The sequence below is a fragment of the Oncorhynchus nerka genome, linkage group LG10, assembly GCF_034236695.1.
Source record: "Oncorhynchus nerka isolate Pitt River linkage group LG10, Oner_Uvic_2.0, whole genome shotgun sequence".
NCBI lineage: Eukaryota > Metazoa > Chordata > Actinopteri > Salmoniformes > Salmonidae > Oncorhynchus > Oncorhynchus nerka.
The window spans coordinates 63151949-63296127 of record NC_088405.1 but is presented as its reverse complement, the minus strand read 5'-3'; the positions used below and the strand labels follow the sequence as shown (position 1 = coordinate 63296127).

Below are 144179 nucleotides of genomic sequence, written 5' to 3'. Positions count from 1 at the left end.
AATTATTAGGGTGAGGTACATGGTCTACTAACAGCTTACTACACAACATACACTTAGTATTACTTTTTTATCTACAGTATACATTTCTCCCTGGCACATTACATCATTTATGCAGCAGCATACAAGACATTTTTGGACTCACCTTGTTGTGCTGTGCTCACTTGAACAGGAAGGTGGCACAGGGGTCCTTCTGGATTTATGGTGCTTTCAAGAGAACTGGGAACTCAGAAAAAAACAAGGTTGAATGATGATGATGTCATTGATCTTCAGGTCGTAGCTCTAGAAAGAGGCACGAGTTCCAGACTTACAATTCCGAGTTGGATGACCGTTCAAAACGTATTTCCCAGTCGGAGCTCGTTTTTTCCTAAATTCCCAGTTGTCTTGAACTCACTGAATTGAAGTTTTCACAGTTCCGAGTTAACAGTTGTTTTGAGCGCTGCACAAATCATGCTTCATTGACAGCATGGCCAATGTTGAATGTTTATCATTTTAAACTTGGAAATGAGACCCTTAATCCCAGATTTGGGACCACACAGACACTTCACTGAATAGCAGGCTAGTGATTGCTTTGCAATGCTTGCAGTTAGCCCTGTCACTGATTCCTTCCAAACCACTCATTGTTGAATTTGCAATTTCCATCTTGTTATGCAATGTTTATGTCCAATGGCCAATGAGCACCGATACGTTTTATCTATAATTTCTCTATTATTTATCTTCATTATGACAAGGATTAAAAATTATTTGCCAGTAGATTGTTGACTTGATTCATGATGATGACTGCTAGCTAAGAAAATATCAGTCCAATCAAAGCTACTGTAGATGTGATTTGACATAATTTTTTATCTGTGGCCTATGACCTTGAGCCTTCTAATATAACTCTATGGCAGCACCCAGGTGGGTTGAATTTTAGAGGTCTACCCTTTGACTTGGCGGTGACGTACTGTCCCCACGAGTGACAGAACACTGAGCTAATCATGGCGCAACTAGAGAACATTACCAATATCTACACTCCACATTTTCTGCTGGCTGCCCCACCACCACAGAAAGCACTGAGCTAGGCTGAAACACCTGCATTTTGGAGCTGCCTTACTCATCAATAAAGCAAAAAAGAGACCGTGTTTGTATGCTGCTTTATTAACTCAATGATTTTTATTTTTTTGTGTACATTGTTTGCAAACTGATATGTGACACGTATTAATGCCAAAATAACATGCAAAAGAGGTTTGCTAAAAATGTGGGGCTCGCAGTGGTTAAGGGCGCTGTACTGCAGCGCCAGCTGTGCCATCAGAGACTCTGGGTTCGCGCCCAGGCTCTGTCGTAACTGGCCGCGACCGGGAGGTCCGTGGGGCGACGCACAATTGGCCTAGCATCGCCCGGGTTAGGGAGGGGTTGGCCGGTAGGGATGTCCTTGTCTCATTGCGCACCAGCGACTCCTGTGGCGGGCTGGGCGCAGTGAGCGCTAACCAAGGTTGCCAGGTGCACAGTGTTTCCTCCGACACATTGGTGCGGCTGGCTTCCGGGTTGGATGTGTGCTGTATTAAGAAGCAGTGCGGCTTGGTTGGGTTGTGTATCGGAGGACGCATGACTTTCAACCTTCGTCTCTCCCGAGCCCGTACGGGAGTTGTAACGATGAGACAAGATAGTAGCTACTAAAACAATTGGATACCACCAAATTGGGGAGAAAACAGGGTGAAAATTCACCAAAAAATAAATAAAATAAATGTGGGGCTCAAAACAGGTGGGACTCTGCCCCAACTGCCCTAACTGACTGACGGGTTGCCACTGATTCTGTTAACATCTGACTACTGTGATCTGTTCTTGAAATGTGTATCCTATGACATTTCAGATTTAGATTATTTTTCAAAAGGTAGTTTGGATGTAGTTTAGTACTTTTAGTTAGCTAAGTAGCTTTAGTTAAGTAAACTATATTTAGGGTAGCTTTAGTGTAGCATAACTTCTTCCTGTGTGAAGTAATTGGTAGCTTGGTAAACTATATTTTCAGAGTAGCTTCCCCAACACTGAAGATGACATTTCAACATAAATGACTCACATCTTTGCTCACCCTCAGTGTGACTCACATCTTTGCTCACCCTCAGTGTAAGCTGACGTTTGTTTCATTATCACGCCTGTGAACTCATATCTCTTTTAAATGATCATTTACATAACTGCAAGAGGTAGTACATTAGAGAGGGCAGTGGTAAGAGATATCATAGAGATATTAAGAGTCAAATTACTATCCACAATTAGTTTAATCATGTACAGTATGTCAATACTCTATTTTCCAAATGTACTTGCACTAATGTCCAATGTAGAGAGAAACTTAACACAAAGAACACATTGTTTATTTCTTGGAATATTGTAACTCCAGCCTGTGTCTATAAATGTATTGTATTGAATGTGCAAAACCTATTTTGTCAAATCACACTAGAAAGGCATTACTTGCATGACTCTTGAACAGAAAAGACTTCTGTGGTTAGTGAAGGGGATGTGAGAGGACAGTGCTTCAGCCATAACTAGGGAAACAACACTGAGCATTTTCGAGCTGATCATTTTTTGGCAAGATGGTGAAGATCGTTGTTCGCCGCCGTTCAAAGTGTGTTGCATTATGGGGTTAAAAATTGTCCGACTTGAGCCTACAAATCGACGGCATGAACTTAACAAAAATCATGTGATCAAAGGTCATGAAGTTTCGACTGCAGTCGACTGCAAAATTCTGCAGTTGCTCTTCACCAACTTCATCGCCTGCATTGTGGGAGACTCTATCGCAATCCAGTCGTTAGGGTGTTTTGTTTGGCCCACGCAAATGTGACCAAAGACATGACTGAAACCGTGAACCAACTTTGCCACGATGTATGCAGTGTATAGTTCAAATGAATGTGATATTTGATGCCCTCTCTCACTTATTGATTGTACAATGTACACACATACGATTTCAGTTTGTCAGTGTGTGATGTGGGGGTTGGAGCCATGTTTATTTTGACATTATAAAGAACTTTTATAAATTATGGCAACACTGCCATAGTAATCTGAGTTTTGCTGTTGGAAAATCACATTAGTGTCTGACTTTTGGCTGTCGCAGATACACCTCCCCCGACTGCACTCTTCTTTCGTCTACATCGGTTGCTTTCGCCTTACCACTCAAATGCGCCCACTACCCTGCGCATGCAGCCAGCTATCCAGCACTGTAATTGGTCACAGGATGCGTCTCAGCTGATACAATGTTGTTGTTGCTGGCTGAGAGGCATTTGAAAGGATAAAGAGAGATGAGGTGACGTCTTTGCATGTCTGTGGGTGCCGGTTTGGTCAGGATTTATTGCTGAGTGGTTCTGTTACCACCACTGCTCTCTTTCAGTTTGCTGACTCAATGTTGTGTTTGTATGCAGTTCATGTTTCCTGCTTCCTCTGAACTATAAATGCGTTTCAAATTAAAGAGAATTTACAGCATACCTGCAGAAAATAGGTGTCTCATTCCAGGACTACCAGCACTAGCATGGCCTCATACACCAAAAGCAAAATCCTTCCTTTATGTCTTTGTTCATAGTCTTTCAGTATAAAGATATAAATAATGGTTGTAACCGTGAAGATCTATTGGGCTGAAGGCATATGTTGCTTTGCTCTGCGAATTACTTAGCATTTATCTTTCATCGTTTTTGTGTACAAACATTCACACACACAACTACATAAACGTTTCTAGCACAGTTACAGTGCCTTCAGAAAGTATTTACACTCCTTTACTTTTTCCACATTTAGTTGTGTTACAAAGTGGGATTCAAATGGATTTAATTGTCATTTTGGATGAAGGTGGAAGAAAAATTCTAACATTTGTAAAAAAAAAATAAAAAAAATAAAACACTAATATATCTTGATTAGACAAGTATTCAACCCTCTGAATCAATACATGTTAGAATCACCTTTGGCAGAGATTACAGCTGTGAGTCTTTAAGAGCTTCCCACACCTGGATTGTGCAACATTTGCCCATTATTCTTTTCAAAATTCTTCAATCTATCTTGCCATAGATTTTCAAGCAGATTTAAGTCAACTGGCTACTCAGGAACATTCACTTGGTAAGAAACTCCAGTGTAGATTTGGCTTTGTGATTTAGATTATTGTCCTGCTGGAAGGTGAATTAATCTCCGTGTCTGGTGGAAATCAGACTGAACCAGGTTTATTGCACACAGAGTGAGTCCATGCAATGTATTATGTGACTTGTTAAATACTTATTGACTCAAGACATTTCAGCTTTTCATCTATATTTAATCCATTTTAAATTTAGGCTGTAGCACAATAAAATATGGAAAAAGTCAAGGGGTGTGAATACTTTCTGAAGCCTATTAGTAAAACCAACCTTGTAGACCTGAGTATATTATATCTATCATGTTCTATCCAATTTAAATTACCTATGGCAAATGTAGGCTATTGCAATGTAACCCTAAAGACTATTCTATACTGGGTGACACAAACAAAACTCATATAATAGTTTTTCTATTGCTGAAATGGTTTGCTTTATTGTTACGGATTCAATGTACTTTTTAGTTGTGTTGGGGCCTATTAAAAAGTTCAGTTTGTGGAACATTTTTGCTGTTCAGCAAACACACCCCTCTGGCGGCAATTGGCTGTTGGGCGTGCCTACCTTCGGCAGAGCAAAATTAGAAGTTCGCTCAAAAACTGCCTGGCGTTGTGTGTGGTGAGCGAGACAGGGGAGTACGGAGCCTAAAATACTCTCGAGAAAGGCTTCGTAATTTAACAGCTCTTCGGTCTCCCCATCTCCAACCCACCACCGCCGCTGCCGACCCACCTACAATCGAAGGATATACTGTAATTTAACTGTACAGAAAAGTAACGTTGCAGTGAAAACCTTTCAAAGGACTGTTAAAGTGGAAGCCAGTATGAACGTAAGCGCGGAGTCTTTCACCTCCAACCCATTTCACATCTGTACCATCTGTCAGAAGGCGATAAGGAAAAAGGTATGATGTTTCCTGATTTCATTTCTCCAAATGTTACTTTTACTAGTCGACCAATATCATGTTTTATCAAGGTGATCAGTCAGGCCTATTTATTATTCCTTCCAATTTAGATCAAATATCGTTGCATCTTATGAAGATGTCACTGAGATCCTGCAGGAGTAGTGGCCTAGGCCCTAGTATACTTTCATTTGATCTATTGATTCAGATTGCAGAACAAACATTGTTTTTCACTGGTCTTCTCCTTGCCTTACTGATACTTGTGCATTCAACTGCATTCTGTATTTCAACATCATCTATAGAACTGCTTCAGAATCGTTTGTAATGCCATTTAGGCCTAGTTTAACCATCTCAAACCTAATAATGTACAGTTATCTGCAACAGATTGACCCATTTGGATTCATTTACTTCCCAGGATGGTCGTCAATCAGTATGATATTATAGAGTTGGGGGAAAGATTGATGATTTGATAAGAACATGGATATCTCTCTCTAGTGCCCTGCTTTCTGAGTCTGACTGCTATTATTAGTAGCCATTAGTCTAGGTACATATGACCCAGTTTTTGATAGGGAGTCATCGTAAGATGGTCTCAAGGCAGAAGAGGAGGTCCGTTTCTGTCATCTCCAGGGCATCATTGAGTTACACAATATATTTTTTGATACATTAGGATGATTTGGACATGAAGTGTGAAAATGCAAAAACACATGGGGAAAAAATGTGACCAAATTCACTGAGAATATATTAAATAGGATGAAGAGACAATACTCTGAGCTGGAGCTCCATACTACTAGTCAAATATAGAGAACTGATTCTATATATTCATTGTTGGAGTGGGATTGGCGTGAAGTATGGGGTGTCCGTGGGGGGCTTTTGACAATTTCTTTAGATTCCTCGCGTCTTACTCATTGTTTGAAAAACGTTTGGGCCAAATCGGATGTTAGGTACTACATTTATTGAATTTTATATGAATTCTATCAATTAAAATGGCCAACTTGGATACAATCAATTAGCTTAATTTCCCAGAGATCAAATTCTATTTCCACAAAATAATGTTGCAGGAATGCTAATCTTATCTGTTTCCAACAACAGAAACTATTTCAGAGCAATCTGAGATGGTGAGTGTCGAAAACCTCTTTCTTGTGCTTTTTGACGTGGAGCAACCCTGTAACAACAAAACATGAGGAGTGGACATCCATAGATTGCAATGCGAGACATCTTTGTCTGTCTGCACACCAGAGTCAGCTCTTTCCTGACAAACATCAGTGACAGAAAAAAGCAGTGTTTTATGTCTGCCGTCTACAGTTACCAATAGATACAGGTAAATACACAATGCCACGATCACATAGAAATATACTGGTAAAGGCAGAGTATAGATCTTTCATTTTGTAGGTTGAATCTAAGAGGTTTCATACAGGCTGTTCTCAACAGAAACCCTCTTGGCTGGAAATTACAATATACTGAGAGAGCAATGACACTGTCAATTCATACTCTATCATTAATTATGATGTAAGATTCTGGTTTTTGATGCTTTATTCCTTATCTATCACATACTAGTTCCACAATTACAACTTTCTTTAAAAAGCATTGTTGTTTTTATAAACTGGCTTTAGGCTATTTTCTTTTTGTGATGGAGATGATAGAGACAGACGGGTCCAGGCTCTTCTTTAAATCTGCACAGGCAGGTAGAGAGGTACTGGAGCCACCTCTCTACTGGAGCCACCTCTCTCTACTGGAGCCACCTCTCTCTACTGGAGCCACCTCTCTCTACTGGAGCCACGTCTCTCTACTGGAGCCCCCTCTCTCTACTGGAGCCCCCTCTCTCTACTGGAGCCACCTCTCTCTACTGGAGCCACCTCTCTCTACTGGAGCCAACTCTCTCTACTGGAGCCACCTCTCTCTACTGGAGCCACCTCTCTCAGTTAACTGCATCAGCCACGTTGCCCCAACAACAGACATTCATCACCCAACACACACAAAGGGCCAGACAGACAGAGGGTGGAGAGGACATATGATAGGAGAGGAGGAGAGAGGGATGGAGAGAGAGGAAAAGAGGGAGGGATTAATACCAGGGTGAAACTGTCTGCAGCCCAGGGCAGGTCTGTCTGTGTCACCGGTAGCAGTGGGAGTCACAGGGCTTAAACCCAATTAGCTAAATTCACAGGAAATGGCCTGTCTGTTGACAGAGCGCACATTCAAACGTCTGTTATGTAGCAAGACATGTGCCACTAAAACAGAGAAGGGGTTTCTGTCTGACTCTCTCTCATGCACACGCAAACACCACTTTCTCACACGCACACATGCACACACACACACACACTTTCTCACCAATAGAGAACTAGTGTCTTACTGTATATTTTGGTTGTTTATGTAGCTTTGTTATCCATTCGTACTATAAACCTTCTTCCCACCTTTGAACTTGAGGCCCTTAACCATTATGTAACATTATTACCATGGAGATGTACTGTAAGACAGCTAAATACACAGACAACCCCAGTCTAGTGTTTATTATACAACAGGTGGTATGGAATTCCCATTGTTAGAGCCTTTCTTGCCCATGATATACAAGACAACATACACATGGCCAATAGATTCATAAAAAGTGTCATCGTTTACTTCGTTACCTTGCAACGCACTACTACTACTGCTACTGCTACTGCTGCTGCTGTTACAAATCCACTACCCAGCCATGCAATTTATAAACTTTGTAAACACTGTAAAAAATGTCATAACACATGGCCTCATGTATTATTGCTTAAATAACTGTCTAAGTTATTATAAATTAGTTTGATATACACAGAGTGTACAAAACATTAAGAATACTTTCCTAATATTGAGTTTCACCCCCCATTTTGCCATCAAAACAACCTCAATTCGTCAGGGGAAGGACTCTACAAGGTGTAGAAAGCATTCCACAGGGATGCTGGACCATGTTGGCACCAGTGCTTCCCACAGTTGTGCAAAGTTGGATGGATGTCCTTTGGGTAGTGGACCATTCTTGAAAAACCCTGCAGCGCTGCAGTTCTTGACACAAACCAGTACGCCTTGCACCTACTACCATACCCCGTTCAAAGACACTTAAATAGGGACGATCACCACGCGCTCTCACCACTGGCGTCCCCCAGGGCTCTGTTCTAGGCCCTCTCCTATTCTCGCTATACACCAAGTCACTTGGCTCTGTCATAACCTCACATGGTCTCTCCTATCATTGCTATGCAGACGACACACAATTAATCTTCTCCTTTCCCCCTTCTGATGACCAGGTGGCGAATCGCATCTCTGCATGTCTGGCAGACATATCAGTGTGGATGACGGATCACCACCTCAAGCTGAACCTCGGCAAGACGGAGCTGCTCTTCCTCCCGGGGAAGGACTGCCCATTCCATGATCTCGCCATCACGGTTGACAACTCCATTGTGTCCTCCTCCCAGAGCGCTAAGAACCTTGGCGTGATCCTGGACAACACCCTGTCGTTCTCAACTAACATCAAGGCGGTGGCCCGTTCTTGTAGGTTCATGCTCTACAACATCCGCAGAGTACGACCCTGCCTCACACAGGAAGCAGCGCAGGTCCTAATCCAGGCACTTGTCATCTCCCGTCTGGATTACTGCAACTCGCTGTTGGCTGGGCTCCCTGCCTGTGCCATTAAACCCCTACAACTCATCCAGAACGCCGCAGCCCGTCTGGTGTTCAACCTTCCCAAGTTCTCTCACGTCACCCCGCTCCTCCGCTCTCTCCACTGGCTTCCAGTTGAAGCTTGCATCCGCTACAAGACCATGGTGCTTGCCTACGGAGCTGTGAGGGGAACGGCACCTCAGTACCTCCAGGCTCTGATCAGGCCCTACACCCAAACAAGGGCACTGCGTTCATCCACCTCTGGCCTGCTCGCCTCCCTACCACTGAGGAAGTACAGTTCCCGCGCAGCCCAGTCAAAACTGTTCGCTGCTCTGGCCCCCCAATGGTGGAACAAACTCCCTCACGACGCCAGGACAGCGGAGTCAATCACCACCTTCCGGAGACACCTGAAACCCCACCTCTTTCAGGAATACCTAGGATAGGATAAAGTAATCCTTCTCACCCCCCCCTTAAAAGATTTAGATGCACTATTGTAAAGTGGCTGTTCCACTGGATGTCTTAAGGTGAACGCACCAATTTGTAAGTCGCTCTGGATAAGAGCGTCTGCTAAATGACTTAAATGTAAATGTAAATGTAAATATTTTATCTTGCCTATTCACCCTCTAGATTGTGTGTGTGCAATTCAATGTCTCAATTGTCTCAAGGCTTAAAAATCCTTCTTTAACCTGTCTCCTCCCCTTCATCTACACTGATTGAAGTAGATTTAACAAGTTAAATCAATAAGGGATCATAGCTTTCACCTGATTCACCTGGTCTGTCTGTCATGTTCCTAATGTTTTGTACTCTGTGTATATTGAATATACAATAAAATACACCCTAGCTGGCAGATTTTCCAAGCACCAGCTCACACTCCATATCACCTGCAAGCCATTTATATTTTCTAGCAGAAGTATTTTTATTACTGAAGTGACACACTTATAAAACACTAAGAAGTCAGGAATGTTGACTCTCTTTATGTAAAGTGTTTATGAGTGCTCTAATTCTAAAAAGGAAGTAGGGTGACCAAGATTCTTTTGTTAATTTTTCTTATTTGACCACTTGTGATGTAATTCTCACTGTCCTGTAGACACAGCTGTGTTTTCTCTCCTCTTCTTAGAGATTTAGGTCAGACGATGTATGTAAGGTTGAAGTCGGAAGTTTACATACACCTTAGCCAAATACATTTAAACTCAGTTTTTCACAAATCCTGACATTTAATCCTAGTAAAAATTCCCTGTCTTAGGTCAGTTAGGATCACCACTTTATTTTTAAAATGTGAAATGTCAGAATAATAGCGGAGAGTGATTTATTTCAGCTTTTATTTCTTTCATCACATTCCCAGTGGGTCAGAAGTTTACATACACTCAATTATTATTTGGTAGCATTGTCTTTAAATTGTTTAACTTGGGTCAAACGTTTCGGGTAGCCTTCCACAAGCTTCCCACAATAAGTTGGGTGAATTTTGGCCTATTCCTCCTGACAGAGCTGGTGTCACTGAGTCAGGTTTGTAGGCCTCATTGCTCGCACACGCTTTTTCAGTTCTGCCCACAAATTGTCTATAGGATTGAGGTCAGGGCTTTGTGATGGCAACTCCAATACTTAGACTTTGTTGTCCTTAACTTCACTAGGGTAGGGGGTAGAGGTTGACCGATTATGATTTTTCAACGCCGATACCGATTATTGGAGGACCAAAAAAAAGCTGATACCGATTAAATCGGCCGATTTCTTTTTTTTAAATCTTTTTTTTTTAAACATTTTTTTTTTTAATGTATTTGTAATAATGACAATTACAACAATACTGAATGAACACTTATTTAACTTAATATAATACATCAATAAAATCAATTTAGCCTCAAATAAATAATGAAACATGTTCAATTTGGTTTAAATGATGCAAAAACAAAGTGTTGGAGAAGAAAGTAAAAGTGCAATATGTGCCATGTAAGAAAGCTAACGTTTAAGTTCCTTGCTCAGAACATGAGAACATATGAAAGCTGGTGGTTCCTTTTAACATCTTCAATATTCCCAGGTAAGAAGTTTTAGGTTGTAGTTATTAGTTAGGAATTATAGGACTATTTCTCTCTCTTCCATTTGTATTTCATATACCTTTGACTATTGGATGTTCTTATAGGCACTTTAGTATTGCCAGTGTAACAGTATAGCTTCCGTCCCTCTCCTCGCTCCTCCCTGGGCTCGAACTAGGAACACATCGACAACAGCCACCCTCGAAGCAGCGTTACCCATGCAGAGCAAGGTAATAACTACTCCAAGTCTCAGAGCGAGTGACGTTTGAAATGCTATTAGCGCTCACCCTGCTAATTAGCTAGCCATTTCACATCGGTTACACCAGCCTAATCTTGGGAGTTGATAGGCTTGAAGTTATAAACAGCAGAGCTGCTGGCAAAACGCACGAAAGTGCTGTTTGAATGAATGCCTACGAGCATGCTGGTGCTCAGTCAGACTGCTCTATCAAATCATAGACTTAGTTATAACATAACACACATAAATGAGCCATAGGTCATTAATATGGTCGAATCCGGAAACTATCATCACGAAAACAAGACGTTTATTCTTTCAGTGAAATACGGAACCGTTCTGTATTTTATCTAACGGGTGGCATCCATAAGTCTAAATATTCCTGTTACATTGCACAACCTTCAATGTTATGTCATAATTAAGTAAAATTCTGGCAAATTAGGCGGCCCAAACTGTTGCATATACATTGACTCTGCGTGCAATGAACGCAAGAGAGGTGACACAATTTCACCTGGTTAATATTGCCTGCTAATATGGATTTATTTTACCTAAATATGCAGGTTTAAAAATATATACTTCTGTGTATTGATTTTAAGAAAGGCATTGATGTTTATGGTTAGGTACACATTGGAGCAATGATACGCACCGCATCGATTATATGCAACGCAGGACACGCTAGATAAACTAGTAATATCATCAACCATGTGTAGTTAACTAGTGATTATGATTGATTGATGGATTGATTGTTTTTTACAAGATAAGTTTAATGCTAGCTAGCAACTTACCTTGGCTTCTACTGCATTCACGTAACAGGCAGGCTCCTCGTGGAGTGCAATGAGAGGCAGGTTGTTAGAGCGTTGGACAAGTTAACCGTAAGGTTGCACAATTGAATCCCCCTAGCTGACAAGGTAAAAATCTGTCGTTCTGCCCCTGAACGAGGCAGTTAACACACCATTCCTAGGCCGTCATTGAAAATAAGAATGTGTTCTTAACTGACTTGCCTAGTTAAATAAAGATTAAATAAAGGTGTACAATTTTGTTTTTTTAATCGGCCAAATCGGTGTCCAAAAATACAGATTTCCGATTGTTATGAAAACTTGAAATCGGCCCTAATTAATCGGCCATTCCGATTAATCGGTCGACCTCTAGTAGGGGGCACTATTTTCACTTCCGGATGAAAAGCATGCCCAAAGTAAACTGCCTGCTACTCAGGCCCAGAAGCTAGAATATGCATATAATTGGTAGATTTGGATAGATAACTCTCAAGTTTCCAAAACTGTTAAAATAATGCCTGTGAGTTTAACAGAACTGATTTGGCAGGCGAAAACCTGAGAAAAATACATCCTGGAAGTGGGATTTTTTTATGTTTGTAGTTTTCTATTGAATGCCATTACAGTATCCATTGATTTAGGACTCAAATTGCACTTCCTATGGCTTCCACTAGATGTCAACATTCTTTTAGAAATTGTTTCAGGCTTGATTTCTGAAAAATGAGAGAGTAAGACAACTCTGAATGAGTGGACCCTACAGTGTCCCAGAGATTTTTCATGCGCGTGACCGAGAGTGCGCCTTTCTTGTTTACATTTATATTGACAACGTTATTGTCCGGCTGAAATATTATCGATTATTTAGGCTAAAAACAACGTGAGGATTGATTATAAACATTGTTTGAAATGTTTCTACGAACTTTACGGATACTATTTGGATTTTTCGTCTGCCTGCTTTAACTGCGTTTGAGCCTGTGGATTACTGAACAAAACGCTCGAACAAAACTGAGGTTTTTGGATATAAACAGGGACTTTATCGAACAAAACAAACATAAATGGGAGTCTGGTGAGTGCAACTATATGAAGATCATCAAAGATAAGTAATTAATTGTATCTCTATTTCTGATTTGTGTAACTCCTCTACTTGGCTGGTAACTGTTTGTAATGATTTGTCTGCTGGGCGCTGTCCTCAAATAATCGCATGGTATGCTTTCGCCGTAAAGCCTTTTTGAAATCTGACACCGTGGTTGGATTAACAAGAAGTTAATCTTTAAACCAATGTATAACACTTGTATGTTTTATGAATTTTTATAATGAGTATTTCTGTTTTTGAATTTGGCGCTCTGCAATTTCACTGGATGTTGGCCAGGTGGGACGCTAGCGTCCCACGTACCCAAGTGAGGTTTTAAGCCATTTTGCCACAACTTTGGAAGTATGCTTGGGGTCATTGTCCATTTGGAAGACCCATTTGCGACCAAGCTTTAACTTCCTGACTGATGTCTTGAGATGTTGCTTCAATATATCCACATAATTTTCCTCTTCATGATGCCATCTATTTTGTGAAGTGAACTAGTCCCTCCTGCAGCAAAGCACCCCCACAACATGATGCTGCCACCCCTGTGCTTCACGGTTGGGATGGTGTTCTTTTACTCCAAACATAACAATGGTCATTATGGCCAAACAGTTCTATATTTGTTTCTTCAGACCAGAAGACATTTCTCCAAAAAGTACGATCTTTGTCCCCATGTGCAGTTGCAAACCGTAGTCTGGCTTTTTTATGGTGGTTTTGGAGCAGTGGCTTCTTCCTTGATGAGCTGCCTTTCAGTTTATGTCGATATAGGACTCATCCTAATGTGGATATAGATACTTTTGTACCCGTTTCCTCCAGCATCTTCACAAAGTCCTTTGCTGTTGTTCTGGAATTGATTTGCACTTTTCGCACCAAAGTACGTTCATCTCTAGGAGACAGAACACGTCTCATTCCTGAGCGGTATGACGGCTGCGTGGTCCCATGGTGTTTATACTTGCATACTATTGTTTGTACAGATAAACGTGGTACCTTCAGGCATTTGGAAATTGCTCCCAAGGATGAACCAGACTTGTGGAGGTCTCCAATTTTCTGAGGTCTTGGCTGATTTCTTTTGATTTTCCCATGATGTCAAGCAAAGAGGTACTGAGTTTGAAGGCAGGCCTTGAAATACATCCACAGGTACACCTCCAATTGACTCAAATGATGTCAATTAGCCTATCAGAAGCTTCTAAAGCCATTACATCATTTTCTGGAATTTTCCAAGCTGTTTAAAGGCACAGTCGACTTAGTGTATGTACACTTCTGACCTACTGGAATTGTGATACAGTGAATTATAAGTTAAATAATCTGTCTAAACAATTGTTGGAAAAATTAGTTGTGTCATGCACGAAGTAGATGTCCTAACTGACTTGTCAAAACTATAGTTTGTTAACAAGAAATTTGTGGAGTGGTTGAAAAACAAGTTTTAGTGACTCCAACCTAAGTGTATGTAAACTTCCGATTTCAACTGTAACTGAAGGAGGACTGGCTTACTCTCCTTAGCCCAGCATTGATCACTCCATATAACCTATCTGTCTATATACCTGCCTGTCTGACTTCCTGCCTCTTATAGAGAGATTTTTCCCATCCTTCTCCTACAGGCTCTCTGTATATTAACTTCAATAGATGTACTGTCCTAACATACATGTACATTTCAACACCCACTCACACACACACGCATAAAAGACGATGTGAACCATAAATCTACCGTCCTTTTCTCTGCCCAGGCCATGTTCCCTGGCTAATGTGTGTGCACAGGCTGTTTGCTCATCTCAACAGATAACAGGAGGAGGGGGTTACTTTACCTCTGAGCAAACGGACGGACACACAAAGGCCTGGCTGTTACATATCAAACCTCGCTTCTATAAATGCCCTCTTTATCTTTTAATTTTATGTTTTTTTCTTGTGTTTGCCAACATAGCTGAGAGTTCATTTAGGTTGTGCCAAAAGTGGGGTTGTACATCTAAGCTCCTTGTGTTGTATAGTTCCTTAGCTAACCCAGTTTCCCTCTCTGCCGCTCTTGTCTTGTCTCAGGAGAAAGGAGTCAGGGTGCCGCGACCCTTTTCCAGTGGACCCAGTGCCTTCATTCCAAAAGAGGAGGCGAGAAAATACTTTCTGTGCCTTGAGGCTATATTTCCCCTGTCCTGCCGACTCTCCCTCTCTCTCTCTCTCTCTCTCTCTCGTTCTTTCTCACTGTCACTTCCGTTTAATCTCTCTCGCTTTTCCCCCCTTGTCTTTATCTTCCCACCTTTATCTTCACCTTGCCTTGAACTCAAAGGTATAAACCAGATTTCAGATTATAGCAGCAGCAGCTTTACTGTAAAATGGTTCAATACACAATGCCTGACTGAAACTCCTCTCTTCCCTGTCCTGCCTGACCCCTCCCCCCAACCCTCATCCCTCGGTCCAGATTGTGGAGGCGTCCCTGGTGGACCCCCAAACAGAGCAGATCCTGGCCGAGGCCTACTCTCTGTCAGGCCACGTGGACCATCTGACCCAGGTGATGGGACTGCACCCCCACTACCTGGAGTCCTTCCTGCGTAGCCAGTTCTACCTGCTGAGGATGGACGGCCCCCTGCCTCTCCACTGCCGACACTACATTGCCATCATGGTAAACACTGGTATAGGATGAACCTAGAGATTGTCATTGGGTGTGTTTGAAATGACATCCTATTTCCCTATTCTCCTGAGATCCGACAATTCATATTTCTTTATGTTTTTTAAAAATCACACAAAAAGTTTTTTTTAAGGAAAATTGTATTTATTTTATGTGCACTGTAGTGGAAATACAGAATCGGTTGATAGTTAATATGAAAAATGTAACATTACAGTAAATGGGTACAGTAGGTGAAAAACCTAAACTCAGCAAAAAAAGAAACGTCCCTTTTTCAGGACCCTGTCTTTCAAAGATAATTCGTAAAAATCCAAATAACTTCACAGATCTTCATTGTGAAGGGTTTCCCATGCTTGTTCAATGAACCATAAACAATGAACATGCACCTGTGGAACTGTTGTTAAGACACTAACAGCTTACAGACGGTAGGCAATTAAGGTCACAGTTATGAAAACTTAGGACACTAAAGAGGCCTTTCTACTGACTCTGAAAAACAAACAAACGTGCCTGAAGCATGCTGCAAGGAGGCATGAGGACTGCAGATGTGGCCAGGGCAGTAAATTTCAATGTTCGTACTGTGAGACGCCTAAGACAGCGCTACAGGGAGACAGGACGGACAGCTGATCATCCTCGCAGTGGCAGACCACCTATAACAACAACTGCACAGGATCAGTACATCCAAACATCACACCTGTGGGGCAGGTACAGGATAGCAACAACAACTGCCCGATTTACACCAGGAACGCACAATCCCTCCATCAGTTCTCAGACTGTCTGCAATAGGCGGAGAGAGGCTGGATTGAGGGCTTGTAGGCCTGTTGTAAGGCAGGTCCTTACCAGACATCACCGGCAACAGCGTTGCCTATGGGCACAAACCCACCGTCGCTGGACCAGACAGGACTGGCAAAAAGTGCTCTTCACTAACGAGTCGCGGTTTTGTCTCACCAGGGGTGATGGTCGGATTCACGTTTATCTTTTGAAGGAATGAGCATTACACCGAGGCCTGTAGTCTGGAGCAGGATAATTTTGGAGATGGAGGGTCCGTCATGGTCTGGGCCGGTGTTTCATTGGATCATCGGACTGAGCTTGTTGTCATTGCAGGCAATCTCAATGCTGTGTGTTACAGGGAGGACATCCTCCTCCCTCATGTGGTACCCTTCCTGCAGGCTCATCCTGACATGTCCCTCCAGCATGACAATGCCACCAGTCATACTGCTCGTTCTGTGCGTGATTTCCTGTAAGACAGGAATGTCAGTGTTCTGCCATGGCCAGCGAAGAGCCTGGATCTCAATCCCATTGAGCACGTCTGGGACCTGTTGGAACGGAGGGTGAGGGCTAGGTCCATTCAGCCCCAGAAATTTCTGAGAACTTGCAGGTTCCTTGGTGGAAGAGTGGGGTAACATCTCACAGCAATAACTGGAAAATCTGGTGCAGTCCTTAATGCAGCTGGTGGCCACACCATATACTGACTGTTAGTTTTAACTTTGACCCCCTCCCCCCCTTCATTCAGGGACACATTCAATTTCTGTTAGTCACATGTCTGTGGATCTTGTTCAGTTTATGTCTTAGTTGTTGAATCTTGTTATGTTCATACAAATATTTACACCAGAGCCCTAAAGGAGTGTACTATATATAGAGTGCCATTTCCAACGCAGCCGTTGTTCTCTGTAAGGGTTGAGGTTGGGAATGGTGGTAAGTTTTTTTTGTTTTTTTACATGTTATTTCTTACATTGGTACCCCAGGTCATCTTAGGTTTCATTACATACAGTCGAGAAGAACTACTGAACATAAGAGCAGCGTCAACTCACCATCAGTACGACCAAGAATATGACTTTCGCGAAGCGGATCCTGTGTTCTGCCTTTCACCCAGGACAACGGAATGGATCCCAGCCGGCGACCCAAAAAAACGACTTCGTAAAAGGGGGAAACGGAGCGGTCTTCTGGTCAGACTCCGGAGACGGGCACATCGTGCACCACTCCCTAGGATTCTTCTCGCCAATGTCCAGTCTCTTGACAACAAGGTTGATGAAATCCGAGCAAGGGTAGCATTCCAGAGGGACATCAGAGACTGTAACGTTCTTTGCTTCACGGAAACATGGCTCACTGGAGAGACTCTATCGGAGTCGGTGCAGCCAGCTGGTTTCTCCACGCATCGCTCCGACAGAAACAAACATCTTTCTGGTAAGAAGAGGGGCGGGGGCGTATGCTTCATGGTTAACGTGACGTGGTGTGGCCACAACAACATACAGGAACTCAAGTCCTTCTGTTCACCTGATTTAGAATTCCTCACAATCAAATGTCGACCGCATTATCTACCAAGGGAATTCTCTTTGATTATAATCACAGCCGTATATATTCCTCCCCAAGCAGACACATCGATGGCTCTGAACGAACTTTATTTGACTCTTTGCAAACTGGAATCCATATATCCGGAGGCTGCATTTATTGTAGCTGGGGATTTTAACAAGGCTAATCTGAAAACAAGACTCCTTAAATTTTATCAGCATATCGATTGCGCAACCAGGGCTGAAAAAACCTTGGATCATTGCTATTCTAACTTCCGCGACGCATATAAGGCCCTGCCCCGCTCTCCTTTCGGAAAAGCTGACCACGACTCCATTTTGTTGATCCCTGCCTACAGACAGAAACTAAAACAAGAAGCTCCCGCGCTGAGGTCTGTTCAACGCTGGTCCGACCAATCCGATTCCACACTCCAAGACTGCTTCCATCACGTGGACTGGGATATGTTTCGTATTGCGTCAGACAACAACATTGACGAATACGCTGATTCGGTGAGCGAGTTCATTAGAACGTGCGTTGAAGATGTCATTCCCATAGCAACGATTAAAACATTCCCAAACCAGAAACCGTGGATTGATGACAGCATTCGCGTGAAACTGAAAGCGCGAACCACTGCTTTTAATCAGGGAAAGGTGACCGGAAACATGACCGAATACAAACAGTGTAACTATTCCCTCCGCAAGGCAATCAAACAAGCTAAGCGTCAGTATAGAGACAAAGTAGAATCTCAATTCAACGGCTCAGACACAAGAGGTATGTGGCAGGGTCTACAGTCAATCACGGATTACAAAAAGAAAACCAGCCCTGTCACGGACCAGGATGTCTTGCTCCCAGGCAGACTAAATAACTTTTTTGCCCGCTTTGAGGACAACACAGTGCCACTGACACGGCCCGCAACTAAAACATGCGGACTCTCCTTCACTGCAGCCGACGTGAGGAAAACATTTAAATGCGTCAACCCTCGCAAGGCTGCAGGCCCAGACGGCATCCCCAGCCGCGCCCTCAGAGCATGCGCAGACCAGCTGGCTGGTGTGTTTACGGACATATTCAATCAATCCCTATCCCAGTCTGTTGTTCCCACATGCTTCAAGAGGGCCACCATTGTTCCTGTTCCCAAGAAAGCTAAGGTAACTGAGCTAAACGACTACCGCCCCCGTAGCACTCACTTCCGTCATCATGAAGTGCTTTGAGAGACTAGTCAAGGACCATATCACCTCCACCCTACCTGACACTCTAGACCCACTCCAATTTGCTTACCGCCCAAATAGGTCCACAGACGATACAATCTCAACCACACTGCACACTGCCCTAACCCATCTGGACAAGAGGAATACCTATGTGAGAATGCTGTTCATCGACTACAGCTCGGCATTTAACACCATAGTGCCCTCCAAGCTCGTCATCAAGCTCGAGACCCTGGGTCTCGACCCCGCCCTGTGCAACTGGGTACTGGACTTCCTGACGGGCCGCCCCCAGGTGGTGAGGGTAGGCAACAACATCTCCACCCTGCTGATCCTCAACACTGGGGCCCCACAAGGGTGCGTTCTGAGCCCTCTCCTGTACTCCCTGTTCACCCACGACTGCGTGGCCACGCACGCCTCCAACTCAATCATCAAGTTTGCGGCGACACAACAGTGGTAGGCTTGATTACCAACAACGACGAGACGGCCTACAGGGAGGAGGTGAGGGCCCTCGGAGTGTGGTGTCAGGAAAATAACCTCACACTCAACGTCAACAAAACTAAGGAGATGATTGTGGACTTCAGGAAACAGCAGAGGGAACACCCCCCTATCCACATCGATGGAACAGTAGTGGAGAGGGTAGTAAGTTTTAAGTTCCTCGGCGTACACATCACAGACAAACTGAATTGGTCCACCCACACAGACAGCATTGTGAAGAAGGCACAGCAGCGCCTCTTCAACCTCAGGAGGCTGAAGAAATTCGGCTTGTCACCAAAAGCACTCACAAACTTCTACAGATGCACAATCGAGAGCATCCTGTCGGGATGTATCACCGCCTGGTACGGCAACTGCTCCGCCCACAACCGTAAGGCTTTCCAGAGGGTAGTGAGGTCTGCACAATGCATCACCGGGGGCAAACTACCTGCCCTCCAGGACACCTACACCACCCGATGTCACAGGAAGGCCATAAAGATCATCAAGGACAACAACCACCCGAGCCACTGCCTGTTCACCCCGCTATCATCCAGAAGGCGAGGTCAGTACAGGTGCATCAAAGCTGGGACCGAGAGACTGAAAAACAGCTTCTATCTCAAGGCCATCAGACTGTTAAACAGCCACCACTAACATTGAGTGGCTGCTGCCAACACACTGACTCAACTCCAGCAACTTTAATAATGGGAATTGATGGGAAATGATGTAAAATATATCACTAGCCACTTTAAACAATGCTACCTAATATAATGTTTACATACCCTACATTATTCATCTTATATGTATATACTGTACTCTATATCATCTACTGCATCTTTATGTAATACATGTATCACTAGCCACTTTAACTATGCCACTTTGTTTACATACTCATCTCATATGTATATACTGCACTCAATACCATCTACTGTATCTTGCCCATGCCGCTCTCTACCATCACTCATTCATATATCTTTATGTACATATTCTTTATCCCCTTACACTTGTGTCTATAAGGTAGTAGTTTTGGAATTGTTAGCTAGATTACTTGTTGGTTATTACTGCATTGTCGGAACTAGAAGCACAAGCATTTTGCTACACTCGCATTAACATCTGCTAACCATGTGTATGTGACAAATAAAATTTGATTTGATTTGGTAAGCTGATCCTACGGGCAGCTTCTACCTGCAGTTGCATGGTACAGGACAGGTCAAAGGTCAAGCTAAGCTGGGAGAAAATGTCTCCTGCATATACACATCCTCCCTTAGAGCCTCCCTCTCCCTGCTCAGGAGACCTACCTAACACAAATCTCCTGCTGACCCATATTCATATTTCTCTAATGAACCATTTCCATAACAACCAATGGCTCTTTCCCGGAGTGACGGATGATGTTTTCGGTATGATGTTAAAAGTTTCGACTCAGCACTGAGAAGACCCTGGGGGGTGCTGGACTGAGGACGCTTCTGTAGCTAGTAGAGAGAAGAGGTAGTGGAGACATTAAGCAGGGCAGTGTTTGCCCTGTGCTCAGACACACTGGCCTCCACACTTGTGTATCTTTGGTATGCAGCAAACTCAGATGGTCCTACCAACCCCCCGACCCCTGCCCCAGCCCACTTCCAACTCACTCTCTTCCTGATGTGGCCCCTCCACAACTAGGTCAAAGTCAGCCCTCTCACTCTTAAAGACACCGTATATTATGTCATAAGAAACAGCTGAATGCAATGCAGTGTTAAAGAACCATGTGGAAACATTTCCCCGACCCCTGCCCCAGCTCACTTCCAACTCACTCTCTTCCTGATGTGGCCCCTCCACAACTAGGTCAAAGTCAGCCCTCTCACTCTTAAAGACACCGTATATTATGTCATAAGGAACAGCTGAATGCAATGCAGTGTTAAAGAACCATGTGGAAACATTTAATGTACAGAGTAAAATAGTTCATGTTTAGAATTTAGACAAATACAATATGCATATACTGTAAAACGTTAATTTAAAGGTCATGCATTTTACAGAAAATATTCATGCTTTATATTACAGTCGGCTTATTTACTTAGACATTACATAGTAAAATAACAATTGCATACTGATGACATTTTTTGTTTTTTGAGAAATTCTTTGAAACAAGCAACACTTTGTACAATTTAGTACTTGCTGAATGCCAGCTAAAACTGGATTGTCAAATACAGTGCTACCCAGAAGACAGGTATATAGAACATTAATGTTTAGACAGTAATAAACATATACAGTGAAGGAAGAGTTTTCACAGTGAGCTGGAATTCATATAAATAAAAAACCTCTCTGTGTCTCCAGGCTGCAGCGCGTCACCAGTGTTCCTTCCTGGTGTCTCTGCATGTGCGTGAGTTCTACAGGATGGGGATGTGTCTAGACTGGCTGAAGGGTCTACAGTACGCCCCTCAGAGACTGAGGAACCTCAACGAGATCAACAAGATCCTAGCACACAGGCCCTGGCTCATCACCAAAGAGCACATTCAGGTTAGAACACAGACATGCATAAAACATGCTCATATTCAAGTACATTATCTACATATGCATGTACAATGTGTGTATATATATAATATATATATATATATATATATATTCATTAACACACACATGTATGCATGACTTTGATCCACATACTCGCACATTAAGTAACTCCCATTAAATGTTTTTCTCTCCTCCCTCTACCTCAGAACTTGGTGAAAACAGGGGAGCACAGTTGGTCTTTGGCAGAGCTGGTCCATGCTGTGGTCATATTGGCCCATTTCCATTCCCTGGCCAGCTTTGTGTTTGGCAGTGGTATCAACCCCCAGGTGGATCCACAGAATGCCAATGGCTTCCAGTCCGTTTACATCAGTGACTACTGTACATGTGACTTGGCCAGCGACCATCACCTGGACCGAGACCTCAGCAACACCAGCCCCGTGGTGAAATGACATGCATGACTTACTGTTGATCTATGCTTTACTGAGTTGATTTAGCTATGTGTGTTTGGAGGGATTGTGTTGGAAATGTATCTAAGTATGTGTGACTCTATTGTCACATTAATAGAGTTCTGGTTTGTTGTGTGTTTTTCAGACCACAGACTCGGTCAGTGAGTTAGAGGCACTGATGGACAGAATGAAGAGGCTGCAGGAGGAGAGAGAGGAGGATGAGGCCTCGCAGGAGGAGATGGCCACACGCTTCGAGAAAGAGAAGAAAGAGAGCCTCCTGGTGGGCTCTGGGGGTACTGCTACCACACCGTTTCCTGTTGTCTGTTTCTCACTGAGTACTAATGTAAACCTGTCAGTGAAGTCATGACTGATTATAATACATCTCCAATGTGACTGCAGATATGAAGGATGAGGTGATGCCCACATCCAAAGTGTCTCGGTTTGTAGAGGATGCCACCTTTGGGTACCAGCACTTTGCTCGACACGGAGAGGACAACCCACCAACATTTAGAGCACAGGTGGGGGATAATTATAGATCAAATTAATGTAAATTCCACTATCATACCATAAGTGCAAGATCTATAGATTTAACAGTCACTTCTTAACACCTAAATGTCCCTGCCTGCCTGCCTGCCCCTGCCCTGCCCTGCCCTGCCCTGCCCCTGCCCTGCCCTGACTTGCCTGCCCTGCCCTGTTCTGCCCTGCCCTGCCCTGCCCTGCCTTGCCCTGTTCTGCCCTGCCCTGCCTTGCCTTGCCTGCCCTGCCCTGTTCTGCCCTGCCCTGCCTTGCCTGTCTGTCTGTCTGTCTGTCTGTCTGTCTGTCTGTCTGTCTGTCTGTCTGTCTGTCTGTCTGTCTGTCCGTCTGCCCATGTGTCTGCCTGTAGGACTACTCGTGGGAGGACCATGGTTTCTCTCTGGTCAACAGGCTGTACTCAGACATTGGTCTGCTGCTGGATGACAAGTTCCGAACAGCGTGTGACCTAACCTACTACAACATGGCCAGTCACGAGGACGTGGACACCACCATGCTCCGACGTGCACTCTTCAACTACGTGCACTGCATGTATGGCATCAGGTAAGACAGCGCCTTCTATCCTCAGTCACATACACTTCTCATGCACTATCAAGTGTGGACACTTAGTGTCAAGTTAGTGGGATAATTATTATATATAAATTAGTGTGATTGTTAAAGCCCTAGAATAGTCCCTGAAGTACAGTATAAATGGCCTAGTAGACAGTAAAGTGATGCTCCAGTCTGATAGTGTGATTTATTTGATGTCCTGTCTGCAGGTATGATGACTATGACTATGGGGAGGTGAATCAGCTATTGGAACGCAGTCTGAAGGTCTATATAAAGACGGTAACATGTTATCCAGAGAGGACCACTCGCCGCATGTACGACAGCTACTGGTGCCAGTTCCGCCACTCCGAGAAGGTTAGAAAACTGTCAATGCTCGTGCTTGTGTTCGTGAGAGGGCATAGTCTTATGTTGTTTGTATTCTTTGCAATCAAGCATTCACCATCCACAGCCACAAAAAATTAGATTGTGAATCCTGATATGTTTTTGTCAATAGGCCAGAGTTCAGGGGCAGGACTGGTCATGCTGTTTGATTGTGTTTGTGCAGGAGGCTTTGGCTCATGAGTACACTAGGACTATTGAGCAGAGCTGAAGAAAATGAAGCTCTTGGCCGCAGGAACATGCTGTTATTGTGTTTGGGTTGTTCTGCAGAGAGGCCCCCTGTTGGAATCTGACTGGGCTGAAAGAGATGAAAGACGAGAAAGTTACAGCGTGTATCATTAGGACCAGCAGGGTAGAAGGGTCATTGTCTTGTTCTTACAGGTCATGTCAAGACAACCTGGAACAAACATCTCATCTCTGACGTAATGAGGACAGCAGCATTCACTTTAGTTAGTAATTATCATGTCTGTACAAACAGCTTTTTCTTTGGCCCCCATTAAAAAGTATTGTCTGAACCAAATCTCTCACTACGTTTACATATGAGACTCAGTGAGATGTCTTTTGTAGCCTATTTTCTGCAAATGCATATCCATTTTACAGAAATGGTAACTGTACTGTGTTATAGTATGTATGGTATGTTCATCCTCAGCCTCCCTGTCCCGCTCCAGGTCCATGTGAACCTACTCCTAATGGAGGCCAGGATGCAGGCAGAACTGCTATACACCCTGCGCGCCATTACACGCTACATGACCTGACCCTGACCGACCACAGCGGGTTGTCTTTCTCCGACTGACCAATAGAAAACCCCAGCCCTCTACAGTCCTCATCACCCCACCTCCCCCAACACCACCACTGGCCTTCCCCTTTCCACAGCTCCAGGAACGAGGCCTCTTGAAACCAGAAGACTGTCTCTCTACCAGGCACATGACTCTAAAAATGGCCTCCTACTGTGTGGTTGGGTGGGGACTTTAAGGTCTTTTTAGCGTAATGCCCTTGTAAAGAGGAAGTTTGTGAAGATGAAGGAAGTCCCATTGTGAGTGTATGCAAGTGAAAACGGGTGCACATGACTGCCTATTATTATCCTCCTTTGCCAAAATCATAATGGCAGTTTGGCTTCAGTGACATGCAGTGGAGTGGTTGGAGTTCATGACTCACTTCTGGAAATGGTTTATCCAAGCAACCTCATAAAGTACTGAACTCCAGCCAGAAACAGTGTTACACAAGAATATACCTCTGAATGTAATGCCTTGATTTGAGACAGACCCACCAATATCAGAAACAAGATTAGAAGGTTATCTGATTGACAGAACAAGCCCTTTTGTGGCACTCAGATATTTTAAAAAGTGCAATATGGTCTTCATTCTTCTTACCTTTTTATAATTCTATATTTATTGCAACTTAAAAGGCTGTGACAGAATACTTATGCTTTTCAGTCTATTTAGACCTTTGTCGATAAATTAGGCTAATTAAAATATTTATTGAGAATGATTTCTCTGCAATATATGTCCTAATAGAGACTGTATCACAGCAGGGAGTGCACAAGCAACATTATCAGCCATTGTATGATTTTTTTATTGCTTTCCCTCTCTCATCCTTTTTGTGACATATTTCTGTGCCAAATGTTTCTAAAATGGTCTGTAAGACATTCATATTGCCTACTTGTCTATATTTCTACCAAAGATGCAGTGTACAGTACAGATGTTAGATCCATGAGACATTTAAAATAAAAAATGTGTATTCCATTAGGAAGTACAGTACATTTCAGAACTGAGATAAGCTACAGTAGTGCTGGGAATGTGCTCTTTGTTTTGGGTTTGAAGTATCACCATGTGCAAATGCCTAACCCTAAAATCTGCACTGTTAACTTTGAGTCTCACCAGCATTTATTTGATGCTTATTTCTTCATCAGTGTAGGGTTGGAAAAGTCATGGTGCTTTTGTGAATGATTGTTGCTCTTTGCACATTTGTGTCTGCACGTTGGTAATTCCCAGTTGGAAATATGCAAGAAATGTTTATTTCCTTAAATCCTCTCTCTCTTCTCTCTAATCTTTCTCAAATATTAAGACATTTCATTGTATGTCTCAGATGCGAAATGTGTTCAATATTAGCACCCCTCCCCCCATTTGTGTGAAGGTTTAGATGTATTGATCAAATTCTTTAAACAAATCTCTGTGAACTCAGATGCCATTCACCAAAGTACTATTTACTGTTTGCCAACCTACCTTATATTTTTAAGGTGTTTTAATTGGGGGGATAAACAGCTTGTATTAACAAGAACAATTAGGTAATGCATCATTTGAATTATAACCAATGAAGATGGAAGCTGAGTTGTCTAAACTTTACAAAATGATAATCTACTGGTCTGAGAGTTAAAGCTGCACTTTTGTTTCTCTTACCGAGATTGTGCTTCAAGATTGTTGGGAGGTCGTTTCTTCTTTATCAAAGCCACATTGTAATTTTTTCAATTAAAACAACTGTAAAATGAAAACTGTACAACTGAAATGATATTTCACACAGTGCCTGTAAGGAAATAAAAAAAACAATAAAGAAGTTAAGAAATACATCTACATATGTGTTCTGTTTATTTGATTCATCAACATGCATCCTGGTAACTTGATGTATGATACCGGTATGTCTGCTACATATCAAATCTGTTTCATCAGTCAACATTTTAATATCATAAAAATGTTTTTTTATTTCACATTTAGAAGAAGTTAACCAGGTAGGCCAGTTGAGAACAAGTTCTCATTTACAACTGCGACCTGGCCAAGATAAAGCAAAGCAGTGTGACAAAAACAACAACACAGAGTTACACATAAACAAACGTACAGTCAATAACACAATAGAAACATCTATGTACAGTGTGTACAACTGTAGAAGTGTAGGGAGGTAAGGTAATAAATAGGCCATAGAGGCAAAATAATTACAATTTAGCATTAACACTGGAGTGATAGATGATGATGTGCAAGTAGAGATACTGGGGTGCAAAACAGCAAGAGGGTAAGTAATAATATGGGGATGAGGTAGTTGGGTGGGCTATTTACAGATTGGCTGTGTACAGGTACAGTGATCAGTAAGCTGCTCTGACAACTGATGCTTAACGTTAGAGAGGGAGATATAAGACTCCAGCTTCAGAGATTTTTGCAGTTCGTTCCAGTCATTAGCAGCAGAGAACTGGAAGGAAAGGCGGTGTTGGCTTTTGGGATGATCAGTGAGATATACCTGCTGGAGCGTGTGCTACGGGTGGGTGCTGCTATGGTGACCAGTGAGCTGAGATAAGGCAGGGATTTGCCAAGGAAAGACTTATAGATGACCTGGAGCCAGTGGGTTTGGCGACAAATATGTAGTGAGGGCCAGCCAACAAGAGCATACAGGTTGCAGTGGTAGGTAGTATATGGGGCTTTGGTGACAAAATGGATGGCACTGTGATAGACTACATACAGTTTGCTGAGTAGAGTGTTGGAGGCTATTTTGTAAATGACATCGCCGAAGTCAAGGATCAGTAGGATAGTCAGTTTTACAAGGGTATGTTTGGCAGCATGAGTGAAGGAGGCTTTTTTGCGAAATAGGAAGCAGATTTTAGATTTGATTTTGGATTGGAGATGCTTAATGTGAGTCTGGAAGGAGAGTTTACAGTCTATCCAGACACACCTAGGTATTTGTAGTTGTCCACATATTCTAAGTCAGAACCGTCCAGAGTAGTGATGCTAGTCGGCCGGGAGGGTTCGGGCAGCAATCGGTTGAAGAGCATGCACTTAGTTTTACTAGCATTTAAAAGCAATTGGAGGCCACGGAAGCAGTGTTGTATGGCGTTGAAGCTCGATTGGAGGTTTGTTAGCTAAGTGTCCAAAGAAGGGCCAGATGTATACAGAATGGTGTCGTCTGCGTAGAGGTGGATCAGAGAATCACCAGCAGCAAGAGCGAAATCATTGATATATTACAGAGAAAATGTAACCCTGTTCCACCCCCATAGAGACTGCCAGAGGTCAACAGGCCCTCCGATTTGACACACTGAACTCTATCTGAGAAGTAGTTGGTGAACCAGGCGAGGCAGTCATTTGAGAAGCCAAGGCTATTGAGTCTGCCGATAAGAATGAGGTGATTGACAGAGTCAAAAGCCTTGGCCAGGTTGATGAAGATGGCTGCACAGTGGGCAGCTGGGAGGATGTACTCTTATTCTCCATGGACTTTCTTCATGGAATTAGTGCTACAGGATGCACATTTCTGTTTGAAAAAGATAGCCTTACCTTTCCTAACTGACTGAGTATATTGGTTCTTGACTTCCCTGAAAAGTTGCATATCGCGGGGGCTATTCGATACTAATGCAGAACGCCACAGGATGTTTTTGTGCTGGTCAAGGACAGTCAAGTCTGGGGTGAACCAAGGGCTATATCCGTTCTTAGTTCTACAATCTTTGAATGGGGCATGCTTATTTAAGGTGGTGAGGAAAGCCCTTTCTCATTCTTGAGATCGAAAAACTGTGCAGTGGTGTAAAGTACTTAAGTAAAAATACTTTAAAGTACTACTTAAGTAGTTTTTTTGGGGTATCTGTACTTTACTATTTATATTTTTGACTACTTTTACTTTTACTTCACTACATTCATAAGGAAAACATTGTACTTTTTACTCCATACATTTTCCTTGACAACCAAAAGTACTCGTTACACTTTGAATGCTTAGCAGGACAGGAAAATGATCAAATTCAAGCACATAATCAAGAGAACACGTGGCCATCCTTACTGCCTCTGGCCTGGCGAACTCACTAAACACAAATGCATTTTTGTAAATAATGTCTAAGTGTGCCCCTGGCTATCCATAATTTTTTTTTAAATGGTGCCGTCTGCTTTGCTTAATATAAGGAATTTTAAATGATTGATACTTAAGTATGTTTTAGCAATTACATTTACTTTTGATACTTAAATACATTTTAAACCAAATACTTTCAGACTTTTACTCAAGTAGTATTTTACTGGCTGACTTTCACATTTACTTGAGTAACTTTCTATTAAGGTATCTATACTTTTACTCAAGTATGAAAAGTGGGTACTTTTTCCACCACTGAAACTGTGGAATTAAAATTTGGCTATTTTGAAAAACGTTTCTCACACGCCTACTGCAAAAACGCGTTTCAAAATTGCTGTTTGACCTTTCCCAGTTCCGTAGGCGTTGTTCATACGCTGTGATAACAGCGTCTATAATCCAAAGCAAAGGGCCCTTTCTCTTCTGATAGTGTAAGGAAAAAGGTACATTTCCAGCAAACTATTCCATATTAGCTAGTTGTTTTTGAAAGAGAAAGATAGCTAGTTATGGTATTATTTTAGTAAACCTGTAGCTTGCATTACCTTATGACAGTTATTCTACTAACGTCAACTGGCAGCATGTAAGAAAGCTTGCTACACTACAGTAACTACTAACGTTAGCGTAGACAAGTGTGTTGGTGTTTGCTCAGCAATAATCAATACCGATGTTATAATAAAACCCACACAATGGTGAAATCGTTTGTAAATGAGCTAATATAGCTAGCTTGGTCGATTGGTTAACTATATAGCAAATATTTTAAGTAACGTTAGCTAGCTACCACCGGGTTGTTTTTCTCATGGCGAGTTAGCTAACGTTAGCTAGCTAAATACGGATTGATTTCTGTTAACGTTATGTTGATAAAATATTTCATCTATTTATATTTGTTGCCCTCTGTTCCAGCCAGATATAATTAAATGCAATGGGCTTTGTTGCCATTGGAAACATGTTTACATTGCCAAAGCAAGTTAAATGGATAAACAAAGGGAACCGTAAATATTACACTCACACAATATTACAGAGCCACCAAAAATGACAACAGCCGCGAGACCGACGTTTGAGCCAGCGAGAGGAGGGAGAGGGAAGGGAGAGGGCGATCTCAGTGCGTTGTCCAAACAGTACTCAAGCCGAGATCTGCCTGGTCACACTAAGATCAAGTACAGGTGAGGGACACAACACCTATCCTTGTGGCATCTTGGCATCAGTCTTTGCCCTTGTGGCTAAGTCTTGCACCAGTAGTTGGGAACAGGTCCCTCTGGATAAAGATAATGTGCTGTCTCATCCAGTATGTCTCCCTGTGGGATCCCCTCAGGCAGCTTACCCAGGATGCCCCCGAGGAGGTGCGTGCCCGGGACTTCCGCAGGGAGCTGGAGGAGAGGGAACGTGTTGCTGTCCGGGAGAAGACTAGAGAGAGGGGACCGAGAGGTGAGTTTGACCTGAACGTAAAATATGTCAGTGTTTAACTGGGTGTAAAGAAGATCAATGGGATTTTTGCATCTGACATACTATTATGCCCAAAGTTTTGTTTATTTTGTTTTGTTGACATGGGTCATATGCAGGGGATTCAAGCCAGCATCATTAAAATGGTGGTTTGTCTCTTTTCAATTTTCAGAACACACCACATCCTCATCTTCATCCTCTAAGAGGCCCAGACTAGACCAAATCCCTGCTGCCAACCTGGATGCAGATGACCCTCTAACTGACGTAGGTGCCACCTGTTCATCCACCAGTCACCGTAAAGTCTGTGCTTTTTTTTTTTTAAAGCTCAGCCTCTAATCTTCATTGTTTTGTGGTGTAGGATGAGGAGGAGGATGATGACTGTGAGGAGGACAGTGATGACGATGACACTGCGGCCCTGCTGGCTGAATTGGAGAAAATCAAGAAGGAGCGGGCTGAGGAGCAGGAACGCAAGGTAAGTCGCTACAAGACAATCAATCGCTGCTGGGTCAGTCATGCCAGTTGAGTCCAACCAAGTGCAAATTGATTTTTCAGGTGTTGCTGAGTAGGAGCAGCAAATAGGGCTCTATTGACTTGTTAATATCAAACAAAACAATCCATTAATTTATCTGACATTTTCAGACTTTAAAGGTCATCTAATGTAGAGATGAGCATCTGTTGTGTAGATCCAGCCTATTTCACCTATTCATTTGGGATTGAGGCATTTAGCTATCGCAAAAATAATAATTTGGCTGTGTTTATGAACGTCTCAGGTAACATTAGAACCTGAAAAATACACTGCTCAAAAAAATAAAGGGAACACTTAAACAACACAATGTAACTCCAAGTAAATCACACTTCTGTGAAATCAAACTCTCCACTTAGGAAGCAACACTGATTGACAATAAATTTCACATGCTGTTGTGCAAATGGAATAGACAACAGGTGGAAATGATAGGCAATTAGCAAGACACCCCCAATAAAGGAGTGGTTCCTCAGGTGGTGACCACAGACCACTTCTCAGTTCCTATGCTTCCTGGCTGATGTTTTGGTCACTTTTGAATGCTGGCGATGCTTTCACTGTAGCGGTAGCATGAGACGGAGTCTACAACCCACACAAGTGGCTCAGGTAGTGCAGCTCATCCAGGATGGAACATCAATGCGAGCTGTGGCAAGAAGGTTTGATGTGTCTGTCAGAGTAGTGTCCAGAGCATGGAGGCGCTACCAGGAGACAGGCCAGTACATCAGGAGACATGGAGGAGGCCGTAGGAGGGCAACAACCCAGCAGCAGGACCGCTACCTCTGCCTTTGTGCAAGGAGGAGAGCAGGAGGAGCACTGCCAGAGCCCTACAAAATGACCTCCAGCAGGCCACAAATGTGCATGTGTCTGCTCAAACGGTCAGAAACAGACTCCATGAGGGTGGTATGAGGGCCCGACGTCCACAGGTGGGGGTTGTGCTTACAGCCCAACACCGTGCAGGACGTTTGGCATTTGCCAGAGAACACCAAGATTGGCTAATTCGCCACTGGCGCCCTGTGCTCTTCACAGATGAAATCAGGTTCACACTGAGCACATGTGACAGAGTTTGGAGACGCCGTGGAGAACGTTCTGCTGCCTGCAACATCCTCCAGCATGACCGGTTTGGCGGTGGGTCAGTCATGGTGTGGGGTGGCATTTCTTTGGGGGGCCGCACAGCCCTCCATGTGCTCGCCAGAGGTAGCCTGACTGCCATTAGGTACCGAGATGAGATCCTCAGACCCCTTGTGAGACCATATGCTGGTGCGGTTGGCCCTGGGTTCCTCCTAATGCAAGACAATGCTAGACCTCATGTGGCTGGAGTGTCAGCAGTTCCAGCAAGAGGAAGGCATTGATGCTATGGACTGGCCCACCCGTTCCCCAGACCTGAATCCATTTGAGCACATCTGGGACATCATGTCTCGCTCCATCCACCAACGCCACGTTGCACCACAGACTGTCCAGGAGTTGGTGGATGCTTTAGTCCAGGTCTGAGAGGAGATCCCTCAGGAGACCATCCGCCACCTCGTCAGGAGCATGCCCAGGCGTTGTAGGGAGGTCATACAGGCACGTGGAGGCCACACACTACTGAGCCTCATTTTGACTTGTTTTAAGGACATTACATCAAAGTTGGATCAGCCTGTAGTGTGGTTTTCCACTTTAATTTTGAGTGTGACTCCAAATCCAGACCTCCATGGGTTGATAAATTTGATTTCCATTGATAATTTTTGTGTGATTTTGTTGTCAGCACATTCAACTATGTAAAGAAAAAAGTATTTAATAAGAATATTTCATTCATTCAGATCTAGGATGTGTTATTTTAGTGTTCCCTTTATTTTTTTGAGCAGTGTATATATATATATACATATTTTTTTCTTCAAATAACACTAGTATTTGTATTAGTTTGTTACTGTAGACTATATTTAAAAACAAAAAAACACCAAGATTCAAGTGTTCAATCAGTTTTATTCGTGGAGTGCCTTTGTTACAACTATGAAAACAGAAAGCATATTTGTTGAAACACGGCAATAGCTTAAAATAAAATAAAAAATACCCCAACCAGCAAGATGCACAATCAAAATGAAAAAATCCGTAGTCTACACATCATTATAAGCAAAAGGGTGTGCTTGATAAATATTGAAAATTGGCACAAAAGCAATAATGGCATTATAATGAATGTAAGTGTCGATATGGCAGCAGTCAAAGCATTTATTATTGTCAGCTTGTGCTTACACAGTGTGTATATTCACGCAATGGCATCAGTTGGAGCATGTCCATGTCACACAAACAACGAAAGCTGGTGAGTGCGTTGCTGAGGTTGTTTTTCCGCTTGAGATGTAGGGTCCGCGTTCTGTGGTTACATTTTGTGCTGATAATCGGCCTGAAGCATTGTCACCTGTTCTACCAAACCGTGCCGTCCCTTCCTGTCTCACCTTTCATTTGTTTCTGCCTTTTTTCAAGCGTAGGCCTCGGGGGTGTAGGTTCAGGCTGAGGCTCAGAATCAGAAGAATAATCATCAGAGGTCATGGTTAATTTCTTACTCAACTGAGTCGTTTTCGTTCAGATTTTGTAGCAATGCTAACTCAGCATGTGCATCCATTCGTCTTGGTCTTCTTGCCATTGTAAATTATGCACACTTTCACTGTGTAGCCTACTCCAAGTAGGCCAGGGTGGACTGATATAGGGTACATACCATTTTGAGATTATAGTTAGAATAACAGAATGGCCGGCCCTGTTCTTCATTCACAGTTGGTGATTATTTCTGCATCGTTTACTTCCCCTGGCTCATCAATACCCATTCTCTCTTATCATACTTTACTTCATTTATTTCATCTGTTATATGTGTGAAATAAATTTTGGTTTAGGTTCAGTTTCGAAGAAATTATTGGATTGATTATCAACTGGGCACGGAACCTTCAACTATCGGAAGAGCGGAGCAGGCCCTATTGTTGGGAGGAAAAAATGACTTGCCCTCCTAAAACTGGTTTATAGCTCCAGTTCTGTTTGTGATATTAATATTCTAACGATAGTGTGTTATACAGACTTATTTAGGAAAAATCATGACTTCCAACATTTCGGAGTAATAAAAAGTTGTAGTTTATGAGCAGTCCAAATGACCACTTTAGTAGTTCTAGCGTTAAACGTGTTGACCTTTTTTGTAGATGTTTTTTTTTTTTTTGATCAGTGCTTTTGTTGTACAACCATCTTTAATCAAGGCCAATCAGAAAGCGTTGCTAAGAGCAATACTTCAGCGAATGAGAGCTTTGCACCTGGTCCTCTCTGACCAACATATTTCGTGTCCTGTGCCAGGAGCGGGAGCAGAAAGCAGAGGAGGAGAGGATCCGCATGGAGAACATCCTTAGTGGGAATCCTCTGCTCAACCTGGCTGGACAGCAGCAGCAGCAGCAACAACAGATAGTCCCCACCCCGACTGCCTTCAGCGTCAAGAGAAGGTGTTGAGAGACACACACACACACACACCACTGTTTAGAGCATGGCTGTGGATGACTGTTGCTTTACATCCTCTCCTGTCTCTTTCTCTTTAAGGTGGGACGATGACGTCGTGTTCAAGAACTGTGCAAAGGGAGTGGATGAGGCACGCCGGGAGAAACGCTTTGTCAATGACACTCTGCGCTCGGAGTTCCACAAGAAATTCATGGAGAAATATGTGAAGTAGGACTTGCAGCTCTGCTATGAAGGTGTTCCATTTCTCTCTGGTCTGTTCCCAGTTCTAAGAGGACAAGGAGGACGTGATAGAGATTGGTCTGAAAACATTGAATGAGCCTGAAGAATGGTATCATCCGTTGACATGGAACACGCACAAAATCCTCTGTATATAAAGTAATCTAATGCCTGACCTGAAAACAAATTTTAACTAGTTTTGTTTCGTGTACAATCATTTTCCACCCCTGAAAGGAATGGTTGCAATAGTGACATCATCAATGTCATCTTGTTGTTATTTAACTTTTACCTTTTTTATGCGCCAATGTCAATAAACCAACAAAAAAGAAAACCCTGTGTCTGTGAGAGGGCCTTGATGCTTTTCTCAGTGATTTTAGCTTTGTGCCCGGGAGTTAGAATTCTGCAATGACTTCCATTAAAAGCTCGGCAGCAATACTTTTTTCCTGTCCTTTCAAAAAAATAAAAAAAGGTCTTTGTGGTACATGAAAGCCTCTGTGCCACATTACCTTCATGACTGATGCCTTTAATTGAGGAGATGAAGAGGAGGTTCAAACCTTTCTGTAGAGGATGTTTAAGTCTATCTGAAGTGAAGTTTATGTTCAATTTAGGCTAAGATTCAATCAGTTCTGGAGCTAACCCAGGATAAATTGACAGCTGTTATTATTTAGGCAATGTCGAGGTGTAACTGCGTTAAAGCTGTCAAATATGTGAGCGGCTGCTCTTGTCATTGTCGCGAAACCACATCCGTCCTTAAATCCCTCTCGCGTTAGAAGTTCAGAACAAGAAAGTGTAGGCTATATGGAAATGACACTCAAATTGAAAGTCGTGAAACATAATAAGGATTGATGTCAGCCTAATTGAGGTGTAGATTACAACACATTCCAGTGTTTGAACTTGTAACAGGCTGCGTGGGATTGTGCATCCAATGTCGATGTCCACGATAGGTATAATGGGAGCCACTTGCTGATTTCACAGCTCCAACACAGTTACACCCCCAACATCGCCTAAATAATAAACAATGAAACTGCCATGCAGTTGTCAGTTATCACCGGTTAAGGAGGATCTGATTGAATCAAGCCCACGCCTGTGAGCCCAGAATCTGGACTCTGGGGTGGCCGTAACATAATAAATGTAAATCTGTCTCCATACATTTAGTATATGTTACATTTTGTATGTATTAATTAACTAAAATTCTTAAGTGGTCCGTGATCAGATTCGAACACGCAACCTTTGGTTTGCTAGATGTTTGTTTTTTCTACGCCCCCACCCTGACCAACCTCCTCCTTTAGTTTTTGCCGCAAGTAACCTGTCTTATGTAACTATGTAACCAAATGTTTAAAAAATTTAAAAATCTCTGTGCCCTTGAGCAAGGCACTTAACCCTAATTGCTCTGCATAACTAAAATGTAACGTGACATACTAATTTGAGTGTCCCGGATTTATATTTGCTATGTTACGTCTAGTCTGAGACCAGGCTGATATTGTGCACCACACAGTTCAACATTGCAGAGAAACATGAAAAGATTCATAGAAAACTGTTGTCTGCTATGATGAGCTAAGCTGTTCCCACTGAATAATGGTCTTTTTAGAGCAAAGGTATGGTTTCTCGCATGTGAATTTAAGCTTGCCAGAAATAATTTTGTCTCATGGTGAAAACGGAAAACCTCTGTATATTTGTGTGTATATATATACTGAGCAAAAATATAAATGCAACATGTAAAGTGTTGGTTGTAAAAGTGTTGGTTTCATGAGCTGAAATAAAAGGTCCCAGAAATGTTCCATACGCACAAAAAACATTTCTCTCAAATTTTATGCACAAAGTTGTTTACATCCATGTAAGCGAGCATTTGTCTTTCGCCAATAATTTTTTTGGGTTGGTATCTGTGACCAACAGATTCATATCTCTATTTCCAGTCATGTAAAATCCATATATTAGGGCCTAATGAATTTTACAATTGACTGATTTTCATATATGAACTGTAACTCATTAAAATCGTTGAAATTGTTACATGTTTATATTTTTGTTCGGTATACTTTTTCAGCTCCTAGTGGAGCAAAGGTCCTCAGCGGTTCATGTTCACTCCAGTGAACTCTGTTCTATGCAGTTTTCTTGACTTCATTACATGTGGTTCCTGCTTTCATCTTCTACTTACTTCAATGGTAGTAGTAAAGCATGGTACACACTGTTTTCGGGAGACAGGTAATTGAGTATGTCTTTTGGCGAAACATAGCAAAATGGTTTACTGGCTGAATGCAACTCATGTTTTGGTTTGTTCAATTATGTTTTTCAGTAAATGTACAATGTTACTTTGCTGACCTAGTAAACAAGGTTTTCAACCATTTTCAGAGGAAATGGAAATAAAATAAGAGCAAATTCACTTCAGTTTGTTGTCTAACCATGCATTTTGGTAGGTGAGGACAGTAATGCTTTTTCCTTGTCACTTAACAGAAAACAAAAGTTTTGACTGATAATCTTTGGTATTCCAATACCCACAGTCCTCAGATGGATAGAAATCATTATATTCTCTTCTGTTCTCTTTCAATTTCACTCAAAGGATGATCACTAATCATAAAACGATTTGCTGCTTAAAAAAAAAAAGGATATAAAATGCCATTTAAATCGGTATAAATCAATAACTAATTCACCGTTTGTCACAGAAACATAACTATGTATGATTTATTCTATAAATGTCTAGCAAACTTTTACAACCTTTGTTTTGAGGAAGAATTCCAGTTTTGATTTAATAGAAAAACATCAAATCTATAAAATGCCATTTAAAGCGGGAAAAATCAATAACTAATTCACCGTTTGTCACAGAAACATAACTATGTATGATTTATTCTATAAATGTCTAGCAAACTTTGCATTTTGAGTGCAACAGTTCCACATTTTAAAGTAGTTTCAAGGCACAACAATCTTTTATTTATACATCTCTAATTTAACAGCAAAGAGGCCCCTTCCAATAATTTTCTACTTTGCCTTTGTTGAAGTCCTTCTTTGTCATCCCCAGACAAGTTGAATGGTACCATCTCTGGCACACAGAGCATTCTATCTGCAGTATTAAAAACATAAAACAGGGTTATGTTTATTTACATGTAAATTACAGTTCTGGAATACCCAAATTCTGTTACATGATTTTGGAATTAGAAACATTTTCAAATTTAATTGGATTTTTATTAAATTGTTTTCTGCCCATCCCAAAAGATAGCATTTGTAGATAATTGGCCCTCTTTCTGGGACTCACCCACACACAGGACCAAGCCTGTCCTGCTGAGGAGTGACGGACTCCATCCGAGCTGGAGGGGTGCTCTCATCTTATCTACCAACATAGACAGGGCTCTAACTCCTCTAGCTCCACAATGAAATGGGATGCAGGCCAGGCAGCAGGCTGTTAGCCAGCCTGCCAGCTTAGTGGAGTCTGCCACTAGCACAGTCAGTGTAGTCAGCTCAGCTATCCCCATTGAGACCGAGTCTGTGCCTCGACCTAGGTTGGGCAAAACTAAACATGGCGGTGTTCGCCTTAGCAATCTCACTAGGATAAAGACCTCCTCCATTCCTGTCATTATTGAAAGAGATCATGATACCCCACATCTCAAAATAGGGCTACTTAATGTTAGATCCCTTACTTCAAAGGCAATTATTGTCAATGAACTAATCACTGATCATAATCTTGATGTGATTGGCCTGACTGAAACATGGCTTAAGCCTGATGAATCTACTGTGTTAAATGAGGCCTCACCTCCTGGTTACACTAGTGACCATATCCCCCGTGCATTCCGCAAAGGCAGAGGTGTTGCTAACATTTACGATAGCAAATTTCAATTTACAAAAAAAAAAAAGACGTCTTTTGAGCTTCTAGTCATGAAATCTATGCAGCCTACTCATTTACTTTTTATAGGTACTGTTTACAGGCCTCCTGGGCCATATACAGCGTTCCTCACTGAGTTCCCTTAATTCCTATCGGACCTTGTAGTCATAGCAGATAATATTATGATTTTTGGTGATTTTAATATTCACAAGGAAAAGTCCACAGACCCACTCCAAAAGGCTTTCGGAGCCATCATCGACTCAGTGGGTTTTGTCCAACATGTCTCTGGACCTACTCACTGTCACAGTCATACTCTGGACCTAGTTTTGTCCCATGGAATAAATGTTGTGGATCTTAATGTTTTTCCTCATAATCCTGGACTATCAGACCACCTTTTTATTACGTTTGCAATCGCAACAAATAATCTGCTCAGACCCCAACCAAGGGGCATCAAAAGTCGGGCTATAAATTCTCAGACAACACAAAGATTCCTTGAGGCCCTTCCAGACTCCCTCTGCCTACCCAAGGACGTCAGAGGACAAAAATCAGTTAACCACCTAACTGAGGAACTCAATTTAACCTTGCGCAATACCCTAGATGCAGTTGCACCCCTAAAAACAAAAAACATTTGTCATAAGAAACTAGCTCCCTGGTATACAAAAAATACCCGAGCTTTGAAGCAAGCTTCCAGAAAATTGGAACGGAAATGGTGCCACACCAAACTGGAAGTCTTCCGACTAGCTTGGAAAGACAGTACCGTGCAGTATCGAAATGCCCTCACTGCTGCTTGATCATCCTATTTTTCCAACTTAATTGAGGAAAATAAGAACAATCCTACATTTCTTTTTGATACTGTTGCAAAGCTAACTAAAAAGCAGCATTCCCCAAGTGAGGATGGCTTTCACTTCAGCAGTAATAAATTCATGAACGTCTTTGAGGAAAAGATCATGATCATTAGAAAGCAAATTACGGACTCCTCTTTAAATCTGCGTATTCCTCCAAAGCTCAGTTGTCCTGAGTCTGCACAACTCTGCCAGCACCTAGGATCAAGAGAGACACTCAAGTGTTTTAGTACTATATCTCTTGACACAATGATGAAAATAATCATGGCCTCTAAACCTTCAAGCTGCATACTGGACCCTATTCCAACTAAACTACTGAAAGAGCTGCTTCCTGTGCTTGGCCCTCCTATGTTGAACATAATAAACGTCTCTCTATCCACCGGATGTGTACCAAACTCACTAAAAGTGGCAGTAATAAAGCCTCTCTTGAAAAAGCCAAACCTTGACCCAGAAAATATAAAAAACTATCGGCCTATATCGAATCTTCCATTCCTCTCAAAAATGTTAGAAAAAGCTGTTTAGCAGCAACTCACTACTTTCCTGAAGACAAACAATGTATACGAAATGCTTCAGTCTGGTTTTAGACCCCATCATAGCACTGAGACTGCACTTGTGAAATTGGTAAATTACCTTTTAATGGCGTCAGACCGAGGCTCTACATCTGTCCCCGTGCTCCTGGACCTCAGTGCTGCTTTTAATACCATCGATAACCCCTTTTTTTTGGAGAGGTTGGAAACCCAAATTGGTCTACAGGGACAAGTTCTTTCCTGGTTTAGGTCTTATCTGTCGGAAAGATATCAGTTTGCCTCTGTGAATGGTTTGTCCTCTGACAAATCAACTGTAAATTTCGGTGTTCCTCAAGGTTCCATTTTAGGACCACTATTGTTTTCACTATATATTTACCTCTTGGGGATGTCATTCGAAAACATAATGTTAACTTTCACTGCTATGCGGATGACACACAGCTGTACATTTCAATGAAACATGGCGAAGCCCCAAAATTGCCCTCGCTAGAAGCCTGTGTTTCAGACATAAGGAAGTGGATGGCTGCAAACGTTCTACTTTTAAACTCGGACAAAATAGAGATGCTTGTTCTAGGTCCCAAGAAACAAAGAGATCTTCTGTTGAATCTGACAATTAATCTTGATGGTTGTACAGTCGTCTCAAATAAAACTGTGAAGGACCTCGGCGTTACTCTGGACCCTGATCTCTCTTTTGAAGAACATATCAAGACTGTTTCAAGGACTGCTTATTTCCATCTATGTAACATTGCATAAATCAGAAACTTTCTGTCCAAACATGATGCAGGAAAATTAATCCATGCTAGGTTAGACAACTGCAATGCTCTACTTTCCAGCTACCCGATTAAAGCACTAAATAAACTTCAGTTAGTTATTGCTAAATACGGCTGCTAGAATCCTGACTAGAACCAAAAAATTTGATCATATTACTCCAGTGCTAGCCTCCCTACACTGGCTTCTTGTTAAGGCAAGGGCTGATTTCAAGGTTTTACTGCTAACCTACAAAGCATTACATGAGCTTGCTCCTACCTATCTTTCCGATTTGGTCCTGCCGTACATACCTACATGTATGCTACGGTCACAAGATGCAGGCCTCCTTATTGTCCATAGAATTTCTAAGCAAACAGCTGCAGGCAGGGCCATCTCCTATAGAGCTCCATTTTTATGGAATGGTCTGCCTACCAATGTGAGAGACGCAGACTCGGTCTCAACCTTTAAGTCTTTACTGAAGACTCATCTCTTCAGTGGGTCATATGATTGAGTGTAGTCTGGCCCAGGAGTGTGAAGGTGAACGGAAAGGCTCTGGAGCAACGAACCGCCCTTGCTGTCTCTGCCTGGCCGGTTCCCCTCTCTCCACTGGGATTCTCTGCCTCTAACCCTTTTACAGGGACTGAGTCACTGGCTTACTGGTGCTCTTTCATGCCGTTCCTAGGAGGGGTGTGTCACTTGAGTGGGTTAAGTCACTGACGTGATCTTCCTGTCTGGGTTGGCTCCCCCCTTGGGTTGTGCCGTGGCGGAGATCTTTGAGGGCTATACTCGGCCTTGTCTCAGGATGGTAAGTTGGTGGTTGAAGATATCCCTCTGTGGTGTGGGGACTGTGTTTTGGCAAAGTGGGTGGGGTTATATCCTTCCTGTTTGGCCCTGTCCGGGGGTATCATCTGATGGGGCCACAGTGTCTCCTAACCCCTTCTGTCTCAGCCTCCAGTATTTATGGTGCAGTGGTTTATGTGTCGGGGGGCTAGGGTCAGTTTGTTATATCTGGAGTACTTCTCCTGTCTTATCTGGTGTCCTGTGTGAATTTAAGTATGCTCTCTCTAATTCTCTCTTTCTCTCTTTCTTTCTCTCTCTCGGAGGACCTGAGCCCTAGGACCATGCCTCAGGACTAGCTGGCATGATGACTCCTTGCTGTCCCCAGTCCACCTGGCCGTGCTGCAGCTCCAGTTTCAACTGTTCTGCCTGCGGCTATGGAACCCTGACATATTCACCGGACGTGCTACCTGTCCCAGACCTGCTGTTTTCAACTCTCCAGAGACAGCAGGAGCGGTAGAGATACTCTTAATGATCGGCTATGAAAAGCCAACTGACATTTACTCCTGAGGTGCTGACTTGCTGCACCCTCGACAACTACTGTGATTATTATTATTTGACCATGCTGGTCATTTATGAACATTTGAACATCTTGGCCATGTTCTGTTATAATCTCCACCCGGCACAGCCAGAAGAGGACTGGCCACCCCTCATAGCCTGGATCCTCTCTAGGTTTCTTCCTAGGTTTTGGCCTTTCCATGGAGTTTTTCCTAGCCACCTTGCTTCTACACCTGCATTGCTTGCTGTTTGGGGTTTTAGACTGGGCTTCTGTACAACACTTTGAGATATCAGCTGATGTAAGAAGGGCTATATAATTTAAAAAATGATGAATCAGACACCTTATCAACAGCAACAGCTCATGGTCCTCCTGGAATCAGAAGTTTTATTGCCTCGATGGAGGAACATAGAGAAAATGCTGATGAATGTCTTGCTCAAGCTGTGTATGCAACTGGTTCACCTCTGATGCTCACAGGCAATGTGTATTGGAAGAGATTTCTGAATGGTCTTCGCCCAGCATACACCCCTCCAACGAGACATGCTTTATCTACTCATTTGCTGGATGCAGAGTTCAACAGAAGGTCAAGCAAATCATAGAGAAAGCAGACTGTATTGCAATCGTCTCTGATGGGTGGTCGAATGTTTGTAATTAAGAAATAATTAACTACATCATCTCCACCCCTCAACCAGTATTCTACAAGAGCACAGCAACAAGGGACAACAAACACACCGGTCTCTACATTGCAGATGAGCTGAAGGCAGTCATCAATGACCTAGGACCACAGAAGGTATTTGCACTGGTGACAGACAATGCTGCAAACATGAAGGCTGCTTGGTCTAAAGTGGAGGAGTCCTACCCTCACATCACACCCATTGGTTGTGCTTCTCATGCACTGAATCTGCTCCTCAAGGACATCATGGCACTGAAAACAATGGATACACTCTACAGGAGAGACAAGGAAATGGTTAGGTATGTGAAGGGTCATCAAGTTATAGCAGCAATCTACTTCACCAAGCAAAGTGAGAAGAATAAGAGCACCACATTGAAGCTGTCCTGCAACACCCGTTGGGCTGGTGTTGTCATCATGTTTGACAGTCTCCTGGAGGGGAATTGTCTCCAAGAAATGGCCATATCACCTGTATGATGTATTTTGGGAGAGAGTGGTAAGCAGCCTGAAACTCCTGGAACCTATAGCAGTAGCCATTGCACGGTTTGAGGGAGACAATGCCATCCTGTCTGATGTCCAGACTCTGTTTGCAGATCTAAGAGAAGAACTCCGTACTGCCCTGCCCACTTCACTGTTGCTCCAAGCAGAGGAAACTGCAGTTCTGAAATACATCAAAAAGCGTGAAGACTTCTGCTTACACGCCGCAGCAGACATGTTGGACCCCAAGTATGCTGGCAAGAGCATCCTATCTGGTGCAGAGATCAACAAGGCCTATGGTTTCATTACTACCATGTCTGTCCACCTTGGCCTGGTTGAGGGCAAGGTTCTTGGCAGTCTGGCAAAGTACACTTCCAAGCAAGGGCTTTGGGATGGAGATGCAATAGGAGACATTTGAAGCTGCACAAAGAACGGTAAGTCGTAGCTAATAGTCGACAGCTATATATTTGATTACTTTACTGGTGTATCATGTAGGCTAACGTAACGTTAAATCAATGAGTCTCCACACAGTCAGTCAATGCGGGAACGTGATCATTGCACCCAAGATTGAGCTACAACTGGCTAGGCAGTTGGTAGCCTAAATCCTGCCTGATGTTACTGCTGTTCCTAAAACCATTTTTTTCCACCTTTATTTAACCAGGTAGGCTAGTTGAGAACAGGTTCTCATTTACAACTGCGACCTGTGTTAAGTGCTAAGACTGTGCTAAGACTTGAGACTTACTTGTGACTTGTAAAACAATGACTTGGTCACACCTCTGGTATAGGCTATATAAAAATAATTGCACTCAAATTTTAAAAACATTAAACGAAATAATGAGGATTTTTATCTAATGTAGTAGGTGTAGATTACATCTCACATGCCATGTTTCCACATTTGTACAAGGCTGCATGGGATTTCTCTTATTGCGATTCCGTGCAGCCAACTGCAACGTCTGCTTTATGTATAATGCCAGGAGCTGCTTGTGGATATGATTCCTCCTATTTCTTTTGTAGATTAGTCCTAATCTTGAATTTGTTGAAGGCACAAAGACCCCTGAGTACTAAAAGCGGCGAGGGAAATTATTTCTGTACCGTTATCTAAAGTGTTCAAAGTTCACAATCATTCACTAATCTTTCAGCTGTTCCTAGGATAGGACATCTGGTATCACAGATCCTGTGATAATTGTGGAATGGCATCATATTGTATTATTTTGCATAATATCAATGACAATAGCATCAGAAAAACCTGCCAAATTACATTTGGTTGATCTCCTATTTACAATCTCAGCAGTGTACACAAATATTAATTTTCACAAAGTCTGCTGCCTCAGTTTGTATGATGGCAATTTGCATATACCCCAGAATGTTATGAAGAGTGATCAGATGAATTGAAATTAATTGCAAAGGCCCTCTTTGCCATGCAAATGAACTGAATCCCCCCAAAAACATTTCCACTGCATTTCAGCCCTGCCACAAAAGGACCAGCTGACATCATGTCAGTGATTCTCTCGTTAACTCAGGTGTGAGTGTTGACGAGGACAAGGCTGGAGATCACTCTGTCATGCTGATTGAGTTCGAATAACAGACTGGAAGCTTCAAAAGGGTGGTGCTTGGAATCATTGTTCTTCCCCTGTCACCCATGGTTACCTGCAAGGAAACACGTGCCGTCATCATTGCTTTGCACAAAAAGGGCTTCACAGGCAAGGATATTTCTCCCATTAAGATTGCACCTGAATCAACCCTTCATCGGATCATCAAGAACTTCAAGGAGAGCGGTCAATTTGTTGTGAAGAAGGCTTCAGGGCGCTCAAGAAAGTCCAGCAAGCGCCAGGACCGTCTCCTAAAGTTGATTCAGCTGCGGGATCGGGGCACCACCAGTACAGAGCTTGCTCAGGAATGGCAGCAGGCAGGTGTGAGTGCATCTGCACGCACAGTGAGGCGAAGACTTTTGGAGGATGGCCTGGTGTCAAGAAGGGCAGCAAAGAAGCCACTTCTCTCCAGGAAAAACATCAGGGACAGACTGATATTCTGCCAAAGGTACAGGGATTGGACTGCTGAGGACTGGGGTAAAGTGATTTCCTCTGATGAATCCTCTTTCCGATTGTTTGGGGCATCCGGAAAAAAGCTTGTCCGGAGAAGACAAGGTGAGCGCTACCATCAGTCCTGTATCATGCCAACAGTAAAGCATCCTGAGACCATTCATGTGTGGTCTTGCTTCTCAGCCAAGGGAGTGGGCTCACTCACAATTTTGCCTAAGAACACAGCCATGAATAAAGAATGGTACCAACACATCCTCCGAGAGCAACTTCTCCCAACCATCCAGGAACAGTTTGGTGACGAACAATGCCTTTTCCAGCATGATGGAAAACCTTGCCTTAAGGCAAAAGTGATAACTAAGTGGCTCGGGGAACAAAACATCAATATTTTGGGTCCATGGCCAGGAAACTCCCCAGACCTTAATCCCATTGAGAACTTGTGGTCAATCCTCAAGAGGCGTGTGGACAAACAAAAAACCACAAATTCTGACAAACGCCAAGCATTGATTATGCAAGAATGGGTTGCCATCAGTGGCCCAGAAGTTAATTGGCAGCATGCCAGGGCGGATTGCAGAGGTCTTGAAAAAGAAGGGTGAACACTGCAAATATGGACTCTTTGCAATTGTCAATAAAAGCCTTTGACACTTATGAAATGCTTGTAATTATACTTCAGTATTCCATAGTAACATCTGACAAAAATATCTAAAGACACTGAAGCAGCAAACTTTGTGAAAATTAATATTTGTGTCATTCTCAAAACTTTTGGCCACGACTGTATTACATGTAATATGCCTCATAGGAATGGCCACCCAAACTCCAACACCGTTCCACTGCTTTGAGCTGCAGGTGACTAGTCCTCCTCCCTGCTACAATTATTTAATGGGGAAAATGAAATACATGTAATATATTTAGATTTATTCATGTTATGCTGAAGTCAGTCAATATACAATATTTCACCGTGTGTGTGTGTGTACTTATGTGATTGGACTATCAAAAAGAACAAATACCTGCAGAAGGAGTCACTGGCCTAGATTTGGTCATTAGTCACTGAAATTCAGAGATATTAATTGGAGTCAGATTATAATACCTTCAATTATAATAATTAAGTTTCAAGTAAAGTGAAATGCTTAACTTGCAAACCCTACCCAACCCTACCAATTTTAATAAAATAGGAAATAAGAGAGAAAGCTATATACAGGGTCAGTGTCAGTAGCAAATTTACAAATTTTACAGGAATACTGGACTATTTGAGTTAGTTGCAGTGCCTTCAGAAATTATTCACACCAATTGATTTATTCAACATTGTGTTTAAGCCTGAATTCAAAATGGATTAAATTTAATTTTCTCTCTCACCGATCTACACACAATATCTCATAATGACACATTCAAAATATGCTTTTACAATGTTTTGCTAATTTATTGAAAATTAAATACAGAAATAACTAACTTAAATACAGTACCAGTCAAAAGTTTGGACACACCTACTCATTCCAGGGTTTTTCTTTATTTTTTACTATTTTATACATTGTAGAATAATAGTGAAGACATGAAAACTATGAAATAACATACCGGTATATGGAATCATGTAGTAACCAAAAAGGTGTTACACAAATCAAAATATATTTTATATTTTACATTCTTCAATGTAGCCACTCTTTGCCTTGACAGCTTTGCACTCTCTTGGCATTCTCGCAACCAGCTTCATGAGGAAGTCACCTGGAATGGATTTCAATTAACAGGTGTGCCTTGTTAAAAGTTCATTTGTGGAATTTCTTTCCTTCTTAATGCGTTTGAGCCAATCAGTTCTGTTGCGACCAGTGGCGATTTTAGCATGTAAGTCTTGGTGGGGAAAAAAAATAATAATTGTGGAATGCATGCCAGAAAGCCACTACACAACACAACACTAAACAATACATTAATTGCACAATAAAGGTGACCAACGGTGACCAAAAACTGTTAGGGCCAACATGAAGTTGCCCCAACATCTTACCACCTGGCCATCAGCAGAGCCTTGTCTGGCAGCGAGACAGTTCAATCAGCCTCATTTACTGCCTTTAAAAAAAACATAGCTGATATGGCTGACTTGCTTAAAAACAAATGTGGTTTCTGAAGACAATTGAGAGAGATGTACAAACTATGGCATAATGGGACGACAAGCGGATAAGACGCAATCCGTTATATCGATTAAGACATTAATGTGCGAGCTAGGATGTAATGTTCATCAATATAACTATTTATTTAGCACTTTTGAAATGTACAGCGACAGAATTCAGAACATGGGCCATTCTTACAGTGTTCTCCCTGTACACCAAGTCAGAACCGTAGGATAAATAAAGGGGGCATATTAGCAGACAATGAAAGCTCTTACAATATTTGATGATTACATTTCTCTAAAACAGGTTAAAGGCTACAGTAGAACAGTCAGAACAGTAGTCGAAATTAAGAGGGATAAATAGACCAAATTATTAGGGTGAGGCACATGGGCTACTAACATCTTACTACACAACATACACTTAGTATTACTTTCTTAGCTACAGTATACATATCTCCCTGTCATATTACATAATTTACGAAGCAGCATACAATACATTTTGGACTCACATTGTTCATTCTGTGCTCTCTTGAACAAGAAGGCGGCGCGGCGGTCCTCCGAGTTAACAGTTGTTTTGAGCGCGGCACAAGTCCTGCTTCATTGACAGCATGGCCAATATTGAATGTTTATCATTCTAAACTTGGAAAAAAGCCCCTTTATCCCAGATTTGGGACCACACAGCCACTGTCACTGATTCCTTCCAAACCACTCGTTGAATCTGCGATTTCCAACTTGTTGTGTAGTGTTTATGTCCAATGGCCAATGAGCACTGATACGTTTTATCTATAATTTCTTTTCATTATTTATCTTCATATGACACAGATTAAAAAGGATTTGCCAGTAGATTGTTGACTTGATTCATGATGATGACTGCTAGCTATGATTGTGAAAGTATGATATTGATATGATCAGTCCAATCAAAGCTACTGTACATATAACGTGATTTAACGTAATTTATCTGTGGCCAATGACCTTGAGCCTTCTTGGATGGGCACTGTTATGGATGCAGCCGAAGGGCTAAAATGTTCAAGGTCTCCTCTTACACATGGCAGTGATGTAAAGTCCCCATGAGTGATAGAACACTGAGCCAATCACGGCGCAACACTCCGTATTTTCTACTGTCTTGCCCCACTACCACAGAAAGCACTGAGCTAGGCTGAAACACCTGCATTTTGGAGTTGCCTTACTCAAGAAAACAAAAGAGTCCTGTTTGTATAAGGCTTTCAATGGTATATATTATTTTTTTTACATTGTTTGCAAACTGATATGTGACACGCATTAATGCCAAAATAATATGCCAAACAGGCAAGCCCCACCTGCCCTGAATGACAGGTCACCACAGGTTGTGACAAGGTAGGGGTGGTATACAGAAGATACCCCTATTTGGTAAAAGACTAAGTCCATATCATGGTAAGAAAAGCTCAAATAAGCAAAGAGAAACGACAGTCCATCATTACTTTAAGACATGAAGATCAGTTAGTACAGAACATTTCAAGAGTTTCTTCAAGTGCAGTTGCAGAGTTCAAGTCACGGAGTTCAAGTAACAGACACATCTCAACATCAACTGCTCAGAGGAAACTGTGTGAAACAGGCCTTCATGGTTGAATTGTTACAAAGAAACCACTACTAAAGGACATCGATAATAAGAAGAGACTTGCTTGGGCCAAGAAACACAAGCAATGGACATTAGACCGGTGGAAATCTTTTTTTACATTTTTATTTCACCTTTATTTAACCAGGTAGGCTAGTTGAGAACAAGTTCTCATTTGCAACTGCGACCTGGCCAAGATAAAGCATAGCAGTGTGAACAGACAGCACAGAGTTACACATGGAGTAAACAATTAACAAGTCAATAGCACAGTAGAAAAAAAGAGTCTATATACATTGTGTGCAAAAGGCATGAGGAGGTAGGCGAATAATTACAATTTTGCAGATTAACACTGGAGTGATAAATGATCAGATGGTCATGTACAGGTAGAGATATTGGTGTGCAAAAGAGCAGAAAAGTAAATAAATAAAAACAGTATGGGGATGAGGTAGGTAAAAATGGGTGGGCTATTTACCAATAGACTATGTACAGCTGCAGCAATCGATTAGCTGCTCAGATTAGCAGATGTTTGAAGTTGGTGAGGGAGATAAAAGTCTCCAACTTCAGCGATTTTTGCAATTTGTTCCAGTCACAGGCAGCAGAGAACTGGAACGAAAGGCGGCCAAATGAGGTGTTGGCTTTAGGGATGATCAGTGAGATACACCTGCTGGAGCGCGTGCTACGGGTGGGTGTTGCCATCGTGACCAGTGAACTGAGATAAGGCGGAGCTTTACCTAGCATGGACTTGTAGATGACCTGGAGCCAGTGGGTCTGGCGACGAATATGTAGCGAGGGCCAGCCGACTAGAGCATACAGGTCACAGTGGTGGGTGGTATAAGGTGCTTTAGTGACAAAACGGATGGCACTGTGATAAACTGCATCCAGTTTGCTGAGTAGAGTGTTGGAAGCTATTTTGTAGATGACATTGCCGAAGTCGAAGATCGGTAGGATAGTCAGTTTTACTAGGGTAAGTTTGGCGGCGTGTGTGAAGGAGGCTTTGTTGCGGAATAGAAAGCCGACTCTAGATTTGATTTTTGATATGAGTCTGGAAGGAGAGTTTGCAGTCTAGCCAGACACCTAGGTACTTATAGATGTCCACATATTCAAGGTCGGAACCATCCAGGGTGGTGATGCTAGTTAGGCGTGCGGGTGCAGGCAGCGAGCGGTTGAAAAGCATGCATTTGGTTTTACTAGCGTTTAAGAGCAGTTGGAGGCCACGGAAGGAGTGTTGTATGGCATTGAAGCTCGTTTGGAGGTTAGATAACACAGTGTCCAAGGACGGGCCGGAAGTATATAGAATGGTGTCGTCTGCGTAGAGGTGGATCAGGGAATCGCCTGCAGCAAGAGCAACATCATTGATATATACAGAGAAAAGAGTCGGCCCGAGAATTGAACCCTGTGGCACCCCCATAGAGACTGCCAGAGGACCGGACAGCATGCACTCCGATTTGACACACTGAACTCTGTCTGCAAAGTAGTTGGTGAACCAGGCACGGCAGTCATCAGAAAAACTGAGGCTACTGAGTCTGCCGATAAGAATATGGTGATTGACAGTCGAAAGCCTTGGCAAGGTCGATGAAGACGGCTGCACAGTACTGTCTTTTATCGATGGCGGTTATGATATCGTTTAGTACCTTGAGCGTGGCTGAGGTGCACCCGTGACCGGCTCGGAAACCAGATTGCACAGTGGAGAAGGTACGGTGGCATTCGAGATGGTCAGTGATCTGTTCGTTGACTTGGCTTTCGAAGACCTTAGATAGGCAGGGCAGGATGGATATAGGTCTGTAACAGTTTGGGTCCAGGGTGTCTCCCCCTTTGAAGAGGGGGATGACTGCGGCAGCTTTCCAATCCTTGGGGATCTCAGACGATATGAAAGAGAGGTTGAACAGGCTGGTAATAGGGGTTGCGACAATGGCGGCGGATAGTTTCAGAAATAGAGGGTCCAGATTGTCAAGCCCAGCTGATTTGTACGGGTCCAGGTTTTGCAGCTCTTTCAGAACATCTGCTATCTGGATTTGGGTAAAGGAGAACCTGGAGAGGCTTGGGCGAGTAGCTGCGGGGGGGGGGGGGTGGAGCTGTTGGCCGAGGTTGGAGTAGCCAGGCGGAAGGCATGGCCAGCCATTGAGAAATGCTTGTTGAAGTTTTCGATAATCATGGATTTATCGGTGGTGACCGTGTTACCTAGCCTCAGTGCAGTGGGCAGCTGGGACGAGATGCTATTGTTCTCCATGGACTTCACAGTGTCCCATAACTTTTTGGAGTTGGAGCTACAGGATGCAAATTTCTGCCTGAAGAAGCTGGCCCTAGCTTTCCTGACTGACTGCGTGTATTGGTTCCTGACTACCCTGAACAGTTGCATATCGCGGGGACTATTCGATGCTATTGCAGTCCGCCACAGGATGTTTTTGTGCTGGTCGAGGGCAGTCAGGTCTGGAGTGAACCAAGGGCTATATCTGTTCTTAGTTCTGCATTTTTTGAACGGAGCATGCTTATCTAAAATGGTGAGGAAGTTACTTTTAAAGAATGACCAGGCATCCTCAACTGACGGGATGATAGTCCAAATGTGAGATTTTTGGTTCCAACAGCCGTGTCTTTGTGAGACGCTGTGTGGGTGAACGGATGATCTCTGCATGTGTGGTTCCCACCGTGACGCATGGAGGAGTTGTGATGGTGTGGGGGTGCTTTGCTGGTGACACTGTCAGTGATTTATTTAGAATTCAAGGCACACTTAACCAGCAGGTCTACCACAGCATTCTGCTGCAATACGCCATCCCATCTGGTTTGCGCTTAGTGGGACTATCATTTGTTTTCAACAGGACAATGACCCAACACACCTCCAGGCTGTGTAAGGGCTATTTGACCAAGGAGGAGAGTGAAGGAGTGCTGCATCAGATGACCTGGCCTCCACAATCACCCGACCTTAATTAACCTAATTGAGATGGTTTGGGATGAGTTGGATCGCAGACTGAAGGAAAAGCAGCCAACAAGTGCTCAGCAGATGTGGGAACTCCTTCAAGACTGTTGGAAAAGCATTCCAGGTGAACCTGGTTGAGAGAATGCCAATAGTGTGCAAAGCTGTCAAAGGCAAAGGGGGGCTACTTTGAAGAATCTCAAATATAAAATATATTTTAGTTACTACATGATTCCACGTGTTATTTCATAGTTTTGATGTCTTCACTATTATTCGACAATGTAGAAAAAGGTATAAATAAACCCCCTTGAATGAGTACTGTAGGTGTGTCCAAACATTTGACTGGTATTGTAGGTTGTAACAAAATGTTTGTTTTTTTAACCCCAACTTTGATGTTTTGAATACTTCTACTCTATTCATTGTATCTTTAATAACATTTGAAATGTACATGTATTTTCAGTCCATCTGCAGTTTTTTTTATTTCCCCAAACACTGTCTTATCATTCCTTATGAATAACTGAACATCCAACCATAAATACCCTTTCAATATGTTGTAGTGCTGTCAGTTTTATGCTTGTGGGGTGATTTCATCATCAAAATGAACAACTTGAATCAGACTTCAATAAGCCTCTATTTTTATTTAAAAGAACAAAAACACGTTAAACACTTGAATATCCTTTGTCATACAGTACATTACCTATGAAATCAAAAGTGCGTGGTGATGTTACTTTACAAAGAAGTTGGGACAGTCAGTGCATCATTTTGTCTGTGGTATATAAGACACAAAAATAACAACCAACAGGACCATGTACATTAACATGCAATTGAAATAAATAGCAACTAATATCTAACATCAATCAATGCGAAACTGTATAAAAACAGACTAACAGCGACATCTCATACCCATTTTGAAGGATTGCTTTGAAGTATTGCTAAATAACATTATGAACCTAAATACTGCACCATTAGAGTAACAATAGTGACTTTCTCTACAGTCTCTTCCATTCCACATGCACTTTACACACAAACATGCTTTATACTTCAATGCACATTGGCTGAGTTTACACAGGTAGCCCAATTCTGGTCTTTAAACTAATCAGATCTTTTTTTTTTTTGAGACGATGCAATTGCTCAAAAGACCAATTAGTGGGGGAAAAAAATCCAAATTGGGCTGGCTATCAAAATGCAGCCGTAGATACTTAGTCCTAGATTCAATCAGATCACGTGTTAACTGGCGATAGCTGACACCCACATAGCTAGTCTTTTTGCGGTGTTGGATGTGGAACTGCATTAGAGCTGTCAAATCAGAGCGGCTGCTTGTGTAGTCATTGTCACCAAGCCACACTAGTCCCACTTACATTAGAAGTTCAGAAGGAGAAAGTGTAGGCTATATAGAATTAATGACACTCAAATTGAAAATCATTAAACTAAATTAGGATTTACACAGTGTACAAAACATTAGGAACACCTTCCTAATATTGAGTTGCACCCCCTTTGCCCTCAGAACAGCCTGAATTCTTTGGGGCTTGAACACACAAGGTGTTGAAAGTGTCCAACAGGGATGCTGGCCCATGCTGATTCCAATGCTTCCCACAGGTGTTTCAAGTTGGCTGGATGTCCTTTGGGTGGTGAACTGTTCTTGTTGAGTGTGAAAAACCCAGCAGCGTTGCAGTTCTTGACACACAAACTGGTGCGCCTGGCACCTACCATACCCCATTCAAAAATCTTAAAAAGCTTAAATCTTTTGTCTTGCCCATTCACCCTCAATGGTACAGATACATAATCCAAGTCTCAAGGCTTTAAAGTCCTTCTTTAACCCATCTCCTCCCCTTCATCTACACTGATTGAAGTAGATTTAACAGGCGACATCAATAAGGGATCATAAGCTTTCACCAGGAATTACCTGGTCAATTATTGTCATGGAAAGAGCAGGTTCTCCTAATGTTTAGTAAACTTAGTGTATATCAGCCTAATCAAGGTGTAGATTATAACACACATTCTGGTGTTCGGATTTGTAACAAGCCTGCATGGGATTATTATTAATACTCATTGCATCCAATGGCAATGTCCGCGACAGGTAGAATGCTGGGAGACGCTTGCTGATTTGACAACTCCAATGCCGTTACACCTACGACATCGCCTAAAAACAATGAAAGTGCTATGCAGTTGTCGGTTAAGTGGGTTGGCGCAGAACTGATTGAATCTAGCCCTGAGACGTATTGAGTTACTCAGATCCCCGAAGAATACAATCATCTGCTATTCCTTCTAAAACAAAAGGTTCAATATAAATACGTTACCACTTAGGTACCGAGGCTGAAGTATGCTGGTTCAAATGAGGGCAAGGCTTTGTTTATGTCGCTAGCAATATTAGATAACTAATCACAGCTTTTTTATTAAATAATGACGCAGTCTGACAAACACCTTGTATCTCTGACAGTTAAACACAGAAAGAGAGCATCTCTATGGGGAAACTGTGGACCACAGTTCTATAAACAACTTTTGTTTAAATTCCAGAGAATAAATTAGTAGGGGCTTGATCGATCCTGATAAGAACAAAAGGTACAATTTTATTGTACTAAGGTAGGTACGGTAACATAGCAACACAGCACTTGAAAAAATAAAAAAATAAACAAGCTATTGATCAGCATGTAGCCTAGTGGTTAGGGCCAGTAACCGAAAGGTCGCTGGTTACAATCTCCAAGCCGACTATGTGAAATATCTGTTAACATGCCCTTGCGCAAGGCACTTAACTCTAATTGCTTCTGTAAGTCACTCTGGAGAAGAACGTCTGCTAAATGACTGAAAAGATAAAGGCCCTAGTTCACACTTCAGATCACTCTCTGACGTACATCTTTCCCACCAGAGCAGGTCTTGTCCTTGTTGTCTTTCTTCAGCCCATCGTCCAGCCACAATGTAGAAACATCTGAAAGGAATCAAAAAGATCAGACTGAACTCAATCTGGCCTATGGTGTGAGGAAGATGACCATACCCGAAAGAGAGCGACTATCCAGTTGGGCTGGTCTGTGACTCACTGACACCTTTCCCAGTCAGAAGAACAAGGCAACCTCAGAGAGTTACACACAACTGGGAACTTTATTTCCAGAGGACATATGAGATGGATGTGGTTCTATCCACGCACTCTTGTCCACTTGGAGAGAGACTGAAGAGGCTCTGACCTGAGCAGGCAGAAGACCTGTCCTGTCCCCTAGTAGTAGAGGTCACTGGGAGTTTGGGGAGACAGTTTATGATCCCCATAGTCTCTCCGGCACCGTCAGATGGGTGGAGTGAACTGCATGAAGTTATAAAACACAGGCAGGGGAATATATAATAAAACCAATCATTTTGTGAACCAATAACCTAGTCTACCCACCCACCCACTCACACACCTCTCAGCTCAGAAGAGCTTGTGTCCTCCTCTCCAGGCTTGGTGCAGTCTTTGCTGTCCTTGTGTGAAGTGGATCTTTTCCCATCCACCACATCGGTCTTCACCTGGCCCAGAGTCTGCAGCAGACACATAGTGTCAAAGGCCTCACCACCTCCTTCCCTCAGCAGCTCCAGCACCTGTAGCAATACACTTCACATAAATAGACATGCCGATACCTCAATGTAATACCAGACATAATGTCTCTCTGGGATAACATAATTACAAGCATATTTTCCCAAGTGGACACTACCCAAAGTTGTCCATTGTGGTTACAATGACTCAATTAGTTGGAGCACAACGCTTGTAAGTTATTACTTAAAAACCTAAAATGGGCAACATATGGTCATGATAGACCACCGGCCTATCATATGACTAAACATGTATAGTAGTGTTGTTACCCACCTGCAGACACTTATAGGACTTCAGCTCACTGAGGTTCTCCTCCAGGAAGAGCAGGTACACGCTGAGGTCGTTGTAGAAGGGTGTGTCCAGGTCCAGAGCCCCGAAGGCCGGCAGCATCTCGTAGGGCCGGAGGAAGCGGGAGCTCTGTCTGGCCGGGCCCAGGGCAGCGTACACCAGCAGGGGAGCCAGCAGGATGTACACCCCCAGGTTGATATAGCTTAGCAGCCTGAACACCCCCACCGCCACCAGCTTACACTGCACCTTCACCGCACTGTTGTTCCTCAGCACCCCTGTCCGCACGTCACAGGCAAACTCATCGGTGATGGAGGCTAGGCGAATGTAGTAGCCCAGGTAGAGGCAGGCTAGCAGCAGGGTGAGCAGGGTTAACAGCCGACACGCCAGGTACTTCACCACCAGCCAGCGGGAGAAACGCTTGGTCTTCAGATACTGCTCCACCAGAGGGTATTTAAAGCAGCCTTCGGTCAGGTCCAGGGCACTACCATCACACAGGGAGATTAGGTGGGGCTGATGCAGTTGTGTGAATTTTGAATATTTTTATTCTCCAAGCAGACACACATCAACTTCATTTTAACATGTTTGTACGTATGTGTACAGAAAAATAAAGAAAGAGTCAACTTCAAGCGAGTGCTGGATCATTTTAAAATCATTGCACTATGCACTATTGCACTTTTAAGAACTGTTTATTGAAGAAAATACATTTGCATATTCTGCCACTGCCCATTACTGATCTGATAAACAGCTCTGCCTATAATCACAGTTTAGACAGATACACACTGTATTTGACTGCGGACCCCAGCCAGGCTTAGTCTACAGCAGTGCGAAGTCAAATGATAAAATAAAAAAAACTAATTAGTCCGTTCGTCACTACCTGTGCTTCTAGCTAATAAGGTTTCACTCTCCCTCTGCCTCTAAATGAAAATAGAGCATTTGATCTCATCTTCTATTCCCATGTACCAGTGTTTTCTGTGTGATTATATAGCGAGAGTTCCCGCTCTGGTATTGGCACGTGCACTCTGGCCAACAGCTGGGCAAAAACAGTATGGGTATAGCCCACATGAGATTATTATGGACAAAAGAGTGAGATTGTTTATTTGTCAAATGGCAGTCAAGCATAGATGATCATGTCACCAGAATAAGACCCTCGATATTTATTGGAAAGGAGCATCAAGCTCATCACCTTTCACCATCCTGTGAAGTTCATCATTAATTTAATCTGTAGCCTAATAAACTGCATGCTTTTCCGACGAGTCATAGTGGGAGGACCACACAACATGTGTTTATTAGGCTACATGTGTTAATTTTTCAGACAAATTTCCTGTTTCCATCAGGCCTGTCATGACATTTTGTGTCTGACATGTACTCGCATAAAAAGGTTGGATGGAAACCTGGTTACTGAAATGAACTCATTGTCCTCTCATGGCACTACACTCTATAGATGGTGAACCTGCGGTTTCTCCCCCATTAGTTTCATTAATAGTATGGCTTCGTGTAGAAACAGCAGAAAAACACAGCATGGCCTCTCTTTGCTGCTCTAACTAGATCAACCCGTTTGACTGCATAGTTAGTGGGCTAGACTAAGCAAATTAAAATTCATTTTATCTCTCTAGATTCCATTATTTGTCATTCTGTACCAGCCGTTATTACTAAACATCTTATAGTCTAACCCTTATTTACTTTTTTGTTTTTTTTCCACTATGATTTTTTCTGGTAAACTCTGCACCTGATGCAAACTAGAGGTCGACCGATTATGATTTTTCAACGGCGATACCAATACCGATTATTGGAGGACCAAAAAAAGCAGATACTGATTATTGGAGGACCAAAAAAAGCCGATACCGATTAATCGCCCGACATATAATAATGACAATTACAACAATACTGAATGAACACTTTTATTTTAACTTAATATAATACATAAATAAAATCAATTTAGTCTCAAATAAAAATTCAACGTTCAATTTGGTTTAAATAATACAAAAACACAGTGTTGGAGAAGAAAGTAAAAGTGCAATATGTGCCATGTAAAAAATGGCATAACATGAGAACATATGAAAGCTGATGTTTCCTTTTAACATGAGTCTTCAATATTCCCAGTTAAGAAGTTTTAGGTTGTAGTTATAGGAATTATAGGACTATTTCTCTCTATACCATTTGTATTTCATATACAGTACCTTTGACTATTGGATGTTCTTATAGGCACTATAGTATTGCCAGCCTAATCTCGGGAGTTGATAGGCATGAAGTCATAAACAGCGCCGTGCTTCAAGTATTGCGAAGAGCTGCTGGCAAAAGCAGGAAAGTGCTATTTGAATGAATGCTTACGAGCCTGCTGCTGCCTACCACCGCTCAGTCAGACTGCTCTATCAAATCCTAGACTTAATTATAATATAATAAACACACAGAAATACAAGCTGTAGGTCATTAATATGATCAAATCTGGAAGCTATCATTTTGAAAACAAAAAGTTTATTCTTTCAGTGAAATACGGAACCGTTCCGTATTTTATCAAACGGGTGGCAACCCGAAGTCTAAATATTGCTGTTACATTGCACAACCTTCAACGTTATGTCATAATTATGTCAAATTCTGGCAAATTAATTACGGTCTTTGTTAGGAAGAAATGGTCTTCACACAGTTCGCAACGAGCCAGGCGGCCCAAACTGCTGCATACCCTGACTCAGCTTGCACAGAACCCAACAGAAGTGACACATTTTCCCTAGTTAATATTACCTGCTAACATTAATTTATTTAAACTAAATATTCAGCTTTAAAAAAAGATACACTTGTGTATTGATTTTAAGAATGGCATTGATGTTTATGGTTAGGTACATTGGTGCAACGATTGTGCTTTTTTCGCGAATGCACTTTTGTTAAATCATCACCCGTTTGGGGAAGTAGGCTGTGATTCAATGATAAATTAACAGGCACTGCATTGATTATATGCAACAAGACACACTAGTTAAACTAGTAATATCATCAATAATGTGCAGTTAACTAGTTAACTAACTGTCTCAGCCTCCAGTAGTTATGCTGCAGTAGTTTGTGTCGGGGGGCTAGGGTCAGTTTGTTATATCTGGAGTACTTCTCGTGTCCTATTCGGTGTCCTGTGTGAATCTAAGTGTGCGTTCTCTAATTCTCTCCTTCTCTCTTTCTTTCGCTCTCTCGGAGGACCTGAGCCCTAGGACCATGCCCCAGGACTACCTGACATGATGACTCCTTGCTGTCCCCAGTCCACCTGGCCATGCTGCTGCTCCAGTTTCAACTGTTCTGCCTTATTATTATTCGACCATGCTGGTCATTTATGAACATTCGAACATCTTGGCCATGTTCTGTTATAATCTCCACCCGGCACAGCCAGAAGAGGACTGGCCACCCCACATAGCCTGGTTCCTCTCTAGGTTTCTTCCTAGGTTTTGGCCTTTCTAGGGAGTTTTTCCTAGCCACCGTGCTTCTACACCTGCATTGCTTGCTGTTTGGGGTTTTAGGCTGGGTTTCTGTACAGCACTTTGAGATATCAGCTGATGTACGAAGGGCTATATAAATCAATTTGATTTGATTATGTTAAGATGGATTGTTTTTTATAAGATAAGTTTAATGCTAACTAGCAACTTACCGTGGCTCCTTGCTGTACTTGCGTAACAGGTGGTCAGCCTGCCACGCAGTTTCCTCGTGGATTGCAATGTAATCTGCCATAATCTGAATCGGTCGATGTCTAATGCAAACGCTTAGTAAATTTGGACACTAGGAGTCTTTGAGCTCAGGTGGAAGAGACAAATAAATAATCTAAAGAAGACAAGTCATCTAAAGTGGAAGTGAATAAGGCCCTTCGTAGTGTTTACCTGGGGGGGTCGTCAGAGACATCTTTGGTGTCTATAGATGAGGCCAGGCTCTTGGCCAGTCTGATGGCTCGGTTATAGGAGCGGTCCAGCTCCTCCATGATGAAGTTGAGGTCAGAGGAGAGGTGTGGGGCGGCAGTGAAGCGCCAGAACAGAGCAGGGATGTACATGAGGATTGCCACCAACAGAAGGATGTAAGGGAAGAACTGGAGGAGGAGGTCAGAGGAATAAAAGAGGGTGAGAGAGGGAAGACAAAAGCAAAGAATTGCATGACAGAGAAATAAGGACCAGGAAGATGCAGAACATTGGTGTGCCCCACATTGGTATGACACATAGAAGTTCATTGTGGTGACACAGGGCATTTGGGAGCTTCCTTGTGACAGACCAAGTAAACCAAACTCATTTTCATGTCCGCAGGAAGATGTTTCGAGGTGGGGGTGCTTTCATTTTGTCGACGGGGGGATTTTTTTATTTAGATTTATAAGCACCCCTACTTCCCGCGGCTATGCTAATACACCTGGACCTATGTCGATATCATCCACCTCGTCAAGAAATAGTATCTCTCCCAGTCGTCTGAGAAGAGGCTGCATAATTATAATTGTAAAGGGATTTCATGTAGTTGAAGAGGTTGACTACTCTGACAGTCTGGTCTGATTTAAAGTATAGCTTACTCCTGAGAGCTCCGAAAGGGGATCTCAATCATAAATATGCCAAATGTGATGCTGCGCCGTGATTGCCAATGAGGAGTGTTATTCCCCAACTCCCCACGCAGCCATAACTGTTTGAGCCACATTAACAGATCAATCTCTCACACTGACTGGAGCTGCCCTCTTGGCCACTGACTGGAGCTGCCCTCTTGGCCACTGACTGGAGCTGCCCTCTTGGCCACTGACTGGAGCTGCCCTCTTGGCCACTGACTGGAGCTGCCCTCTTGGCCACTGACTGGAGCTGCCCTCTTGGCCACTGACTGGAGCTGCCCTCTTGGCCACTGACTGGAGCTGCCCTCTTGGCCACTGACTGGAGCTGCCCTCTTGGCCACTGACTGGAGCTGCCCTCTTGGCCACTGACTGGAGCTGCCCTCTTGGCCACTGACTGGAGCTGCCCTCTTGGCCACTGACTGGAGCTGCCCTCTTGGCCACTGACTGGAGCTGCCCTCTTGGCCACTGACTGGAGCTGCCCTCTTGGCCACTGACTGGAGCTGCCCTCTTGGCCACTGACTGGAGCTGCCCTCTTGGCCACTGACTGGAGCTGCCCTCTTGGCCACTGACTGGAGCTGCCCTCTTGGCCACTGACTGGAGCTGCCCTCTTGGCCACTGACTGGAGCTGCCCTCTTGGCCACTGACTGGAGCTGCCCTCTTGGCTAACTGAGGGCTTGTACCTTGTGCAGCCACAGGGGGGCACCCTCGACGCCATCAACGCTGAGTTGCTGCTCCTGCACCGCCGCCCAACAGAAGGAGTCAACATAGGCTGCCTGTCGCCATGAGAAGTTGGTAGGGGCAAAACAGCTGATCTGGGTACCTGCATTCAGCCAAAGGGATTGGACAGGGTCAGAATGGGTCAGTCCAGAGTGGAAAGACTAGTAAGTGTACACAGACTAATGATCTTATTTTGAGTGAAGACAGGAAATAGGACCAGTGTGGGCTCCAGCTGTTATGTACTCCCAGTTTCCAGTGGACATTGAGTTTGTGAGTAACTGTCCCCTCCAGTTATTGATGTGGTTGTCCCATAGTGTATGGCATAAAAAATTGGTATATTTGTGATTTCACTGTTATTTGCTTGATGTGTAAACTTTATATAACAACTGAAATTTTAAAAATTATTGTTAGTAATAATAGGCTATTATCTATGTTATTACACATGTTTGAACTCCACATCCACAACACAAATCAATTTGGTGAAACATATTGCCTGGATGGCCTATGGAAAGCACAGTCAGTCACTGCCACCCAAGTTCCATTGACCTCTGCCCAAACTGTCATGTAACATAGTCTGCAGGGGAATAGATTAAAAAGCAGGGACTCTTTACAGTGCTGATCCCACAGAATTAAACTGAACATATAAACTGAGTGTACAAAACACTAGAAACACCTACAAGGTGTAGAAAGTGTTCCACAGGGACGCTGGCCCACGTTGACTCCAATGCTTCCAACAGCTGTGTCAAGTTGGCTGGATGTCCTTTGGGTGGTGGACCATTCTTGATACACACAGGAAACTTGAGCGTGAAAAACCCACCAAGGCTTCAGTTCTTGACACTCAAACTGGTGTGCCTGGCACCTCCTACCATACCTAGTTCAAAGGCACTTAAATATTTTGTCTTGCCCATTCACCCTCTGAATGGCACACACACAATCCGATTGTTAATTGTCTTAAGGCTTAAAAAGCCTTCTTTAACCCATCTCCTCCCTTCATCTACACTGACTGAAGTGGCTTTAACAGGTGACATCAATAAGGGATCATAGCTTTCACCTGGTCAGTCTGTCATGGAAAGAGCAGGTGGTCCTAATGTTTTATACATGGCTATACCCACACTGCCATGTGAGAATTATGACTCAGCATTAGGCTAAACTTATCTCTGTGGCGGAGATCTTTGTGGGCTATACTCGGCCTTGTCTCAGGATGGTAAATTGGTGGTTGAAGATATCCCTCTATTGGTGTGGGGGCTGTGCTTTGGCAAAGTGGGTGGGGTTAAAACCTGCCTGTTTGGCCCGGTCCGGGGGTATCGTTGGATGGGGCCACAGTGTCTCCCAACCCCTCCTGTCTCAGCCTCCAGTATTTATACTGCAGTAGTTTACGTGTCGGGGGGCTAGGATCAGTCTGTTATATCTGGAGTACTTCTCCTGTATTATCCGGTGTCCTGTGTGAATTTAAGTATGCTCTCTCTAATTCTTTATTTATCTCTCTGAGAGGAGCTGAGCCCTAGGACCATGCCTCAGGACTAGCTGGCCTGATGACTCCTTGCTGTCCCCAGTCCACCTGGCCGTGCTGCTGCTCCAGTTTCAACTGTTCTGCCTGCGACTATGGAACCCTGATCTGTTCACCGGACGTGCTACCTGTCCCAGACCTGCTGTTTTCAACTCTCCAGAGACAGCAGGAGCGGTAGAGATACTCTGAATGATTGGCTATGAAAAGCCAACTGCCATTTACTCCTGAGGTGCTGACCTGTTGCACCCTTGACAACCACTGTGATTATTATTATTTGACCCTACTGGTCATCTATGAACATTTGAACATCTTGGCCATGTTCTGTTATAATCTCCACCCGGCACAGCCAGAAGAGGACTGGCCACCCCTCATAGCCTGGTTCCTCTCTAGGTTTCTTCCTAGGTTCTGGCCTTTCTATGGAGTTTTTCCTAGCCACCGTGCTTCTACACCTGCATTGCTTGCTGTTTGGGGTTTTAGACTGGGTTTCTGTACATCACTTTGAGATATCAGCTGATGTAAGAAGGGCTTTATAAATACATTTGAAATTATTTTACCACGTGATTTTATGAATCAAATTATCTTTCTGCCACAAACCTGTTTCATTACCAATGCTACCTCTATTCAGTCACTATTCCATATGTATACCTTTTAAAGATAAAATATAACAGCCGAGGGGTGTGGATTATGTGAGATTGTGGAGCATTGTTGCCATGTTCGTTGTTTTTGTACAAATTGGGCTAACTTTGAAAACGATGTCTCAGGTGAAAATGTATTGGTCGCGGGTTGCACGTTTTTGGTCTACTTTTAAGTTGCACCGTGGCCGTCATGGCATTTCTCTTAAAAACATTTCACTGTGACCTGGTGCTGACTGTCTGGCAGTGCGGCAGGCTGTTGCTGAGTGACTGAATGGTGTGCCACTTGTGTAACCTACCTGACAAACCAATTGAATAAATAGCCTATAAACTACAGTTTATTGTTGTTGTAGACTTGTGTTTTTATGCAATTATTAATGGACATGTTTAGTTAATTAAATTGGAAATGATCAAAACTCTATTGCAATTGCCAATCAGATGTTAGAATGGATTAGATTGATGTAACAGTGGTCAGATTAGGCTACAGGTAAAACACATTAAAAAAAGAATAAACACTGGCTGTTGTTGACAAACATATTCAGTTCATATACATATTATTCATATTTAATTCAGTGATTGAAATGATGACCCCATCCTCAGTAGCCTATTCCAGCAGGCTATTGGGAAACACTTACCTCGAAATCACCTCGCTATTCATGTTGAATGATTTAGTCTGTTAATTTGAACTAAGCAAGCTGCTAAATGTTCCGTTTACATCTGGCATCTTACCTAGGCTAATGTAAACTATCTGAAATTAGATGTAGGCCTATAGGATACCTGCCTTTATGCAAGCAAACCATGGCAAAATTGAATGACAATCATAAACCAGATTTGAGTCTGTAGCCTATGCCTATTGAAATGACAAGTCAATCTCGCAAATGGGCCATTTATAATGGTTTGTAGTCTCAACATCTGGCACATAATAATAGCATTAGTGTTTTTATACTCAGAGATTGAGATCTTCTGTCCAACTTTCATCACTCATACTCTCCTGTTGGATTTATCTATAGTTATGCACATGTGCAATGGGGATTTATTTACAATTATAAACCTGGTTCAAGCCCTGAATTTTGATTGGATAAAAGCCGTGGTATATCAGACCATATACCACAAGTATAACAAAACATTACTTTTTACTGTTCTAATTACGTTGCTACCCAGTTTATAATATCAATAAGGCACACTTGGGGTTTGGGTATATGGCCAGTATGCGTGCGGCGGCAGGTAGCCTAGTGGTTAGAGCATTGGGCCTGTAACCGAAAGGTTGCTAGATCGAATCCATGAGCTGACACTGTAAAAATCTGTCGTCCTGCCCCTGAACCCACTGATTCTAGGCTGTTATTGTAAATAAGAATTTGTTCTTAACTGACTTGCCTAGTTAAAGGAAGGTAAAAATAAAAAATATGGTGTTGTGTCATGCTTAAGAACAGCCCTTAGCCATGGTATATTGGCTGTATATTGCTTAAGCAAGGCTGTTAAATTGATGATCTTTTCTCTTGCCACATATTCAAATGTATTTATTATGTCACGTCATAGCTTGCAAAAATTATTACTTTTGAGGAAACCCAAGTTACTATCATATTCCTTCTTAATTGGCTCAATAACGTTATGGAAAAGGGATTTATTGTATAAATAACCCCCTTGCTGTGAAAAAAATGGGTCTAGTTTTCGGGCATTTCAGGTTTTCAGTGGTCAATGAGCTATAAATGTAACTTGACCTGGCAACCCTGTTGTGGAGTCATTTTCAAAGATCTACAATGTAACGGTTTCTTCACGGGGCAGGCGGCGCTGTGGGCCTAATCTCGAACTCAAAACAATACAAGAAGGCTACAATGTTACTACAACTGCATATTGAGAGACAAGCAACTCAGCTTTTCTAATAAATTAAGAATTCTGCAATACATGGCAGGATATTCCGGGGCGAAACAAATGCAATGCAATTAGCCTGTTTCCCGTTGACAGACGGCGGTATGAATTGCAGATATGGGGTCTATGGAGCAGACAAAGAACGACCCAGGGATTTAAACATGTTTACGAGTTTATCTAATGAGAATCAAAAAAATGCATTCGTTTTAGACGAACTAAAACAATTGAAGTAGGTTTTTTTTCAGTGTTTGACTGCAGAGGTCTGCTCAAACCAAAAACAGAAAGCCAGAGTTTGTGTGTCGAGAGAAACCGATAATCTGCTCTGCTGTTAGTGCTCAATTCAATTGGCTAGAGAGAATACTATTTTATCAGTTTCTGTTTGACCCCGATACTTTTATTCGATATATTTGAACATGTTAGTTTAGTTTTAGTTATGATAGTCTATCAGTTATTCAACTCACCTACTGACACCTCTTGGGCAAACGCGAGGGAGATGAGTAACAAAGGGAGACCAACCGCGATGAAAGTGACTATTTTGTCTACCGCAAGCTCCAGACGCACCCCTTTGTACTTCGACTCTGTTGGATCCTTCAATAAAAAGTCGGAGAAAACGTATTCTGTTGCAACGTGTGCAATTGCCATTGTTCAATGTGAAATAGTCAGTATAACAAATAAAAAATGAATAGTTATCCAGTTAATACAATTGATCTATTATCTAAAAAACAAGCCGCGCGTTGTCCAAGTTTTTAGTCACATTATTTTCTATATAGATCTCGACAAATTAAGTTAACAAACATGTTACTTAGCCGAATGTGCATGCAATAACGCCAGACTCATTAACTGTGTTCGAATACGCATACTAATCGTATTATTTGTGACGTAAATTGAGTATGTAGTATGCTTATTGGCCATAGTATGGATAGAGTTAGTATACCAAAAGTTCCCGGATGTCGTACTACATTCGCGAAAATACGAAGTATACAAGCAGTGCTCCTTTTGTAATGACCACCCAGAAATAGTGTTGCATCTTTTTGGGCATTGCATTCATGTAAGAAAACTGTGACAAGACATCAGTAGATTTATAATTGAACACATTTATGAAGATTTTACACTATTGTGGAGAGATGTACTGCTTGGATTTTTTTTAAACATACGATAGAATTAAGCTGAACCATTTTAATGTAATTCATTTCATTATTCTTTTGGCTAAATTTCATATACACAAATGTAAATTTACAAACAAAAAAAACATTTTCTTACCCTACAAAAAGAAATTGAACTGTATTTTAAGACAATTAAATACTCTACTAACAAAAAAAAAGCTGTTAGAATTATAAGTGTATGTATGTCCCTTAAAGTCCTTGTGAAATTGTAATGTGATATTGTACCCCCTAGCTCGATTGTCCATTGTATATAATATATATATATATACTTGTGTTCCCTCATGTACTTTCTGTATTGAGTTGTTGTTAATAAAATAAAAAGTTCAAAAATTTTAATAAAAAATAAAAAAATACAAGCAGTGGACACTATTTCCGTGCTTTTTTGGCCCATAATGCAATTCTTCCTAAATGGGCGTGGCTTCACAACGCTTTCAGATTTGAAGAGAATGGCGGAAATATGCAGCGAAATCCGACTACAGCGGATGCATGTTCATTGCATTAACTAATTATGACACAGGTTAAGAAAATGTTGAGCTACGTAAGAAATGAATAACTTTTTTAATAAGTTATGCTACACCTTGTGTTGGCTGACAATGTGTTGCCTACGCGCTATCCGTAAGAACCGGATAGCATATAATTACAGCAGTAGTATGTTAGTTGGCTACTAATAAATCGAATTTGCCAGTATATTAACAATATGCTATCTATCTAACTACCCAACGTTTATTGACTTGATTATTCACGTCATTCTTAGTTAAGTGGTATAGTGGTGCGTTCTCAATGGACATAAATTCGCACTGGCTATCTACTCCGATTTCAGAGCATACTGTGTGCCACACAGCGCAGAATAACGGATGCATTTATGAACGATCAACACCCATTGAATATATATATATTTTAAATGAACTAGGCATATGGCCGGTGTCAGTAAATGTCGGCAAAAAAAAACATAATTAAATTGTTACCAGCAGCACATTTACAGTCACCAACCCTCTGGATAACATGAAAACAGCCTAACCAGCTCTGCTCGTGTGAATATAATGGTCAAGAGTGAGATGTTCTCTCATCTGTGTCTGAAGTAGATAGCCAATAAGCTTGTGTGCTTGACTACCATTGTGATGGTCAGAATGCTCGGATCAGCCAGTGTGGGCAACCCTCAGAATTTAGAATGGACAATATGACACCGCTCTGAACATATGAGCGTACTCTGGCACTCCAGATTAAATTTACGAACACACCTGAAGTCATACAATGTCTAGCTAGTAATTTGTTATGCTAACAATCTATTTTTGACATTTTATTTATGCTAACGATCTAGCAAGAGGTAGCATAGCAACAGCATCAACTTCCAGTAGACAGGCATACCAACAGGCATAGCACTAGTATGCTCAACTGAAAGGATACCGTTCGTTTACAGTACACTAAAATGAACTAATAGTATGTAGTATATACTCATTAAGTATGTAGTATACAGTATGTTAGAATGGGTATTCGAACACAGCCATGGTCTAGACTTGCACGGATGGGCTACCGGCAAAGGAGCCATCGACAAGTGACCCGTCTCAACATGCACTGCCTATAGCAGGGGTAATCAATTCTAACCTACGAGGTCTGGAGCCTGCTGGTTTTCTGTTCCACTGATAATTAATTGCACACACCTGGTGTCCCAGGTCTAAAGCAGTCACTGATAATTAATTGCATACACCTGGTGTCCCAGGTCTAAAGCAGTCACTGATTTAGAGGGGATCAATGAAAAAAAGCAGTGGCACTGGCTTCAATGTCCAGAGTTGAATTTGAGGGGCCTATAGGCAATCTTTTAACAATGGAATAGCAGTGACAGACTGCTAGTGTCTCGCCTAGGGCCACTGCCTTATATGCTCTCAAGGCCATGCACTGACTGAGTGTTATCTTTCTTCAGAAATAAATTAGGTAGGTCAATTCTTAGCGTTGCATTGACAGTTTTATTTGATACACAGAATAGTGTTTTTCCCACTGCTGCAACTGTTGCCATGCAGCGACTCGTGTGATGGTGTTGATGGGCAGGTACACGTTTCAGAATGTTTGAAGGGCCCCAGTGTGTTGGAATATCCTAGACCCAGCACGGCATGTGCAGCACCACGGGCAGTAGCTGGGCTCCCTCAGAAACTCACCCCAGATAAGGTTTACTGTCTCCGTGCTTGTTTTGGGTTTTGTGACTGCATCACTTTTTCCAGTATCCATCCTTCTCTATGAACCAGAAATAGTTTGAAAGTTCTTTCAAATCCCATTACTGCAGGCCATGAGTGACCTTGTGTGTAAATGTGAAATACATTTGTGTAAACTTACCCCCCAAAATACTGACAGACAAAAGAGTTTCAGAGAGAGAGCTTGAGTTATTTAATGTGCTTGCTGAAGGCAAGACCACTGTAGAATTCTTACATACTCATATTATTATTCTGCCCACTCTAGTACAAATGATTTAAACTGTAAACACAAAACCAACTTTTAAATGTGCAGACAGCCCTCGCTTAGACTTCTTGAGAAAATATCTTTGATAGCATTTACATTTTTTGTACTACAACAATATTTAAATGAGCTCCCATTGTATTTCAATTGCAATGAAAGTGCCATAGACTTACTTGGAGAAACTTTGGGCATGCATCTCCTCACACCATTTAAGCTATCAACAACAAACCAACATTGACATGTTCAGACTGACCCAACTTATATTGTTTGTCAAAGGCCTTTTGATACTATTTATACTTTTTAAACTATAACCATTTAAAATTGGCATAAAAGCTCTATTGGCTAGAATTATACATTTTAGATTTAGCACTGCTCTTCAACCGTTTAAGCTAATAACACCAAACCTACATACAGACCGACTCAACATAGATTGCTTGCCAAAGATTTTTGATACTATTCATACTTTATGAACTATAAACATTTGCATAAATGAACATGAGTTTGAATGAGAACCATAAGAGTAGAGTGGTAGCTATCCAAAATGGTCCAGCTCCTTGGTCATTTAAGCTGCAAACCTTTGAAACTTTGAAACTATCCTCACTTCAAATTCTCTCAAACCTCAATAAAATATCAAGCACACATTTTCTTTAGGAAATGGCCTTTTCTTGTCTTTGAGGAAGACTTTGGTAAAAAATATATATATATATATTTGACCTTTATTTAACTAGGCAAGTCAGTTAAGAACAAATTCTAATTTACAATGACCTAGGAACAGTGGATTAATTGCCTTGTTCAGGGCCAGAACAACAGATTTTTACCTTGTCAGCTCGAGGATTCAATCTGGCAACCTTTCAGTTACTAGTCCAACGCTCTAACCACTAGGCTACCTGCCGCCCCTTTAAATAAAACAAATACATTTGGAGACTCGAAAAGATGTTGAGTTTTTATTATCGCATTTGCCTATGCAGACCTCCTACGCATTAGCAACTTTAAGTGACAGATTAATAGTGTCAATTACAAACGTTATATCCCGTTCAAACGTAGAGATTACATTAACATGACAACTTAACATTAACTTTCCTTTTTTCATCTGATTAATCTTTATGCAATGTCTTCAAAGAGGAATAATCAAAGAAAGTATATTATGATATATATCTGGTCTAACAGAAGAGAAGAATTTGCAATGAAACACTCAAATGTAGTTATGAGAGGGAGAGAAACAACTAGGAGGATTAGCTGGCCACACTCTTGGTTGGTTGGGGCTGGAGGTCCTGGTGCCACTGTCTTAGACACTGTTGAACAGACTAAAGAAGTCATTCTTCTGGCCCTCAGGAGCCTCCTCCAGCTCCACACCCTCACAGAAAGACGGCAGATTGAATACTTCAGGGGCTTTCACCTCAGTGACCACTTCGGAAATGCTGTGAGAAGAAGAGAAAAATAGCATGAACTTTTTGGGCATGCAAGTGTAGCGGACATGAGTCAGGCTCATTTTCTCGTGATATAGTAGCCCTGCCTGCAATTTCAAAATCAGTGTCATCTTCGGCCCAATAGGACATTTTCTCTAGGTCTACGTCAAGACGTTGGTTTCTCCCGTGGGAGATCATACAGAACTAAATCTCAAACATTTCTCAAATGCATCTAGTACTATGATATACCAAAGTATAGGCAGATAGTAGCAGCTATTATCCATTGCACAAGAAGGTTTCAGTGACCCTACAGCTGCATTAAACAAATTAAAAGTATGCTACTCACCTGAAGAGGAGTGTCATGGAATCAGTTGAGTAGAAAGTGCTGAGTGGTAGACATTCTCCCACAGTAGTAGACAAAAAATACTGGCCTGGAGATCAGGCAGACAGACAGATGCTTTGATACATCCTAATAGCTTCACTATATAAACCCATGTTTACACCATTGCCATCCAACATTATACTTCATTAATAAAAATCACATTGACAGGTTGACTCCTAATGTGTATCATACTCACCCTTAGTCTCTGGCACGGATCCCGTCCATATGTTCACTTTGATGTTCTCCTCCTGAACAGTGTCACTCCCCAAAAACAGCTCAACCTGATGGGCTGCACCAGCGGGGAGTTCCAGAGCGTGAGCATGAGAGTGCAGAGACATCTTCTTACAGGACTGGTTCTTCATGTCAATGTCATAGAAGACCCCCTGAGAGAGACGGATGAGAAGGAGGAAGCATCGGTTATGATGATGCTGTGTCATAACCATAGTAACAAGTGGGTTATGCAACTGTTATGTAGACCATGTGATGTTATAAAGCAGCTATTCTGAATTACAATTGGGTTGGAATCTTGCCTTATATGTTTCTGTCAGTTGTCAGTGTTACCTCTTCAAATAGCATCAGGTAGTCCTCCAGATGTTCAGTCTTGTTGAGGTGCATCTCACTTTCAGTGAAACGTATCTTCTTGTCCGTCGAGTCATAGCTGTAATGTCCAGTTGCCTTGATTTCACCTCCTGTAAGGGCCATCTGTTTAAGAGATAACAATATATAGAGAGATAACGATATATAGAGAGATTAATATGACCCAATTCTGTACCTGCAAAAACTAAGCCAACTGTGCCAATATAGTTGGCCAACTGTGCCAATATAGTTGTTTTTAGGAGAAAACATCAGTGGATAAAAACAGGGTTGCCTGAACTGAGAGTCTGGTTTAGTTTAGAAATAATGCAATATAGCCACACAGTGTCCTAGCATTATTGATAATGGTTAAAGGACAAGAGGGCTACTCACCACAGTCAGGACCCCAGTCATATTAGGTGATGCTAAAAGACAAAGTCGGCAGTTAGACAGATTTTCAAACTCAGAGATCATGTGTAGACATATAGGTATACTTTAAGTTAGAAGAGACTGTTGATTTGATAAACCTTGACAATATTACCAAAATAGTCATACAAGTAACAGCAGTTTTCCACACAGTGCACAGCAAACATGAGCCTCAACAAGATATAAAGCAGATGATCCTTACTGCAGTGCTGTGGGCCGTGGGACTCTGCCAGGGTGGTGGCACCCAGACACAGCCAGATGGAGAGGGCAGCGACGGCAAAGGCCTGCATCTTCTCGTGGAGGGAGACTGAGGTTAACACTCAAACTGCACAACTCAGAAAGGATGATCACGTCTCCAAGTGGTTCCAGGTACTGTGACAGGATGGATGGACACACTGGTCCTTTTTATCGGGTCCAACCACAGGATTAAACAGAACACCTCCATGGGTCCAACCCCCATAGTGTCTGTCTCAATGGAAGGATGTTGTGGAAAGAGACGGGGGTGGTTTAAACTGGCTGACCCTTCCACCTGGACCCTGACAAACAACATCTGCATAAACAAGGACTTAAGGACAAGCCACATGGAGTCACTGTGGAGCAATGGTCTGCTTTTTCATTGTGTCTCCTGTTCTGTCCTTGTGTATCCACTGTCCTGTCAGCATCTTGTGCAATAGAACCTATGCTATGATTGGGTACAGTCAACCCAGTTAGTTTGTAAGCCATGAGCCAATATTCAACTCATAATGAAAGCCATGTTCAACAAAGACCAATTTATAATAATGCTTACTGCTCGCTCTTAAATGTATTTTGATGTCCTTTCAACAATACATTGTGTGGTATCATAAAATATAGTGCACTTTTCAAAATAGAACTGTGTAACTGTGTAAAATACATGCCCTTTGTTCTTCTAAAACCGTACCAATGTGATGTTTATTGATAACAACCTCTTCATGCCCTTATATTAATAGTGCTTACTGTGCAGTTTCTGTCTCTATGGCTGTGAAAGATCCAGCTGCCCTCTGAAGAACTTTAGGGGGCGTCCATTCCAAACACAAATGAGGTCGGCCCTCTGTTTCCCTTCGGCAAACAATATTAAACAATATAAGACAAGATATTTGTTTTTCCTTTGAGAGGATGATTATGGTCACATTGCTGAAGGGGTTACGTTCGACTAAATCTTCAACTTAAAAGGATTTGTTGAAAAAGTGGGTAAAATGGTGAGATTGAATTTTTACGTACAGCACATTTCACTGCTCCACAGCTCAGATAACACAGTGTCTGTAATCAATGATCTGACATGACTCTGGATTCAATTCAGGATACATTGTAATAGATGGAATCCAAATACTGTTATAGTTAGTAGTATGTGTACATGTACAACGTTTATACAGGATAAATATCAGACAGTACTGCCAATCAAAAATTCAGTCGCCCCTGGCATATAGAGAGAACGGATCATGTCCAAATAATAAGTTCTCTCTCGGACAAGAAGAGTTTATCTTAGTGCATCTAGGCTCGGGTCAACTGACAGAAACTCCACCAATCAATCCACAATGATTTGTACTAAACGTTTTCCCAATATATTTCTCACTGTTACAAAGCCCCCAGAGAGGGATCAAAATTGGTATCCAAATAAATGTTGACAGTTTATGCTTGTTATGGTCTTTAGGGCTTCTCTATTCCAAATAATATGGCAGAGTATCAATGTACAGTGGGAGATTGAGATTGTAGAAAACCCTTACAATTGGCCATGAGTACTTCTCAGAACCCTCTCTCAAACTCTCTCTCTAGCCTTTAGAGATTAACTTTGGGACTTCTTGTAGCTGAGGTAGGCTTCCAAACCCTGACCTCAGCCTAAAGTTCAAATGTCCTCGCTAACTACAGTCAAAAAGAATGCCTCAGCCCTGCTTGCTTGGTAGTCTCCCCAAGCCCTCTCTGGGTGGAATGCAACGAAAAGAGTCCGCAGCCCTTAAAAACAGACTCCACCCACGAACACCTGTAGATCTATACACGTAAACCGTGACAGTCACGGGATCTAAACCGGCACCTCTTCCGGAGACCACCACATGGTGGCGCTCTTTTTCAGAGCTTTAAAGAAATGGATTGCTGTGGTCAAGTACTGCAATAGAGCAGAGCAGAGCAAAAGTTTCAGTGTTCCAGGGTATCGTGAGTGCTCTCTTGATTGCTAAAATTTTGAAGGAACATTTTTAAAAAGGTATTGAAACTAAAAAGTGACCAAGAGAGGTGGAATCTGTCAGTGTTCCTCCTAACTGTGAGAGCAGAGGGGGGAGTCACGAGAGTGAGGGAAGCCCTTCTAGAGAGTCATGATTTGAAAGGGGTAGTATGTACAGTATGTGATGCATATAGAGCTTCTCCCCCACAACACACGCAAACATACCAACATAATCCCACGACCACATCCCTGTTAGAGTTCTCTGCTCACAAAAAGAGGAAGTAGGCACTGTATCTGTCCATCAGGACTGTTGTCCAGACCACTGACCTGTAGTTCACTGCCCACTTCCTCTCTCCAGGTCTGAACCTGACCTATGTGCATGAGCCAGTTGGCCATGAACAGTAACTACACAGATACACACTCAGATAGTGCCAAGGCTGTGTACAAAACTACTTGGCTGATTTTGACTGAACCCTAAGTCGATTAAGCAGCTTCTGTTTATTTTCCTATTCCAAAATCTCAATAGTAAATGTATATCTCTCATTTGATTATGGTGATTTATGACCATGGGCCTTAGGGTAATGGCAGAGTGCCATTTCATTTCTACAATGGCTCTAAATAACAGAAAGTGGGATGGATAGTCATGATGGTGGTGGTAATTATGGTAAAAATAGTGACGATGTAGTTCTCTGAGACATTCCCAGGGCTGCCCCCCCCCCCCCCCCCCGAAACTCCTCTCTCTGCTATTTCTGTCATGGTGAAATAATGGTGAATATGCCATCCAGTAACCACCTGCCACTCTCTGCACAACTGTGATGAAACGGCATGCTTCCGCAATCAAGAAAATTACTAAGCTCTTTCTCTCATCATCACTTGCCCTCTGCCCCCCCTCCTCTCTCTAAACCCGCCCCCAAAAAATAACTGTTCAGTCATTCACAATTTGACAAATTAAAACGAGTGAAAAGTCATTATCCAAATGCTCTGAATATACACTACATGGCTCCGGAGTCCAATAGCAGCGAGCTTTACACCACACCAGTTGACGCTTGGCATTTCATGAAGCTACGAACAGTGTTGCAACCAAGAACAGACCATTTTAACGTGCTATGTGCTTCAGCACTCGGCGGTCCCGTTCTGTGAGCTTGTGTGACCTATTACTTTGCGGCTGAGCCATTGCTGCTCCTAGACATTTCCACTTCACAATAGCAGCACTTACAGTTGCCGGGGCAGCTCTAGCAGGGCAGAAATTTGCTGAACTGACTTGTTGGAAAGGTCATAGGATGCCACATTGAAAGTCACTGAAATAGCCGAATCCACTCATTGTAATTCTCTCTCTCTCTCTCTCTCTCTCTCTCGTTGTCACTGTTGCCAAAGCAACTATACATGGACAAATATACACAAGAAGAAAACAACAGCAACAACAATTGAGAAAGTAAATCTCATATATTATGACAGGCCAGGACATAATCTGCTGCAAGATCTACATTTTCTCCTAACAAAATGCAGATTTTCTCCTCAACAGGTAGTTTGTTGTTGTTGGTGATATTAGCATCTTGTCTCTATGTTCAGGCTATGGTCACTGAGTCTGTACATTGCTAATGTCTTCCTTTGAATTCTTTGATCTTGACAAAGTCTTGTGAAAATCTGATATCTCTATTTAGAATTTGGTAACATTGAAGTTTGTGATTAAATTGAGATTTCTATTCGATCTAATGTTGTTATTTGTGGTTGAATGGTTGAATTTAGTTGGTGCTTTTGCTAGTCTGAAGGGTCACTCTCTGGTTACGGTGTTTGCAGAAATAAGCCTTGTAATTCTAATATTCTGGATCACAGTGTGTTAGGTGAGTCCAGAAATGTGTGTCTCTTTTCTCAATTTGGAATGACAGGGGGAATCTCCCAAGATCTGCCCTACAGGCTAGGTTTGGGGCATTTCTGGGCACACCTAGAATGTTTTGACAAAATTCCAGGTGTAAAACTTTGGTGGGGCATTTATCCCATGAGGTATATTTTAAATTGTAAAGGGGGGCCCACTTTTCTCTGCCATATAGAAGGATTGGAGTTATGACAAATAATACATCAAATCATTTAACCCAAATTCTAATTGGTGGGTTAAATTTATATAGAGTCTTTCTAATTGCAAAATATGCTGGGAGTGCTTTATCTGTTAGAGACTTTATGGCCATGTCAAACTGGCCAGATGATCTTCTAGTCAGACCAAGGTAAGCTTAGTTGGTGGTGTTTCAGGGTTGGATGAGATCTGGACTTTTTCTGAAAGACCATTGCTTTGCAGTCTTTCCTGTTAATTCTCTCTCTCTCTCTATCGAGAGAGAAGAGAGACAACTATTACTCAGTCAGACTGTGTATAACACACAGAGGTGACGCAATGCAATCTCAAGATGGCACTAACCTCTAGAAACCACTCATTTCGAGAGGGGTTGATTTTAATCTGTTCTCTTCTACCATTCCTGGCTGGCAAAGTACCAGGATGTTGTCTCTGGTTTCCAATCTGAATTTCGAGAACTGAATTTGAAAACATAATCTTAATGCATCTGAGGAGTTGAATATATGAAACTTTTGTAAACTTCAAATGATACATTGTAAACTTGATACACAGACAATGAATACAATGTCTTCCATATTGAAACTGAATATATACATATTTAATTTCAATATTAAATATAAATGTCAAACTAAATGCAATATTCATTCAAATCATGATATGCAAGTTCAATTTATGAATCCAATGATTCAATTTGTGCAAATCAATGTTTAGAAATCATAAAAATTCTGCTTTCTACACATTGATTTGACTATGCCAGGCAGACTTCGATATGTCTTGTGCAGTAGGCTAGAGTACACTGCTGTTACTTGCCAGGTGTACCATGTGATTAACTGTGCTGTCAGTCTCATAATTAATAATAATTGCATTTAGAGTTTTTCTGCTTTGCATGTATGGGAAATGCTTTTCATACTGTACATCCGCCTAGGTGGGTTGTGCAGTATACATTAAAGTGTTATTGAATATAATCACTTAAAAAAAAGAGAGAGAACCTGAAGAAATACAAATTAATATAGAAAGTGTGTAGTATCTCAGCTTGTACAACCCACCCACTCATTTAACAATGTCACAAGGATAGTGTCGTTTTGATTTTACAGTTGAGACACTGGGGTGCTTCCCCATAGAGCACCCCACAACAACACAAAGTGTCGTCGATGAGAGTAGAGAAAAGAAACAACCAAAAAGATTGCGCAAAGGGATTTTCATTTCCGGGACTATTTTAGGCAGTGGTTAGTTCTCTATTTCTGGAACAAAATACTGTAATTGAGATAATAATGTTGTTTCATAATCTTCTTCTATAGCATCCATATACATTAAGGTATAATAGTACATACATCCATATACATTAAGGTATAATAGTACACACACACACACACACACACACACACACACACACACACACACACACACACACACACACACACACACACACACACACACACACACACACACACACACACACTATTATAAAGGGGTTTGTAAGTATGAAGGGATTTGTAAATAAACTGTTAACTATTAATTTTGAGTTTATACTACGATAGAACCCCGTTAGAAAATAATTTCACACGCTACAAATGTAAAGTATAAAGGAGTGATTATAGATTTTTGAATCCCAGTAACTGATGAAGGGCAGGTAGCCTAGCTGTTAGGAATGTTGGACCAGTAAGCAAAACGTCGCTGGTTCAAATCCCCGAGGTGAAAAATCTCTTCACGTGTCCTTGAGTCGCTCTGGATAGGAGCATCTGTTGAATTACTAAAATGTTAAATGTCTAATAAACATTTAGTTTCATTACTGAACTCAGCAGAATATCATATATAATGACTAATTTGGCTAGATTGCATTTACACTGTAAAAAGTTACAGAACAGTTTGAGTTTGATAAAAATATGATAACATTGAGTAATTCTACAACAATGAACAATCATCATATTAGGCCCTATTTACCTCAAAACGATAGCGAAAAATGACAAATGTAATTATGTGCTAACTAACCTCTACACTTAGGCAATTGGGCAGGTTTTGTGAATCATTTGCTGAAACCGCTACACAAGCTGCTGAGAAAAACTCCAGACCACAACAGAAACTGAAGACATACATAAATATCAAAGGATGCAGCTAGGATGTGTCAATCACAGATTGCTATCTCTACAAGGTAAGTCTACTCTGTCTCTGTCCATCTCACTCTAGCTAGTGTTGAGCAGTACAGATGTTCCATAGCTGGACCGCCGGTGGTAAACTCCTTTATCTCTATAGGGCTGGTTTAGATACTAAGAAGTCTGTGTTAGTGTGATGAGATAATGATACTAGCTGCTCTAGTCAATCTGTATAGTTGAAGCATGACAGATTATGCAATAGAAATGTAAAAGCAATTTCCAATTGAGCCAAAATATGCAGCTTTTACCGTGAATGCAGTCTGCTAACGCGGGAACATTGCCTTTACATTTCAATCACACTGAAACTTCAGCGACATGGATTAAATAGAGCCCCGGTTAGAAAGCAATGAATATGGAGCTTGGTAAATTCTCCAGTTTTCGATTGAAGGCTGGTGCTAAATTGTCATGGATCTAACATTTGTATTGTGGTTGTTAAGTAATAGATATAAGAGAGTTCCACAAGTTACCAACATATATTGGGAATTGATTCAGATAAGGCTGGCTATATTTGTTCTGCATGCCGACTTTCATTCATTGACAAATGTTGACATGATTTTGTAATTTAGCAATCACTCATCCTGTCCCTGTCTCTTCCAGATGTCTGTTTGGTGGCAGGTTCTGTTTCTCCAGTTTTTCCTTACCCTGAGCTGTGTGTACCCATGTTGTGCATCCCCTCCAGGCCTACTCAAGTCCTACTCATACTCCCTCAAATCCATCAGATGCACCCACACTCGGGTACAGCAGCTGCTCAGGAGATATGTGAGTTGACTCCTCTGCTAGCCTCTATTACTGGTGGCTAGTCTGCTAGAGCTTCTATGTGCCCAGAGACAACAGCTATCCTCCCCTGCTACAGGCTGTTATCATAATGTACCTTCATTTGTCTTGCCAGAAGGAGGAGCAGTTGGATAACAAGCAGTTTGAGGACAGAAGTCTGGAGTGGCAGACCCTACCCTCCCTCTCCACAGACTTCTACCACTGGCTTCAGATGAAGGTTTGTGTGTGACCTGTACCACCTGTTAACCTGCTGTGGTTTAATGCTTTAAAAAGTTACTATGGAATAGGAGATTGTGATATTGTGAATAATGTTATGATCTGGCCTGTACAGGACTGGGAGCGTCTGAGTGCTGCCTCTCGAGACCTGCACACCTTCTGGGCTCACCTGGACATGAAGAGAAGGGAGATAGAGAGGGAGGAGGTTGGACAGGGGGCAGCCCACAGGATGGGGAGCAGGGGCAAGCCAAAACCCAGCATACCTGAGGGAATACAGCACATTCTGACAGACCTGCGGGATCTCATGACAAAAGTCAACTTTCAGGTACAGACAATGTGCGCCATATACATGAACGAAGTGTATACTTATTCTCTCTGCGCACTATATTAGGTGTTCATGTAGCTACCCACTATGGCTACTCAGTAGCTACTGTATATACACTGTGGAGAAATGTTATGAGCTCAGTCTGATAAACCTCTCTGTGGTCTTTACAGTTGAGATGTGTGAACAGCTCCAATGTAAGCCCCACCTCTCCCCCTGCCCTGACCCGTGCAGTGAGCACTCCCTCCAGCCACCAGGCCCCATCAAAGTCCCTGTGGACCAGCCGCCTGGAGGGCTACGTCATCCTCAGGGACCTGGAGCGCTACCTCACCAAGCTGGCCAGAGACTTCATCCTCCTGAAGACCAAACACAGAGGTCCTCCAGGTACCTAGCCCAGGGGCAGATAGACATGGTATGCATGGATTCATATTCATAATGCAAACTAGTACTGCACAAGCCTGTGACGGGTTGTGGTTAGAGTGGCTTTTAACTTATTTTGTGGACTAGGGACAATGTTGGATGTGAGAATTTACAAATTGTAGTATTATGAATTATAACACAACAGTATTTTATGTAGTCAATGCACACAGTTTATTTCAGAAGTAACAAGGCAGCTAATAACACCAATAATAATGATATTAGTATTATTCATTATGATGATAATAATCAGCGTTATTATAAGTTGATAATAATGATATATTTCATTCAGTATTACTATGACAGAAATACAGTACTGTGACTCAATATTGCCAAGTGATGTCAATACCTGCTGTTGTTATTTCAACTGCATTAATGATAGGGTTCAATTAATCAATAAGGCCTGAGGGGGTGTGGTATATGGCCCTATATACCAAGGATAAGGGCTGTTCTTAGGCATGATGCATCCCAGAGTGCCTGGATACAGCCCTTAGCTGTGGTATATTGCCCATATACCACAAACCCCAGAGGTGCCTTATTGCTATTATAAACTGGTTACCAACGTAATTATAACAGAAAACAAGTAGTTTTGCGTCATACCCATGGTATATTGTCTGATATGCTACGGCTTTTCTGCCAATCAGCATCCAGGAGCCAAACTACCTGGTTTATAATTTATATTATTCCCTAAGATCATGATTTCTCATTGTTGTGAGATGCTCGGTTGACTTTGTTAGACGGAAACCAAGTTTACGCATAGTGTTACTGTATGTCTTACTCTACTCTGGGTTTCTCCCGGAGTTTCCTTCTTTTCTTTCTCTCTCTCTCTCTCTCTCTCGCTGACTCTAACAGCTGAGAGCTGGAAGAGTGTTGAGAAACACTACCCAACATCCCCTTTCTCAACAGTCCTCACTTCACTGTACTTTCCAAAGATGCCTTTTTGCCTATTTATTTACTTATTTATTACTTATTTATTTGTAAAATTGTGTTTATTTTTGTTATTATGGAAATCTAAATATATTTTTTATTTTTTTTACATACAAGAGCAAATATATTGTAAAGGACTACAAAATAAAGATGAAGCATAAGATTGAAAATGTGTTGTTTCATTTAATACGAGTTTTGTTAATAAACAGTATTATGAATTCCGGGCAAAACCTCTGAACCCATTTATATATGATAATATGTCATTTTAAATCAATAACTATCTAAATTAAGATTTATAAGTTCAATTGTGCTAACGGAGAACATAATGATCTTGTAGTAGGCAGTGTATGGCTGTGGTCTCACATTTAATGGAGAAAAATAACTTCTGTGTGGCTATAATCTGATTGGCTAAAGCAGGAAATCATCCTGTGGAATGATTGGTTCTCTGTGGATTACAGCGAGGTCGTCATCTTGGGTTGAGTTGAGGGGCCGTCTGCAAAACAAGTCAATTCACACGAGGCCATTGTTAGTCCCTAATGTGGATTATTGGTCAAAACTTCCAGTGAGAATATAGAGATGAAAGAGGTAGCTATCTTTAATACTCTACTGCTTTCCATTTGACAATCCCAGCTCATCTCGTCCTCCATCTAGAAGTCCTCACCCTCCCTTCCTCAAGCCCTACTGTCCTCATAATAATACGTTTCCTCCTCTCCCGTCTCCTGACTCACCACCAGCAGGTGTCCTTTCTTGCCTTTGGCTACCTTCAGTTCTGGTCCACTGGTGAAATCAATGACCCCCTCCTTCCCCCGAGCCACCGCAAACTTAATACTGCACACAGACAGGAGGAGAGGATCAGAGAGAGGAAAGGAGTGATGGGGTGAGATGGGATGAGAGAGAGGAGGGAATAAAATAGAAAGTCATTGTGAAAATAGAGTGTCATTAGCACAAACAGTGGATGACAGTTGGAATGGATTGGCAAAAATTCTCTGAAAAAGGTAATGAAGCTATCCAGTGTCCAGATGATCAGAGAAGCTCGACCATAGAGAGCCTATTCTAATTCCTAATTCTATGAGCCAGACTCACCTGTCCTGGCTGATGTTGACCTTGTTCTTCTTGTCCGCCATGGTGGCCAGCTTGGTCACCACCTCGATCACATGATCACACTGGAGCACCACATCACTCTACAGGGCAGACAAGGGGTCAGAGGTTAGGTACTGTACTTTATGGCACCATGGCAGTAAGTCACCATGACAACTGCTAGATAGAATAACCAGAATGAGGTCATCCTGTTACCTTCTGCTTGTTATCCTCACTGGGCACGTGCAGAACCATGAACCCATCAGTCAGAGAACTCACAGAGATGCCTGGAAAGAGAGGAATGGCACCCACTCCCCTGTTATACATTACAAACACATGACCACTACCTTATAAGCAATGTTACTAAAAACTCCTGAGGCCTAACCATTTAAGTTCAACCCCCCTGCCGCCGCTCCAGGCCTGCCTTCACCCCTGGCCCACCACCCCCGGTCCCTCAATCCCCTATGACTCCCAGCAGAGACTCACTCCTCAGGGCCGCGTAGTCGATCCTCTGCTTCAGCTTGGCCTCAGCCACCAGCACAGCAAAGGAGGAGGTGAGGAGCAGCTGGCGCGGCCGCGCCTTGTAACCCCTCCTATCATACTTAGTCACCGCAACTCCATACTGTCACAGACAGAAGAAGAGGGGAATGGAGAGAGAAATTAAAGAAGAGTGACAGTGAGAGAGAGGGAGGGGTTGTCATAAAAAACAAACGTTTCTGTATCAATATAGATTCAAAGCAATATACGACTTTGTAGAGACACAGTACACAGGAAACTAATTAGCATGATTTAAGTACTCAACCAACAACAAGAGAGTGACAGAGGTGAGACGGGTCATGGTAGACTCCAGTCCAAACGGACACAAACACAACAGGGGGATAGTACTACAACATCATGTTACTCACCTTCACTTTGTCATTGCCCAGAGTCTGTATCACTTTGAGGTTGAACTCCTCACTGTCTGTGTACAGGAAAGAGCATCTGTCAGTGGTGTGTTTGTCAAGTCTGTGAAATTTTGAAGTCTGTACCACAGGAGGCTGCTGAGGGGAGGACGGCTCATAGTAATGGCTGGAATGGAGCAAATGGAATGGTATCAAACACGTTTGATGTGCTGGATACCATTCCATTTATTCCGTTGCAGCCATGACTATGAACCCGTCCTCCCCAATTAAGGTGCAACCAGCCGCCTGAGGTGTGTACCAAGTGTGTCAGTGAGTGTGTGTGCCCTACCTAGTCTGGAGGCCACAAACAGCTTGGGGACACTCTGGGGATAGCTGTCCTTCTGGTCCTGGAAGATCTGACTGGCTACCACCTTCTGCTCCATCTATAGAGACACAGAAGAAATACATGTGGAGTTGGAGGAAGAGACAGAAGGAGAAAAGGGGAGGAGGAATGGAGTAGGGAGACAGAGAGGGAGAGTGTGTGTGTGTAAGAGAGAATAAAATGAATAGAAAGTGGACAGAAATAACCTTTCTATGTGTTCCTGTCAGGTGAGTGACAGTAACAGACAGTAGAGAAGCCTACCTGTTTCTTCCACTCTGGCTGGATCCTCCTGCAGTAGGCCCGCATCATGTTCTGCATACACAGCCTGCACAGGTGCTCTGACGCCTACACAGACATAGGGACAGATACAAATAAAACATTGACACGTTGTATGTACAACAGTCAGACGCATTGATTGCACCATCACACCTTAGCTTATGCTACATTTCCTTCAGTGTGTGTGTGTGTGTGTGTGTGTGTGTGTACTGTGGGGCTGCAGTACCTCAGTGAGGCTAGGTGGGGGGACGGGCCAGCTCTTGTCCAGGACACTCTTGGGCGGGTTCCTAACCAGCGTCATCAGGAAAGAGAAACGCTGATGGTCCAGGAAGTACTCATTCTCTGGACAGCGCTCATAGTGGCGGTAGATGAAGCCCTTGATGAACTTGCGTATGATTTCAGCAGCGTGTCTGCGGCGCCTTGCCTTACGGCGGGATTTCATCCCTCTCCAGGCAGACTGGATCACTAGCACTATACAGAGAGAAAACAAATCAGTCATATCCCAGAAACACCCCAACAAGCTACAACTGTGCAGAGCTCAGAAGAACAAACTAAATCATATTCTCTGCCTTACTTCATTCAACAGAAAGTAGCTGCAGAGTAATTGCTTGAGGAAGCAGTAACTGAGAAGCAGGTAAGAGTGTGAGCTGTTTGATCCCTCACCTGCGTTTCTGATGCGGTGGTACTTGGCCCTCTCTCTGTAGCCCCTCCATGAGGTCTGTAGTGTGAGAGCTAGAACAGAGCACAGGAACAGAGGAGACAAGATGGTGGACCACAGAACAGACTATATCAATTACATCCTTATTACATTTGCTTAGTGTATTATACATCCTCATACTTCTGCCAATGGCAGTTCACTGTTTTCTACTGCTGCTCTGCTGTTAATCATGTTATTTTCTTCAATACATTAATTCCCCCCAAACTAAACAGCCTTGTCATCGTCCTCCCTGCTGTATAGTCTTACCGATGGCGGGCCTCCTGGCCTCCAAGGCATCTTCAGTGGTGAACAGAGTCTTTGGGAAACGGATGAAGATCTTGGTCCTGCAAAGATATAGGGAATTACACATCAACAACATACCGTCTCATGTTTCTCCTCATAACATGACTAAGGCAAATGGAAGTCCCCTTACTTTCTGTTCTCCCTCCCCCCCCCTCTCTGTGTGTACATACTTTCCCAGTTTGTATTCCTCTGGTTTATAGCCCAGGTGTTGGACCAGAGTGGCAACTCCATCAGCCAGTCTGCCCTGCCAGTTAGGCCACGTCCCGGGACACAGAGACTTGTACCTGTGGTTAAATAAATGTATGTGGTTAATATAGAAACTGTGGTTATAGAAACGTGTAAATAGTCACATAATACAGTGCATTCAGAAAGTATTCAGACCCCTTCCCTTTTTCCACATTTTGTTACGTTACAGCCTTATTCTAAAATTGATTTAAAAAACTATTTTCCTCATCAAGCTACACACAATACCCCATAATGACAAAGCGAAAACAGTTTTTTAGACATTTTAGACATTTTTGCAAATTTATAAAACCATAAAAACATTTAAAAAACGTATTTACATAAGTATTGAGGCCTTTTGCCATGAGACTCGAAATTGAGCTCAGGCGCATCCTGTTTCCATTGATCATCCTTGAGATGTTTCTACGACTTGATTGGAGTAAATTCAATTTATTGGGCATGATTTGGAAAGGCACACATCTGTCCATATAAGGTCCCACAGTTGACAGTGCATGTCAGAGAAAAAACCAAGCCATGAGGTCAAATTAATTCCCGTAGAGCTCTGAGACAGGATTGTGTCGAGGCACAGATCTGGGGTACCAAACATTTCCACAGCATTGAAGGTCCCCAAGAACACAGTGGCCTCCATCAATCTTAAATGGAAGAAGTTCAGAACCACAAGACTCTTCCGAGAGCTGGCCGCTCGGGCCTAACTGAGCAATCAGGGGAGAAGTGCCTTGGTCAGGGAGGTGGCCAACCAAGATTCTCTGGTCTGATGAAACCAAGATTTAACTCTTTGGCCTGAATGCCAAGCATCACGTCTGGAGGAAACCTGGCACCATCATTATGGTGAAGCAACATGGTGGCAGCATCATCATGCTGTTGGGATGTTTTTCAGCAGCAAGGACTGGGAGACTAGTCAAGATCAAGGGAAAGATGAACAAAGCAAAGTACAGAGAGATCCTTGATGAAAACCTGCTCCAGAGTGCTCAGGACCTCAGACTGGGGCCGTTCCAACAGGACAACGACCCTAAGCACACAGCCAAGACAATGCATGAGTGGCTTCGGAACAAGTCTCTGAATGTCCTTGAGTGGCCCAGCCAGAGCCGGGACTTGAACCCAATTGAACATCTCTGGAGAGACCTGAAAATAGCTGTGCAGCGACGCTCCCCATCCAACCTGACAGAGCATGAGAGGAACTCCCCAAATATCAAGCTTGTAGCATCATACCCAAGAAGACTCAATCAAGGCTGTAATCGCTGCCAAAGGTGCTTCAACAAAGTACTGAGTAAAGGGTCTGAATACTTATGTAAATGTGATATTTCAGTTATTTTTTTTATATAAATTTGCTAAAATGTCTAATATAATGTTTTTGCTTAATCATTATGGGGTACTGTGTGTAAATTGATGAGGATTTTTTATATTCAGGAGGCTGAAACGTAACAAAATGTGGAAAAAGGGGTCTAAATACATTCAGAATGCACTGTATACAAACAAACATACCTCTGTAGGAAGGCTTCGTAGCGCCGGCGGTAGGCAAAGCCAGCTCTCCTGACTCTCAGGTTCTCCATCAGACCCAGATATTTGACCTGGTGTCTGACCAGAGCCTCATCAAACCTCCCTGTTGAGAAAGAATATTACATTGTCTGATTGATTGATTGACTGATTGACTGATTGATTGACTGATTTTACTGTGTACGATTACCTGACTGCTTGGCATCGTTGGGTTTGATACAGCGCACATAGGATGGCTCCTTAGACATCAGGATCTCTATCAGTTTGGCCAGGCTGTTCTTAAACTGAGTGGCAGCCTGCAGAGGGCAGCAGTGAGGTGCGATATCAAACTGTGTGTATTTGTGTGGGTGTTAGCTGACTAAACTCAACTTTCAGCACCCAAAGACAAGCCTGCATTTACACATGACATTGTCCTGTGTAAATGTGTGCTATTCTTTTGTTGTGTAAAACAATTATTTGGGTGCTGAAATCCAGTCCGCCCACACTAGTCGCTGCTCAACTCCAATGTAAATCATGGAGTTGAGTTTAGTCGGCTGTGAGTGTATATCTGTCTGTGTATGTCTGTGTGCGTGTATCTCACCGTCTCTGGGCGTTTTTGGGTCGTCACCTCCTCTCTGTGGAAGCACTGACTCAGGATTTGGTTATCTGACTGGCATATGACCTGAACAGAGAAAGCACAACACAGAACCATATAAACACACCACACCACACCTATGGACACTATACTGCATATACCTACTGTAGTGTACACACATAAACAGTGTGAAGGAGTTCTGAGAGAGTTCATGAGTGTGGTGAGTGTGGTCTGTGTTCTCATTTCTCTATTGTTACTCCAGCCTCACCTCTTTCAGGTTTCTGTAGAGCAGGTCGGTGTTTTTGTCCAGAAACCCTGTGATGCAGAGGAACATAAAACAATACAGAGAGAGTGTGTGGTTGAAATCAGTCAATTATTTATTGCAGTTATACTCCAAATATTTCTGTGACCAACTTTTTATTTAGTTTGTCATTTTTTCAGAAGGGGGGTTTACAGGTACAGGTATAGCATTCAAACTCATATTCATTCAGATATATTCATATATTCAGTTATCATGACATTCGAAAGAAGAAAAAAACACATCAGAAATTAATATAAGATAAAGAACAGTATCAACAGTTTGGTAAAATTTTGTCTGCAAGGAAAATAAACAAAAAGGTCTCCCCCTCCCAACCCATTCCCCCCCTCAGTCCCCATCCACCAACCACATATTGCCTCCTCACCCGGAAAACCATGTCTCCCACTCCAGTTAATAGAAATAGCAGAGGTTAGATGGGGTCACCTTCCTTGCTACTTCTACATATTCTGAACAGAGCAGGTATAGCCTGTTATCGCTGTGGCTGAGGAATTGGCATATAGTATTTTAATCGAATGAAATTGGAGCCAAGTCCCATATGCTCCAAAACCGAACAAAGTTATGACCATTCTAGTCTATTTTTTTGCGTTGAGAGATAGAACTGCATTTGGTTTCTGATGAAGCATGTAGGTTATCTTGTTTTTTAACAAACTGGCTTTTGTCTGGATGTACCAATTTGGGTAAGGAAGTTTTGAAACAGGACGACAGAATTTTTGGAAAATAGTTTATCAAAGCTAGAGGGCGATATTGAGCACACTGAGTGGAGTCCGTACCTTTTTCATAAAAGGAAAATTAGTGCTGTATTCACATCCCTTCCAAATGAACCTTTGTGAATGTTCAGTGCGTGCGAAATGTTTATCAGTGCGTGCGCAATGTTTATCAGCGGCATGGGACCCAGCTTCTCCTACCCAAACACTTCATAGAAAGACTGCTCATTAAGAAAGTTGCCCGCTTCCACATCAGTTACAAGTCCAGTGACCCGTACATTTTTGAGGGATTCCGTTTTCTCTTTTAAGAGTTTGATTATCCATTCCAACTTAGCTCGCTCTTTTTGCAGGTCATGAGTCGTACCTCTGTCGCATTGGCTGTCTTCTCCAGACTTTTCACTTTAGTTGAAAAGGTCTCCACTTCAGCAGTGAGCACTGCCAAGGATTCATTTACTGGTTTTAATTGTAAGTCGAGGGCAGAGGTAATTTCCACACAAACAATCTCTCGTATAGTAGCGGCCAGCTCTTTCTGTAGTCTGGTGTTGAAAAGCGCCATGTTCCCACAGTTGAATTGTGGATGGACATATTCTAGTTGCTGAAGTGAAATAGACCTGTTAGTTATTTCTGGTCACACAATGAATGTCCCACACCTTTATATGATGTTTAGTATTGACAAGTTTTAGGAAATAAGTCAGTAAATTTATAGTCATTTGCAAAAGAAAGCCACAATAAGGCGATGCGTTTCAATGCATGCCACCGGAACTGGTTCCTCTGACACGGAACCAGCAGTTCTACTATTGACTGATTGATTAGCTAGCTCACCATTGACAGTGTAGTTGACCTCTCCAGCATAATGAATCAGTCTGAACTCCTCCCTGCCCACCGCCTTGCGTGTCTTCCCATTCGCCAATTTGTGACTGACAGACAGAGACAATTCATATCTTAGATACAGAGTCACAAATATACACACAAATACATTTTGGGGTAATGGTGCAAATACACAAACAAAATATGACATGTGTGTGTGTGTGTGTGTGTGTGTGTGTAAGAGAAAGATTGGACTCACGTGACAAAATGGGCATGGCCTCCCAAAGTGTCCTCAAGCTTCTCCAGGAAGGAGATATCATTGGGCTCCCCTGGCCTCAAACACTCCTCATCCTACAACACATTTCACATTTACATGTTAACATTCAAATAGAGAGAGGGAGAGGACAGAGGGAGAGAGATACCAGAGAGAGGAGAAAGACTAAAGAGAGTCAGATAAACTACTAAACTGAAGGGAACGCCAGTCATTCTCACCAGGATGGAGATAAAGCCTTTGTGTTTCTCCTCCACCAGGTCACAGATGATCTTGTTGTCAAAGTACTTCACCGGCTCCCACTGAAATACACAGTTGCATTTAATGAACTACAACCTCATCACTAGTGTACCTCTATTCTTGTTTTGTATTTTTCTCTGAGTACAGACTCACAGTGATGCCCTCTGCTTCGTATTCCTCCTGCTCAGACTTGAGGGTGAGCTTGATGAACAGCTGCTGCAGCTTCTCATTGCAGTAGTTGATGCAGAACTGCTCAAAACTACAGGGAGATGGTTAGGTTTAGAAAGATGGCACAAAACAACTGTGCTACAATATGTTAATTAGGCAGCCTAATTCGGATCTTTGTTTCACTAATTGGTCTTTGATTGACCAATCAGATCTGATGTGAAAAGATCTGATGTGATTGGTCAAAAGAACAACATTAGAGGAAATAATATCAGAATTGGGTTGACTGTACAAACAAATGGCTCACACGGACAGACACACACACACACACACACACACACACACACACACACACACACACACACACACACACACACACACACACACACACACACACACACACACACACACACACACACACACACACACACAGTAAGTTAACAGCTAGAATGTTTTCAGGTACCTATTGTGTTGGAAGACCTCAAAGCCATAGATATCCAGCAGTCCTATGACTGATGATGAGCCCTTACTGCTGTTGTACACTTCATCCTGTAAATAGAACACAATCCACTCAGTTTTGGAGGTAGCAAGCAGCATTACGGTAGCTGGCAAAGAGAGAGAGAGAGAGCAATAATTAAGAGGAAATAATTGGTGAATTGTTTTGCTAGCTATCATGATTGATGTGTGTGAGAGACCTTGAAAGCCAGAGACTGGTTGATCTTCGCCACCAGCCAGGTGAAGGCACGGCCGTAAACCGCTTTGGCCAAGGCATCACGGGCTGCCACAGCCTGCTCAAAACTCAACGGGCCTATCATCTGGAACATACACACACATAAGTACGCAGTACACACACATAAGTACGCAGTACACACACATAAGTACGCAGTACACACACATACGTACACACACATTGAAATCAAATACTTTCATGTGTTATTTCTGGGCTCAGCTGTACTTTATCAGTATCCTCTCTTTTAAACAAATTCATCAAAATATTCATGCCATACACATCAGTGGCATACTGTATTACTTCTTGGTAAGTGGGATATTAAATTAGATTATATAAAATTATATTAGCAGGCTTCAGGCATAGTTTTGTATGAAGTGAAACATCCCACCATACACACTCACCTCTTCCCCTTTGGCAGTGAGTTTCTTATGAGTTAGAGCCTCTCTCAGTGCTGGTCCATCCACACCCAACAGCTGCAGAACAAGCAGGACAACATCAACATCTACCTTTAAAATGGAGAATTAGTGAATGTGTCAGTCTGTGGGAGGAGGTAGAGTTCATGTTAGAAGTTCTAACCTTGGACAGATATGTGAGCTGTGGCTCAGTGGTGATCTGGGTTTCTCCATCCTCCCCTTCTCCAAACTGAGTGTTCCCAAGATGAAGGACACTTGCGATTATATTCAACAGATCCTAGCAGGGAGAGAGAAGAGACACATTTAAACCATGACATTCTCACTGTTTTCAGAGTGAAACTTTGGGTGGGTATTTGCAGTGACATACAGTATGTACACCAGTGGAGGCTGGTGGGAGGAGCTATAGGAGAACGGGCTCATTGTAATAGCTGGGTGTGAACAATTGGAACAGAGTCAAACATGAGGTTTCCATATGTTTGATATTGTTCCATTCATTCCATTATAATGAGCACGTTCTTCCATAGCTTCTCCCACCAGCCTCCTCTGATGTACACTAAAGTGTTTCTGACCTCCACCTCCTCTTCATGGAAGCCGATGATGGTCAGGGCTTTCCTCACTGTTTTCCAGTCACTCTTGTCATTGATGGAGCTCACCCTGGGACAGCAACCCTAAGAGGTACAGGACATCCCTGTTCAAATTACTGCACACACACACACACACACACACACACACACACACACACACACACACACACACACACACACACACACACACACACACACACACACACACACACACACACACACACACACACCTTGACCAGGTAGTGGTATTTCTGAGCGTTTCTCTCCAGGCCCAGCTTACTGAGCTGGTCTTGTTCTCCTCCCTCCAGCAGCTGGTAGAAGATATGGAAGTTCCTCTCTCCGTGGTTCTGGTGCACCACACGAGACTTCTCCAGTAGGTAGTTGAGGATGTGGCCTCCTATGGGTGCCCCCTAGGGGAGGTTAGGCACAGGGACAGTCAATGTACTGTTGAGTGTGGTCCTACTAGAGCTTCTTTAGCTGCATCATGTTTTAGATTCATAGTAAGGCATGCTGTATGGTATGCCATGAATGTCACATGTATTAGTCACGCACAATCAGGTGATTGATTATTACAGGGGCTGAGTCACTGGCTTACTGGGGCTCTCTCATACCGTCCCTGGGAGGGGTGCGTCACCTGAGTGGGTTGAGTCACTGATGTGATCATCCTGTCTGGGTTGGCGCCCCTCCCCCTTGGGTTGTGCCGTGGCTGAGATCTTTGTGGGCTATACTCAGCCTTGTCTCAGGATGGTAAGTTGGTGGTTGAAGATATCCCTCTGTGGTGTGGGGGCTGTGCTTTGGCAAAGTGGGTGGGGTTATATCCTTCCTGTTTGGCCCTGTCCGGGGGTGTCCTCGGATGGGGCCACAGTGTCTCCTGACCCCTCCTGTCTCAGCCTCCAGTATTTATGCTGCAGTAGTTTATGTGTCGGGGGGCTAGGGTCAGTTTGTTATATCTGGAGTACTTCTCCTGTCCTATTCGGTGTCCTGTGTGAATTTAAGTGTGCTTTCTCTAATTCTCTCTTTCTCTCTTTCTTTCTCTCTCTCGGAGGACCTGAGCCCTAGGACCATGCCTCAGGACTACCTGACATGATGACTCCTTGCTGTCCCCAGTCCACCTGGCCGTGCTGCTGCTCCAGTTTCAACTGTTCTGCCTTATTATTATTGGACCATGCTGGTCATTTATGAACATTTGAACATCTTGGCCATGTTCTGTTATAATCTCCACCCGGCACAGCCAGACGAGGACTGGCCACCCCACATAGCCTGGTTCCTCTCTAGGTTTCTTCCTAGGTTTTGGCCTTTCTAGGGAGTTTTTCCTAGCCACTGTGCTTCTACACCTGCATTGCTTGCTGTTTGGGGTTTTAGGCTGGGTTTCTGTACAGCACTTTGAGATATCAGCTGATGTACGAAGGGCTATATAAATACATTTGATTTGACGGAATGGGGTGCTGTATAGATAGTATGGCATGAGTGTCAGCGATGGTAGACCTATATGTGGGAAATCCCTCAATCCAGGAGCTAAAGGAAGGGAAAACAGGCTTACCCTGAAGTCAAACTGGACATCCATGTATTTTCCAAAGCGGCTGGAATTGTCGTTTCGCAATGTTTTGGCATTACCAAAGGCCTGCAGAGAGAGAGCCAGGAAAAGAGGGAGAGAGAGAGGAAGTTAGTGTGGGAAACAACAGAGATAAGATCAAACACAGCTGAGAGAGAGGAAGCATTAACAGTACAGTAATAGCATGTTCACAGCAGCACCTATCTATTGTTATGGCTTTGTCAGAGATTGGTTCAAAATATGCAATGGATCAACATGCTTTCCCTCATCTACTAATAGAGTTACTTCTTTGAAGGAACATCATTTTGTAGTGGGCCATTCATTTATCTCATTAATGTTGCACCAGTCTCAGTACCCCTGCTATAAATGTCATTGAAGAGATCCTTGGGAGTGGGCGGGGTGTGTACCTCAAGAACAGGGTTGGACTGCAGCAGCCGGTCCCGGATCGTGCTCATGTGGTCAGTGACAGGGCAGGTAGTGGCATAGTACTGGAGGATCTTCTTAGAGGCCTCGGTCTTCCCTGCTCCGCTCTCCCCAGAGATCAGGATACACTGGTCCCTCCTCTCAGTCCGCATGGCTCGGTACGTGTTGTCTGACACCGCATAGCTACAGGACAGAGAAACAGAGGGGTGGGATACAAACATGATGTTAGCTAGTGATTGGGCTCATACTGGTGTATTCACATACAGTGGATCACCATCTGATAGTAAACATAGACTACATATTGTAAATGTAATGTTCCAGAGCACATTCAGATATACACACACTCATTCTAGTCCTGCTGGGTCAGAGAAAGGTTAACCTCAATGGGATTGGTGTCCCCCACCCCACAGGATGGTTAAGCTAATGTAGGCTAATGTGATTAGCAGATTGGAAGCAACAAAAACATTTCTGAGGACATAAAAGTATCTGAAATGGGCAGAAAGCTTACATTTTTGTTAAATCTAACTACACTGTCCAATTTACAGTAGCTATTACAGTGAAAGAATACCATGCTATTGTTTGAGGAGAGAGCACAGTTATGAACTCGAAAATGTATTAATAAACCAATTAGGCACATTTGGGCAGTCTTGATAGAACATTTTGAACAGAATTGCAATGGTTCATTGAATCAGTCTAAAACTTTGCACATACACTGCTGCCATCTAGTGGCCAAAATCTAAATTGTGGCTAATCAGGGGTCAGAGGGTGACTTACATGTGGGGTGATATCTCGTAGAAGCTGACCCCTCGGTAGCGCTCCATGTGCGCCTTGGAGTAGATCTCCAGGTCCTTGTATGGGTTCACTGATACCAACACTGACCCTATGTAGGTCTGACAGGGAGACAAGACCCTGCAGTCACCAACCCCTCTAATACAAAACCCACAAAAACACTGATATAAAAAAATCGACCAATAGCAAACATTATGTTAAAGCTACAGATGTAAGATCTTCATTCCAGACAGATTGCTTCAGCAGGGAAATTATCATGCAGCAACAGGAAATGTGAATTTTTCTGTGGATTATAATTATTGGACATTTTTTTGTAGGGTACAACGCAAATCAAGTCAAACATTATGTTAAAGCTACAGATGTAGGATCTTCATTTCAGCCAGAAAACTATCCTGCAGCAACAGGAAATGTGAATTATTCTGTGGATTATAATTATTGGACATTTCTTGTAGTGTACAAGGCAAATCAATTGGACAATACAAACTTTAGAAGCCTTTTTAAACCTCGAATCCACTACAAGTTTGCATTCCTGCTGTGCAGGAAAATTCGCAGCAACAAAAGAGTGATCCAATTGAGATCCTACATCTGTATGCAGAGTCATTTTTATGATAAGATTTCCATATAGCCTATATGATATGATTCTTTACATAGATGAGTTTCTCTCCAAAGCGTCGACGCAGGTTCTCAATGAAGGCCGCCTCGCTAGTATAGTTCTCCAACAGCACAAAGTCCTGCACCCCCACCCTGTCCCGGGCTGTCAGAGTACTCTCCATAACTCTATGAACTCTGCCCTCACCTCCCACCTCCTATAGAGAGAGAGAGAAAGGGAGGGGGATAGAAGGGGGAGACATCATTGCCTGCCACTCTTTCCCACATACATACAATCCCAAATAATATAATAATAATAATAATAATAAATGCAATTTAGCAGACGCTTTTATCCAAATTGAAACCCACCACTATGCACTTCAACTAGACCTGAATTTTTTTTCTTTTTACCATCTAAACCGCTGTGAAATATATTTTCAATAACCAAGAATATTGTATTTTCAGCTGTTTGAAGCTGGTGTACAAAACCAGAAGTAAAAGACGCAAAAACGAGACTTAAGCATGGGAAGCATAGAAATAAAGCACATAGAACAGATCTACCACTTCTTAGACTTGCGTTCAATGAGAATGGCATATCTATAACTCACATTTCTATGTGAATTCTGTCAGATTTGGTGACATATTGCAGCTTTAACCCAGAAGTCAGCAGAACCAATGTGTCGGAGAAACCACCGTCCGACTGACGACAGAGGTCAGCTTGCAGGCGCACGGCCTGCCACAAGGAGTTATTAGAGATAGATAAGCCATGAAAAGCCCTGCCAGCTAAACCCTCCCTAACCCAGATGGTGCTGGCCAAATTGTGCACCGCCTTTTGGGGCTCCCGGTCATGGAGGGTAGGGCAGAGGGTCGAGTTGGGATTGGGCGTTTACTGACAACACCACAGCACTGCAAATAAACACCTCCACAAGAAGCTTGTCAGGAACAAGCATATCAACCAGAGTAAAGCACACACAGGACGTTCAGACATGCAGAACATAAATCAAACAATGAAGCCATTTCAATAATCCTTAATATAAACAGTGTCTCTAAGATCCTCTATTGTGTGATTGTGAGATAGCGTATTGGGATGTATATACAGTAAATACAGGCTTTAGCGCCAGTCAGGTTCTGACCAATGCTGCTAAAAAGATGTGTGTACATGTAAACCCTGGTATTCTGATGACAAACGGAGCACAGACAGGGAAATAATACCCAGAGAAGTTCACCGACATGTTAATCTGAAAATATCAGAAGAGAACAGACACAAAAAATATACCTACCGTGAATTGGTGTGTGCATTATCCAGTTACGACTACTATTATCCACCAGTACAGAACAGAAATGTCTAGGTTACATCCTGCATTCCACGACCGTTCCACTACAACCAATCACCCTCTAGTCTGTTTGATCACTCACTGTATCAGGTGTAATCATTTGAAGTGCGTAAGCAAGCCCCCTAACACAACACACACACACACACACACACACACACACACACACACACACACACACACACACACACACACACACACACACACACACACACACACACACACACACAAAGGCACACTGGGAGAGGAACAATGGGGCCAGGGGCTTTGGGAACACACAGTCCTCTCAGGGGTGTCGTTAGGGGTTGGTTAATGTCACTAACTGGTCGTTATCTCTGAACACTTAATGGTGGAAAATCCTTGAAACAACACAAGGACAACAGTGGAGTGAAGCCAAGAACTATGAGCAGGGGAAAGCCAGGAGACACTTCCACTCTGCACTCCTACCCAGCCCCCCTCTACCTCAGAGTATTGTTCTTGCAGGTGGCCTTCCTGCAGAAAGTAAAACACACAGAGGAATCCCCTCACGCACACACACACACATACACGCACGTATAGTGATTTTCCTGAAGGTATTTTAGAGTCAGGCTTAGGGTCAGGTCTTCAAGGATCTCCACTGAATGTGTCTTTTGTGTGTTTGGCTGTTTGTGTGTTTGGCTAAAATGCTGCCTCATCCTCTACGGGATCGGTGTCCCCCCCCCACGGGACGGTTAATCTAACTTAGGCTAATGTGATTAGCATGAGGTTTGAAGTAACAAGAACATTTCTGAGGACATAGAAATATCTGAAATGGGCAGAAAGCTCACATTTTTGTTAAATCTAACTACATTTTCCAATTTACAGTAGCTATTACAGTGAAAGAATACCATGTTATTGTTTGAGGAGAGTGCACAGCTATGAACTCAAAAATGTATTAATAAACCAATTAGACACATTTAGGCAGTCTTGATAGAACATTTTGAACATAAATGCAATGGTTCATTGGATCAGTCTAAAACTTTGCACATACACTGCTGCCATCTAGTGGCCAAAATCTAAATTGTGGCTAACCTGGAATAGTTACGTTATGTTCTCTTGCATTAAAATGTTGGGACAAAAAATGATCTTTTACCAGATCTAAATGTGTTATATTCTCCTACATTAATTTCACATTTCCACAAACTTCAAAGTGTTCCCTTTGAAATGGCATCAATAATATGCATTTCCTTGCTTCCGGTCCTGAGCTACAGGCAGTTGGAGTTGGGTACGTCATTTTAGGCGAAAACTGAAAAAAAGGGTCCGATCCTTAAGAGGTTGGGTTGTGAGTGGACTCTCAAGTAGTATAGGCCTAGTTACTGTGGCCCCGTGAACAGGGTCCTGTGGCCCTTAGAAGAGATGAGTGTTCTATATAATATAAGAAAATCACAAGACTCTGTGTAGAGTATCCATCGGCCCTGTGGGTAATGAAGTTTGATGGACCTGTGAGGATGTAGAGTTGAAGTCGGAAGTTTACATACCCTTAGGTTGGAGTCATTAAAACTATTTTTTTAACGACTCCACAAATTTCTTGTTAACAAACTATAGTTTTGTTAAGTAATTTTCCCAACAATTGTTTACAGAGAGATTATTTAACTTATAATTCACTGTATCACAATTCCAGTGGGTCAGAAGTTTAAACAGTTGGAAAAGTCCCGAAAATGACGTCATGGCTTTAGAAGCGTCTGTTAGGCCAATTGACATCATTTGAGTCAATTGGAGGTGTACCTGTGGATGTATTTCAAGGCCTACCTTCAAACACATCATGAGAAAATCAAAAGAAATCAGCCAAGACTTCAGAAAAGAAATTGTAGACCTCCACAAGTCTGGTTCATCCTTGGGAGCAATTTCCAAACGCCTGAAGGTACCACGTTCATCTGTACAAACAATAGTACGCAAATATAAACACCATGGGACCATGCAGCCGTCACACCGCTCAGGAAGGAGACGCATTCTGTCTCCTAGAGATGAACATACTTTGGTGGGAAAAGTGCAAATCATTCCCAGAACAACAGCAAAGGTTCTTGTGAAGATGCTGGAGGAAACAAGTACAAAATTATCTATATCCACAGTAAAACAAGTCCTATATCGACATAACCTGAAAGGCCGCTCAGCAAGGAAGAAGCCACTGCTCCAAAACCACCATAAAAAAAAGCCAGACTACGGTTTGCAACTGCACATGAAGACAAAGATCGTACCTTTTGGAGAAATGTCCTCTGGTCTAAAGAAACCATTTTTTTTGCCCATAATGACCATCATTATGTTTGGAGGAAAAAGGGGGAGGCTTGCAAGCCGAAGAACACCATCCCAACCTTGAAGCACGGGGGTGGCAGCATCATATTGTGGGGGAGCTTTGCTGCAGGAGGGACTGGTGCACTTCACAAAATAGATGGCCACATGAGGAAGGAAAATTATGTGGATATATTGAAGCAATATCTCAAGACATCAGTCAGGAAGTTAAAGCTTGGTCACAAATGGGTCTTCCAAATGGACAATGACCCCAAGCACACTTCCAAATTTGTGGCAAAATGGCTTAAGGACAACAAAGTCAGGATATTGGAGTGGCCATCACAAAGCCCTGACCTCAATCCCATAGAATATTTGTGGGCAGAACTGAAAAAAGCATGTGCGAGCAAGGAGGCCTACAAAACCTGACTCATTTACACCAGCTTTGTCAGGAGGAAATGGGCCAAAATTCACCCAACTTATTGTGGGATGCTTGTGGAAGGCTACCCGAAACGTTTGACCCAAGTTAAACAATTTGAAGGCAATGCCACCAAATACTAATTGAGTGTATGTAAAGTTCTGACCCACTGGGAATGTGATGAAAGAAATAAAAGTGTAAATAAATAATTCTCTACTATTATTCTGACATTTCACATTCTTAAGATAAAGTGGTGATCCTAACTGACCTACGAAATTACATTTTTACTAGGATTAAATGTCAGGAATTGTGAAAAACTGAGTTTAAATGTATTTGGCTAAGGTGTAAGTAAACTTCTGACTTCAACTGTAGTTGTTGTAGTCGTTGGTGTTGTAGTTTTGTGTGTTGCAATCCTATGGAGCAGTGAGGGCTGTGAAATGAGTCGTCTTGAAAAGCAGTGAGGATTGTGGAAGTTGTAGTCCAATAGAGCGGTGAGGGCTGTTGTTGCTGCAATACTGTACTATGGAGGGTGCGTTTGTATAACTGATGAATTTACGAACGCTCAACACCCATTGAATATGGCCGGTATCATTAAACGTTGGCAAAAAAGCGTAATTAAATTGTTTCCAGCAGCACAGTTAGTCACAAACCCTCTGGATGACATGAAAACAGCCTAAATAGCTCTGCTAGGGCAAATAAAAAGGACAAAGTGAGTTGTTCTGTCATTTATGTCTGGAAGTAGCTAGCCAGTTAGCTTACTTTAGCCAGTTAATTTGGGTGCTTGACTGCCGCTGTGAGGTCAGAACGCTCGGATCAACCCTACTCCTTGGCCAGAGCTTCCAGTGCGCGCTCTGAACGCTCAGAGTGCGAAACAGTCTGAATTTACGAACGCACAATCTGACAACGCTCTGAATTTACGAATGCCCAGAGCACACTCTTAGGGCGCTCTGGCACTCCAGCGAGAATTTACGAACGCACCCGTAGTAGTGAGGGATGTGAGTGTTTTAGTCTTATGGAGTAGAGAGTCTTGTGGGTGTTGTAGTCCTATTTTAATTTGATTTATTAGTATCCACATTAGCCGACGCCAACAGCGACAGCTAGTCTTACTGGGGTCCGACACATACATTACAGAGAAAATACTTTACAATTGACATACATTTAAAAACATTAACATGTAGTGTGTGTGTGTGCATCTATCAGTTACACATACTGTACATGTCAGTACATACACACAACAACTAGGTGAGGGTTGAGGGTTATGTAGTCCTATGGAGCCAAGAGGGTTGTGAGTGGTGCATCTATGAGAGGCAGCAGGGAGGCTTCAGCAGGACTTGGCTCTGGGCCCCTTAAGGCAGGGGTGCTGGGCTGATTCCCCTCAGTCTCTTCCTTATAAGGCGCCCCTCTGCTCCGTCCCCAGACATACCTACTATGGGTGGACACACACCAGCTCCACAGCTGTCGCTCCAGCATGGATGTGCTAGCACTGGACAGAGTGGAAAAATACCAGCCACCAGCTACAGTATATCCCAGGAGAGGCTAGTGCCAGTCCCAGGCAATGTAATGACTCATAGTCATGGTGGGAGAACTATAGTCCAAATGTTGGTTTTACAATCCTTGTGGGGACCAAAAAAATGATTCCCATTCAAAATCCTATTTTCCCTAACCCTAAACCTAACTCTTCTTGAACTGCACTTCACGGTAAAGTCTACACTTGTTGTATTCGGCGCATGTGACAAATAAAGTTTGTTTTGATCTCTAGCATTAACCCTTAAGCCCATTTAATAGTTTTGTTTTATTTTATTTAACTAGGCAAGTCAGTTAAGAACAAATTCTTATTTACAATGACGGCCTACCCCGGCCAAACCCGGATGACACTGGGCCAATTGTGCGCCGCCCTATGGGACTCCCAATCGCGTCCGATTCTGATACAGCCTGGACTCAAACCAGGGTGTCTGTAGTGACGCCTGCACTGAGATGCAGCGCCTTAGACCGCTGCGCCACTCGGGAGCCCCAACCTAACCCTTATTCTAAACTTAACCCTAAAATAGCCTTTTTCCCTTGTGGGGACTGATGAAATGTCCCCACTTTTTTGCTTGTGGGGACTGACGAAATGTCCGCCACACACACACACACACACACACACACACACACACACACACACACACACACACACACACACACACACACACACACACACACACACACACACACACACACACATACACCTAAGACATGTTATGAGCAGCATGTAGAGAAGGGATAAGGATCTTACCCTGCCTCGGTACCTCATCCTGGCCTAGCTTAGTGTTGTTGATCTCCCTCTCTGGTCTTCTCTGGCGTCAGTGGTCCTCCCTCCACATCAGGAAGACTCCCTATGTGTTCTAGTGGCTCATCTACCTCCCTCTGTCCATGTGCAATAGATCCAGGTTACGGTTACTCTCTCCTTCACACACACTACATGCTGTCTCTGTTTCTGTCAGTCTGTTTCTCTCTTCCAAACACACATACACACCCTCACACTACGCTCTCCCGCTGTTCTCTCTGTCCGTTGTGCCACCCTATGAGGACAAAGCACACAGCATCAAGCCTAAATAAATACCAGCAGTTCAACTTGTTTACAACTTCAGCCCTGTAGTCCCATTGACAGGTCAAGTAAACATCCTCTCCTCCATTCGTCCGCAAGTACTTAAATCACCACTGCGAAACACAGGCTGTAACTCCACTAACACGTCACACACTTGGACCGGAGCACCTTCCAAAAAAAGAGAGAGAGAGAAAAAGACGAGGGAAAGTATGCAGGCTGAGCCGGGCCAAAGAAAAGAGAGTTCAAAAGGTTTGGAAAAATCTGCTAACAGCCCATGGGACGTTAAGAAACATGTAACCGTTCTGAAACTCTATAAAAAATGATACAAACAAAAATCACATGACGTGGCCCGAGTGCATTCTATCCCTCCCTCCTTCTTCTCTTCTCTTACAAGCTGAAACAGATTCATAGGCGATAATAGCGATAGAACTGTCACACCAACAAGATGAATTTCATACCTAACCCTCTCATTGGCTCTCTTCCCGTCCGTGGAAAAAAAAACTGCAAACACAAGATGTATCACTCTCTTACAACAGCACCAGCGCAGAAATGTCTCATTACTTAGGCTTACGCAACTACTCTGCCACTCTATCTATATATATATGAAATATGTTTGTAGGGTACTGGTATATGTTCACACGTTTTGTGAGTGTGTTAGTGATATATCCACTAACCCCCTATGTACAGTATACACATAGTGGAGCAGCAGTGCACTTATTTGACAGTCTCTTTCACGTTACAGTGACCTCACCCCCTGACTTCAGTTTGAGGATGGTTAGTACTATTCTGGATCCTTGGGACGTCCTTAACCTAAACCCTAACCCCTACCCTTATCCTAACCTTAATCATAACCCTTACTTAACCATAACCTTAACTATTTTAAATGTCAACTTCAATGGGGTGATGTCAGATCCCGGATAGCAGGGACAATTTGAGGACAGCGCCCCCCTACTGCTGCCTCCATATCTATTATGATTTTCAGTTACTAATACTATCATTTAAAAACCCAACACTAGAGCCCAACCGATATGTTTTTTGGGGTCCGATACTGATTCCGATTTTTTGGCGAGCAAAACTTACCAATATATCTTCTGATAACAAAGTGTCATTTTCCCACACTGTTCTCATAAATTGTAGTGATGGGGGAAAAACTTGTCAGTATTTTTCATTCATAGCTTGTTCTCCATCTTTGACATTTACATTTTAGTCATTAGTCATTAAGCAGAAACTCTTATCCAGAGCGATTTACAGTTAGTGCATTAATTTTAAGATCACAGTCATAGTAAGTACATTAAAAAACGTAGCTATCAGAGCTAGCTAGTAAGAGGGAAAAGAATCTAGTGTGAGTGTTAATATACAAAAGGCTTTATTTGTATTGCTGCTGCAGATGGACAAGAGAGAGCCATGAGAAAACTAGTTTTGATTAGCCATGGGAATAAAACCGCTGAAAACAAATTGACTCCCTGTTTAAAAAGAAGATGGAGAACAAGCTATGAAGGAGAAATACTGGAGTTTTAGGGCAGGTACAGCAGACTAGCACAAAAATAATATTGCAATATTTTCAAAACGATATGATACAATACGATATATCGTCAAACATAATATCCCAATATGTAACTGTATTGATTTTTCCCCCATCACAATACATATACTGTAGAATCATGAGAATTGCAATACATACCGCATCGGCACCTAAGTATCACAATAATATCGTATCGCGAGGACCCTGGCAATTCCCAGCCCTAATAAATTGCCATCCAAAAGAGCTATTGTCCAAGAAATATGCTTCAAATGATGATTCCTTACATTGTGATAATGACATCATTAGAAAAGTGTTTGGATAAGCATGTGATTACCTTATTCATTCTATTTATTGAATATTGGTTATCGGTGGAATTATTGTTCGATACGATATATCGGTAAAAGACCTATATCAGCAGTGAACGGATATAGCCTAATCGGTCGGGCTCTACCCAACACCCCCCAACTTCCCTCTCTCTCTCTCTACCCAACACCCTCCAACTTCCCTCTCTCTCTACCCAACACACCCCAACCTCCATCTCTCTACCCAACACACCCCAACTTCCCTCTCTCTCTACCCATCACCCTCCAACTTCCCTCTCTCTCTACCCAACACACCCCAACCTCCCTCTCTCTACCCAACACACCCCAACTTCCCTCTCTCTCTCTCTCTCTACCCAACACCCTCCAACTTCCCTCTCTCTCTACCCAACACACCCCAACTTCCCTCTCTCTCTTGCCAACATCATGAGATATCCAGCCTTGTGGAATTTGAATAATGTATTCCAGATGGAGCCTCTCTCTCTCTCTGTTCCCCTCTGAACAGAGTCACTTAAGGGTGGTGTGCAGAATTGTGAGACATATCTCTCCACCCCATCCTAAGGGACCCACATTGCATGATATCTCTCCACCCCTTTTTCACGCAATAACAATAAACAACAATGCTTTTAAACACTATTTAACATAACAGACTAGTGCCTAAATAACTTCATGATCTTTATGTTCAGTAGCATAGTCCGCCAACCGCCTGACTGTAACTCGTGAAATGACAGATGACACATGACCAACTCAAAAACAGCCACATTGTGCATGATACTGTAGCCTCTATATCCAACAAATACACATGTTGATAAAAGCTACATGAAACAGCATTGATAGGCTTTAGGCCTATAGTCTGTTACACTACAACAGCAGGACATGCTCTTTCCCCTCATTGTGTTTTCATGCTGAACCATGGAGGAATGATAATGATAATTTGGGGCGGGGAAGACTGAGCAAGGCCAGAGGGGATTATCCCACTGGATGCCATTCTCTCTCTCTCTCTCACACACACACACACACACACACACACACACACACACACACACACACACACACACACACACACACACACACACACACACACACACACACACACACACACACACACACACAAACACACACTTTATACATAAAATATTAATAGGAAGACCAGACGGACGTCAGTGCTACATCAGTGACACAAACACAAGTACACACACACACAATGCATGTGTGGTGAGTGGTGACAGCGTAAAAGAGGTAGACTAATGAGTATCAGGTATAATCCCTGGCATAGAGCAGTAAGCTCATCTTTATCTCTACATTCCAACTCTTGCTAGACATCTTTCCCTTTCTCTCAGCCTTTATTCTGTCACTCCTACTCCCCTTCACCCAGTTTGTTAATGTATTATACAGCATTTACGCTCAAACAGTGTTCTGTGAGAGAAGTGCTTTGTCCAGAAAAAAGGTTATAGGTGCTTTAGAAAGGAGGTCATTGTGAGGTTGTGTAAACAACAAAAAAATATAATTTTGCTTCTATGTCTGTGGCTCTGTCTAGTATATGAGTCTACAGTATCACACACCTTCTACTGCTCGCTGTCCATCTGTGTTGGATTCCTACAGCCCCCATCTGCTCCCTCTCCCTTTAACCCCCCTCTTTACCTCCACTCAGCCTAAGGCACCATCTCCCTGACAAAACAATAGAGCTGTTCCTCTGACGCCTCACCCACTCCCTACAAAAGCCTATTTCCTGGAGTGTCATTCACTCCCCCTGTCCATGGGATTGTCCTCCAGAGACACTCAGTGCAACACTTGCTATGTGTGCCTCCATCTGACTTATGTAGAGATGGAGGTGAGTGACTACAGGCATTGTCAGGTTGAGGTTTCAGGAAACAACCATGGTTTGCCTTAAAACAGGAAGTGGCAGAGAGGAGAGGAGGAAGTGAGCACCGGTGCATAGACAGAAACTCTGTCTAAGGCAATGCATCTCAGTGCAGAAGGCATCACTACAGACCCTGATTCGATCCCGGGCTGTATCACAGCCGTCTGTGATCGGCTGTCCCCATAGGGTGGGGCACAATTGGCCCAGCATCGTCCGAGTTAGGGGAGGGTTTGGCTGGGGTATGCCGTCTTAACTGACTTGCATAGTTAAGTAAAGGTTAAATAAATAAAAATTAAAAAGACACTGTGCGGTATGTCTAAAAATAGGACATGGCTCATGCAAACACAAGCAACAAACAAAACAACAACAACAGATGCACTGTAGGCCTACAGTAAACAAGCAACTGAGTGACTGTATGCACATGTGTATATTTGAACGGCAGTTTAATAACTTTAGTTTAAGCAACAAAGTGCATGGTCAAATTTAATAAGCTATTAAGAAACTGGATCATTTTGCAGGGAGCTTGATCTTGGCAATACAGATGCATGTTTGGACATTCCGCAGCTGACAGAAATACATCAGATAATGTTCCCTCATGCACCACACAAAGAGAAAACATATCACCTTCCAGTGAGGAGGGAGGCTCATTCCGAGGTCAAGCTGATCTAACAGAGGAGGCAAACACAGTCCACACCCAGCTGGTTACACACAGATCACAGACCACCACATACCTCCTCCATGTCCATAAGGCTTGAAGGGACATTGGAATGAAATGTTTAAATGTTAGCTCATAACAAGTTATAAGTGGTTAATAGGAGAAAGGGCTTATGGTAAGTTATCAGTAGTTAATAGGAAGGGGGTGGGAGAGTTACAAAGTCATCACATACTTTCAATGTTGTGTGTAAACAGTTGACCATCTGCTGAAGACAGAGGACAGAACTAAAGTTTACAGCAGAGACAACAGTTTCAAATCAAGTCTACCATCTAACAATGATGGTAGCAATATACTGCTCCATTGCATAACTCTTGTTCCTCACCTGTCAAAACTATAACCTAGGCATGATTACAAAACGTAACACACTGTTAAATTGTCTATAAATTCAATATTTGCTTGAAATAACCCAAACATTTTTGGGCCTGCGGGAGAATATAGCAGTTTGGTTAGATACATTTTTATTCTTGCAAATAAATACAATCTTGTATTCAATACATAAGACAAAAATGCTTAACCTATTGGCAAAATTATACAAGTTGCAAAGTAAAAACAAGAGCAAAAGTGTGTTAGTTTTACAATGTTTAATTATTAGGTTATTTAAATACATTTTGAGTGTGATTTTAATGATAAGAATTTAGCCTACGAATAATGAATAATACAGTGCCTTCAGAAAGTATTCACACCCCTGGACATTTTCCACATTTTGTTGTGTTGCAGCCTGAAAATAAAATGTAGATTTTTGGTCACTGGTCTACACACAACACCCCATAATGTCAAAGTTGAACTATGTTTTTCACATTTTATACAAATGTATAAAAAATGAAAAGCAGTAATGTCTTGAGTCAATAAGTATTCAACCCCTTTGTTATGGCAAGCCTAAATAAGTTCAGGAGTATTTGTGTTCTTAAGTTGCATAATAAGTTGCATGGATTCGCTGTGTGCAATAATAGTGTTTAACATGATTTTTGAATGATTACCTGATCTCTGTACCCCACACATACAATTATCTGTAAGGTCCCTCAGTCGAGCAGTGAATTTCAAACACAGATTCAACCACAAAGGCCTGGAAGGTTTTCCAATGCCTCGCAAAGAAGGATACCGATTGGTAGATGGGTAAAAATAAGCCCTTTTAGCATGGTAAAGTTATTAATTACACTTTGGATGGTGTATCAATACACCCAGTCACTATAAAGATACAGGCGTCCTTCCTAACTCAGTTGTCGGAGAAGAAGGAAACCGCTCAGGGATTTCACCATGAGGCCAATGTTGACTTTAAAACAGTTACAGAGTTTAATGGCTGTGATAGGAGAAAACTGACAATGGATCAACAACATTCTAGTTACTCCACAACATTAACCTAATTGACTGAGTGAAATGAAGGAAGCCTGTACAGAATAAAAATATTCCAAAACATACATACTGTTTGCAACAAGGCACTAAAGTATTAATGTAAAACATGTGGCAAAGCAAGTGCTTCCGGGTTGGAGCGAGCGGTCGCATCTGCACTCGGTCCGCAGGTAGTTTTTCATTTCATTACATTTCATTATAGTACAACGGTTTGATTTGTCTAATCTTAGCAATTGTTCTTCTCAGCTAGCTACATAGCCGTCTTTGTATCATAGATAATCATAGATAATTGCGTAATTATCGTATTTCGTCGTCCTAACGCAGTCTACACCGCCCTGCAGCTAGCTAGCTAGCTAACGTCTACCGTTAGCTAGTCCACCGTCTACCGATTAGCAGCACAACTTCCACTCAACTGAACGACTTGATTAGTGTAGTGTTAGCTAGCTACATAGTTGTCTTTGCTGTCTTCGTATCCAAGATAATTGTGTAGTTAGAGTGTGTAGTTTTAGAGTGATTATCTTAATTTACCGAGGTTAGCTAGCCAGCTATTCGTCGTCCTTAACGTAACAGAACTTCCGCACTCAACAATCCGGTCGCATTTCGCTTCGCTTCGCTCCACAGGTAGTATCACATTTTTCATTTCATTACAGTACAACGGCTTGATTTGTTTGATCGTAGCTAGATACATAGCTAGCTACATAGCCGTCTTTGTATCAAAGATAATTGTGTAGTCTTGAGCGATTTCCTAGGTTAGCTAGCCAGCTATTGTCGTTCTTTTAACGCAACGTAACGTAAATCAACACTGCTAGCTAGCCCCGAATAGCAGCACAGTAGCACAGTAGAAACCATTACACTCAACGGAACGACTTGATTAGTGTAGTGTCAACAACGCAGACACTGCCAGCTAGCCTACATAGTCAACAACGCAGCCTCTGCCAGCTAGCCTACTTCAGCAGTACTGTATCATTTTAATCATTTTAGTCAATAAGATTCTTGCTACGTAAGCTTAACTTTCTGAACACTCGAGACGTGTAGTCCACTTGTCATTCCAATCTCCTTTGCATTAGCGTAGCCTCTTGTGTAGCCTGTCAACTATGTGTCTGTCTATCCCTGTTCTCTCCTCTCTGCACAGACCATACAAACGCTCCACACCCCGTGGCCGCGGCCACCCTAATCTGGTGGTCCCAGCGCGCACGACCCACGTGGAGTTCCAGGTCTCCGGTAGCCTCTGGAACTGCCGATCTGCGGCCAACAAGGCAGAGTTCATCTCAGCCTATGCCTCCCTCCAGTCCCTCGACTTCTTGGCACTGACGGAAACATGGATCACCACAGACAACACTGCTACTCCTACTGCTCTCTCTTCGTCTGCCCACGTGTTCTCGCACACCCCGAGAGCTTCTGGTCAGCGGGGTGGTGGCACCGGGATCCTCATCTCTCCCAAGTGGTCATTCTCTCTTTCTCCCCTTACCCATCTGTCTATCGCCTCCTTTGAATTCCATGCTGTCACAGTTACCAGCCCTTTCAAGCTTAACATCCTTATCATTTATCGCCCTCCAGGTTCCCTCGGAGAGTTCATCAATGAGCTTGATGCCTTGATAAGCTCCTTTCCTGAGGACGGCTCACCTCTCACAGTTCTGGGCGACTTTAACCTCCCCACGTCTACCTTTGACTCATTCCTCTCTGCCTCCTTCTTTCCACTCCTCTCCTCTTTTGACCTCACCCTCTCACCTTCCCCCCTACTCACAAGGCAGGAAATACGCTCGACCTCATCTTTACTAGATGCTGTTCTTCCACTAACCTCATTGCAACTCCTCCAAGTCTCCGACCACTACCTTGTATCCTTCTCCCTCTCGCTCTCATCCAACACTTCCCACACTGCCCCTACTCGGATGGTATCGCGCCGTCCCAACCTTCGCTCTCTCTCCCCCGCTACTCTCTCCTCTTCCATCCTATCATCTCTTCCCTCTGCTCAAACCTTCTCCAACCTATCTCCTGATTCTGCCTCCTCAACCCTCCTCTCCTCCCTTTCTGCATCCTTTGACTCTCTATGTCCCCTATCCTCCAGGCCGGCTCGGTCCTCCCCTCCCGCTCCGTGGCTCAACGACTCATTGCGAGCTCACAGAACAGGGCTCCGGGCAGCCGAGCGGAAATGGAGGAAAACTCGCCTCCCTGCGGACCTGACATCCTTTCACTCCCTCCTCTCTACATTTTCCTCTTCTCTCTCTGCTGCTAAAGCCACTTTCTACCACTCTAAATTCCAAGCATCTGCCTCTAACCCTAGGAAGCTCTTTGCAACCTTCTCCTCCCTCCTGAATCCTCCTCCCCCTCCCCCTCCTCCCTCTCTGCAGATGACTTCGTCAACCATTTTGAAAAGAAGGTCGACGACATCCGATCCTCGTTTGTTAAGTCAAACGACACCGCTGGTTCTGCTCACACTGCCCTACCCTGCGCTCTGACCTCTTTCTCCCCCCTCTCTCCAGATGAAATCTCGCGTCTTGTGACGGCCGGCCGCCCAACAACCTGCCCGCTTGACCCTATCCCCTCCTCTCTTCTCCAGACCATTTCCGGAGACCTTCTCCCCTACCTCACCTCGCTCATCAACTCATCCCTGACCGCTGGCTACGTCCCTTCCGTCTTCAAGAGAGCGAGAGTTGCACCCCTTCTGAAAAAACCTACACTCGATCCCTCCGATGTCAACAACTACAGACCAGTATCCCTTCTTTCTTTTCTCTCCAAAACTCTTGAACGTGCCGTCCTTGGCCAGCTCTCCCGCTATCTCTCTCAGAATGACCTTCTTGATCCAAATCAGTCAGGTTTCAAGACTAGTCATTCAACTGAGACTGCTCTTCTCTGTATCACGGAGGCGCTCCGCACTGCTAAAGCTAACTCTCTCTCCTCTGCTCTCATCCTTCTAGACCTATCGGCTGCCTTCGATACTGTGAACCATCAGATCCTCCTCTCCACCCTCTCCGAGTTGGGCATCTCCGGCGCGGCCCACGCTTGGATTGCGTCCTACCTGACAGGTCGCTCCTACCAGGTGGCGTGGCGAGAATCCGTCTCCACACCACGTGCTCTCACCACTGGTGTCCCCCAGGGCTCTGTTCTAGGCCCTCTCCTATTCTCGCTATACACCAAGTCACTTGGCTCTGTCATAACCTCACATGGTCTCTCCTATCATTGCTATGCAGACGACACACAATTAATCTTCTCCTTTCCCCCTTCTGATGATCAGGTGGCGAATCGCATCTCTGCATGTCTGGCAGACATATCAGTGTGGATGACGGATCACCACCTCAAGCTGAACCTCGGCAAGACGGAGCTGCTCTTCCTCCCGGGGAAGGACTGCCCGTTCCATGATCTCGCCATCACGGTTGACAACTCCATTGTGTCCTCCTCCCAGAGCGCTAAGAACCTTGGCGTGATCCTGGACAACACCCTGTCGTTCTCAACTAACATCAAGGCGGTGGCCCGTTCCTGTAGGTTCATGCTCTACAACATCCGCAGAGTACGACCCTGCCTCACACAGGAAGCGGCGCAGGTCCTAATCCAGGCACTCGTCATCTCCCGTCTGGATTACTGCAACTCGCTGTTGGCTGGGCTCCCTGCCTGTGCCATTAAACCCCTACAACTCATCCAGAACGCCGCAGCCCGTCTGGTGTTCAACCTTCCCAAGTTCTCTCACGTCACCCCGCTCCTCCGCTCTCTCCACTGGCTTCCAGTTGAAGCTCGCATCCGCTACAAGACCATGGTGCTTGCCTACGGAGCTGTGAGGGGAACGGCACCTCAGTACCTCCAGGCTCTGATCAGGCCCTACACCCAAACAAGGGCACTGCGTTCATCCACCTCTGGCCTGCTCGCCTCCCTACCACTGAGGAAGTACAGTTCCCGCCCAGCCCAGTCAAAACTGTTCGCTGCTCTGGCCCCCCAATGGTGGAACAAACTCCCTCACGACGCCAGGACAGCGGAGTCAATCACCACCTTCCGGAGACACCTGAAACCCCACCTCTTTAAGGAATACCTAGGATAGGATAAAGTAATCCCTCTCACCCCCCTTAAAAGATTTAGATGTGCTACTGTTCCACTGGATGTCATAAGGTGAATGCACCAATTTGTAAGTCGCTCTGGATAAGAGCGTCTGCTAAATGACTTAAATGTAAATGTAAATGTTTTTCCTTAATAAAATGTCTGGGGCAAATCCAATACAACACATTACTGAGTACCACTCTCCATATTCTCAAGCATAGTAGTGACTGCATCACGTTATGGGTATGCTTGTAATTGTTAAGGACTGGGGAGTTTTTCAGGATAAAAAATAAACGGAATGGAGCTAAACACAGGCAAAATCCGAGAGGAAAACCTGGTTCCGTCTGCTTTCCACAAGACACTGGAAGATGAATTCCCCTTTCAGCAGGACAATAACCTAAAACACAAGGCAGAATCTACACTGGAGTTGCTTACCAAGAAGATAGTAAATGTTCCGGACTTAAATCTACTTGAAAATATATGGTAAGACCTGAAAATGGTTGTGAAGAAATTATTTTTTTAAACTATTTGACAGTGTTTGAATAATTTTGAAGTGTTGCACAATCCAGGTGGAAAGAGACTTACCCAGAAAGACTCACAGCTGTTATCTCTGTCAAATGTTTTTCTAAAAATGATTGACATGAGTGTAAATGTATTTTTCAATACATTTGCAAACATTTCTAAAAACATGTTTTTACTTTGTGATTATGGGGTATTGTGTGTTGATGGGTGAGAAAATTATATTTATTCCTTTTTGAATTCAGGCTGTAACACAAAATGTACAATAAGGCGTATGAATACTTTCTGAAGACACTGTAAATGTTCCACAATATAACAATTCTGAAGCCTATGCAATACAAGCTTGGACCGATAAAGGGTAATTGTGTTGACCATTATTATAAAGCTATTCAACGTTGCACTCAGCTAGCTACAAAACACCATAGCCAGAGGGCAGGTGAAATAATTGTTCAATTTTATGATACAAGTATCAAACCTGGTACACTAATACTAAATACCTTAAGGAACATTTTAAAGATTGGAGGCAGCCTGTGAAGACTGTCAGTTAACCAGGGAGGCCATTTTTATAAAATGGCTGCCATTCAAATTTCCTGTTAGTTATCTGTTAGTTATCTACCCACTAAATAAACCCCACAATAATTCAGAGGTCATCAAGGCTATGTGAAAATGATTTGGTATTTGTGATAGAGCCACCCAATTCACACAGCAAGGGCATGTCTAAATCTATAGTGCGTTTGCAGATTTTGTCCATTACCCTCCTGGCAGTGATTTCCAATATGGCCATTGGAAAATAGGCTAAGAGACCCAAGATCGGTAATTTGTTGGATAGATGTCACTAGGGGCTCGGGTCAGAGAGCAATCAGAGAACAGAGATGGTGCCAAAGTTCACATATTTACTAAGGACTTGTGGTTGGACATGGTAAAGTTGGATTTGTGTGTGGTTCTGCAACAAAGGACATACATTGTAATCAGGTTACATAACATACAAGGTAAAGGTGATAAGGATGAATCTATTAAACCAATACATTTCAAGTAATGAAAATAAGGAAATTACATGACATCTTAATGTTATGACAACTAAAATATACATGGAAAATAGGAAATAAATGCACTCTTAACTGTGATGCACCCAACTGGAAAGAAACTGAGGAAGGCTTGGCAGGATTTAAATACAAACTAAAGGTTATCAGGGCAGTCTTGATAATTAGTAACAAATGTGTGGCATTGAGAGAGAGTAAACAGGTGAAATCAACTTGGTTTAAAAAGTTAATATCAGTAGTATGCTGCTCCACTCTGAGGGCTCCACTCTACAGCCCAATGATGGCTTAACATGTTTGAGGGGGTCTGGAAAACACAATAAAATTGCCCAAAGATGCCATACCCTTAAATTTTTTTGTAGAAAAGTGGTGAACATGTGTGCCAATTTACTGTTTTTTGTAAATGTTTTTATGGCTAGTTCCAACAGTTTAAATGTAAACACTCCAAACAATTATAGTAGACTTCCCTGAATTCAATGGCTATAGTCAGGGATTAGCCAAGATGGCGTAGCAGTCGGTCATGTGTTGTGTTTGTCTTTGTCTTATCCCATCTAAATAGACGTTTTTTAAATGTTTATATTGTATACATTTTAATCTCAGTTTCGGAGCCTTGCCGATCCATCACGACTGGTCTGCCGACGTGGTCGCCCGATGTGGTCTCAATGGGCTTTTCCGTTGCGTTGTCGCCAAAGACCCATCTTCTCGCCCCAGCCCGCTAGCTTTCTAAGCGCCGTGTCTCCCACTCGCCAAGCGTAGTACTGACTACCGAACGGCTCCCTGACTCATCTATTGCTGTTTTTTGGACCCTATGATCACTCGGCTACACAGCTGATGTCCCCTGGACTGTTTCAATAACACGGTAGCTCATTTTGTTTAACTGTCGGCCCCAGCCTCGAACTCAGGTCCTGTACGTACCTAACTGACCCGCTCTGCCCATTCATCGCCATTTACCCATTGTTATCTTAGCTCTCCTGATCAACACCTGTGACTGCTTTATGCCTCTATCTAATGTCAATATGCCTCTCTCTAATGCCAATATGCATTGTTTCACTGTAGAGCCCTCAGTCCCCATCACCTTGCCTTTGATACCTCTTTTGTCCCACCCCCCACACACACCTCACCTGGCTTAACTGGTCCCACCAGAGACAAAACCTCTCTCATCATCACTCAACGCCTAGGTTCACCTCCACTGTACTCACATCCTACCATACCCTTGTCTGTACATTATGCCCTGAATCTATTCTACCATGCCCAGAAATCTGCTCCTTTTATTCTGCTCCCAACGCACTAGACGACCAGTTCTCATAGCCCTTAGCCGTACCCTTTTCCTACTCCTCCTCTGGTGATGTAGAGGTCAACCCAGGCCCTGTAGACCCCAGTACCACACCTATTCCCCAGGAGCTATCATTTGTTGACTTCTGTAACCGTAAAAGCCTTGGTTTCATGCATGTTAACATCAGAAGCCTCCTCCCTAAGTTTGTTTCATTCAATGCTTTAGCACACTCCGCCTCCCCTGATGTCCTAGCCATGTCTGAATACTGGCTTAGGTACGCCACACAAAATTCTGAAATTTCCATCCCCAACTACAACATTTTCCGCCAAGATAGAACTGCCAAAGGGGGCGGGGTCGCAATCTACTGCAGAGATAGTCTGCCGAGTTCTGTCATTACTATCCAGGTCCGTGCCCAAACAGTTCGAGCGTCCGTTTCTAAAAATCCACCATTCCAGAAATAGGTCTCTCACTGTTGCCGCTTGCTATAGACCCCCTCAGCCCCCAGTTGTGCCCTGGACTCCATATGCAAATTGATTGCCCCCCATTTATTTTCAGAGTTCGTACTGTTAGGTGACCTAAACTGGGATATGCTTAACACTCCGGCCGTCCTACAATCTAAGGTAGATGCCCTCAATCTCACAAAAATTATCAAGGAACCTACCAGGTACAACCCCAAATCTGTAAACACGGGCACCCTCATAGATATCATCCTGACCAACCTGCCCTCTACATACACCTCTGCTGTCTTCAACCAGGATCTCAGCGATCACTGCCTCATTGTCTGCGTCCGTAATGGGTCTGCGGTCAAACAACCACGTCTCATCACTGTCAAACACTCCCTAAAACTCTTCAGCGAGCAGGCCTTTCTAATCAACCTGGCTTGGGTATCCTGGAAGGATATTGACCTCATCCCGTCAGTAGAGGATACCTGGTTATTCTTTAAAAGTGCTTTCCTCACCATCTTAAATAATCATGCCCCATTTAAAAAATGTAGAACTAAGAACAGATATAGCCCTTGGTTCACTCCAGACTTGACTGCCATTGACCAGCACAAAAACATCCTGTGGTGTCCGGCTTTAGCATCAAATAGTCCCCACGATATGCAACTTTACATGGAAGTTAGGAACCAATATACACAGTCAGTTAGGAAAGCTAAGGCTAGCTTTTTCGAATAGAAATTTGCATCCTGCAGTACAAATTCCAAAAAGTTTTGGGACACTGTAAAGTCCATGGAGAAAAGATGACCTATTCCCATCTGCCCACTGCACTGAGGCTAGGAAACACTGTCACCACTGATAAATCCACGATATTTGAGGATTTCCAAAAGCATTTTTCTACGGCTGGCCATCCTCTCCACCGGGCTACCCCTACCCCGGCCAACAACTCTGCACCCCACGCAGCAAGTTGCCCAAGCTCCCCCTTCTCCTTCACCCAAATACAGACAGCTGATGTCCTGAAAGCGCGGCAAAATCTGGACCCCTACAAATCAGCTGGGCTAGACAATCTGAACCTTCTCTTACTAGCCTATTCAACCTATCTTTGTATCATCTGAGATCCCTAAAGCTTGGAAAGCTGCCGCAGCCACCCCCTTCTTCAAAGAGGGAGACACTCTAGACACCAACTTTTACAGACCTATATCCATCCTGCCCTGCCTTTCTAAAGCCTTCGAAAGCCAAGTTAACAAACAGATCACCGACCATTTCGAATCCCACCGTACCTTCTCCACTATGAAATATGGTTTCCGAGCTGGTCATGGGTACACCTCAACCACGCTCAAGGTCCTAAACGATATCATAACCGCCATTGATAAAAGATAGTCCTGTGCAGGCGTCTTAATCGACCTGGCCAAGGCTTTCGACTCTGTCAATCACCACATTCTTATTGGCAGACTCAACAGCCTTGGTTTCTAAAATGACTGCCTCGCCTGGTTCACCAACTACTTCTCAGATAGAGTTCAGTGTGTCAAATTGGAGGTCCTGTTGTCCGGACCTCTGGCAGTCTTTATGGGGGTGCCACAGGGTTCAATTCTTGGGCTGACTTTTTTCTCTGTATATATCAATGATTTCACTCTTGCTGCTGGTGATTCTCTGATCCACCTCTATGCAGACAACACCATTCTGTATAATTATGGCCCTTCTTTGGACACTGTGTTGACAAACCTCCAGACGAGCTTCAATGCCATACAACACTCCTTCCGGGGAGTGTCTTCCAACTGCTCTTAACCTCTCTGGGATATGTGGGATGCTAGTGTCCCACCTGGCCAAAAGCCAGTGAAAATGCAGAGCGCCAAATTCAAATAAATTACTATAAAAATCAAACTTTCATGAAATCACACATGCAGGATACCAAATCAAAGCTACAGTTGTTGCGAATCCAGCCAACATGTCAGATTTTAAAAAGGCTTTCCGCGAAAGCAATCAATGCTATTATCTGAGGATAGCACCATAGTAAACAAAGAGAGAAAAGCATATTTCAACCCTGCAGGCGTGACACAAAACACAGAAACAAAAATATAATTCAGGCCTTACCTTTGACGAGCTTCTTTTGTTGGCACTCTAATATGTCCCATAAACATCACAAATGGCCCTTTTGTTCGATTAATTCCGTTGATATATATCCAAAATGTCAATTTATTTGGCGCGTTTGATCCAGAAAAACACCGGTAAACTTTACCAAAACATTTCAAACTACTTTTGTAATACAACTTTAGGTATTTTTTTACATAAATAATCAATCAAATTGAAGACGGGATGATCTGTGTTCAATACAGGAGGAAAACAAACTGTAGCTAGCTTTCTGGTCACGTGCCTCTTTCTAACAGTACACTTCAAGTTACCCTCGTTCTGGATAGCCGTACTTCTTCATTACACAAAGGAAAAACCTCAACCAATTTCTAAAGACTGTTGACATTCAGTGGAAGCGGTAGGAACTGCAAGAAGGTCCCTTAGAAATCTGGATTCCCAATGAAAACCCATTGAAAAGAGAGTGACCTCAACAACAACAACAATCAGAATGGTTTGTCCTCGGGGTTTCACCTGCTAAATAAGTTCTGTTATACTCACAGACATGATTCAAACAGTTCCAAATCTAATAATATGCTTATAATATCTTCTGGGGATGAGTAGCAGGCAGTTGAACTTCCGAATGTTGCCCCCTATCCGAGAGAAGTTAATGTGACTATGTAAGGAGAGTTTACAGTCTAACCAGACACCTAGGTATTTGTAGTTGTCCACATATTCTAAGTCAGAACCGTCCAGAGTAGTGATGCTAGTCGGCCAGGCGGGTGCGGGCAGCGGGTGCGGGCAGCGATAAGTTCAAAAGCATGCATTTCATTTTTCTAGCATTTAAGCATCTCTAATCCAAAATGAAATCTAGAATCGGCTTCCTATTTCGCAACAAAGCATCCTTCACCCATGCTGCCAAACATACCCTCGTAAAACTGACTATCCTACCGATCCTTGACTTTGGCGATGTCATTTACAAAATAGCAAAATAACACTCTACTCAGAAAACTGGATGTAGTCTATCACAGTGCCATCCGTTTTGTCACCAAAGCCCCATATACTACCCACCACTGCGATTTGTATGCTCTCGTTGGTTGGCCGTCACTACATATTCGTCGCCAAACCCACTGGCTCCAGGTCATCTATAAGTCTTTGCTAGATAAATCCCTGCCTTATCTCAGCTCACTGGTCACCATAGCAACACCCACCCGTAGCACGCACTCCAGCAGGTATATTTCATCGGTCAGCCCCAAAGCCAACTCCACCTTTAGCTGCCTTTCTTTTCAGTTGTCTGCTGCCAATGACTGGAACGAATTGCAAAAATCACTGAAGCTCGAGACTTATATCTCCCTCACTAACTTTCAGCATCAGCTGTCAGAGCAGCTTACTGATCACAGCCCATCTGTAAAAAAAAATATTTTTGCTCTTTGCACCCCAGTATCTCTACTTGCACATCATCATCTGCACATCTATCACTCCAGTGTTAATGCTAAATTGTAATTATTTAGCCACTATGGCCTATGTATTGCCTTACCTCCCTAATCTTACTACATTTGCACACACTGTATATAGATTTTTCTATTGTGTTATTGACTGTATGTTTCTTTATCCCATGTGTTGTTGTTTTTGTCGCACTGCTGTGCTTTATCTTGGCCAGGTCACAGTTTTAAATAAGAACTTGTTCTCAACTGGCCTATTTGGGCTACACTGCATGTTATGACATTGCACACTTTCTGCCTGTGTACATCTGTTATACAATGTGCCAGCAGCAGAGAATGATACCCTTTGTTGGCAGTACCTGGCATACCCCTTTTTATCCACCTTATTGAAAAATACGGAAAGTGTGTGGTGTTCCTTTTCACCTCTACTGGCATCCAGCTTAAGCCAGGCCCAGCTCCAGCTTCACTTGATCCCTGAATCCACTTGTTAATCAAGCAAATCCTAATTTTCACCCAATTCTCTCATTCTGAAATGAACCACATAGATGGAAAACATTGGTTCATAGATAGCTAGCTAATTAACTACGTTAACTACTAAGGTTAACTAGTTAACATTTCACACAGATTTCCAGGGTCCAGTGAGCAACTAACGTTATAGCTTGAGGAACGGCAACGAGTCGTATACCAGTTAATACTATAGCTAATTGGTTCCTCAAGTTAACGTTACCTCATCTGATGTCGAAACATTAATTGACCTAATTTTCACATCATAAACTCAATTATTTGATCAGCTAAGTTAGCTAAAGTTGATCAACATTTGTTAGCTAATGGAGAATTTGATCCAGGTACTGTAGCAAGATACTTAACAATGCTAACAATTATTGTTCCACCACACTTGCTCCCTAACCTCAAACTTTCCAAATGCCAGTTGTTTTTCAGTTACAGCTCATGAAGTACGCTTCATCACCTTCTCACCTCCATCTCCAGGCTTCTCACCTACCTCTTCGATGTTGATCAGGGGAAGCGCTAGTGTGTTGTAACTGGCAAACTGCCTTTCCACTCTCCGCTGTCTTTCCAGAGCGCGTTCTGATGCTGTAATTAAGCAAGCTGGGCCTCCCGGGTGGCGCAGTGGTTAAGGGCGCTGTACTTCAGCGCCAGCTGTGCCATCAGAGTCCCTGGGTTCGCGCCCAGGCTCTGTCGTAACCGGCCGCGACCGGGAGGTCCGTGGGGCGACGCACAATTGGCCTAGCGTCGTCCGGGTTAGGGAGGGCTTGGTCGGTAGGGATGTCCTTGTCTCATCGCGCACCAGCGACTCCTGTGGCGGGCCGGGCGCAGTGCGCACTAACCAAGGTTGCCAGGTGCACGGTGTACCCTCCGACACATTGGTGCGGCTGGCTTCCGGGTTGGATGCACGCTGTGTTAAGAAGCATTACTGCTGGTTGGGTTGTGTATCGGAGGACGCATGACTTTCAACCTTCGTCTCTCCCGAGCCCGTACGAGAGTTGTAGCGATGAGACAAGATAGTAGCTACTACAACAATTGGATACCACGAAATTGGGGAGAAAAAAGGGGTAAAATAAAAAATAAAATAAAAAAAGCAAGCTGGCTGTCTCTTCTCTCAGTCACGTGCTGCATTCTGTTATGTGAACGGCTGGCTGAGCCCAGGCTCGAGCCTTGGATACAGACAGTATTGCTCAAAACGTGCATCACTGGTTCGCTTACAGCCATTATTGACCCAAACGCGCATATTAGAATCACGCAGCTGACCTATTCTGGTTTAAAAACAGTGAATTTGCCGAAAGGTGACTAGTTTGCATCCCTGTATAGTTCATTCTTATTCTTACATGCTCTATGTTTGATCTGCTTTTGAAAGCAAATGTCGAATTGAAAACATTAATTGCATCGTTGAATTCGATTTTCATAATAGCAAGCTACGACTGATGGTTTGGATAGCTAAACTAGCAATTCTGTTTGTTTGGTTACCAAGGCTACTACTGTACCTATCTAGTTAACTTGCTACCTACTTCAGTGGATATTTAACACATTTTTACCTGCAAATTAACACATTTTTTGCATCAAATGTGTTAAATTATAGTGATAATATAAAAGGGATAATTAACTCAGAGCTATATGCGTTCGCTGGGAAATAATGCAACTCTGTGTCATTCATTATTTTCCATTGTCCCTAGTTGATTATCCCTTACATATTCCATTTAGTGTCCATTTTAAGAAAAGTGACAGGAAACCTGCCCTGTACACGTCACTTTAGGAGAAATACAATATCAGCAGAGAAACAGGTAACCCATTATTAAACAGGTAACCCCATCAATACATTTTTTGTCCAGACTGAAACAGTTCATCAAACAAAAACAGTTGCTTGGTAACCGGATACCATCATCAAAGATGATTTTTATTTTTATAACTAAACCAAGATAGACCACAACCTGTCATTTCAAATGGGAACAAATGAGCCATAGTGGGCAGAACAAGCAAGGAGGTGGGAAGAGCCAAGCACAAGCTAGCGAGATCCTATTGGCGCATTCTAGCATTAATTTGCATATTTCCATTAGGGAACGCCTACTCTGTAAAGTGAGGTGTGCAATAGCTCAATTCGCCTTTGTACGCCTTCTAAACAACGCAATTTTTAAAAACCTTGGCAAATGGTAGTTTACAAAAAAGTATACAAAAAAAACTTTGTCCACTCTGTTCATAATAGATTATAGTTTTGGGAACAGAAAACTGAATTAAGATCAAATGTTTAATCGATGAGTAAATTCGCAGCATGTAGGCCAAAATCTATTTTGTTCCATCATCTCTCACTGCCGGCCACTGGGCTTCCTCTCACTACCATATTTGGTAGTGAGTGGAAAGTCAACCGGATGCTTCACATTTATACATCCAGTGAAATATCTGTCTTATTGTTCTATCTGTGCCATGTTCTGTGGAGAAAAAAAGTGATAGTTCAAATATTTGCATAATCGTTGTGATTGGAGGATATCTGTGAAGGTGATCAAATCAGGATCAAATCTTCTGTTCTTCTAGAGCTCATTAATGATAGAATGTTCATATTTGAAGATGGCAGAAAGGCCCATCTCTTTGGCATATGGAGTACAGGGAGTGGACTAACTAATGAGACTTGTACCCAGGCTAGTATTATTGTACCAAGTTTGATACTTGTATCATAAAGTGGAATTTATCGGGTTTTTATCCGGTATCTATCGGGTTTTTATCCGCTGGATTATGACGAGGTCTGCCTGTTGCCTTCACTATAAATGTAATATTTCATCTAATTGAAGCAATGCTTTAGCCAAAGAAGAAAATGCTGGAACTAAATCTTACCTTGAAGTTGTATCTTTAGTTAATGTTCCCGTTATTTATTCAATCACACGAGCTCAGTAATCCTCTCAAACTAGCTACCGCATTAGAAAAGTGGCAGACGAACTGTAACCATGGTGTCCTGTCCTCTCGTTCCAATGCTTCTATTGTCTCCCCGTGCGCAAATAGTTTTGGAAGCACGTCATCAATTATCAAATATATAATTTTGGTGTGGTGTGTGCAGCTACGGAATTTAAAATGTATACATTGCATATATTCGACCTGTCTTCGAACTAAATTGTTATTTGCATTGTAGTAGTAGTACTGGCCCATGCATATAGACTTGTATAAACTTAATTTACAAATAGGCCTACAAGTACACAACAGTAGGCTACACCAGGGGGCAGCAATAGCCTATAAAATGTCATCAAAATAATAGAAACCCCCAAGATGCGTACATTGTTGAGAGATAGGCGTACATTGCAGAAAATAATAACTTAATGACAAAGCATTTTTATTTGGATAGGAAATATTATTTTCAGACAATGTTAAAATGTAGGCCTATTGTTTCACTTTTAGATATAACTCTGGTATGGAGTGGTTTGCTGTGTGTTGAATTCAATGTATTGCACTATGGAGAAAGGTTGTTATATCATTTTGACGAAATCATCAGTTGAAGTGTTCATGTCAAATGTGTGTGTGTGCAAGATGGACAGCTTTTATAGTTTCCTATGAGGCATGAATGTTCCAGGGGATAATGTAAGAAAGATGGAGAAGGAGAAGGTGCAAAAGTGTAGGTTTCAAGATAGTGTTGTTTACCTGTAATCAAGCTATTGTGAGCAGCAGTGCTGATCCTTTTATCACATGAAGAGTGCAGGAAGAGTTATTTTCTTTCCTGCATTAGATTGATGATAGTGTGCTTCCACACATGAGTGATGAGCAGCTGCGCACCTACCTACCATCCTATGAGGATGGCCTTGCCATTCTCACATACTGCAGGCAGAAGACAAAATGCCCTTTGAAATGAAAAGCAAAACTGTTTGACAGAGCCATCAGTCAAACAGAGCTATCAGTCAACAGATCAGTCAACAGATCAATCGCCACAGGAAGAGGGCTCATGTGGGGAGACAAAATCAGGAAATGCTCTGCAGAACAACAGAAAAATTTAAATCAAATCAAATTTTATTTGTCAAATACACATGGTTAGCAGATGTTAATGCGAGTGTAGCGAAATGCTTGTGCTTCTAGTTCCGACAATGCAGTAATAACCAACAAGTAATCTAGCTAACAATTCCAAAACTACTACCTTATAGACACAAGTGTAAGGGGATAAAGAATATGTACATAAAGATATATGAATGAGTGATGGTACAGAGCTGCATAGGCAAGATACAGTAGATGGTATTGAGTGCAGTATATACATATGAGATGAGTATGTAAACAAAGTGGCATAGTTAAAGTGGCTAGTGATACATGTATTACATAAGGATGCAGTAGATGATATAGAGTACAGTATATACGTATACATATGAGATGAATAATGTAGGGTATGTAAACATTATATTAGGTAGCATTGTTTAAAGTGGCTAGTGATATATTTTTACATCATTTTCCATCAATTCCCATTATTAAAGTGGCTGGAGTTGAGTCAGTGTGTTGGCAGCAGCCACTCAATGTTAGTGGTGGCTGTTTAACAGTCTGATGGCCTTGAGATAGAAGCTGTTTTTCAGTCTCTCGGTCCCAGCTTTGATGCACCTGTACTGACCTCACCTTCTGGATGATAGCGGGGTGAACAGGCAGTGGCTCGGGTGGTTGTTGTCCTTGATGATCTTTATGGCCTTCCTGTGACATCGGGTGGTGTAGGTGTCCTGGAGGGCAGGTAGTTTGCCCCCGGTGATGCGTTGTGCAGACCTCACTACCCTCTGGAGAGCCTTACGGTTGTGAGCGGAGCAGTTGTCGTACCAGGCGGTGACAAGCCAAATTTTTGGTGACAAGCCGAATTTCTTCATCCTCCTGAGGTTGAAGAGGCCAAATGGAGAACATTATCACGGAACAATCTAAGACTTTGATGTGGATCTGACTGATACAAAGAGCATTCAAATGTACAAAAAATATTAAATCACAAAGGGTAATATAATGAGGTTCTACCTGACAACAAAAGTATGTGAAGAGGCAAATTAAACTAATGAAAGAGAAGAAGCAAATGTTGCTGCTGATGACAATGAAACACCCTACCACCAATGCAGCAAAGAGTAGAACCCTAGTTGTCCATTGAGAACAAAGTTCTTATAAAATGATCCACCATTTATGTGATGATACCACTTGAAGCTGATGTTCAGATCAAAGTCAGCCTTCCTGATGGAAAGTACGAACAGGTTACTGATGAGGGGGGAGTTCTGAGGGACTGTTTATCTGAGTTCTGGGAGTTTTACAACCAGTGTACCATGGGTAGTACATTCAAGGTGCCATTTTATCGATACGACTTTGGGGGAAAGGAGTGGCAAAGTGTAGGCCGCATTATTGCAGAAGGATGGAAAAAGGAGCGATGCCTACTTTTGAAAATGGCATCAGCAATATTGGAACAAACAGCTTTTGGATAACTTCTTAAAGTACATAACCGAAAAGGAGCACTTGACCTTAGAGGCCTGTCGGTCGGATTTCAGCAGTGTAGATCCAGAGGCGTTGACAGAAATTCTGGATATTCACAGCTGTCAAAAGAAGGCAAAAGCAGACAACCTGGAAGAGGAGTTGTTGAACAAAACTGATTCAAGTGCCAGCATACATCATAGAGCAGTTGGCTACTGCACTCTATCCACTGAAACAGGAGATGACAGAGACCTTTGGTGCTTAGGAAGACCTACAGCCAACGGGAAGAAAAGTGCAGAATTCCATGTTTTTTCCAACTACCATGACACACAGGAAAGGGCATCCAGTGATAAACAGTTCATTCCGATTATGGATTAAATAAAACATTTTCCTTCCCAATGTACACACAATACCCCATAATGACAAAGCGGAAACAATTTTTGAAATGTTTATTAAAATTAAAAAACATAAATACCTTTTTTACATTGATATTCAGGCCCTTTGCTATGAGACTCAAAATTGAGCTCAGGTGCATCCTGTTTCCGTTGATAATCCTTGAGATGTTTCTACAACTTAATTGGAGTCTACCTGTGGTAAATTCAATTGATTGGACATGATTTGGAAAGGCATAGACCTGTCTATATACAGTCCCACAGTTGACAGTGCATGTCAGAGCAAAAACCAAGAAATTAGGTTGAAGGAATTGTACGTAGAGCTCAGAGACATGATTATGTGGAGGCACAGATCTGGGGAAGGGTACCAAACATTTTTTTTAAATGGAAGAAGTTTGGAACCACCAAGACCCTTCCTAGAGCTGTTCGCCCGGCCAAACTGAGCAGTCGGGGGAGAAGGGCATTGGTCAGGTACAGTGGGGCAAAAAAGTATGTAGTCAGCCACCAATTGTGCAAGTTCTCCCAATTAAAAAGATGAGAGCCCTGTAATTTTCATCATAGGTACACTTCAACTATGACAGACAAAATGAGAAAAACAAATTGTAGGATTTTTAATGAATTTATTTGCAAATTATGGTGGAAAATATGTATTTGGTCATCTACAAACAAGCAAGATTTCTGTCTCTCACAGACCTGTAACTTCTTCTTTAAGAGGCTCCTCTGTCCTCCACTCGTTACCTGTATTAATGGCACCTGTTTGAACTTGTTATCAGTATAAAAGACACCTGTCCACAACCTCAAACAGTCACACTCCAAACTCCACTATGGCCAAGACCAAAGGGCTGTCAATGGACACCAGAAACAAAATTGTAGACCTGCACCAGGTTGGGAAGACTGAATCTGCAATAGGTAAGCAGCTTGGTTTGAAGAAATCAACTGTGGGAGCAATTATTAGGAAATGGAAGACATACAAGACCACTGATAATCTCCCTCGATCTGGGGCTCCACGCAAGATCTCACCCCGTGGGGTCAAAATGATCACAAGAACGGTGAGCAGAAATCCCAGAACCACACGGGGGGACCTAGTGAATGACCTGCAGAGAGCTGGGACCAAAGTAACAAAGCCTACCATAAGTAATACACTACGCCGCCAGGGACTTTTCTGCAAAGGGACCAGGACGACTGATCCGTGTAAAGGAAAGAATAAATGGGGCCATGTATCGTGAGATCTTGAGTGAAAACCTCCTTCCATCAGCAAGGTCATTGAAGATGAAATGTGGCTGGGTCTTTCAGCATGACAATGATCCCAAACACACCGCCCGGGCAACGAAGGAGTAGCTTCGTAAGAAGCATTTCAAGGTCCTGGAGGGGCCTAGCCAGTCTCCAGATCTCAACCCCATAGAAAATCTTTGGAGGGAGTTGAAAGTTCGTGTTGCCCAGCAACAGCCCCAAAACATCACTGCTCTAGAGGAGATCTGCATGGAGGAATGGGCCAAAATACCAGCAACAGTATGTGAAAACCTTGTGAAGACTTGCAGAAAACGTTTGACCTCATTGCCAACAAAGGGTATATAACAAAGTATTGAGATAAACTTTTGTTATTGACCAAATACTTATTTTCCACCATATTTTGCAAATAAATTCATTAAAAATCCTACAATGTGATTTTCTGGATTTTTTTTCTCATTTTGTCTGTCATAGTTGAAGTGTACCTATGATGAAAATTACAGGCCTCTCTCATCTTTTTAAGTGGGAGAACTTGCACAATTGTTGGCTGACTAAATACTTTTGCCCCACTGTAGGTGACCAAGAACCTGATTGTCACTCTGACAGAGCACCAGTTTGCCAAAAGGCACCTGCTTGGAGTTTGCCAAAAGGCACATAAAAGACTCTCAGATCATGAGAAACAAGATTCTCTGGTCTGATGAAACCAAGACTGAACTCTTTGGCCTGTATCCCAAGTGTCACATCTGGAGGAAACCTGGCAACATCCCTACGGTGAAGCATGGTGGTGACAGCATCATACTGTGGGCATGTTTTTTAGGATTGAGGGAAAGATGAACAGAGCAAAGTACAGAGAGATCCTTGATGAAAACCTGCTCCATAGCGCTCAGCACCTCAGACTGGGGCGAAGGTTCACCTTCCAACGGGACAATGACCCTAAGCACACAGCCAAGACAACGTAGGAGTGGCTTCGGGACAAGTCTTGAACCTGATCGAACATGTCTAGAGAGACCTGGAAATAGCTGTGCAGTGATGCCCCCCATCCAACCTGACAGAGCTTGAGAGGATCTGCAGAAAAGAATGTGAGAAATTCCCAAAATACAGGTATGCCAAGCTTGTAGCATCATACCCAAGAAGACTCGAGGCTGTAATCGCTGCCAAAGGTTCTTAAACAAAGTACTGAGCAAAGGGTCTGAATACTTATATAAATGTGATTTTTCTGTTTTTTATTTTTTATAAATTTACGAAAACATCAAAAAATCTGTTTTTGCTCTGTCATTATGGTGTATTGTGTGTAGATTGATGAGGGGGAAAAAAACACTTTCATCCATTTTACAATAAGGCTGTAACGTAACATGGGGAAAATGTCAAGGGGTACATATCTAAGAGAAGCAGATTCACATCGGCTGTGTCAGTTCCTCCAGTTCTGCACAGGATCTGATCTGTTTTTGGGGAAGAGAATCGCAGTCAGCTTTACAGAGATCCAAGGCCTCCAGCAAAGACCACTAGTGCATATCTGCAGTTCTGTTCCAAATTTGTCATTATAAACTGGGTGGTTTCAGCCCTGAATGCTGATTGGCTGACAAAACATTGTTTACTCTAATTACTTTGGTAACCAGTTTATAATAGCAATTAGGCAGCTCAGGGGTTTGTGGTATATGGTGTTGCGTCATGCCTATGAACAGCCCTTAGTTGTGGTATATTGGCCATATACCACACCCCCTTGGGTCTTATTTCTTAAATATACTATGACAACTACCCAGACTTTTGATCTGAGTTGAACAAGATTCTAGAGAGCAAATAGTGGGTCATGGACATTGAGTAGTAGGGAGAGAGTGTCACACCTAGTTCTTGCCTTTGGATACATAATGTTTTCACCTGTGTTACATTTACATTTACATTTAAGTCATTTAGCAGACGCTCTTATCCAGAGCGACTTACAAATTGGTGCGTTCACCTTAAGACATCCAGTGGAACAGCCACTTTACAATAGTGCATCTAAATCTTTTAAGGGGGAGGGGGGGTGAGAAGGATTACTTTATCCTATCCTAGGTATTCCTGAAAGAGGTGGGGTTTCAGGTGTCTCCGGAAGGTGGTGATTGACTCCGCTGTCCTGGCGTCGTGAGGGAGTTTGTTCCACCATTGGGGGCCAGAGCAGCGAACAGTTTTGACTGGGCTGCGCAGGAACTGTACTTCCTCAGTGGTAGGGAGGCGAGCAGGCCAGAGGTGGATGAACGCAGTGCCCTTGTTTGGGTGTAGGGCCTGATCAGAGCCTGGAGGTACTGAGGTGCCGTTCCCCTCACAGCTCCGTAGGCAAGCACCATGGTCTTGTAGCGGATGCGAGCTTCAACTGGAAGCCAGTGGAGAGAGCGGAGGAGCGGGGTGACGTGAGAGAACTTGGGAAGGTTGAACACCAGATGGGCTGCGGCGTTCTGGATGAGTTGTAGGGGTTTAATGGCACAGGCAGGGAGCCCAGCCAACAGCGAGTTGCAGTAATCCAGACGGGAGATGACAAGTGCCTGGATTAGGACCTGCGCTGCTTCCTGTGTGAGGCAGGGTCGTACTCTGCGGATGTTGTAGAGCATGAACCTACAAGAACGGGCCACCGCCTTGATGTTAGTTGAGAACGACAGGGTGTTGTCCAGGATCACGCCAAGGTTCTTAGCGCTCTGGGAGGAGGACACAATGGAATTGTCAACCGTGATGGCGAGATCATGGAATGGGCAGTCCTTCCCCGGGAGGAAGAGCAGCTCCGTCTTGCCGAGGTTCAGCTTGAGGTGGTGATCCGTCATCCACACTGATATGTCTGCCAGACATGCAGAGATGCGATTCGCCACCTGGTCATCAGAAGGGGGAAAGGAGAAGATTAATTGTGTGTCGTCTGCATAGCAATGATAGGAGAGACCATGTGAGGTTATGACAGAGCCAAGTGACTTGGTGTATAGCGAGAATAGGAGAGGGCCTAGAACAGAGCCCTGGGGACGCCAGTGGTGAGAGCGCGTGGTGAGGAGACAGATTCTCGCCACGCCACCTGGTAGGAGCGACCTGTCAGGTAGGACGCAATCCAAGCGTGGGCCGCGCCGGAGATGCCCAACTCGGAGAGGGTGGAGAGGAGGATCTATGTGTTCAATGTTTGAACCAATTTTGATAATGGTGGTGGGGGGGTGTTAGAGTGTCACAACTAGTTATTGTCTTTGGATGGGGAGTCTGGAGACATGAACAAAGTAGGTAACCCCCCGCCCCTCTAATTACACATATTATTACAATATCAGCTAAGCCACGGAAAATAATAACCCAAATTATCATAAAAAGCAGCACAATATTATCAACTCTGTCAGATAACATATACATTTTATATTTATTGTCCTAAACAGGACATTGACACACACACACAATGTGTAGCTTAATGGACCACAGGAATGTCTTTACCTGGAAGGTTATTGCTGTGCTGATCTATGCAACATGAATAGATGGAAATCACCACACAATGCAACAAATGAAGAAACATATCCTATATCTGGAAATGTTTAGATAGTATTTTGACATTTTTAGGTAGTATCTCGATATTTTGAATTAGTATTTCAAAATGTTGACTTGATATATCTAAAAATCTTGAGATAATATCGACTTTAAAAAATGTTTTGGGTGGTGGGAATGGGCTTCTATAAAAACTAGAGAACAACTGCTATTGGACAATATAGGGCTGAGCATGCAGGGTTGCATCATGTGGGCCTTTTGCATCTGTAATTAATGTTACTCAATCAGTATTTCATCACTATTGTGTTGATTGATTAATTCCAGTCAATCATTTTGGATTGATAAGGTCTAGGTAGCCTTGCCACCCGAGGTTTGAATATAAAATAAATTTGATCACATTCACATTTTCTCTTAACACAAATAAATATGCCTGATTTAGGCTATAAATACATGCCTTACCACTTCCCCTGACCAGAGAGGATCAGGGTGCATAGGCTTCTCTAACCTACCTAAAGCTCTACAAAATAATAATAATAACAATTATCTCACAAAAAATGCACTGGGCCTTTACTAGTCCTGTATTACCGGACCATAACAAATATCTAGAAATTTCGATTTAATATCTCGACACTTTGAGATAGTATCTCAAATATTTAGGATAGGATCTCGAAATGTTTATATAGTATCTCGACATTTTTAGTTAAGTATCTAAACATTTGGAGTAAGTATCGACCAAAAAACTGTGGTGGAATGGCCTTTCATAGATTGGCCTAATAATAATTTGAAAAAATATTACGCCTGCATTGGGTGAATTTAGAGTTGGACACAATGTTAGTAGAATAAGACAAATACATATGGCCTACTAAAGCAGGTGATGCCAATAGAGAAAAGCATGAATGCAGCCTAAGTGGTCTTGACACAGAGATATACCAAAGCCAATTTAATTTATGGGAGCTTGACATATGTTGGCTAAAGTCATATTTGTAACAGTGATGGCGATTACGCGTGTCGGCATGACAGCAGCGTCTCGCCTTTGTAAATATTGTACGTGCTGCAGTTGTGTGTGCGTGCCGCTGGGCGAGTCTCCTCCGCGTCTGTCTCCGTAGTTGCTTTTTTTCAGAGAAAAGGAGAAGAGAATTAGCTCTGGGAGAAGGGCCGTCGCCATTATTGGGAAGCTGGAAAAAAAACACTTTCACACACGCCATCTCTTGTTAAATTGATAAGGACGTTACCAATTTGTTGCATTAGGGCTGTTTAGAAGAAACATTGTACAGGAAGTGCAGCAAACTCGACCGGTGTCCCGTGCATGATCGATCCAGTATGATGTTGCCACAACAATGGGCATAATAATTCGTCAAAAGCAACGTGGTGAAGCAAGGAGAAGACGGCGAAACAAGCTTTTATACGCCTTTCATTTTTAACAAGGAGAGAAAAAGAAAAATGTTTTTACCTTTGTAGCTTTATTATCACAAAAAAGACAAAACAGATCAATGGATTAGAAAACCATCGAGATGTAGATTTACAATTAATATGTAAGCAAACAATAATAACCTACTTAGTTCTGTCTGGGAATCAGAAGAGCCACGTTATTTTTGTTTCTTATGTACATGCATATCATGCGGACAGGGCTGCGGCAAGCGCTGGCCTGACGGATGCAGGGAGAATGCGATGGTATGTATTCACTTTCTCCCCATTTTAATCTGAAACACGGATTGAAACCAGTGTTCGAGAGACATTCTCATGATCAATTTACGCACAATTGTAACAATTGTCTGTTACAAATGTATATTTGAGTGAAACTGCTGATTTTAAAAAGTCCAAGTGGATTCGGAAATACGAGGTAAATGTGTTTTAGTTACGATTCGGCAATTTATTCTGTGCACAAGAGGCCTGGTGTGGCCAGTCCTTTCCATGAACATTCATTCCAAAACCTTTGCTAATCCATTACAATATGCATAAGGAACAATATGACGCAAGTATATGTGTTCTTCTGAATTTAGAAAGCCATGTATCTTTACAATCACAGGGTAGGATAGTGACTTGCCTGTTTTCACTTCCAAAGAATTTGCCTGTTCAATCTGGTTGTCTGTCAGGCCTAGCTCAGCTAAGCGCAATTGACTTCCTACTGTGCCTTTGCTGAGGAATGTAGACATGGTTTGAATTTCCTATAGGTTTAGAATATGAGATGCCAAATTTTATAAACAATAACGTTTTATTGAATGGCAGTAGCCTATGTTGACACATTTATATTGAAACGGTACACACACACAGTATGTATATGTTTCTATTTACATGCATGATTGTATCACAATAACACAGTATGGTTGTTTTCTGGATGTACTTTGAGCAGCCTCTTGCCTAAACATCAGTATGTTACCATGGTTACCCCATGGCTATTCAGTCTGAAGGAAGTCTGCCTAAAAAGACAGGAGTCTACAAGCCATAATGTTGAATAAAATGATATTTACTCTTTATCGGTTGTCTGTGCTGTTGGTCCTTTTGACAGTAGGAGGTGGAGATGGGGTATCCACAGGAAAATGTTGTTTACCCTCATTTCTCTCTGAGGTTCTCTCGCTTGTATTTTCAATCTCCTGACGCATTGAACATTATGCACAATGATCCAAACAATAATCAAACATAGTCGACCAAAGCACGTTTCCTCTCAATCAGCTGGAAGTGTTTGTGGAATTTGCCATATGATTACGTGGGACAACGTTCAGTCTGTGGTTCGGTTAGGCTCAGCCATATTGCTCAAGTGTTTGTAGGGTGCAAAAAAAACATTATACAGACCAGCGTACTGAAGGTTGGGTTGATAACGCTTCCCTGTGGCTATTTTGTCTCAGATTACCTTTGACATGGGGGCAAAATTGTCAGGTAAAGTAAGTTGAAATGAACTTTGTTCAACATTCTGACTTGCAATGGGACTGTTAGGGAATGCTGAGCATACATGTTAGAGATGAGGTTGTATTTCACTCTCGATTTATAAAAGAGACTATGTCTCATCATACTTTGCTTTTCCTGTTTGCGCATTGGTTTTAGTTATGGAGCATCTCCAGTATGGTCCCATCCTCTGTGTATAAAATATACTGCTTGGCAACTTGACAAACAATATTACCCCAACTTACCTGATTCTAAAGGCGTCAGCATGCTTCAGAACCTCTTATTAAGCTGGCGGCTAGCCATTGTCTGCTAGGCGAACCGAACGAGTGTGCTCGCATACACCCTTAAAAGATATTCGCTTGCCTTTGTCTTGTTTGTCCATTTTGAGATGCCATAGCCAGTATACAGTCGTGGCCAAAAGTTTTGAGAATGACACAAATATACATTTTCACAAAGTCTGCTGCCTCAGTTTGTATGATGGCAATTTGCATATACTCCATAATGTTATGAGGAGTGATCAGATTAATTGTATTTAATTGCAAAGTCCCTCTTTGCCATGCAAATGAACTGAATCCCACAAAAAAAAAACATTTCCACTGCATTTCAGCCCTGCCACAAAAGGACCAGCTGACATGTCAGTGATTCTCTCGTTAACACAGGTGTGAGTGTTGACGAGGACAAGGCTGGAGATCATTCTGTCATGCTGATTGAGTTTGAATAACAGACTGGAAGCTTCAAAAGGAGGGTGGTGCTTGGAATCATTGTTCTTCCTTTGTCAACCATGGTTACCTGCAAGGAAACACGTACCGTCATCATTGCTTTGCACAAAAAGGGCTTCACAGGCAAGGATATTGCTACCAGTAAGATTTCACCTAAATCAACCATTTATCAGATCATCAAGAACTTCAAGGAGAGTGGTTCAATTGTTGTGAAGAAGGTTTCAGGGCGCTCAAGAAAGTCCAGCAAGTGCCAGGACTGTCTCCTAAAGTTGATTCAGCTGTGGGATCGGGGCACCACTAGTACAGAGCTCAGTCCTGTGTCATGTCAACAGTAAAGCATCCTGAGACCATTCATGTGTGGGGTTGCTTCTCAGCCAAGGGAGTGGGCTCACTCACAATTTTGCCTAAGAACACAGCCATGAATAAAGAATGGTACCAACACATCCTCCGAGAGCAACTTCTCCCAACCATCCAGGAACAGTTTGGTGACGAACAATCCCTTTTCCAGCATGATGGAGCACTTTGCCATAAGGCAAAAGTGATAACTAAGTGGCTTTGGGAACAAAACATCAATATTTTGGGTCCATGGCCAGGAAACTCCCCAGACCTTAATCCCATTGAGAATTTGTGGTCAATCCCGAAGAGGTGGGTGGACAAACAAAAACCCACACATTTTGACAAACTCCAAGCATTGATTATGCAAGAATGGGCTGCCATCAGTCAGGATGTGGCCCAGAAGTTAATTGACAGCATGCCAGGGTGGATTGCTGAGGTCTTGAAAAAGAAGGGTCAACACTGCAAATATTGACTCTTTGCATCAACTTTATGTAATTGTCAATAAATTTCTTTGTCACTTATGAAATGCTTGTAATTATACTTCAGTATTCCATAGTAACATCTGACAAAAATATTTAAAGACACTGAGGCAGCAGACTTTGAAAATTAATATTTGTGTCATTCTCAAAACTTTTGGCCATGACTGTACACTTCCTCAAAATAGTCAGAATTAATCTAAGATAACTCAAGAAATCTGTAATTAATTTACTCAGGTCTCTCCAGAGAAGATTTTCAAGTCCGGGCTCTGGCTGGGCCACTCAAGGATGTTCAGAGACTTGTCCCGAAGCCACTCCTGTGTTGTCTTGGCTGTGTGTTTAGGGTTGTTCTGTTGGAAGGTGAACCTTTACCCCTGTCTGAGGTCCTGAGCGCTGCTGCTGAAAAACATCCCCACAGCATGATGCTGCCACCACCATGCTTCACCGTAGTGATGTTGCCAGGTTTCCTCCAGATGTGAAGCTTGGCATTCAGGCCAAAGAGTTCCATCTTTGTTTCATCAGACCAGAGAATCTTGTTTCTCATGGTCTGGGTCTTTAGGTGCCTTTTGGCAAACTCTAAGCAGCCTGTCATGTGCCTTTTTACTGAGGAGTAGCTTCTGTCTGGCCACTCTACCATAAAGGTCTGATTGGTGGAGTGCTGCAGATACGGTTGTCCTTCTGGAAGGTTCTCCCATCTCCACAGAGGAACTCTGTAGCTCTGTCAGAGTGACCATCGGGTTCTTGGTCACCTCCCTGACCAAGACCCTTCTCCCCTGATTGCTCAGTTTGGCCGGGTGGCCAACTCTAGGAAGAGACTTGGTGGTTCCAAACCTCTTCCATTTAAGAATGATGGAGGCCACCTTTTAATGCTGCAGACATTTTTTGGGACCCTTCCCCAGATCTGTGCCCCCTCACAATCCTGTCTAAGGACAATTCCTTCGACCTCGTGGCTTGGTTTTTCCTCTGGCATGCTGTGTCAACCGTGGGACCTTATGTAGACAGACTTGTGCCTTTCTAAAAGAATGTCCAATCAATAGAATTTTTTATTAATTACATTTTTTATTTAACTTGGCAAGTCAGTTTAGAACTAATTCTTAATGACAATGACTGGCTAGGAACAGTGGGTTAACTGCCTTGTTCAGGGGCAGAACAACAGATTTGTACCTTGTCAGCTCGGGGATTTGATCTAGCAACCTTTCGGTTACTCGCCCAATGCTCTAACCACTAGGCTACCTACCACAGGTGGACTCCAATCAAGTTGTAGAAACATCTCAAGGATGATCAATGGAAACAGGATGCACCTAAGCTCAATTTAGAGTCTCATAGTAAAGGGTCTGAATACTTAACTTCTTATGGCTGGGAGCAGTATTGAGTAGCTTGGATGAAGAATAAGGTGCCCAGAGTAAACTGCCTGCTCCTCAGTGCCAGTTGGTAATATATGCATATTACTAGTATATTTGGATAGAAAACACTCTGACGTTTCTAAAACTGTTTGAATGATGTCTGTGAGTATAACAGAACTCATATGGCAGGCAAAAACCTGAACAAATCCAATCAGGATGTGGGAAATCTGAGGTTGGTTGATTTTCAACTCAGCCCAAATTGAAGATACAGTGAGATATTGGTCATCGTCCACCTCCTAAGGCTTCCACTTGATGTCATCCATCTTTAGGAACTTGTTTGAGGCTTCTACTATGAAGGGGGGCTGAATGAGAGGGGAATGAGAGAGGTCTGCCAGCAGTCACGCGCATTCACATGAGAGGTAGCTCCCGTTCCATTTGCTTTTCTGAAGACAAAGGAATTCTCCGGTTGGAATATTATTGATGTTTTATGTTAGAAACATCCTAAAGATTGATTCTATACATCGTTTGACATGTTTCTATGGACTGTAACGGAACTTTTTGACATTTCGCCTGCAACTAGTGAACGCGCTTCGTGAGTTTTGATTTGTTTACCAAACGCTCTAACAAAAGTAGCTATTTGGACATAAATGATGGACATTATCGAACAAATCAAACATTTATTGTGGAACTGGGATTCCTGGGAGTGCATTCTGATGAAGATCATCAAAGGTAAGTGAATATTTATGATGTTATTTATGACTTCTGTTGACTGCACAATATGGCGATATCTTTTTGGCTTGTTGGTTCTCTGAGCGCCGTACTCCGATTATTGCATGGTTTGCTTAGTGTGTGAACATAATGCGCCAATGTATACTGACATTTTGTTTTATAAATACGAACTTTATCGAACAAAACATACATGTATTGTGTAACATGAAGTCCTATGAGTGTCATCTGATGAAGATCATCAAAGGTTAGTGATTCATTCTATCTCTATTTTTGATTTTTGTGACTCCTCTTTGGCTGGAAAAATGGCTGTTTTTCTGTGATATGGCTCTAACCTAACATAATCGTTTGTTGTGCTTTTGCTGTAAAGCCTATTTGAAATCGGACACTGTGGTGGGATTAACAACAAGATTACCTTTTAAAATGGTATAAGATGTGTTTGAGGAATTTTAATTAGTTGATTTCAGTTGTTTTGAATTTGGCGCCCTGCACTTTCACTGACTGTTATATCGATCCGGTTAACAAGATCTCAGCCCTAAGAAAGTATTTCTGTTTTTTTTAATACATTTGTAAAAAATAAAATAATAATAATAATAATTAAAACCTGTTTTCACTTTGTTATTATGAGTATTATATGTATATTGATGAGGATTTTTATTTGATCAATTTTAGAATAAGGCTGTAACGTTGTTAAGTGGGAAAAGTCAAGGGGTCTGAATACTTTCCTAATGCACTGTAAATGTTTGTCATTCATCCATGATCAAGTCCATTTATTGAGAGCATTTCTACTTAATAGTGACCACTAAAGGTCCCGGTTGGCAAGGAATCCAACACCACTGCCCAGCTCTTTGTCCGAAGGGGTCCTTGGCCACCCTCGAGATGGATGACTTATCTTGCATGGTTATGAGGGACACCGAGACCATCCATCCCTTCAATGGTCTTGGCTAGCAATAGGTAGGATGGGATTCCAATTAGTGTGAAGAGTGCTTCTCCTTTTCCTCTACTCCCCTCCCTGCTCACACTACGAAACCTGCCAAGTCATGAGTAGTGTGAAAAAGTGCCAAAATGAAGATGGCTCTGGGCAGAAGTACAATAGAGCTTTATGGTTAGGGAACCGGACTACTTACTAGCAGGTTAATGATTCAATCCCAAGCTGTCTATAGGGTATTGTAACCCTGATTTGATTCACTTGACATGACCACCATCAAATCCCATTTTATTAGTCACATGCGCCGAATACAACGGGTGTAGTCTGCACTGTGAAATGCTTACTCACGAGCCAATTCCCAACAATAGTTAAAAAAGTAAGAAAAATATTTGCTCAATAAAAAATAAAAATGGTAACAAAATAACAACGAGACTATATACAAGGAGTACCAGTACTGAGTCAATGTGCAAGGGTATGAGGTAGTTGAGGTAATTCAGTATGTACATGTGAGTAGAGGTAAAAGTGACCAGGAAATCAGGATGTATAATAAACAGAGTAGCAGCAGTGTGTGTGGTGTCAATATGCCTGTGTCAGTATAGTGTTTTTGGATGGAGTATAGTGAGCGTGCATAGACCTTGTTCAAGAGCGTCAGTGCAAAAACATTAAGATATAAATAATACAAGAGGTCAGAGCCAGTGTTGTAGGATTCAATCTTATTCCTGGATTGGCGCTTTGCCTCTTTTGATGGTTCATTGTAAGTGCGTAGCGGAATTTCTCCTAAGCGTCCGGATTAGAGTCCCGCTCCTTGAAAGTGGCATCTCAAGCCTTTAGCTCAGTGCGAATGTTGCCTGTAATCCATGGCTTCTGGTTGGGATATGGACACTGTGGAGATGACGTCGTCGATGCACCTATTAATGAAGCCAGTGACCAATGTGGTAAACTCCTCAATGCCATCGGATAAATCCCGTCTGTGCAGCATCCGCTTCTTCTTACCACTTCCGTATTGAGCGTGTCACTGATACTTCCTGTTTGAGTTTTTGCTCGTAAGCAGGAATCCGGAGGATATAGTTATGATCAGATTTGCCAAATGGAGGGCGAGCTTTGTATGTGTCTCTGTGTGTGGAGGAAAGGTGATCTAGAGTATCTTCTTCTTCTCTCTAGTTAAACAGGTGACATGCTGGTAGAAAGGAGGTCAAACGGATTTCAGTTTTCCTGCATTCAAATCATTGGCAATTGGATGTGCCGCCTCTGGAAGAGCATTTTCTTGTTTGCTTATGGCTCTATACAGCTTGTTGAGTGTGGTCTTAGTGCCATCATCAGTTTGTACTGGTAAATGGACAGCTATAGTATTGTCTGCAGCTTATCATGAGGTATTCTAACTCAGGCGAGCAGAACCTCGAGACTTCCTTAATATTATAGATTGCTCACCAGCTGTTGTTAACAAAGAGACACACACCACCCCCTGATCTTACCGGGCTCTGCCCTTCTGGCCTGCCGATGCATAGAAAAACCAGCTAGATGTATATTGTCCTTGTTCAGCCATGACTCAGAGAAGTATATTACAGTCTTAATGTATTTCGCCTTATCTCATTGAAGTAGAAGGCCTCGTCCAAATCGAGGTTAGTGATGGCTGTTCTAATGTCCAAAAGTTTTTTTCGGTCATAGGAAACGATGGCGGAAACATTATGTACAAAAAAAAGCTAAGATCAGTGGAAAAAAAATAATAATACACAAAATAGCGCAATGGTGTACTGTAAGTATTGAAGGAACTATACTATAAATTGTTCTAGCTTCTCTTGGCCAGACTAAACAAGTTATGTTGCCTTAAATTGTCCGCTTTCCAATGCAGCGCCATTATCTCCATCACATGTACTGTAGTTGTTGTGATCCTTTTGTGGGCTTGTCAGTAGCCTATATGTGATACACTTGTCATTGAGGTAAATAATGTAGACCCATGACTGAGCGGTCAGAATGGTGTGACTCCAGTCCCATGTAGAATCCTTTCAGGTGACACCTCTCATACAAGGCAAGGAAAGAACATGAAATCTATTTTTACTACATACCTCCTCAACATACAGTGCCTACAGGATGGCACCATCCCGACGGTGAAGCATGATGGTTGTAGCATCGTGCTGTAAGGCTATTTTTCAGGATCGAGGGAAAGATGAACTGAGCAAAGTACAGAAAGATCCTTGATGAAAACCTGATCCAGACTTCAGACTGGGGTGAAGCGTCACCTTCCAACAAGACAACGACTCTGGGCATACAGTTAAGGCAACGCAGGAGTGGCTTCGGGACAAGTCTCTGAATGTCCTTGAGTGGCCCAGCCAGAGCCCTGGACTTGAACCCGATCGAACAGCTCTGGAAAGACCTGAAAATAGCTGTACAGCGACACTCCCCATTCAACCTGACAGAGTTTAAGAGAATCTGCAGAGAAGAATGGGAGAAACTCCCCAAATACAGGTGTGCAAATGTTGCAGCATCCTAACCAAGAAGACCCGATGCTGTAATTGCTGCCAAAGGTGCTTCAGCAAATTACTGAGTAAAGGGTCAGAATACTTATGTAAATGTGATATTTCAGTATAAAATAACACACACGGAATCATGTAGTAACCAAAAAAGTGTTAAACAAATCCAAATATATTTGAGATTCTTCAAAGTAGCCACCCTTTGCCTTGATAACAGCTTTGCACACTGTTGGCATTCTCTCCACCAGCTTCATGAGGTAGTCACCTGGAATGCATTTCAATTCACAGGTGTGCCTTGTTAATTTGTGGACTGTCTTTCCTTCTTAACGTCTCTGAACTACCCATAACGGATCCGGGTTTGAATTCGACAACATACGGTGTTCGCCACAAATAGTCATTCCTGAAAATACAAGTGTCTCACATGCTTCAAAAGCCTAGAATCTTGCTAATCCAACTGTGTTGTCAGATTTAAAAAAGGATACGAAAGAATATGATTATCTGAGCACAGACCCCCATATCAAACTACTTGTTCAACCAGCACTTGCGTAACAAAATCACAGATTGCATTGAAATAAATCGTTTACCTTTGAAGATCTTGCTCTGGTTGCAATCCCAAGGCTCATTGTTACACAATGAATGGTCTTTTGTTCGGTTAAATACATTTTTTATAGCCAAGCATGAAACATTTTGTGAGCGCTTATCTCGTTGAATTTCGTGTCATTCAATTTTCGACGAAACATCCGACGTAAATACACAGACTATACCTGACTTTATCCAGTCATGTTTGGTTTCCTTGCAATCAACTGTTTGTTTGTAACACAACCAAACTTGATGGGTCAATTTGCGGGATGTATTGACCCGAGAAAACCGATTGGAAGACAACAAGTGACGAGCCCATTGTGCACCAGTTGTATGACCACTGTCTCGTTGATTGACTGTATTTTAACCCAATGACCACTGATCGTCTTGAAATCTAGCTGGGTAGATAGCCAATGAGCTGAGGTAAGCGGCAATATGCAGTGGTTGTGTGTTGGAAGGCCAACCTATGTCGTAAACTCCAGCGTAAAGAGTAATTCGCAATTTAAGTTTTATTCCGGAAGGAGCTACGCATTTTACGCACAGCATTGTTTTGGTAAACGCGCAGATTCAGCTGTTTTATATATCAATCAGTACGGCGACTAAGTCAGGGAAAGCTAAATCTAAGTCTAGATATACAGATGTACACACAATTTTAGAAGAAATTGATCGGAAATGTGAGACAGAGATTGTTGTAGGACGATTCATTTCGCGATTCCCAAGTGGAGGAATATTTTTTGAACGGAGAGGACACCGTTGTAGCCTCTGTGTATAATCTGTAACCTGCCTGCAGAAGAGGAACAATGTCACCGTTTTAGACTGGTAAGTTCTTATCATGCTAATGCCCTTGTTTGAAATTAATAATATAAAATATTATTTGAGAAATGAAATAGCCTATTTGAGGCTGTTGAGGGGATGGCAGGCCCACAACAATGGCCAAAGTGAAATGGAGACAATAGATACAGCTGGTCTGTTGTAATATAATGAAGACATTAGATCTAGCTGGTCTGTCATAATATAAAAGAGACAGTAGATGTAGCAGTCCTATAATAATATATTCAACCTTATGTTCCCTGTACTCATATGTGTATATATATATATCTCTCTGTTTATTATACCTCAGCAGCACAATATTGTGTAGAGCTTTGGCAAAGTGGGTGATGTTATATCCTTCCTGTTTGGTCCTGTCCGGGGGTCTCATCGGCCAGGGTCAGTCTGTTATATCTGGAGTACCTCTTCTGTCTTATCCGGTGTCCTGTGTGAATTTAAGTATGCTCTCTAATTCTCTCTTTCTCTCTCTCTGAGGACCTGAGCCCCTAGGACCATGCGTCAGGACTACCTGGCATGATGACTCCTTGCTGTCCCCAGTCCACCTGGCCTTGCTGCTGTTCCAGTTTCAACTGTTCTGCCTGCGGCTATGGAACCCTAAACTGTTCATATTTACTCTAGAGGTGCTGTCCTGTTGCATCCTCTACAACTACTGTGATTATTATTATTTGACCCTGCTGGTCATCGGTGAACGTTTGAAAATCTCGGCCATGTTCTGTATAATCTCCACCCGGCACAGCCAGAAGAGGACTGGCTGCCCCTCATAGCCTGGTTCCTCTCTAGGTTTCTTCCTAGGTTTTGGCCTTTCTAGGGAGTTTTTCCTAGCCACCGTGCTTCTACACCTGCATTGCTTGCTGTTTGGGGTTTTAGGCTGGGTTTCTGAGATATTCGCTGATGTACGAAGGGCTATATAAATACATTTGATTTGATAGAGGACTGAGGGTCTTCCAAATATTGAAAGTGTGTAAATAGTTACCCATGTTGTTTGTAAATGTATATATTTTTCCCCATATTTTTTTCTCCATTTTGGGGGCGTGCACACGCGCGTGCGTCTTAGAATTCCATTTTGGCATTTTGTATATAGTTATTTGTTTCAAAATCTTTACTTTCACCAATTTGGCCACATTTGGGTACATTTGGGCTACTTGTGTGGGACACCTGGGTGACTTCATGATAAATGTCATGTAAGCACACTCATTTTGGAAGTTATCATTCTGAAACTTTGCACAAGTACTGTTGCCCTCTTATATTTTTCACTGAAATTGTCCCCATCATCCTATCTGAATGTTTGTTTTATCTTGTTCATTTTAAAGATGATACAACAATAAATAAATAAAAATGTATTTGTTTTCATAGTATTATCTAAACCAGATCTATTGTGTTATATTCTCCTACATTCAATTCACATTTACACAAACGTCATTGTTTTCTTTCAAATGGTACCAAGAATATGCATATCCTTGCTTCTGGGCCAGAGCTACAGGCAGTTAGATTTGGGTATGTCTTCAGGTGGAAATTTAAAAAAGTAGGGGGGTAGTAGCTCTAAGAGGTTATGCATTTGAGTCCATCAGTTGTGTTTTGACAAGGTAGGGGTGGTATACAGAAGATAGCCCTATTTGGTAAAAGACCAAGTCCATATTATGGCAAGAACAGCTCAAATAAGCAAAGAGTAGCGACAGACCATCATTACTTTAAGACATGAAGGTCAATCAATCCGGAAAATGTCAAGAACTTTGAAAGTTTCTCCAAGTGCAGTCACAAAAACCATCAAGCGCTATGATGAAACTGGCTTTCACGAGGACCGCCACAGGAAAGGAAGACCCAGAGTTACCTCTGCTGTAGAGGATATGTTCATTAGAGTTACCAGCCTCGTAAATTGCAGCCCAAATAAATGCTTCACAGAGTTCAAGTAACAGACACATCTAAACATCAACTGTTCAGAGGAGACTGCGTGAATCAGGTCTTCACTACTAAAGGACACCAATAAGAATACGACTCTTGCTTGGGCCAAGAAACACGAGCAATGGACATTAGACTGGTGGAAATCTGTCCTTTGGTCTGTAGTCCAAATTTGAGATTTTTGGTTCCAACTGCCATGTCTTTGTGAGAGCAAGAGTAGGTGAACGGATCTCCACATGTGTGGTTCCCACCGTGAAGCATGGAGGAAGTGTGATGTGTGGGGGTTATTTTCTGGTGACACTCAGTGATTTATTTAAAATTCAAGGCACACTTAACCAGCATGGCTACCACAGCTTTCTGCAGCGATACGCCATCCCATCTGGTTTGTGCTTAGTCTCACTATCATTTGTTTTTCAACAGGACAATGACCCAACACACCTCCAGGCTGTGTAAGGGCTATTTTACCAAGAATGAGAGTGATGGAGTGGTGCATCAGATGACCTGACCTCCAAAGTCACCCGACCTCAACCCAATTGAGATGGTTTGGGATGAGTTGGACCACAGAGTGACGGAAAAGCAGCCAACAAGTGCCCAGCATATGTGGGAACTCCTTCAAGACTGTTGGAAAAGCCTTTCAGGTGAAGCTGGTTGAGGGATTGTCAAGAGTGAGCTAAGCTGTCATCAAGGCAAAGGGTGGCTACTTTGAAGAATATAAAATATATTTTGACTTGATTAACACTTTTGTTGGGGGGTTACTACATGATTCCTTGTGTTTTTCATAGTTTGTCTTCACTATTATTCTACAATGTAGAAAATAGTACAAATAAAAACTCTTGAATGAGTACGCATGTCCAAACTTTTGACTGGTACTGTAAATTGTCTTGAAAATATACGCTAAGATGGCTGTTTAGCAATGATCAACAACCAACTTGACAGAGCTCAAAAATAATTTGCTAATATTGTACAATCCAGGTGTGCAAAGTTCTTAGGAACTTATCCAGAAAGATTCACAGCTGTATTCACTGCCAAATATGAGTGCGGGTGTGAATACGTAAAGTAGTTATTTCTGTATTTCATTTTCAATCTATTTGCACAAATGTATAAAAACTTGTCATTATGGGGTATTGCATGTAGATGAGTTTGGGGGAAAGAAAATCTATTTAATATATTTTAAATTCAGTCTAACACAACAATGTGGAATAAGTCAAGGGGTATGAATACTTTCTGAAGACACTGTATTTTAGGTCTCACTTTATTTGCAGTGAATATTGAGTTTTTTTCTTTGTGTATCTCATTTGCTGTTCTATTAAAAGGCCAGCCCAGCTTGAGATGAGATTAGAAATGAATGTCCCTACTCACTGTTCTCTTATTAAGTTGAAGGGAAATTATTCTTAGTGTTGTCTTCTTTTAACCACTGTTTTTCTTGTGAAGGTGTTTGTTCTTTTTTTTGATGAGAGCAGAAATTAGGTTAACTTTCCTCAAACGAGTATTTGTTATTTTTTAACATAAATGTAATATTTTGTTTAGCTAATTATTATTTTTCTGCTCTTTTATTTTGTCTGGCAGGGTCATAGCTACATTAGGATTGACTGAGAGAAGCCTCTGTCTTTGCTACACCCCTGCACTGTTGTTGATAGAACATGTAGCACACTAGAGGAAACGGCAACTAAACTTCATCCCCAGTGCCACTTTATGGACACACGTCCAAGTGTACTCTCTGATCGAGTGCCTGATTATGGCAGGATGAGTGTCAGCTGATGATAATGATGGCGAAAAAGCAAGATGTTAAGTCACCCACATACAACCTTATTGTGGTGGGTTTGTCAGGAACTGAGAAAGAGAAGGGCCAGTGTGGCGTGGGTAAGTCCTGTCTGTGCAACCGCTTTGTGCGCCCCAGTGCCGATGACTTCTATCTGGACCACACGTCAGTGCTGAGCACCAGTGACTTTGGGGGTAGAGTGGTTAACAATGACCATTTCCTGTTCTGGGGGGAGGTGGGGCGGGTGGTGGAGGAGGGGCCGGAGTGCAGGATGCATGTGGTGGAGCAGACAGAGTTCATTGATGACCAGACGTTCCAGCCACACCGCAGCACTGCCATGCAGCCCTACATCAAGAGGGCGGCCTCCACCAAGCTGGCCTCTGCAGAGAAGCTGATGTACTTCTGCACGGACCAGCTGGGGCTGGAGCAGGACTTTGAGCAGAAGCAGATGCCCGAGGGCAAGTTACAGGCTGATGGGTTCGTGCTCTGTATGGACGTCAGTAGGGGATGAACCGCAACTTTGACGACCAGTTGAAGTTTGTCACAAACCTTTACGGTCATCTGAGCAAAACAAAGAAGCCCATTGTGCTGGTCTTAACCAAGTGTGATGAGGGGGTTGAACGCTACATCAAAGATTCTCACACCTTTGCCATCACTAAAAAGAGTCTTCCAGTAGTGGAGACATCTGCACGCTCTAACATCAATGTTGACCTAGCCTTCCTTACTTTGGTGCAACTCATTGATAAGAGCAGGGGCAAGCCCAAGATCATTCCTTACTTTGAGGCCCTCAAGCTTCAGAGTCAGCAGATAGCCTTGGCTAAAGACCGATACGAATGGCTAGTCAACCGCATAGTGAAGAACCACAACGAGACCTGGCTTAACACCAGCAGACGCATGCACACCTCTTCAGAGTTCAATGAATACGTCTTTCTGGAGGGTACAGCAAAATGCAAGAAGCTCTTCCAGCAGCTTGTGTACCGTCTGAAACAGGAGCACATTGAGAGACGTCGGAAAATCTATCTGAGCACTCTTCCTCTAGCACTTAGCTCCCTGGTGCCTGACCTGGATGAGATCGACCAGCTGAGCTGGTCTGGGGTTCAGAAGGTCCTGGAGTCCAAGCAGCACTTTGCCCACTGGTTTGTAGTTCTGGAGGACTCTCCATGGGAGGACACGTCTCACATAGACAACATGGAGGATGAGCGCATCCCCTCAGACCTGCTAGAAACGTTACCAGCCGAGGACATTTTCGACGCCCACCTGGAGCACCTGAGGAATGAGTGCAAGCGGGCTGAGATGAGGCAGGAGTTCAAGCACAAGTTGGCCTGTTCTCCCTTTGTCACGCCTGGCAAGCCTTGGGAAGAGGCCCGCAGCTTCATCATGAATGAAGACTTCTACCAATGGTTGGAGGAATCAGAGTACCTGGACCTCTACAACCGCCACCAGAAAGAGATCATCGGCCACGCTAAAGAGGACTTCCAGGAGCTTCTGCTGGAGTATTCAGAGCTCTTCTATGAGCTGGAGGTAGACGCAAAGCCCAGCAAGGAGAAGATGGGGGCCATCCAGGAGGTTTTAGGGGAGGAGCAGCGGTTTAAAGCCCTGCAGAAGCTTCCAGCTGAGAGAGATGCTCTGGTATTGAAGCATATTCACTTTGTCTACCACCCCACCAAGGAGACCTGTCCCAGCAGCCCACAGTGTGGAGACTTCAGGATAGAGCAGCTCCTGGCCTCACGCTTCCCAACATGCTACCCATTCTTCAACGTGAAGTCTTATTTTGGGGATATTAAAGCGGACCGCATCAACCTTGTGATATTGGGCAAAGACGGACTGGCTAGGGAGTTTGCCAATGAGATCAGAGCTCTCTGTACCAATGACGACCGGTATGTGTTGGATGGGAAGATGTATGAGCTCACCCTGCGACCTATCGAGGGCAATGTACGACTTCCTGTTAACTCCTTCCACACTCCCACCTTCACACCCCATG

General features: G+C 42.7%; 6 protein-coding genes and 1 pseudogene across 10 annotated transcripts; 4 read left to right on the top strand and 3 right to left on the bottom strand.

Annotated features, from left to right (window-relative positions):
- Positions 1-4677: 4677 nt before the first annotated feature.
- Positions 4678-26188, top strand: LOC115135795 (sestrin-3-like). The gene is made up of 10 exons (XM_029670881.2): positions 4678-4965; positions 14701-14766; positions 15077-15277; positions 21541-21723; positions 21924-22157; positions 22309-22456; positions 22563-22681; positions 23047-23237; positions 23453-23597; positions 24290-26188. Exons 1-10 carry the CDS (start codon positions 4888-4890, stop codon positions 24374-24376), a joined length of 1452 nt encoding a protein of 483 aa, XP_029526741.2. The 5' UTR covers positions 4678-4887; the 3' UTR covers positions 24377-26188.
- A 2585-nt stretch (positions 26189-28773) lies between these two features.
- On the top strand, positions 28774-36060 carry LOC115135794 (protein CWC15 homolog). Of its 2 annotated transcripts, none has more exons than XM_029670879.2 (7): positions 28774-28864; positions 29440-29581; positions 29731-29843; positions 30031-30122; positions 30217-30330; positions 33682-33824; positions 33919-36060. In XM_029670879.2, the coding sequence occupies exons 2-7, from the start codon at positions 29451-29453 to the stop codon at positions 34046-34048; spliced, it is 723 nt and encodes a 240-aa protein (XP_029526739.1). In that variant the 5' UTR covers positions 28774-28864; positions 29440-29450; the 3' UTR covers positions 34049-36060. The 2 variants fall into 2 exon arrangements, with proteins under 2 accessions (XP_029526739.1, XP_029526740.1); XM_029670880.2 differs by having other exon boundaries at positions 28776-28852.
- A 15639-nt stretch (positions 36061-51699) lies between these two features.
- On the bottom strand, positions 51700-65099 carry panx1b (pannexin 1b). 3 transcript variants are annotated; one of them, XR_003864530.2, is made up of 7 exons: positions 64646-65099; positions 60143-60282; positions 58768-58970; positions 54908-55403; positions 54468-54642; positions 54258-54370; positions 53920-54004 (listed from the first exon to the last, which is right to left on the bottom strand). XR_003864530.2 is itself a non-coding variant. In XM_029670877.2 (6 exons), exons 1-6 carry the CDS (start codon positions 64824-64826, stop codon positions 53910-53912), a joined length of 1290 nt encoding a protein of 429 aa, XP_029526737.1. In that variant the 5' UTR covers positions 64827-65097; the 3' UTR covers positions 51700-53909. The 3 variants fall into 3 exon arrangements, 2 of the variants coding, with proteins under 2 accessions (XP_029526737.1, XP_029526738.1); XM_029670877.2 differs by lacking the exon at positions 54258-54370 and having other exon boundaries at positions 51700-54004; positions 64646-65097; XM_029670878.2 differs by having other exon boundaries at positions 53914-54370.
- Positions 65100-68714: 3615 nt separating this feature from the next.
- On the bottom strand, positions 68715-73422 carry epd (ependymin). Its single transcript, XM_029670876.2, has 6 exons — positions 70782-73422; positions 70547-70578; positions 70142-70282; positions 69777-69963; positions 69545-69629; positions 68715-69210 (listed from the first exon to the last, which is right to left on the bottom strand). The coding sequence occupies exons 1-6, from the start codon at positions 70867-70869 to the stop codon at positions 69078-69080; spliced, it is 666 nt and encodes a 221-aa protein (XP_029526736.1). The 5' UTR covers positions 70870-73422; the 3' UTR covers positions 68715-69077.
- Positions 73423-76237: 2815 nt separating this feature from the next.
- On the top strand, positions 76238-79841 carry LOC115135791 (uncharacterized). Its single transcript, XM_029670874.2, has 4 exons — positions 76238-77723; positions 77854-77955; positions 78070-78279; positions 78450-79841. Exons 1-4 carry the CDS (start codon positions 77562-77564, stop codon positions 78666-78668), a joined length of 693 nt encoding a protein of 230 aa, XP_029526734.1. The 5' UTR covers positions 76238-77561; the 3' UTR covers positions 78669-79841.
- On the bottom strand, positions 79512-104072 carry LOC115135789 (unconventional myosin-Ic-like). Of its 2 annotated transcripts, none has more exons than XM_029670870.2 (31): positions 104034-104072; positions 93192-93350; positions 92530-92645; positions 91740-91938; positions 91321-91401; positions 90011-90190; positions 89766-89864; positions 89360-89473; positions 89185-89256; positions 88749-88868; positions 88517-88602; positions 88042-88147; positions 87870-87950; positions 87637-87728; positions 87393-87487; positions 85816-85862; positions 85554-85634; positions 85164-85269; positions 84962-85079; positions 83407-83520; positions 83201-83277; positions 82900-82968; positions 82463-82707; positions 82222-82305; positions 81928-82021; positions 81603-81658; positions 81184-81319; positions 80914-80984; positions 80704-80801; positions 80349-80448; positions 79512-80113 (listed from the first exon to the last, which is right to left on the bottom strand). In XM_029670870.2, exons 1-31 carry the CDS (start codon positions 104055-104057, stop codon positions 80087-80089), a joined length of 3147 nt encoding a protein of 1048 aa, XP_029526730.1. In that variant the 5' UTR covers positions 104058-104072; the 3' UTR covers positions 79512-80086. The 2 variants fall into 2 exon arrangements, with proteins under 2 accessions (XP_029526730.1, XP_029526731.1); XM_029670871.2 differs by lacking the exon at positions 104034-104072 and adding an exon at positions 99395-100028.
- Positions 104073-128357: 24285 nt separating this feature from the next.
- The window catches only part of LOC115135788 (rho GTPase-activating protein 35-like), a 26409-nt pseudogene continuing 10587 nt past the window's right edge, over positions 128358-144179 (top strand).

Bases quoted from the DNA above. Each gene is read 5' to 3' on its own strand.
- epd (XM_029670876.2), bottom strand. From the start codon at position 70,869: ATGCAGGCCTTTGCCGTCGCTGCCCTCTCCATCTGGCTGTGTCTGGGT. The intron at 70,283-70,546 runs GTGAGTAGCCCT...TCTCTTAAACAG, and splicing joins TGACTGGGGTCCTGACTGTG to ATGGCCCTTACAGGAGGTGA. The intron at 69,211-69,544 runs GTGAGTAGCATA...TTCTTCTCACAG, and splicing joins TCCATGACACTCCTCTTCAG to CATTTCCGAAGTGGTCACTG.
- panx1b (XM_029670877.2), bottom strand. From the start codon at position 64,826: ATGGCAATTGCACACGTTGCAACAGAATACGTTTTCTCCGACTTTTTA. The intron at 58,971-60,142 runs GTACAAGCCCTC...CTCCTCCTCCAG, and splicing joins CCCCCCTGTGGCTGCACAAG to TTCTTCCCTTACATCCTTCT. The intron at 55,404-58,767 runs GTAAACACTACG...GTGTGATGGTAG, and splicing joins GTCTCTGACGACCCCCCCAG to TGCCCTGGACCTGACCGAAG.
- LOC115135789 (XM_029670870.2), bottom strand. From the start codon at position 104,057: ATGAGCCTCCCTCCTCACTGGAAG. The intron at 89,257-89,359 runs GTTAGAACTTCT...CTTGTTCTGCAG, and splicing joins AGCTCACATATCTGTCCAAG to CTGTTGGGTGTGGATGGACC. The intron at 82,022-82,221 runs GTAGGCTTCTCT...GTGTCTCTATAG, and splicing joins AGCCAGAGTGGAAGAAACAG to ATGGAGCAGAAGGTGGTAGC.
- LOC115135795 (XM_029670881.2), top strand. From the start codon at position 4,888: ATGAACGTAAGCGCGGAGTCTTTCACCTCCAACCCATTTCACATCTGT. The intron at 4,966-14,700 runs GTATGATGTTTC...GTCTTGTCTCAG, and splicing joins AGAAGGCGATAAGGAAAAAG to GAGAAAGGAGTCAGGGTGCC. The intron at 23,238-23,452 runs GTAAGACAGCGC...TCCTGTCTGCAG, and splicing joins CACTGCATGTATGGCATCAG to GTATGATGACTATGACTATG.
- LOC115135794 (XM_029670879.2), top strand. From the start codon at position 29,451: ATGACAACAGCCGCGAGACCGACGTTTGAGCCAGCGAGAGGAGGGAGA. The intron at 29,582-29,730 runs GTGAGGGACACA...GGATCCCCTCAG, and splicing joins CACACTAAGATCAAGTACAG to GCAGCTTACCCAGGATGCCC. The intron at 29,844-30,030 runs GTGAGTTTGACC...TTCAATTTTCAG, and splicing joins TAGAGAGAGGGGACCGAGAG to AACACACCACATCCTCATCT.
- LOC115135791 (XM_029670874.2), top strand. From the start codon at position 77,562: ATGTCTGTTTGGTGGCAGGTTCTGTTTCTCCAGTTTTTCCTTACCCTG. The intron at 77,956-78,069 runs GTTTGTGTGTGA...TGGCCTGTACAG, and splicing joins ACCACTGGCTTCAGATGAAG to GACTGGGAGCGTCTGAGTGC. The intron at 78,280-78,449 runs GTACAGACAATG...TGGTCTTTACAG, and splicing joins TGACAAAAGTCAACTTTCAG to TTGAGATGTGTGAACAGCTC.